Below are 144,179 nucleotides of genomic sequence, written 5' to 3' on the forward strand. Positions count from 1 at the left end.
TCCAGTGCCTCCAATTTATCTCTCATCTCTTTTTCTCCCATTTTTAACATTTGAACCTCATTACAATTGCATTTTACTTCCTCTTGCAGCGCCCCTATAGATACTTCCATTGTGGCTAACCCTTCCGTAATATTAGCCAAGTTTTCTTCTAGGTTTTCGCAAGACTCTTGAAACTTTGCCTTCTTCCTCTCCGAGGTCACAAACCTTTCTTTAATATCTTTCGATAAGGAGAGCGAGATATGACTAATGTCAGTGCCCACCACTTCTGGGTTTCTTGGGGTGCTTGTGTTCTCTATATCAGAGGATACTTGAGGCACATCGATTAGTAGGTCATCAACCTGTGAAATACTAGCGAGCACTGAAAATTGCTTAGAAATAGTGAGGGACCCCTGATGTTGCCGTATCAGATGGAGCTTCAGGGCTATTTGCCCCGCTTATTGGAGCAAAATTAGAGGTGTTGCTCTGAGTTTACGTTTCCTTAATTTAAAAAAAGCATCTCAGTGAGGGGGTAATTTTAACTTTCCCTCTTGAGTTACTAACTGGTGTCTTTACCGCCTTTATCCCTCTCCGAGGTGGTCTTTGAATTCTTGGTTGTGGTGAGGCCTGAAAGTAAGTGATTATCTGAGCGATTCCGAAGGTGGGAATCGTTGCCCCTTATAATACCTGGTTTTGATTGTTTCTCCCAGTTCCCTGCACTTGCTTCACTTGTTGCCCCCCAAATTCAACGTTCCTTAAGGCATACCTGTTTTTTCCTGGTCTTACTAGAGCAGGTACCGGCTTAGTTACAGTTTGATCCGTGGGATCCTACTCCCTTTGTTGTGCCGGGAGTCGTGTGAGGCTTAGAATTTTTTTGACCGCAAGTTTTAGCGGTTTTCTTGGGGGTCATGTGGATTCTGTTGGTCTCCCCTCTCACCAGCGGCTCTACAGGGGTTGAAATACTCTCAACCTCCGACCGATCTGCGCTGATTCTGCCCAGGAGCCCCCGGAAGCCAATCAGTGCAGCAGTTCGCCTGTCGCGGCAAATCTGCAAAGCCACAAGAGACTGCGGGTAGCCAATGACTGCGACTGCCACCGCGGCAAAACCACCCCACGAAATGCTGGGAGGCAGAGACCAAGGGGCATCTAATGAGATGCAAAGTGGCATCACTGAGCGTACAAACGGACTACCTTGTAAATTATCGCTAAATACACATCGCGAGATTTACAGTGTGGCCCTCAGGATTTTAGCAAACGTTAGGTTTTGGCAAAAAACTAACGTATGCTAAAATCCTGACTTAGCTATACTTACCATTGGTGGTGGACTATGCTGATACGACCACAGGGACGTATCAGCAAGGTTATCACCGTTTTCCATGGAACATCGCTGGAAAACCAGCGTTGTTCCATGGAAAATGGCTATAGCCCCTCTATCGCTGGAATTTTTATCGCCTCGGTGATACGCGTTGTTAATAACGCGCTAACCTGGCGAAAAATTCCAGCGATAGACGGCGACAAATATAAAAGCTCTAATCGCGCTTTGCGATATTTATCGCCGACTATTGCTAATATGCCCGCAAGAGTGGGAAGGAAGAAGGAGGAGAGAAAACCCTGGAGTTTTCCGAGGCAAGGTAAGGTTTAGTGCTCGAAGTACAGTCTCATTGTAAACGGAGATATGAAGCTCTCGGCAGGCGTGCTAGCTGGCCGCCATGTTCCCTCCTCAAAGCCCCTCTATTGGTAATGCTCACATCATTTCTGGCGGCAGTTGTGCTGCCTAGCCAGATCACAAAAAGCAAATCCAGAATATCAAGAACCACTACATAGTCAAGGAAAGTATATGTAGGTATCATTTTACTATTCTTAACTCCACTTTTACAGACATGGAAAATAACTCGTAAAGTTTCAAAGATGTGCAGTTAAGTATATCAAATCTACACTTATCTATATACAGTTTCCTTAACATCATCATCATCATAGTCTTTATTCGAATTAAAAGAATAATTCATACAAGACACGAACAATAACACTATTATAAAATGTCACAATTACATAAAATCTTTCCAATAAATAGATAAAAATTATGGATAAGAAAGTATTAAACATTAAAGCAGACGAAATGATGAACCATACACATCAATGATAAAAACCGTAATTAGAACGGGGATGACAAACAAATGGTAGGGAAATTTAAGGGCCTACCTAGATCCCTTCTCAGTGCAACGAAGGGCTTTTAGTCTAAGAGACCATGCCCACCCCAGGTATTTGGCTAGGCCTATTGAATGGACTGGTAGGGTGCCTGTATGTAGGATTCTGATGGCTACAACAGAACTCCTTGTGTCCAGTAGTTTGCATAGAGGAGAGAGCCAATAACGTCTGGGAGCAGCGTATGCAGGGCAGACGAACAAGAAATGGCCAATGGTTTCTTCTTTGGCACCACAAACAGGGCAGATACATGTGTTTTCACCAAACCACCCACAGGTTAGGGCCCTAAGTGGGAGGGAGCCTGCTCTAAGTTGGAAATAGAGTTTCCTATCATTTGGTGATGTAATCAAATCCCAAAAAGGTTCCAGAAGGGGTGTGACCTTTGCCTCTAAAAAGCTGCTGGTCATCGAGGGGGGAGTGGAAGCACCCCACACCCTGTAATTTACCTGTTCCCAATAAAGTGTTTTCAATAGCTTTTTGGCAGGAAACTCAACGACGACTGGGTCGTTCCATAAGCCTTCCAACCCCAAAGCTTTTAGGGATTCTCAGAGGTTCCTTAACCACTTAATTTTATGAAACTTATCGACCTGAATTACGTCCATGATACCCATTGCGTAAGATCGGAGCTCCGGTGTGGTCCATAGTCTCCTCCAGTATAATACTGGGCGGAGATTGGCCAAATCTTTGATGGCCTTTCTGCCTAGATCATAGCGCAATGGGACCATTGGCGTACTTTGTGGTAAGCCTGTAATAGAACGGAAAAATTTGTTTTCAACAACAGTGAGGGATGTCAATGTGTCAAAACCCCAAAGCTCTGCTCCATACAGGACTGAGTTTAGGGCCTTTGCCTCATAAACTTGTAACACTGGTTTGACAGGTTTGGTGAGGGATTTTTTATACTCTTTAACCAGCGTTCCCGTAATCTGGGTGAGTTTCAACGTGGACAGTTCCAAATGTCTGTTCCACCGGTTGTTATGGGACACTTGAATGCCCAGATATGTAAAGTCTGTTACCTCCTCCAGAATTTGGCCGTTCATCATAAGCTTGCCGGGTCTGTAGCTTGTGTGAGGGTTGAAAGTCATAAGCTTGGTTTTTGACACATTGACCTCCAAGCCGTGGTCTTTGCAAAAATTTTCAAAAATTGAGAGAGCCCTTTGCATGCCGCTCGGGGTTTTAGACACTATAAGAGTGTCGTCGGCAAACATTAGTATTGGTGTGGGGGCACCTGCCAATTTTGGAGCATCAGTGTTAGCCTGGAGCATATAATCAACTACTCCATTAATGTACAGAGAAAAGAGTGTTGGGGCCATGGCACATCCTTGGCGCACACCCCGCTCAACGGGAAACTCGGGGGTTGTTTCCCCCAAACCGCCCCATTGTATTTTTGCAAAATTAGGCTCATGCAGTCTTCTGATTAGGGTCAGGAGTTCCAGGGGTAAACCGAGCTTTTCTAGAACCCTCCACAACTGCTCTCGGGGAACAAGGTCGAAGGCAGCTCTTAGGTCCACAAAAGTGACGTAGAGACTGCCTTTGCCTAGTTCAACAACCTTCCAGAGCAATTGCTTAAAGCGAAACACCTGGTCCACGGTGCTGGTGGATTTGCGGAAGCCCGCTTGGAGACTAGAAAGGATCTTGTTAGCTTCGATCCAAATAAGTACCTCATTCAGTACCATCCTCCCAATGACTTTTTGAATTGTGTCAATTAGGCTGATAGGCCTGTAATTCCCTGGGAGGCTTTTATCACCCTTTTTGTATATTGGGATTATAATGGCACCCCCCCAGGATTTTGGTACTGGAGCGCCTTCAGCCACAGCGTTCGCAATGAGGGTAATGTACTTGCTCCAGGGGGCTTTATTCTCAAGGAAAAGATCGGAAGGTACACCATCCAAGCCAGGGGCCCGCCCTACGGCTACGCAAGACAGTGCGGCTAAAACGTCCTTAGGGCTAAAAGGCCCGGGCGAATAAAAAACATATGGAATTGGGCCCGAGATTGTATAATGAGGGTCACGAGCATATTGGGGTTTGAAATAGCCCAACCAATCTCCTTGTGTGACGTGATTTGAGGGGTTTTCAGGTACGCCTCCTCTGCCCCACTTTAGCACGTTCCAGAACAATCTAGTGTCCCGGGCATAGCAGGCCTCCTTCAGATCCTGCCAGAACAATTCATCCCATTTTCTTTTTGCTTGGACGAGGCTTTCCTTATAAGTAGATCTAGCTGATTGGATGAGTGGTGTACTCCCACTAGAGAGGGCTTGAGCCAAAATGCATCTAGCACTTTTACATTGTTTGTCATACCACCTTGGTTGCTTGTACGGTGGCTTGGTACCCTTTCTTGTTTGCTTAAAGAAAAAGGCACGTAAACCCTCAAAAAATGACTCATGTATTCTTGTCGCTTGCGCATTTTGGTCTTTACTTTTCAAGACATCCTCAAGGTTAGCATTAGTTGCAGAAAGATTGATATTAATGCGAGCTATTACTGAGTCATTAGACTTTACTGAGGTCCATTTAAGCCTCCGCATATCATTTGTTGGTGCACATACCGAGGGGACCAGAGTTAGTTCCTTGATCAGTGAGCAGGGTTTGCCCCACCAGCTGTAAGAAACACAAATGGGGTTATGATCACTCTCTAGTCTTTGCTCCACCACCATATCTATAGGATGGCACCACAGCCTCAGACAACAAAGGACGTAGTCAATCCTACTAGCTGAACGGCCGTTGTCAAAGGTGGATGCTCCCAGGTTGTCTCCTTTTGTTCTTCCGTTCAATGTCCGAAGGCCGCTTTCAAGGCAAAGTGCGTTGACCTGAACTGCTACCGTGGACCACCTTTTGATGGGAGGTAACGAAAGCACTGGGATACCCCAGTGTCGGTCCTCATCGGGGTCAAAGCCCCATTCGAAGTCAAAATCTAAGAGGGGTTCGAAAGTAACATTGAAGTCCCCAGCTACAATCAAATCCCTATTGCACGATTTGGATTCTATGAGTGTAGTTAGAATATCCAACTCGCTTGACTTTTTCCCTTTCGTTCCCCGAAGATAGATGTTATATATGTCCAGGGTACCCTTGGGATCGAAAGTTAGTCTCACTAATTGGATATCCAGGGACCCAGTATCGATCACATCAACGCGTGAGAATAAATTCTGGCGTAAACGGAGATATGAAGCTCTCGGCAGGCGTGCTAGCTGGCCGCCATGTTCCCTCCTCAAAGCCCCTTTATTGGTAATGCTCACATCATTTCTGGCGGCAGTTGTGCTGCCTAGCCAGATCATAAAAAGCAAATCCAGAATATCAAGAACCACTACATAGTCAAGGAAAGTATATGTAGGTATCATTTTACTATTCTTAACTCCACTTTTACAGACATGGAAAATAACTCGTAAAGTTTCAAAGATGTGCAGTTAAGTATATCAAATCTACACTTATCTATATACAATTTCCTTAACAATATAGTGATAATGTCTGGATATGACATTTTTGTAGCTTGATCTAAAAAACTCGATAATGCAGTAGATCGCCACCAACAGAATTACTTCTAATTAGAATGGGGGTGAAAGCTTTGGGGTGAGATAGAAGGGAGCAACCACTGACACTGATGTTTCTGATTTTAGGTGCTATGAGCAATATAGATTGGCGTAATGTAAGACATGGAAAAAACTATGGGCGCAATTAATGCAGATTGCAAAATCACAGGGTTTGCAACCGTAACATGGTGATTCCAAATGTAGTGAACATGTTTTGCAGTTTGAAAAGGACTTACCAAAGGGATTTTGCAGCTCATTAAAATTATGATTAGGAAAAGCCATGAAAAGGCGCATTCCATCCTATTTACACGTTGTAATGAGATATGTCGATGGTTTGTGACCACAATTGTGGTCACAAACCATTAAGAAGTTACTGCCTCCTCTAAGGAGCTGGCAAATCATTTGAAAAGAAGAAGCTGACCTTGTAGGATAGCTTCACTTTGCGAATTGTGTTGGTATGCCTCGAGAGGTGCGAGCAGTGATTTATGGGCCCACTGGCAGCTCTACCGAGGTATTTCCAAATCATAAACATTTTTCAAAGCAGCACCAGTTCATTTATAGAAGACGGCTATTCCTTGCAGGCCACAGTCCCTGTGTTTGCAGCCAATCACTGGTGTTTCAAATAGCCGCATGCCTCATGAAATATACAGTCAGCATGTTATTCTACGACACCCTGTGCCTGGAGATAGTAGGTAGGTCCCATCACAAAAATGTGTGTGCCATTTATAACAACCATTTTAGTCTTGTTTGTTAGAAATATAGGGCCCTATGTTTTCCAAACATGGAGCAAAGATACATGGTGCCTGAATCATGCACAGCTTGAAAGAAGATAAAACCTTAAGAGCAATCCATGTGCCCCTTCATTGTAACCTCAGCTTTACCTGCTGGCCCTCTACTAAACTGAAAAGGGCAACATTGGCGAAAAGAAAGGCGGCTATGATGAAGCGAAAATATGTTAAGTAAGGTAAGTCGTTGCTAATCAATTTTTTTAGTCCTTGTGCTTTATATTATTACTAACACATGGACAAGTACGTCCTAGTGGTGAATGCAGGGCATAGGAATGTTCGTAAATGAAGTCCCCCCTCAGGCCTGTCCTGATTCGATGGAACAGGTATCTTCTTTATTAATCATTTAGATGAGCTGGCAGTACAAGTAGTCCTGTCCATGAGCATCTATGTAGGGCTTGAAAACGTTACACTTGCTTATGGCAGCATAGGATTTTCGTTCTAATGCACCCCATGTGCATCTGATTGAGTTCTTTAATGTTTGTTGATGGTCAATACGTTTAAGTTTAAATCACTTCTAAAGCGCACGTACACCTGACGGTTTCATGGCGCTGTGGTTCACTAAACCTCAAAAAGCAGGAGGGGGCCAGGAGACAGGAAGGGACTCATTGGGGGAAGGCTTGTGAAAAAAGAAAAGTTTTTAATGCTTTTCGGAACAGAGGATATAACTGAGTTGAAACGGAAGTGAGTTCCAGAAAGGTGGGGGCGATGGTGGAGAATTTGGAGCCTCCCCATTTTTTTCGACGAAACCGGGGGACAGCCAACAGATGTTGGGAAGATGATCGTAATTCTCTGGCTGGGGTATAGAGCTTTATCTCAGCGGAGATAAAGGCAGAGGCGGAACCTGACTGAGCCTGAAAGGTAATGCAACCCATCTTGAACAGTGAGCGTTCGCGAATAGGGAGCCAATGCAGGGATTTCAGGAGCGGGGTAACATGTTGTGACTTGGCCAACTTATAGACTAGTCGGGCGGCCTGGTTCTGCACCAGTTGAAGCCGTCGGACATTGTAGGCAGGCATGCCACAGTATAAGGCGTTGCCGTAGTCTAATTTAGAGACGACCATAGCCAGTACAATGAGTTTTAGGGCAGGGAAAGAGAAGAAGCGGGATACCTTGCGAATGGTGCGGAGGGAAAGGAAAGAAGAGGACACCACCGAACTCACCTGGGAGTGCAAAGTGAGTTGATCATTGATCTTGAAACCGAGCGCTTTGACGGAAGGAGAGGGGGAAGGGGGGGAACCCAAGGAGGGGGGCCAAAAGAGAGAGGACCAGGGGCTGGCACAACCACCAGTCAAAACCAGTTCGGTTTTATCCGGGTTTAGTTTCAGGTGGTTGTGGCTCATCCAGTCCCGGATGAAAATCATAGTGGTTTGAAAGTTGGATATAGGATCAGGGGATGAAGAAAGATTGAATATGAGCTGGAGGTCGTCCGCATAATTAAATACGGAGACCTCCATTTGTTGAAGGGCGAAAATAAGAGGGGCAATATAGAGATTGAAAAGTAGTGGGGAAAGGGAGGAACCCTGGGGAACCCCACATGGAACCTTACAGGGCTCAGCCGAGAACTCGCCCAGCCGCACTGCTTGGGTGCGGTCCCTTAGGAAGGAGGATAGCCAGACCAGGGCTACTCCGCCGACCCCGGCCGCCCCGACACGGGAGAGTAGGATGGAGTGGTCCACCGTGTCGAAGGCGGCGGACAGGTCGAGGAGAACCAGGGCCTGGGGAAGCTTGATGTCCATACCTTCTCTAAGGTTGTCAAGCACGGATAGCGCCACAGACTCGGTGGAGTGAGCAGGCCGGAATCCAGCCTGACGGGGGGCTAAAACCTGGTTTTCTTCCACAAAGGAAGTGAGGGCTCTGGTCACATGCCGTTCCAGTACTTTCCCTAAAAAGGGAAGTAAGGAAATAGGTCGGAAGTTGGCAGGAGCAGAGGGGTCAGCGCCAGGTTTTTTTAAGATGGGGAGAATAATGGCTGTTTTTAGGATTGGAGGAACAACGCCCTGAGATAAGGAACAATTGAGAAAGGAGAGTGGGGGTAGCACACAAGTTGTGAAAATGAGCCTGAGGATGTGAGCAGGGCAGGGGTCTAGAGGGGAACCTGATTTGACCAAAGGTAGAAGGGAGAGAAGAGATTCTTCTGTTAAGAGGGGGAGTGAGTCAAAAAGAGCCTTTGCAGAGGGGCTGGGGGGATTGTGGAAAGAAGAAGAAGGGGGAGGAATACTGACTTTTATTTTTTCAATTTTATCCAAGAAATAAGTATTCAAGGAATCGCATAGGGACTGTGACGGCGGGGGTTTAAGAGTGGTTCTGTCAGCGTAGGCAAGATTGTGGACTGTGGAGAATATTTCTTTAGCCTGATTATCAGCGGCTAGGATTTTAGAAGAGAAATATTCCGTTTTGGTGGATAAAATATTTTTTTTATATTGGGACAAGAGAGAGGTGTACTGGGTTTTGAGGTTAGGACAGTATTGGCGTCTCCAGGCACGTTCGGCATGGCGAACTGAGAGTTTTTGCGCCTTAAGGTCCTCACTGAACCAGCGGTTAGAGTCGTTAGGCCATTTGGAAGAGACTCGTCGGAGGGGAGCAATCGAGTCGCAGCCTGACACGAGCCATAAGTTGATAGAATCAGCTTGGGTTGTAAGCGGTAATCCAAGTAAATCTGGGCAAAGGGGGAGGAGTGTGGAGACCACTAAAGATGTGTCAATCCGGCCCCAAGAACGTGCCCAGATATTTTTGGGAAGTGGGGGCTTAGAGGTTAAGTCAAGGGGTGAAGAGAAAGAAATCAAAAAGTGATCAGACCAGGGACAGGGGGAAATAGAGAGAGACATTATATGGCAGTTAAGAGACCAGATCTGGTCGAGGGTGTGTCCCTGAGTGTGAGTAGTGGAGTGAACATAAGAATTAAAGTTGAGGGAACGAAGGGTGTCAGAAAATTCTTTGGAAATAGCGCATTCAGCTGGGTCAGAGGGCCAAAAATTAAAGTCGCCTAGCACCATGATGGAAGAGTTGTTAACCGCTAGGGTGGTCACCAGCTCTTGAAACCCGGGGAGAAAGGCTGGGGAAGGTTGGGGGGGGGCGATACATGAGTAGACAAGTAAGGGGAACTTTGAGGGAAAGAGAGCGGACTACTAGGAAATCCGAAGTGCCAATAGGGGGGAAAGTGAGAGGCTGGAAGAGAAGTTCTTTCCGAGCGATCAAGGCGACGCCTCCGCCCACTTTATCCGTGGATCGATCGGCTCGGAGCGCGTAATAGGTGGCAGGGAGAGCCGCTAATAGGGAAGGGAGAGAACTATCACGAAACCAGGTCTCTGTGAGGAATAAGAGATCAGGTTTATGAAGATTTAGAAGAACAGAGAGCTCATGATAGTGCTTAACGGCAGAACGCGTGTTAAGGTAATAGATGGAAAGAGAAGCAAGTGTAGGTGCAGTAGGGTGCTCAGAACAGGAGACGGGAGGGGGCAAGGGGGGAAGGGAAGGGGAGGGGGGAAAGGGTGAGGATATGGAGGCTGTGAGTCCCAGGCTGTTAATATGAGAAGTCACAGAATCGTAGATCGGCCAGGGGCCTTGAAGACCGTGAAGTTGGGCCGACGTGTAGTGTCTTAATGGGGCAGCGGGGGGTGGCCCTTGGTCCGGTCGGTCGCGGACGGGTGCAGACAGGCTTGCCTTAGGCGCGCCTTCGGCGCGCAATCGTCGCGCCCGCTGCGCTCGTCCGCTGCGCTTCCGGTAGGGACACATACTTAATGCAAGTGGAAGAGAGGGTTGGGAGGGGGCGTGGCCAGCGCAGGTGGGCGTGTCCTGCTGGTCGCGGAAATGGCGGCAATAATAATAATAACAAAACACCTCACCCGCTGCAGCGATAAATCCGCTGTGCGGGGGTGTCTCTGCCAGAAGAGAATTCAAAGTGCCAAGATAGGTGAGTAAGTAGTTAAAAACACAGTGAAATACAATTTTTTAAAAAGGTTGCAAAAGATCTCTGCTCCCGGCTGTGCCTCAGGAGAAATACGGTGAACTGGACGGCGCTCGTAGTCAGCGCTAGATATAGGCCTGTTGGCGGGGGCGTGGCCAGCGCAGGTGGGCGTGTCCTGCTGGTCGCGGAAATGGCGGCAATAATAATAATAACTTTCTTTCTTTAATCTTTATTTCGACTACAATGAGTCATAAAAGAGAACACAAATAACATGAGGTTACAATTAATACAATCAAAGGAAATGTATCCATCATACACTTTATAGCCGGAAGATGAATACTAGTCAAGTTAGCAGACACAGTGGATAACACTAGAGCCAGTCACCCAGCATAACAGAAAGCTATGAAACTAGATGATCTCATAATTACAGAAACTTCCTTCTAGTTTTCCACATTGCGTCTAAAAATTTGCTAACAGCAAAAACGGTTAGTGGTGATAAATCCGTTTTAAGTATTCGAAAAGCCTCCAAATGTTTCCTAAAACCCCATTTTTTACATAGGGGAATAATCCACTTCCTTCTAGATTCTATATATAGAGGACAGAAGAAGATTACATGGAGATCATTTTCAGGCTGGTCAGTGCAAAGAGGACAATTAGCAGTAGTTGAAGGGTGCCATCTGTTCGTAAGAGCACAAATAGGAAGGGAGTTGTATCTCCATTGGAGATAAAGTTTTCTAAGGGTAGAAGGATAAATATCATTCAGCACCATCTCAAACTTATAATAATCTTTTATTGAGATAAATGAACTTGTCATGGAACCCAAATTATCAGAAGTCAGCCAAACCGACCGGTTGCTTTCATAATACATTATTGCCAAAGCTTTACGCGATATGGTCTTGGATGCGAGTTCTGGAGAACTCCACAGAGAAGGGCAACCCAACCTATCAAACTCAGCCTTGATATATCTTATCCAAGGAAGGTTTTGTATGGTTTGAAACTTCAATAAATCCAAGAATTCCAATCTATAGGTGTTAAGTTCGGGGGTTGCCCATAGACGTCGCCAAAAGGTTAGGGGCTTTAAGGCTAATTCCTCCTTGATGGATCTAATTCCTAGGTCTAACCTAAGAGGAAGAAGAGGAGTACTGGAGGGTAAAGATGATAATTGTCGGAAAAATGTATTTTCAATAGCCAAAAATGCTTGGAGGCAATTATTGCCCCACAATTCCGCTCCGTAAGTTACTGCCCCTCTGGCCTGTATCTTGTAAATTTCTAAGGGTGGACCAATAGGTTTTATATAGGAGTTTTTCCAAAGTTTAAGAATCCCCCCAATTTTCTGCGTTAATTTTAATTGGGATTTAGTTTGGTGTTGAGTCCATAGGAAGTTTTCATTTATAGTCACTCCCAGGTACTCAAACACCCGAACTCTCTCCAAACTAACACCGTCAATGGTTGGATTTGGGCGGGATTTTCTAGGTGGATTCAAAATCATAAACTTTGTTTTTGTTGTATTAATTTCCAGGCCCCTATCCTGACAAAAAGAGATGAACCCATCCAGAACTCGCTGGATACCCATGGGGGACTTGGCGAGTAGCAAGGTGTCATCAGCAAACATAATCGCCGAAATCCCCACCCCAGCGAGCTTTGGCGCGTCTCTATTAGGGACCAAACTTAGATAGGGGATAACTCCATTTACATATAAGCAAAAAAGGGTGGGGGCCAGGACACAGCCCTGCCGAACACCCCTATTGACAGGGAAGCTTGATGATAGATTTCCCTCTCTCCCACATCTAACCTTGGCGAAGTTATCGGTGTGGAGTCGGATTATAATATCAAGAAGGGGGGATGGAATTCCTAGTTCACGAAGAACAGCCCATAGCTTGGTACGTGGGACCAAGTCGAAGGCTGATCGAAGATCTACAAAAACAGTATATAGGGATCCGCCCTCAACCATGACAGTTTTCCAATAAAGCATATTAAACCTAAAGATCTGGTCAATGGTGGATACAGATTTCATAAAGCCAGCCTGGTAATGGCTCAAAATCTCAGACTCATCAATCCAGTCCAATAGGCGATTTATAATCAGCCTAGCAAAAAGTTTTTGAGCTACATCAATAAGGCTGATAGGCCGATAATTAACTGGGAGAAGGGGCGATCCCTTCTTGTAGATTGGGACCACCTCCGCACCCAGCCAAGTAGAAGGTATCCTCATACCCCTAGCAATTCCATTAAATACAATTAAAAGATAGGGAGCCCAGACTCTTGGTTCATGTTTATAAAGGTCACCGGGCACCTTATCGAGACCAGGGGCCTTTCCCGCAGGGAGTGCAGAAATGGCAGTCTGGACTTCAAGAAGAGTAAAACTAATTGGGTCAAGGACAGAATTGTCACTCAACAACAATTCAGATAAGGAGGGAACTGTGCTAAGGGATTGACTGTTATATAAAAGACTAAAATGCTCCTCCCAAACTTGGGGGGCAATATTCGGGCTAATTGCAGACTCAATATCAGTTGAACCAGTAGTCACGATCTTCCAGAATCTACAGGAGTCTCGATCCGCCAAAGCAGATGTTAGATCGGCCCAGTTCTGAGTGGCCCACTCAAGCTTAGCATGATGGATCAAATAACGATAAGTGCGTCGTTTAAAATTAATAAGATCTCGAGCATCATTTACCTTTAGTGCAGTCATTAATTCAGCTTTTGCCAGTCTACAAGCCCTGTTATACCATGAATGTTTCCTAGATTGGTATTTCTTCAAGGAAGCTAGGGGATTCAAAATATTTTCTAAGCTTGCATAAAGTGCATCATTAAGTGCAGCAATCTCCCTATTGGTATCTGGGACTAATTCAGACTCAACAAGGCCAGCCATTCGGTCCAAAGTTGAGCTAACATTTACGTAGACTCTAGAAATGTCCTCAGGGTTGCTAACCAGTTTGGACCATTTCACCCTCCGTCTGTTGTTTGAGAAGGCAAGGGTGTCTGTTCTATCTGAGTGCAGCGGGGGTTCAGTCCAACCCAGACCTAATAGAGCGAAGTCCAAGATTAAAGGATTGTGGTCACTTTCTCTCCTGGGAAGCACCACAAAATCCTGGACTCGGTTCCATTCTTTGCACTTGACAAAGATATAGTCGAGGTGGGCCTCTCTGCCTGATACGTTAAAGGTAGTTTTTGGGGGATTATCAGATTTGGATCGCCCATTACATGCTCTAATAGAGTGAGCCAACGATAGGGAGGTGATTTGAAGAGCCAATGGGGTCCAAGATTTTACAGTAGGGCCAGCCACCTGTGGAATTTCCCAAGAGTCATCCTCCTCTTGGTTTATGGCATCTAATAACCCCTCTAAGGGTTCAAAGTGGGAATTAAAATCCCCACCCACCACTAAAAGGATACCCTCTGGTAAATCCGACAATACCGTAAATAAGACATCCACAGCCCTCGATTCTGCCGATAAGCTAGTCGGTCTAGAATAGATATTAATCAAGGCCATTTGTGTCTTAGCCTGCCATTTCAATATTATGGCTTGAACATCATCAGATCCTGTATTCAGGACAGTAGCGGTGCAGCCCAGGTGGGTTGCCACCCAAATGGAGAGGCCACCAGACGGTCGGCCCTTACCTCCCCAGGTTGCTGGAAGAAAAAATGAAGCAAAGCCCACTCGATGATAGTCAATCCTGGCCCATGTTTCCTGAAAATAACAAATATCATGTTGATCTATGAAAGAGCCCCATTTTGGACAATTAAGCTTATTATGGAGGCCCGCAATGTTCCAGGAAAGGATCTTTAATAAAGAAGGGGCACAGGGTGAGTCAATAGATGTAACAACATTATCTAAAGTGGGTATATGATCATTATAGCTAGTGTCAGTTGATGGAATCGCCACAGTCTGTACTGAAACTGATTCACCCTTATCTCCATTAGAATTAATTCGAACTCGCAGTCAATCCACCTCTTCAAGAGGACTAAACCTATTTTGGCAAGGAAAGTCGTGGACAGTAGGCTTATTTAACCAGGAATTATCACAGTTCCGACTGCGAGAAGAAAGAGAACCCACCCTTGTCCAACCTTCTACATTCTTGGCATGAACATAGTTATTTGAAGGGGGATAAAAGAAGGAGAGTGGTAAAGGTTGAATACAAGTCTCTCGCTGTTTCCCCCTCCAGGTAAGGATATATGACACCATATCGGGATCTCTAAAATTCACCACGACACAGTCACCCTTATAATGTTTAGTTGAGTTGCCCATCCAATTAATCCTCCTAACCATTAGAATGGCCGCAGTTACAATTGGTGGGAGTGGCCTATGGGTATTTAACCAACTAGTGACTTTATTTTTGAGGGAGTCATAAGTTTCTAGATCGGGGTTAGTACACTTAGGGATTCCGGCCAGAATTATTACATAGGGGGCCGCCTCAGGGGGTAAGTTGACTACATCCTTCCAGCTTGACTTCCCCTGAGTGTTATTGTTAGTTCCCTCCTTAGTACTATGTATATTCAATTCACCAACATTATCCATAGACCTAAGTTGGACAGATGGGCGGTTCTGTGTTGGCTGGGGAGGATCAGCAATAATCTGTGGTAAATTCGAGGATTGTGGCAAGTCCTCTATCTCAATTGCCCCCCTTGCTTCTACAAGTTTAGGGGGAGCACCTAATTTAAAAGCAGACAAAGACGAAGAGTCTAGGGGTTGTATTTGGTGCACATTATCAGTTTTAGGAGTAAAGCTTGCTTTGTTTGTTAAACAGTTAGTGATAAACCCTGTAGCTTTTTTTATTTCTTTAAGCGTATCATTAATAGAGTCAAATCTAGCCAAAAAAGGGTCCAATAAGATCTTTAACGCATTTACTAAGGAGCTAGTTAAGAAATCTGTCTCTCGACCTAGTCCAGCAGCACTGGTAGAAGGGGAAGGGTGTTAAGATATTTGGTCACATCTTAGGGTGGGTAATGGAGTATGGGTTTCGATAATGCCAGGTAATACCTTAGATGGGACCTCGGTTAAGGATTGAGAGGTGACATCAAACCTGGCCTTTTTCCCACCCTTCATCTTCCTCATACTTTTCCTTTTGGGTATCGCCCCCTCCCGTGAACCGTGAGCTGGTCTTAAAGCTATTTCTTTCCCCAGCTCCGGAGCAACAACGGATGCCACATCAGTAGACATCTCTGGAATACATTGGAGGGAATCACGCCGAGAAGTTGAACTAGTTCTTAGGTCCTGGAGAACTGAATCGATCGTTTGGTCGATACTGTTCATTAAGGCAGTGTGGGAATTGTACAGTCTCTCCGGAGATCTTGCAGATGCGAGCAAACCAAGGGAAGATCTCCTAGTACTTTCAATGCCTTCCGAGAGTCGTTGTTCTAACATTAACAGCTCATTGTTAACCACCGAATTAGCCCTGATAAGAAAGTTGTCCAATGTACCTGGGAGCATCGGTGTTGATGCCTGTATTTTCGACCGTGTGGCCATTTTTTCCTCTATGGGGGCCGAGTAGCAAAGAGAAAGGGTCCGGTCCGGTCTTGCCCGTGCTAGAACGGGCTTAAACGGGCCCGCCCTTTGCCCGGGCTTCGCCCCGGACTACGCCCCGCACGCGTCCCGCTCACGCGTAAACAGGGGTCAATTAAATAGTGGGAGGCAGTGGGAGGTGTGGCCGGGAAGAGGATCAGGTGCGGTGGAGAATTGTAAGGCGAGGCACCCTGGGCCTCGCAGTCCCAGCGACAACAGCAACCTCCTGCGATGTCAGCGATATTCACAATTCCCCCACAGTTCCAATGCAGCTCCTCAAGGGAATGGCAGGTAAAAATGATTTTTAAAAACGAAGTCCGCGCCTACGATAATAATAATAACAAAACACCTCACCCGCTGCAGCGATAAATCCGCTGTGCGGGGGTGTCTCTGCCAGAAGAGAATTCAAAGTGCCAGGATAGGTGAGTAAGTAGTTAAAAACACAGTGAAATACAATTTTTTAAAAAGGTTGCAAAAGATCGCTGCTCCCGGCTGTGCCTCAGGAGAAATACGGTGAACTGGACGGCGCTCGTAGTCAGCGCTAGATATAGGCCTGGTGGCGGGGGCGTGGCCAGCGCAGGTGGGCGTGTCCTGCTGGTCGCGGAAATGGCGGCAATAATAATAATAACAAAACACCTCACCCGCTGCAGTGATAAATCCGCTGTGCGGGGGTGTCTCTGCAAGAAGAGAATTCAAAGTGCCAAGATAGGTGAGTAAGTAGTTAAAAACACAGTGAAATACAATTTTTTAAAAAGGTTGCAAAAGATCGCTGCTCCCGGCTGTGCCTCAGGAGAAATACGGTGAACTATACGTATAAAAAAAGTTAAAAAGACAAGTTTCCAAAGGAAATACCTCTTATCCAAATGAAATGAAATAGTCAGTTCTGAAATGGCAATTGTAATCAACAGTATCCTCCACAGATGCTGCCAATTAATCACCTTTTGCACCTGAACCAAAGAGAAGGTCTCATAATATACTTCTGGTTATTTTCTTTTACAGAAAAATACTGTGGGACATTTGAGAAAATGGTAGCAGAGAGATGTCAGAAGATGCAGAGAAATGTTTTAGACTGCTGAAGGTTTTTTGAGCAAAGTAATAACCACAGCGTTTGTTAGTTTTTACATAGATAGGAGCTAATGATGAGACAAGCAAGATATTACATAGGGAGTTCACACCATGAGCTGTGATCTCTAGCTCTCCAGTCGGGACATGTGCAGGAAAGGGTGGCATTGCCAGTTAGATTTAATAGAAAGGTCAAGAGGAGTAATAGATTACATAGAGAGGAGACGGACAAGCAGGCACATTGAGGATGTTACAAGCATCTCCAAACTAAGAATTCTTTTTTACATGGAAAATACAAGAGATAGGGAATTGTATTCTTCGGCAGAAGCATCAGTGGACTTAGCAGTTCCAACAAAATTTGTATCTCTCCTCCAGACTCTTACTTTTCTTGCATATTCTGTTTACTTACATCTACTTCACCCCTCCATGCTGTACCTTTTACCTGATCTCTTCCCAACCTATTACCCACTCTTGCTTGTTCAGCCCCCTCTTACATTCACTTCACTTCTACTTTATCTCCACTTCACCTCTCATCTCTCTCCAAGCATCTGACCTTCTCTCTCAGATTCTGCCATGCTGACGGTCATCTTCCCCCTAAATGCTCTATTCCAGTGTTTCCCAAACTGGGAGCCATGGACCCCCAGGGGTCCGTGACACATTCCCAGGGGGTCCTCAAGTAGCAGTTTTAACAGCACTACAACATTCCTTGTAGAATTAGCAGTATTCGAGCAACAATAAAAGTGTCAAGATAACACCAGTGATTAATGTACCTGCTGGAGAGAGATGAGAGTTTTGTCCAGAGGCAGGTTTGACTTATCTAATGTAGCACAGAGGGTTAATATGCCTGCTGCAAAGAACGTGTACCATGCATTTTAAAAAACAGTATTTTATGTGCATAGGTCAGTGGGTTACTGCTTTTGTCACAGATATTCTTGTGTTACTCTGCAGCTCATAAGAGACAATCATAATCTAGCACAGTGACCTATAAACTGTCATCAAAGAGCTGCTTACACACTGCTTGGTGTAAGTTAGTAACTTATGTTTTTTCCCCAGTCTTTCATTATCTTGATGCTGCTAAAGGGGTTTATTTGGGTGGAAATAGATTTTTATTGTTAAAGTCAATGCTAACAACTGTGTTATGTTCTGAATCCTGAGTTTGTGCTTTTACAGACCAAGCACTCTTTAAAAATGCCTACCAGTATGAATGACATGTGAATCCTACACATTGTAGACCCCTTTGCCTTATGTAAAATTTTCTGTACACTGATTTACACATATGATTCATTGTCTCGATATTTGTGTGATATAAAGTGCTCTGACATCCTACAATGGTATGAGAGATGCTATAAAACAGATGAAATACATGTGACAGATGTGCTATGGAGAAATGAGAGGCACTGTTGAAGGGTGATAATAAGGGACTCATTGAAGAACCCCAACAAAGATTGTTTTTTCCTGGTGCATAGTAAGGTCATCATTTACTATTCTTTAAAAGCTAATACAATTCAATATATAATGATAAATGTGTTGTAGAATGCACCATTGAATCCAAAATTCTTTTTAAGGGAGAGCCTCCCAAAGCCCCCTTTGTAGTGGTCAGGCTCACTCACTGCACTTGGTGTGCACTGTATGAGGACTGGTCTGAAAACATTTGCCAGGGCTGCTTTGGGTTTCCACTCTGGCCCTGGCAGGAGCCTTGTACTGCGTAATAAAAATAGCCATTTAAAAGTCAATAACGGAGATGCAGCACCAACCTTCCCATTACATTTTTCATTTTTGTTGCAAACTCTTTTAATATAAAATACTAAAATCCTTAGTAATTCGAGTCTTTGTTTTGTGTGCACATGTGTGTTTAATTTTTTCGAATTACTCTTTTAATGTTTGAAATTTAAATCATACAAATTGCTGGGGGTCCCCGGCTTCCAGTGGTGAGTCAATGGGGATCCTCAGGAGTCAAAAGTTTGGGAACCACTGCTCTATTCCTTTCCTCTCATCTTCCCTGGCAGTCTCTCATCTTCTCTTGCCTCATCTTTTTTTGATGGGTCTGTCCCTTTTACAACAACCTCTCCCTTTTCCCCAGTGTCTTCTTGCTGGCTCTCCCCCTCTTACATCCAGATCCTACTTCCACACACTGCTCTTTGCCACTCTTTTCACACAGCCTCTTACCATGTATCAGTTGTTCTTCATTCTTAACACCCATCCCTACCCTTCCACTTTACCGCTCCCTGAATATTTTTTTTATATTTTTGCATGGATTCTGCCCCTTATAACATTACTCTCTTTTGCATGCTATTATAGGTTGGGAAGCTCCTGAAAACCGGTGTCCGGACCGAGGCCTGTCTCTGCTAAGCTCAAGGTCTGCTTGGCACCTTTAGCCCAAAATGACCCGATCTTTCACAGGAGGCAATGTGGCAGTGAAATGCAATCAAAATAAGAGGACTCTGTAGAAGCTGTATACAAGTTCCAGGTTTATTCTTAGGAAATAGTTACAGGAGTTGAAGTAGGATAAACAGCATTTTAATCCAAGTAAGTATGTACAGGATAATAAGCCCCACCGGGAGCAGCAACCCTACCAAATAGTAAGTGACTCAGCAGAAATAAATGGTATTAAGCACCTAAATGGTCAATTTCGAATAAATAGGATTGAGGATACTAATCGCTCAACTCCAGCACACAGAATTGAGCACATAAAGGCTCAGCATGATAGTTTAGGATGCACGAAAACAGCAACCCAGCACTATATTGAAGCACAATAATGGCTAAGTAACTCACATCAATCAACGCAAGTAAAGTTTTAACACAACTAATAGTTTAGGACGCATGAAAACAACAATCCCAGCACTACATTAGAGCGCAATAATAGTTAAGAAGTATAGTTTAAGATGTAATAAATACAAACCTATCACTGAAGCATGTCCAAGTCAATAAAAGAAGTATAGTTTAGATGTAATAAATAAGCAATCCCAGCACTAGACATAACATTAGGAAAAACATAGTTAAATCAATATATGCAGCATCTTATAAAATGCTACAAACAAATAAAGAAACAAATTAATTCCCTAAGAGGAGAAATGCATGTTCAAAATAAAGTACTTTGTTGTTGCTGAACATGCCCAGTAGATGGTGCCCTAAGCACAGTATAAAGTACATAGGTAATCCTAACATATCCATTGAGAGAGAAACCACTTTGTAGAAACGTTTTAGATATTTCTCTTTCTTAACTGTGCTGCACTGGTGACAGCAGAAAGAGAAAAAGAATACTGGGAAGAACGTCTGATGTTATCCAGCAGTCTACACAGACAGTAATAATCCATGGTATGCATGTCACCGGGATGGTATAGCTAAACTTCACACCGAGAGGACAAGTGTGAGCAGGACTCCGTGGAAAGCTGCAACACAATCAATGTCACAGATGGCAGCCGAAAGTGAAAAAAAACAACTATCTGCCACTCACCATTGGAACGCAAGTCATGTGGACAGGCCTCTGTGTGATCGAGCAACTGACCTCAGTGAACGTAGAACGCGAGGCACTGTTCTAATGACGCATCCACGGCGTGCGCATGCCAAGAGAAGACAAGAAGGAACGTCACGCCTCTGTCAGCTTGCAGCTCCATGTAATGCAACGGAGAAGAATGCAGATCCAGCCTCCCTCGCGGGTTCTAAGGCTCGAGGTAAGCAGCTCGAGCGCAAATTTGAACTTAAACAAACAAGCGCGGTTTCTGGAGTGATAAAACAAAAAAAGAAATGCGCTCACAGCTGTTTTCTCAAAGTACCAGGCAGGCCTCCAACAATAAAATGCTCACCACTGTTGCCATGGCTACAAGTGCTCAGTGAGGGTTCCGGGGCTCGCACTTGTAGAAAGAGTTTCATGAAAGTTAATCCTTTGGCACAAAACTGATCCTTGATGCAGCGTACATTGTAGATGAGTACGGCCATGTACCCGTTGAATGTTGGAAACATTAGAAGCAGATGGCGTGCTTCTGTGAGTCCGATCAGTAACACATAAACATATACATTTGTTGAAAGTATCGTAAAGTATGTAGCCCAGCCAGTTCAGCAGCGTATGTTTCAATTGGCCATAGGTTATATGTTCAACAGCAGGCTCCATAATTATCAGTAGTGCCAGAGCTTTTTATGAATGGCTTCTTGGAACTGTTACATCAAATGCCCTGGGCAGAGGCTGTCTGATGACCTCAGATAGCGGCTCTAGCTACCAACAAAGGGGCATATCAACAACAACCGGCGATAATTAATGCTCAGCGCTCTTAGCGTGAGGATAATTATCGCCGGCTAGCGTGAATTTTTATCGCTGAGATAGCGTGCTATTAGCAACGCTTATCTCAATAGCGATAAAAATCTACACGCTAACAGGCTAACGTGAGATTATCGCTGGAAACCCAGCGATAATCACACGTTACCTTGTTGATACGGACAGGCAAATTTAGCCATGATATCCTCCTTCCATAGGATATCATGGCTAAGTCTGAAAAATACCAGACGTAAAAAAGCAGCGTTAACCGCGGTTTGCGCTGCTTTTTTTGTCTCTAACAGGGTTAGCGACATTCTTGATAATAGGAGAAATGTCGCTTAGCGACATTTCTCCTATTATTTTACTCTGGAACGCCCCCTTTGCATCTCATTAGAGATGCAAGGGGAAGCGTAGAGTAAAAGGGTGCTAACATGCAAATTTGCGTGTTAGCACCCTGTTGTTGATAGGGCGCTAGTTTTATCTCTGCTTTTTTGGCTTTTAAAGCCAAAAAAGCAGAGATAAAGCCCTTGTTGATATGCCCCAAAGTCTTTAAACACCAAGTTGCACATATAGCGCAGGCACAAAGAGGACAGTCAGCAGCAACACAATTGCACACGAAGTAAGCTGACTCACCAGCAGTAGGGGTAAAGATGAACCCTTTAATTTGTCCTTTAAGTTTGCGCTAGTGTCCTTTCCAGATGATATACAAGTTAAATTACTTCTGCAGTGGTTGAGACAATGCCCTGGGGCTGAGGCTGTCCGTTGGAACCAGACACCGGTGGGGCTCCCAGGGGCATTTTCATGAAGTAGTCTTAAAATAGGTTCAATTAAAAGTACACTTACAGTCTTTTGTTTTCTTTGTGGTAAAGACGATTCCTTCTTTAATTCCAATAAAATCCTCTTATTCCAAATGGGTCCTTTTGAGCTCGTTGCCAGTGTGAAATTCAATAAAAATAAGATGACTCTGTAGTAGCTGTATCCAAGTTCCAGGTTTATTCTTAGGAAATAGTTACAGGAGTTGAAGTAGGATAAACAGCATATTAATCCAAGTAAGTATGTACAGGATAATAAGCCCCATCGGGAGCAGCAACCCTGCTGCTCAGCCTCGTGCATAAACTGACAGGTACACTTAAACATACACAGAGGGAACATTCCATGACATCACAGAGACTGGCTGAGCAGCAAAGTACAGGACACAAAGAAAGGACAGAGTAGAGAAGGAGGCAAGATACCACAGTGGCCTAGTGGCTACAGTTGCCCACCATGCATCATTGGGAGCCATGCATGAATCCCAGCCTCGACTCAGCATCCTGTGAATCCAGGCAAATCTCTATGTTCGAAGAAAAAAAAAGTCAACGTAGTCTGCGTCTTTGTAAAGCACTCTCATTTCCATGGCCAAGGTTCGTGATATGTAAAACTGCCCAAAATAAAATATGGACCATGCCTGTCACCCAGGCTCTAGTCTCATCCTCTAAGAATTAAAGACGCAGCACTAATTCAATGTGTCCTCATGTAACGCAACTGGTGCTATGTAAAGCGCTCTGATAACCGATACCTTCGGGTCAAGTTTGCGCTATATAAAACTTCGTAAAATAAAAAATAAAAAAAATAAAAATTAAGCTATAATGTCATAAAGATATATCAATTTAATGGCTGAATACCACCGTGAAAAACTGGAAAATCTAGGATCAATTCCAGCTTCCCTGCTCAACCAAACTCTGTGATCCTAGCCAAATGCTTTATTTTACCAACCTCCATTTTGTTCACGATCACACACCAGAGCACATTCAAATGCATGCAGTCAGGGTCTGTGCTGTAGAACACCTCTTGTTTTCGATGCGATAGACTATAATTTTGCTCCATGTTTAATAAGACTCAAGCTCACATATACGATACACATGAACCCTGACATGCCTCCTAGTCAGGGACACGGAAATTATGCAATTTTGTGGTCTATGAATTTTCCGCATACTAATGGATTTGCCGCAAAAAAGTCATCTTCTGCAATATCTGCAGCTTCTAACAAAAAAAATAATTTCTACCTCAAACAGATACAAATCCGCACAAACTTACTAAAATCGCAGCAACGCTTGTTGCTGAACAGTGGAAAGATTTTCGCAAAGGTTGACTGGTCAGCTTTCTCTTGCTTATTACTGTATTTGGGTGTTCATGAAACCTTTGCCCAGATAGCAATAACATGGTAAAAATGACAAAATAATGAGGTAATACTATCACAAAATATGCCACATAATATGTGTTAAAGAAGTATGCTTTTCTAAATTTTGAGGACTACATCTCCCTTTCCGCCTACCTAGGTGAGTAGTGCCCATTGGTGAAAGGAAATGATTCTTTTGTTGAGAGCCCTACAGGACACCCTGCTTTATATTCATGCACAGGCAGGGCTAACCTCACACTTAAGGGTACTTCCAGTACCCATCTAATCGGTGTTGTCATGCAGTTGCAGTGATTAGTTTTCTGAAGTCCTATCAGTCCATGTCTGTGAGGTCCAGGGAAGGGTGACCCACTCTCCTCTGGCCTTGCAGTGCTACATCTCTGCGGTTCCCTGGTCCTAGTAACAATGCAGACTTCTGAAAGGCCGTGCTCTGGTGCAGGGCCAATGCCTATTGCCGGCCCTGCAGTAGACAACAGTAGACAGTCCTTGCTCTATTGACCCTGGAAGAAAGGGTGCTGCACCACCCCAAAATAAGCATGCTGGAGTTCAGAAGATGAACGAGTAATAAAGATGCCTGGAACTTTTGTTTTTATTTTGTAGCATTTGCTATGTGTTCAAAGACAGAAGTCAGGCTATAACTTGTGACAAATTGCACCTTATTCTTTAACATGAAGATTGGTGTTTACTTTTCTTTCTCTGACTGCAAATGTAAACTATCAGACAATCTTGCTGGGAGACAGTAAGTGTGAGTGGAAAGACTGTAGGATATAATCTTTTTTCTAACAACATTAAAATACGTGTAAAGGAACTGTACAAATAATTAAAAATATATCAGAAGTTAGGAAAGCATAAATTAAGCACTTTTTTGTAATTCTGAAGTGTGATGGAAACAAAGATTTTAACAGAATCAAAACAAATCAAGAGTCTTTACTAGGTGATGTGCAAATGATAAATATTTGCTGAGACCTGATTTCCACATATTATCGTTTGTACATGTCTTCGCGCAAACCCATATATTTTACTTTCTTTGGAGCACTGGCACTGGATATGGAGGGATGTAGTCCCTACCGGAATTTTGTGCTCCCCGCTGGATCCGTCACTTTTAGTTAGCTGACATAGCAAAGCACAGCACGCACTAGCAAAGCATACCTAGCATAGATTAACCTTCATAGAATAGGTAAAGGGTCTTACTACTTTTTAAAATAAATTCCACTCTTATAATATCTTAGACAAAAGAGTTCACAAATCTCTTGCAATAGTATACAATTCTCACGCTTATAACCAATAGGAATCAAGCAAGAAGCAACTGTTGCAACGAAATATATTTAAAGATATATGATCTAAATATATGGAGTTCAGGAGTTCTCAGCATCTGTTCTCAGCACATGAAATGTTGCATAGTAAATCGTACAGGGACAGTTTCTCTCGTCCTTTCATAGGTACATTCTGCTATCACGGCTACTACCGTTTATTTAGTCAGCTAATGAGATTTACGAGTCCTTATCATGACACAGAATAAACAGAAGCTCTGATCACGTGTTAGAGTGAAACACCATGGTAAAGATGGCTGCAAAGGTCTAAGTTGTCCCAGGCTAGCACTACACAGGTTACCAAGGGAGATTAAAAAACAGTTCATAACAATTCATAACAATCCGCGTTCACATACATGGTAAACAGGAAAACTACTAGAGTGTAACTTTTTTTGCCATTTCAATGGAAAGTGTGCTGTAATGACAGTGGTCAACTTTAGTTATATATTTGGGACAGTGTGCTTCAAATGTACCACCAGCTACATGCCCAACACCACTCTCCTTCTGAGTAGGCATGGCTCAGTTGCTATACTTGCTGCTTTTGTGACACTGGGAGCCAAATTGACCAATTTCTCATGCAGCGCCGTGCAGCAGCCGCATATGCTGCGCTGCATGAGAAGGAGAGAGCGGTTGAGCACCAAATGTACTGAAATATGCCACTCTAATCCCCGCCCCTCTCCCCAGAACCTGCACTGAAATCAGCTGCCGTGTGCCACAGAGACACCTTTGCGGCGTAGTGCAAGGGTGTCTCCGTGAGTCAAGCATAGGTTTTTTACTGGAAAGATACCCCTCCAGTCTAAAATACTATGCAAGACTAATTTTAAACATTTTCCCACTTTGCATGTGTATTGCACTGTACAGCACACATACAAAGTCGTAAAAGAAGAAAAAAAGCATTTCTCCTTCACAGCGCCTGGTTGAAGGGTGCGCTTTTTTCTGATGCTAAACATGGTCCACTTTATTTAGTAATTTGGGGTTAGCATCAGAAACCTTGGATGGTTGCATGGGAACGCCCATGCACCACCCATGGTACGCCCCCTTTGTGGTAAGTAATGCAAAGCAGCGCAATGCACTGTTTTGCATTACTTTCACGTTATTTCCAGTGCTAACCAAGTTTGGCACTGGAAAGAAAGTCTGACCAAAAGATTTTGAGCTAATTTGCATCACTTTTGTGACATTGTATACATATTGTAATCATGTGTTACATCATCTTCCATCAGTTACTTATATCTTCTTAGGATGGTCTGATCAGATATGGGGAATGTCAATATAGACAATAAATTCACTGTGGCCTAATCGCTTAAGGGCTGTTAAAAGGTGGACTCATTACTTTTTCTAATGATGCCATGCCTCATCTAGCAATGCAGATTTAAAGATTAGTTATGGTGCTTTTTAGACCTCACAACCTTGGTGTGGTTTCACCTTAACTTTTTGCCTTCTGACCTCCTGTTTTGCTGACTTTGTTTTTCTGGCCTTCGGACTCTGCGTGATGTACCACTGCTACCAGTGCTAAAGTGCTTGTGCTCTCTCCTTAAAACATGATAAGATTAGTTTATACTCAAATGGCATATTGAATGTACCTGTAAGTCCCTAGTAAAGTGCCGCTACCTGTGCCCAGGGCCTGTAAATTAAATGCTACTAGTGGGCCTGCAGTACTGATTGTGCTACTCATTTAAGTAGCACTATAAAAATGTCTCAGGCCTGTCATTGCAGCCTGTGTGGGCAGTTTTTTAACTGCCACAAAGTAAACCTTTTGCCAGGCCCAAACCTTCCTTTTTAATACATAAACGCCACCCCTAGGGTAGGCCCTGAACAGGTACTCAGTTAATATTTGGTATCTTTAGGAGTGTAACAATAATCCTAGCTTATGGTGAAGTTGGATTTTAAATTATAATTTTGAATAGGTCACTTTTAGAAAGTTGGCATTTTCCTGCCTTAGACATTTGGTGCCTGCAGCAGGTCTCTGGGTCACATGACCTGGGGGTGGGTAACAGTTGGGCTTTGTGTATTCCTCCTAGACATCCACACACAATAGGGAGCTTAGGTGTGCCTGGTTAGGCCATCACTGGCATGAGGGGATGGTGGAGGTGAACTCAGCCCTACTTACACTTAAAAAGGCTGTGTCCTGACTTCCTCTCCCCCACAAAGGCTGCATAACCCCCGTAGTTAGCTTGGAGGCAGAGCACATGCCTCTAGAAGCTCCTCCCCACTTCAAAGGCACAATTGGGTATAAATACTAGACCTCAGACACCAACTCTTCAGTACACTTGTGGACCTGTGGATACTCTGCCAGGAGGAAGGACTATTGCCCTGCTGAAAGAACTGCCACTCTTCTGGACTGCTGCCCTGTTGGCTGACCTGCTGCCCTCTCGTCTGGGGAGAAGGACTGGACCGGCATCAATTGAACCCAGAACCCCCTCAAAGGATGGTTAGCTGGCCTCCTGATCTGAAGTCTCAGGGACGCAAGGGGTTTCCAACAACTTGCACCTGCACTCTGCCATCTGTGAATCTACTCTGTCAAGTGGTGCCACCCAGTTCCTGACCTTTGGAAGTGGGCTTAAGGTGCTTTGCCTGAGCATCAGACTCACCTCAGCCTCACAGCTCACGGAACTGACACATCTCCTCTGCTACACGGCGCAACCCGAGCAGAACTGACGCATCTCCATTGCTACGTGGTTTGGAACCATCGTAAAGACCAGAATCCCCGCCGCAGTCAGCAACACCTTCAGAACCGTCGCTGTGCAACGCATCCTCGGGAAAGGCCCTCGGAACCGACACATCACCTCAATTGTGCGCCGCATCCTTGACACCGGACTTGCCGACGGAATGGCTCCTCCTTCACACAGCACTGTCGTAAGAATGACTGAATTTGATGAACTTTGGCGCCTGATTTTGAAATGGTTTATCGTGAGACATAGAAACAAAGAGAACTTATGGATAAGGATGAGTTTGGTAGAAATACTATACCCCCCCCACAAAGTCCGACACACCTCTATAATGTACGGGGTGCTAGACTCCACAAGCAGCTGAAATGCTGAAAAGTTTGGCTTGGTCTGACTTCGGAAACTGACTTGCATACTTCCGGCAAAGGCACGTAGAATAGTCCACCTTTTCTATTCCTTCAACATGGATTTCTGACATTTACAATGAACTGCTCTCCACTGCACTGCAGAATGGTTAATATTAGTATCAAATGGTTAATATTAGAGGCACCTATGAAGGAGCTGTGCAAAAGATGAGGATATCTTTCTCCCTTAGCCTCCATAGTCATATGTAGCCACGAGTTGCTGGAGCCATGTCTGACAAATGTCTACTGATTGCTCGGATTGTTGCCTGGCTTGCTGAAGGCATGGATTTCACACTGAGCATTTTGCTAAGGCGGAAAATGGTGGGTAAGCTTTGTAGCTGCTGTTGTGCAAACGTCGCCATCCCCCGTATCTGTCACAGTATCAAATATATAATAAACACGTTTCCAGGCACGGTGGAGCAGCAAGGCACGTTTTCTGGCATGGACCTGTATCTCTGATGTAATGAGAACATTCTCCGATCGCTGGAGACTTTCCTACCATCTGGTGCCTAGGAAGTTGGGCCAGTATCTTCATAGCGTTGAGTAATGCTGAGTGCATTGCAGCAGCCACAGCCTTTACAGAGAAATGTTCTGTAGAGGGAGCCCATGCTAAACACAGCACTAGTTAAAGAAAGTTCTGTGGAACCGTACATTACAATGTGGACAGTATGAGGAGCACTCTTGCGCGAATCAAGCAAGCTGGGAACCTTGTTAACCTTTAGGTCTGCTCTCCACGAGGACTTATTGGAATTGATGCACCGTTTAGATGTGTATTAAATTTCCAATAAACTTTTACCTGAAATGCTAAGCTTGACTCTCACTTCTCCCAATGCTTTAACTTTGACTTCACCTACTTAAACGCAGCTTCTGTGAGTTTCCAATAGCAAGTCACAATCAATTGAGATATGTAGTGTGGCCATGTGAGATGTTCCTTGTGCATTTTATTCACTATTATTATCATGTATATTATGTAAAGCTCATGGCTACCTACCAAATGTTTCCCAGCGCTAAGCTCCTACGGCAAAGGGTCACTCCAAAGTGTAATCACAAACAGAAGAACAATTTAAGAGAAGTTGAAGATGGAAACAGCCAGGTTTTTTTTAGTTTCCTGAACATCTGGAATGAGTACCAATCTTTCAGTGTTGAAGGCAGATTGTTCCAAAGTCTTGGTCTGAGGTAAGAAAAACCTCGACCTCCATGGCGAGATTTCCTGATTCTAGGAATTACGGGTTGGAGACATAACCATAACCACAGGCCACAGTTGGGAGCCCCAAGGGGAGAAGGGTTACTCGCCAGCAAGACTTCTGTCTTGTCTCCATTCAACTTTAAAAAGTTGACATTCATCCAAGAATGAACTTGGATGAGACAGGAGTGCAAGGTCAGCACATTCTGATTATCCTTTGATGATAGAGATGCCACAATTTGTGTTTCGTCCACATATGAGCAAGGTGTACGGTCACAGATTTCCACTATCTCTGCCAGTGGTCTGACATGTAGATTCAAAAGCAGAGGGCTCAAGGTAGATCCTTCAGGCACGCCAGAGGTTAAGCAATGTGATTTTGAACCATGTTGGTTTATATTTACCTGAAAGGTGTGATCCTGCGGAAAGGATTTTAGCCACAATAAAGCAGTGCTTTGTATTCGCATTTTCTCTAACCCCTGTGTCAGCACAGAGTGATTAACAGTATCAAACGCTGCACTGAGATCTAACAAAATCAGTGCAGCAGCTCCGCCTGCATCAAATTGAACTATCCTTCTCTATATACACGCTCAGGGATCTGCTCCATTTTGGTCTGGAAGTTCTTTGTGATTCTGATCAATTGTGATTGAAAGCAATCCCAGTAATCAATAATTACTCAACTGAAGTAACTCGAGTGCACGGTGCCTCTTCTAGAAACAGCACCTACCATTTTAACCTGTACTTGGTGTTGCCCCTAGCAGTGCATAAGGCTAATTTCGGTGGTACTATTGACTATCAACCACCATAATATCGTGGTGCAAGAATACTGTGGACAGAATTTGGAGGGACAAAATATAGAAATCTAAGTGCATATAGGAAAGTATAGATTTACTGTTCCTAACTCCACATCTATGTATCTTGAAGATATACCCTCTAGGTACATATATGTGGAGTTAGTTATGGAAAACCTACACTTACTTATCTGTTGATATTTTTTTCAATATTTTATGCTTATTGTGCAATATTCTGGAGTCGATATTCAGGGTGCACACCGCTGATTTCTAATGTTTGGAGTTGTGGGGGGAGGAATATAATGGTCAAAATTGGTGCAAAGACAGCACAACACAGTCTGTGTACTCGCCAGTCTCACTCACTCCTCAGTACTAGGACACAGTTGTGGGTCCCAACACAAGGTGGAGAAATCTTCCAGGTCATTGTTTGTAAACCTAGTCTACAGATGAAGAGTACTGAGAAGAAGCAAAGTGGATAACTTTACGCTCTTCTGGCATCGATCATGAAATACTATTTTGTTGAGCCAATGTGCCTGCAATGGCGGTCTGTTCAGCAAGTTCTTGTACTACCCAAGTTAATTCAACTGAACTCTCCAATGTCAGGTTACGAGTAAGGATTTATGGTCCCAACATGCTCTCATTTGCAAAACTCCCTACATGGAAGAGGAATTATGGATGCCCAATATTTCGAAATCAGTTCAGAGGTCAGTGAAGGACTTGAGGATACTTCCATTTGTTGCATGTACTCTTAATCTCTTAAGTCTCTTGGATGCTGCTGGCAGATGTTTCCTGCTCCACGCAGACAAATCAGCCATCACAACGTAGGACTAAGGCGCCTTGAAATGTTAATGTACGCGTCAAACGATGTCATTATGAACATCTGAGGAGATCTACTCTCTCATGAAACACCTCCTGAATTGATAACATAAATAATAAAAGGTCTGAAGCACGATGAGGGTGGGACCCTGCTTGCCGGATGGGACATGCGCCTGGAATTGAAATGGCGGCGAGCTTCCTGTGGTCGCACCCTTGATAATTGCCCGAAGCGCAAGGTCCACAGTTGCCTTGATCCACTCTGTGTGAAGAAAGGTAGTGAGGCTTAATCCACAAGCTAATATTGGTGCTACCCTGTAGATGCGGGGGAGTAGGAAGTTATGTGTCATGCTGCGGCGCTTGCCAATCTTGGAGCACTATTTACAGCAGCAATACCAAGAACTGGCTGCGAGCAGATTTGCCTTACAGCTGCTCAGAACTTGATGCTAAATATCTGCCTAATGTTAATTAACGCTAGGAAATAAAAAGTCAATGAAAACTTTGTCCTGGAGCTTCAGAGGTCCTCTTGCCGGCTGAGAAGGAGGCCATCGATAAAAAAAGAGGGTACCCTTGCCTTTTTATGCTGCCTTGTGTTTGCTTTACTTTAAAATAGGCACCATGAGAGCACGGTTTATGCTTTGGCACTATAATCTTATTTAGAATGGATACAAAAACGTTGTTTGGTTTGATGGGGAGTCCCTGGCATAGTACAGAGTCTGGTGATGGCTCACAATATTAACAATACGAAGCATCCATGTGCTTGCCCCTGCGCTGGTTCACAATTGGCTGCCATGCACCAACGCAGGCACCCTTGCGTCATGTTGAAAGGATGCCTGCATTGCGGTATGATTGTTTTTGTGATGGAAGGGGCACCTTCCTGCACAAAAAAAAAATTTGGTGGCATTTTCATCTTTCTACGCTTGCTGCCGAATACAGCACAGATACAAAGAGGAAAACACGAGGAGAAATATAAAGCATTCCCCCTCTTTGCCCCACTCCTACGCCTACCCCGGGGAGGAGTGGGATTCCTTACTCATTCCCAGGTTTACTAAACATTGTAAATCTGGGATTGTGTCCGGTTCCATGAATATTGCGTGGGAACACCATGGAACGCCCCTTTCACGCAGATTAATGCATGACGGGGTCCATATTTACAAGGCCTTGAAAAGTCACGCAGGGTGACTTGACGTGGCCTTGTAGATGTCGGCTAGCCACTTGTGCCACCGATGAGTCTAAAAAAGTAACGCACCAGCGGTGCATTGGGCTTTTAAACAAGGCCCTATGTTTGTTGCTCAATTAAGGACTGGTCAACAGATACAATTTCTCGAGAAATCAGTATTTCAGTGAACGTTTACAGTAGATTCAGCATCATATCACTATAAAGTTTTTAATTGGTGTCCCCAGTCTTGAGCAGGGAGGAATAGTTGTGTGCTTTAATGATATGATATAGACTTGCTCTTCAAAGCTCACACTTCTATTCCTAGTCTGACAACACATTACCATAATAAACCCTTGTGTTCTTGGCCCTATGACCCCTTCCTTCCAACAGGTGGGTTATTCTCAGCTTAATATACCACTATGTGCCATGCCAGTGCCAGGGCCGGACTGGGAACCACAACCGGCCCTGGCAAAGTGCTCCGCTGCCACCCCCGGGATGGGGGGGGGGGTGCCGCCGAGCTCTTTGCCAGGGCCGGTTTTCGGGCGATTTTGTTACAGGGCCGATTTTGCAGCTAAACGGCCCTGTAACAAAAACGGCCTTAGGGGCCCAAAAACGGCCCCCACCCGCGCGGTGCACCGGTGGATTGCCCGGTGCCCGCTACGGCCAGTCCGGCTCTGGCCAGTGCACACAGTGGGGCTCCATCTCGGGTGCGGGCTTCGCCCTCGTCTGTGCCTCAGCCTCACCTACCAGCTGAGATTCAATAGGTACGGACAGGGAGGAAGACTCATGGTGAGCAGCATGTCCTTACATCTACGGTCCACCCCCGCTTCTTCGAAAGCATGTAAAAGACCGAGAGGGGGTGGGAGAATGAATCCAATTCAGAAATATTCATGGTTGCCCCCATGAATAGTAGGTAGGTGCAAGGCTAAGAGTGCACCGATAGAGATCCAGGCTGGGGAACAGGTCCTTACTTGGCTCAGGTTCTAGTGCCGCTTTGAACCATCATCCACATAGGGCAGAGGTCTTCAAACTTTTGGATGCCGAGACCCCCCTGTCAACATTTTGAGGCGTAAGGACCCCCTCCTGACAAAAATGTCTAAACCTGTTGACTAAATTGCATGGGATGAAAATGTAAATGAGGTTATGTGATGCCGCGTATTTTGGGATAGCATTGCTTCATTATTTTGATGTTTGTTACACACAGTAACGCTGAGGAAAGATTTCACCCAATCAGTACCCATTTATAACCAAAATACAGCAATTATCATCAGAAAGATTTCAAGTCAACCTTTGTGAAGGGCCTTCCACTCTGCAGCAATACGTGCTGCCACATTAGAAGCTCACCTGGCCCTAACCGGAAGAAGCATGGGTCACTTAAAACCCTGGCAGTTTTGTGTAGAGTTAAGCCGTTTACCCACGCAGCTTTCCTCTCACCCCCTCCCTTCCATCCCTCTCTCCTCTCCTAACCCCGGATCCCTCTCTCACTTTGCAGGTCATTTTCTTTCACCCCTTTTTACAACTTCTGAACTCTCCCCATTCAACCTCTCACTTCACCTTTAATCACCTCTTGACATTCTGTCCTTTCACTGCCCTCATCTCTAACAGTCTCTCACATTTATCTCATGGCCTCTCTGGCCCTGTCACCTCCCGTGCCCCTCAGCACTTCTCATTCACCTCGTCTCTTCATTCAAATTTTTGTCTATTTGTATCTTACACCTCTCCAGTCCCCCCATTCCTCTTTCACATGTCCCCTTTGTTCTAACAGAAGCCCTCACCTTTGGATCACACTCACTTCTTGCGTGTCCACACTTCTCTTCGGCAATTCACATTTCTCCTCATCCCTGACCTCTTCAATCAAATTCTCTCACTCCCTTGCTGTCCTCTCTCATTTTGGGTGCGGATGCAAGTTCAGAATGGGATGAATGAATGTATGATTACTGATGGGCTTGTTTGAGTGAGTTGCATATTGAGTAGTGAGGGGGACAGGTGAGTGAAGTGTCACATGAGTGCAGGATGAGTAGTGTACTCGTGTACTCGTGTGACTGCAGGTTGAGGTATAGTGTGAGCAGGACAAGTGCATTTTGAGTGCAGAGTGATCACTGTGAGTGCAAGGTGAGCGGGTGAATGGTGCAAGTGCATGGTGATCAGTGTGAGTGCATTGTGATCGCTGTGAGTGCAGGGTGAGCGGGTGAATGGTGCAAGTGCATGGTGATCAGTGTGAGTGCATTGTGATCACTGTGAGTGCAAGGTGAGCGTGACAATAAAGGGCGAGAATGAGGAATGAGTTGTCTGAATGCAGGGTGCATTCCCAGACCCATGAAGTAACTCAGCATGTTATTGACGGGGGCGTAGACTTTAAGATCTAAGTTAAACTATTGCGGCATTAATCGGGGATCGAGGGTGAAGGAAATAAATAATGTGCTGATCCTGCAACAAACTTCCAGTCCTATGGTTAGGGTTACCAGCAGATTATTTTGATGGCCCAGTCGGTACAAAAAAAAGCAGTCACCTAAAGCGGTATTTTCAGCGCTTATCTGTGCATACTTCCCAGGGCCGGCTTTAGTGCTGGTGGTGCCCTGTGCAACAATGTTTGTTGGTGCCCCCCAATGACCACCCCCACCACGGATTCTCTCACTAGCACCCTTTAACAGTGACCAAGTCTCCATAACCCCACACTCTCAGATGCATTGAATTAGTTATATAGTGCCACACATACCAGTGTAGGGTGTCCGAGCACTTTGCATCACACACACATTACACAGAGACAATCAATCATAAGTGTGTAAATCAGTGTATAGGAAATGTTACATAAGCCAAAGGACTAAAAGTATAGGAGTCACATGTCATCCATACTGGTAGGCAGTATAGTTCAAGAGTGCTTGGTGTGGAGAAGCACAAACTCAGAGTCGAAAAAGAAACAGCATAGTTGGGAGTTTCCTTTAATAATAAGAATTGATTGCTAGCCAAATTAACCCTTTTTGCAACATTAATCAATGGTCTAATAATGTATTCTTTGTAGTGTGCATGCTGTTCTAGGATGAAAGTTAATAGCTCACTATTCTATATTAGGACTTTAAGTTATAAATTGCAAGTAACAAAAGGATGTCTCTTTTGAAAGCAGTAACCTGCTGATCTCTTCACATCATATGCACTCTGTAATCTACTTGGTACACGTTCTTTGCAGCAGGCATATTAACCCTCTGCACTAACTTCACCTAAGTCAAAACCTCAACTATACAAAATTCTGATCTCTCTCCAGGAAGATCATTAATCACAGGAGTTATCTTGACATTTATGTGAGGCCTGGTTTGCCGGGGAAAGAAACGCTGCAGCATGTGCTTCAAAAGCACAATAAACTTTCACTCACGGCGCCCCCAGGAAGCCAACTTTGTATTCCTTTCCATGAAATGCATTCTCACACTACGGCAGTGAATGTAAAATCCAAATGTAAGGAATAGGCACAGTGGGGACCCAGGGGGTACTGGAACCAGCAAAAAAACCTAAGCCTCTGTAACCAGTTTACAAAGGCATGTTAAATGGTCTTTAAAGACCTGTGAAAAAACACGGGGGTCCTGGAGATAGGAATCCAGACACTGCCCAGCTGAGCCCCCAGCAGCTCAAGTTTCACTGCAGCAGCCCGGGCTGAGACACGACACAGGACGGGGGAAGTGTGGGGCCTGGGCAGAAGTGTGACTGGGAAGGCGCGACCCCCTTTGCATCACTCCACGGCCCCCCTGGGGGTCGCGCCCCACAGTTTGAAGACCCCTGACATAGGGGCACACATAGCCTCATCATCGTTTCACGAAGGCTGCCACTGCTCTGAGGATCTTCGAAAAGGTCCTTGGGTAATAAAAGTCCCAACAGGAGTATCTTGAACTGCTGAGTATAGCCTGCCACAGACCGCCGGCATTTCATAAGAGGTCCTCTGGGGGATGTGGGAATAGACATCTGTGAGGTCCAAAGCACAAAGCCAGATCCCAATCAAAGAGTCATCTTAAAGGCCTGAAGGAGAAACTCAGTCCTAGCGTGGTCACAGAGTACACTGGTACCTTTGAGATCCGCCTCCAAGTGCAAGGACACTATTGAGCCTCTGCTGACGAATGATGGCGATGAAAGCAGGGTTGGCGCAGAGCAGGAGGTTTGGTTTTTTCCACAGAAGAGGAAGCATGGATGATGCCTTCAAATGGATTCTATACCATTGTTTTCCCTACACGCTCTTTGCCGGTCAACGTGATTAATAAGGTAGTCCTCATGCACTATTTATTTCTATTTCAAACCATTCCCTGGTACTTGATAAGAATATGTTTAAATATTTTGAATTCCACCATTAGTTGTTTCAACTGAACTGGTAACAAAATTACTTTTTCTGGCAGCATCTGGGTAAGACATAAGAAACAAAACTAGACTCTGTACAGCTGTCCTTTGTACTAGTCTATGGTGTAAACCTTTCAGCACCAAACTGAGCATGAGCAGGCTAAATGTCTGGCCTCGTGCAGGCCAGGTAAGAACCCCTATGTTTGGGTGAGCCTTTGAGCAAACATTCCATGGCCTTTCAACTCTCCTGTTCCTTTTGGGTTCCAGGCCGCACTGTCTGGAGGGACATTCAAGACCAGGGCCTAAGTCATATGGGAAGGAAGGGCCTGTTAGTTCTTCCTTTCACTTGAGCCTTCATCTTCTCATTCCAAGTCAGGTGGAGCAGAATTACCTCATGGTCTTCTGCTGCACCTGATTCCAAGTGGCTCGGATTTTTCTCTGCCAGTTCTGGCAGGTATGGGAGAACCAGACATGATGCTTTGGCTGCAGCAGGCAAGCCTCTGTCCCAATCTATTTCTCTGACAAGTGGACAGGAAGGAGCATACAATGCTCCCCCTGCCAGAAAACACGTTGCCATTCCCTCCCGGTGTCCCTTGCTCACCCCCACGCCACCCAGAGTTCCCTGCATACATTTACCACCTGCTGTATGCATTACACCCCACAGAATTGGGAATTCATTTGGGTGTCATGGTGGTAAAAAATGGTCCCACAATGTAATTCTGCATTTAATCAGATGCAGTTTGTAATTCCACAGTACTGTGCAAATTTAGCACACAGTAACGGTAACACCGCATACGATAATACCACACCCCGGTAACATGCAGCTCAGAAGCAGGGCCTTGGGATTCCAGAAGATGGATCTCTAAGAGGGGAAGCACTTCAAGTCACCCCTTTCTTTTGATCCAGAACTGCTCCAATGAAGCCCCATCCATGAAAGTAGTGCTGGCCTGTTGCCCTTCACTTGCCGACCTGAGCTGATGGAGCTTATAGTACTGTCGAAAGGTATACGGTTAATTCTTTAGGATGGAAAGCTTTTACCAGCCTGTTGCCGAGGGGTGGGTTTGTTGCCATTGGTCTCACTATCCCGCAAGCACCCATGTAGGATCAGGGACTATCTTAAACCTCAAGCATGCACGAGGCAATGTGTCCCCAGGCAGCACCCAACACAAGAGCAATAGAATAACATTTCAAGGAAATAATTCCTCCAGTCAGAAATAAAATGAAAACCATGATTTCTTAAAATAATTTGGGTGCAATACAGAAGGCAACTTGAAGATCCATAAAAATCACTACAGGGAATTAACTAACATAAGGCTCAACCAAATGCAGCAGGAAAAGACATGAAGTGAAGGCAAAATTATTCTAAGTCAAAAGCATAAGATGAACCAACAAGGGCTCTGCCTCTCAAGTCAGGGAGTCAGAAGACTGGCTCGCCTCCAGATGTCATGGCTCACATCAGCAAATTCACCACAGATGCAATGGAAATCGCAATGTCAGTATGTGGTGATAGGTTGACGAATCACAGTTCAGGATTATACAACGTCACATAATGCCACCATTCTAGCACTAACCCCTTACTGAATATGAATAGGAGCCATTTTAACATACTGTCATTGGAGGTAAAAGTACAAACTGGTCACAAAACAATGGAATTCCCACATAATTAATATACTACGATATAAGCAGGAGGAGCCTTGAAAATTGCAAAAGGCATCCTCCATGTTTCAATAGCTACAGCCTGTCATTACAGAGCATTTCAACTGTGTACATATTATGTGTGTTGACAGAATAAGAAGTGAAAATAAACATTATGGCTGCAACAGGAAACAATATGGAGTCGAGGCCAAGGTCGTGTCAAGTTTATGAAAATAGAGTTTTGTAATGTGCAGTGTTTTTATTTTAGTGTAGAATTGTATATAATGTTGTGAATACATTTTATTAAATGAAAATCAGCTCTCTTACTATTTTCACCCCGGCTGCTACAGAACACCAGTTTGACTTTAAGCGCTGAGTGCCAGATTCATGAAAATAAGCGTAACTTACGGAAGGTGTTCGTATATTACTTATTAAAGAATCTTTCACACTCTTAAATCCTATTCTCCAGTTGGACGAAATAGGAGTAAGGGAATAGCACTATAAAAAAGGACTTATAACTTTTCTTAACTCCAGGTATGGTATCCTTTAAAACTGCATGATTTCCTTTCCAGATTGAAATATGTTTTCTGAACATCTCTTCTCCTTCAACCCTTATGAAAACTATAGTATTTAGTGCATGCCCCTACACTTTCTGCAGAAATGGAACCTGGATTATTCCAGTGTAACGTAAATATTTTTAAAATGTAGGCTATACATATACATTTGTCTATTAACAAACACTAAGTTGGACCTTTGTGGGTGATCACATTTGTAAGCTCCTCTTCAAAATACATAGCATTTCCCACTAGGGTTACTGAAGTGTAAAACCATGACAAGACAGAAGTATTGATCTTCGGGAAGAACACTTTCGTATGGGACCACAGCTGATGGCCAGCAGAACTCAGACAAACACCCACCACTACAAAGCATGTACGCAACCTCGGCTTCATCCTTAACAGCGAACTGACCATGAAACAACAACTCAACTAAGTCGCCTCCTCCTGTTTCCACATCCTTCGTACGTTCTGCATAATATTCAGATGGATGCCACTAACACCAGAAAGACCATCACTCAGGCCTTCGACAACAGCCGCTTCGACTACGGCAACACTCTCTACACCTGCATCTCCACCCACCTCCTCAAAAGACTCCAGACCATACAGAATGCTGCAGCCAGACTCATCCTGGACCTCCCCAAATGGACCCTCATCACCTCTCACCTCAGAAACCTCAACTGGCTCCCCATCCAGAAGAGATGCCAGTTCAAGATCCTCACACATGCCTACAAAGCTCTGCGCAATCATGAACCGGCCTACATTACCATTGCCTGAACTTCCACCTGCCAACAAGTTTTAGAATCAAAGCTAGCGATACTTCTACGTTCTCAGGGCTCTTGGTGTACCGCCGCCCAGGCTCTCACCATACGTTCATTGAGACATGGAGCCTAGCATTGGAACCCTACATTGCCTGCCCCAACTTTACCCTTATGGGGGACTTTAATTTCCATCTGGAAGACATCGATTGCACTGACTCCATTAGGTTTCTGGAACTCATTAAGAATTTTGGTTTCAGGCAATTGGTGAACTCACCCACACATATGGCAGGGGATACCTTAGATGTTATTTTTGTTAATCACGGGGCATTGGGATTGGGAGACACTCTCGCTGCTGGACTTACCATCTCGTGGTACTTTTAAAAATTATGATTCAAAAGTCCAAAGGGTCAGTCGAAGAGTAAAATCACAGGGTTCCGGAGGTGGAATACAATCTTGGCTGAAAGCCTACTGTGACTGTGTGAATCCTTAGAAAGGAATGATAGTCAACTGGAATTCACTGCAGATGACTTTCATTAATGGGTGGTGACCGCCATTGATCTAATTGCGCCTCTTGCGCCTAAGCCAGGGACTAGAACCAGATCTTCGGCCCCGTGGTTTTCAAAGGCTCTGGAAGAGATTAGACATCCATGCAAGAGGCAAGAATCTAAGTGGAGGTTGACTCCTTCCACTGCAGAAAAAAAAAAGCACAAAGAATTGGCGCTTAGTTCTAAACATGCTATCTTGTCAGCCAAGTCCTCCTGTTTAACTTTGAAAATCAGGTCGGCCACTAACACTCCCAACAAACTCTTTAAGGTGATTAATAATCTTTCTACTTCACCATCTCAGCAAGCCGTTGAAAGTTCCCAGGATTTTTGCAATAGTGTAGCAGCGCACCTTAAAGATAAGAGCCTGAAGATTGTTACCCGTTTTAAACTCAAGGAGGATCTTACCCCGTCAGGAAAAGATGAAGAGGCGATTACCTTCACTCCCACTGCTACTCTTTTTGGCTTTCCTCCTATTTCGCCTATGAAAATTAAGCAAATTCTTCTATACTTACATTCTGACTCTCCGTAAGATCTGTGTCCTCCTAGAACTTTGCAGTTAGCACCCGAACAGATTGCAATTTTTCTTGAAAAAGTGTACAATCAAGTTCTCTCTACAGGGATTTTTCCTCAATCCTGGCAGGAGGCTATAGTTGTCCCCTTAAGAAAAAGCCTCACAGCAACCCTGAAGATTTAAGTAACCTACACCCTATTTCTCTTCTACCTGCACCAGATAAGATATTGGAAAAATATTTTAATCAGGAACTGGTAGTGTTTATGTCTTCTTAGGATCTCTGGGATTATTTGCAGATTGGGTTTCAGAGTGGCCAAAGCATAGAATCCGCTCTGCTGACAGCTAATGATGCCATACCCTGTCAGGTTGATCAGGGAGGATCTGCCATCTTGGTGCTGCTGGACCTTTCAGCTGCAATTGACACGGTGTCCCCCTCCCTCCTGGTTCACAGACTTCGCCAGACAGGATTGAGAGACACTCCCCTGGCCCTGATGAAGTCCTTTCTTAGCAACAGAACTCGCATTGTGAGTTGTGGTCATTTTAGGGCAAGTTTGTTTCAGTTATCCTGTGGGGTGCAACAGGGCTCTTCTCTCAGCCCAACGTTGTTTAATCTTTATCTGGCCCTCCTGGCCAAGCTGATCAGGTCCTTCAGCTTCCAAGTGCTCTCTTACGCAGAATTTACACAGATCATTGTATCAGTATCCAACATTACAGTGGTGGTTGACAGGTTTAGATGCTGTAAGATTAAAACAATTGGATGAAAGAGAATTGGCTTAAACTGAATGCTGATAAGATGGAGATTCTGATCTTTGGTGCGCAAACAACCTTATGGTCGGAACCGTAGTGGCATGAGTTCTACGCCCCTTACCTCTCCCCGTTAAGGAGGCCAAAAATGTAGGGGTATTTTTCGGCACCTCTCTTTCCATTGATATTCAGGTGAAGAGGACTCTTAGCTCCTTCTTCCATGTTATCAAAATTCTAAGAATGTTCCCCTTATTCCTGTCGAGCTCAGAGCTGCATTGGGCTTATCATATCTCACCTTGATTACTGCAATGCTCTGTACCTAAACATTAATAAAAACAAAACTCAAGACAACAGACAATTCACAATGCGGCTGCCCACCTCGTCCTGAATATTCCTAAAGGTCCGTCTTTCAGAGAGGGCATCTGCTCCCTGAACTGGCTGCCTGTCAGGAAGCGACTGACTTTCAAAGCCCTCTATCTAGTTCAGACTGCCCTCTACTGCCAGGGTCCGTTGCATTTGAGAGCAGCCTTCCATTGGTATATCCCAAATAGACAGCCGAGGTCTGCCTCTCTTAGGAAGGTGGAGATAAGCCAGGTGGAGGCGGTCCTTCAGGGTTGTTGCGGTCAGGTTGTGGAATACCCTACCAACTCAATTTGCTAGTCTCTCCTCTCATGCGGCCTTTCGCAAACACTTGAAAACCTGGCTTTTCTCACTTACGGATGCTTAGGGATGATCGTTCCTGGGATGCTGTTCTTGGTTAGCACTTTGACACCCCTGAATATAATGCACTCTACAAATATCAAATACAAAGACTCCTACGCTCCTCCTCACTAGCACACACAACCGAACCTGTTGCAGTGCCCGCTCCTTTGCCTACATCGCTGCCTAGACCTGGAACAACCTACCCCTCCATCTTTGAACAGCATCCCCCCCCCCCCGGCGGACTGCAGGAAGAAACTCAAGACCTGGCTCTTTGACAGAGACGTCGCAACCACAGTGCTAAGGTACCCCTGGGGGTGACAGTGGTTCGCTATACAAATGTGGATTGTTTGACTGTACATCTGTTTACATCTGTTTCAGGCATTGCAAATCAGTTGTAAATTACACAAAACTTAGTATATGTATATACAATTTTATTAATCACAGTTACAAAAGAATTATATCACTAATTTGGCATTTCTTCCAGTCTGAGTTAAACATATAACTATATTTAAGTTTGTCCAATAGAATACGTACATAATATTCATTGCAGTTTGAATTTCGAATTGGCAGACCATGATAAGATTTTGATATTTATTTATTATCTGTTTATTTATATGGCAGACCCTCCATTGTTTGATGTATAGTAACCCTGGGCGGAGTTGGCGTAATGCTACTAAGCGGAGTTCCACGGAGTTATGAAAAATATCCATGAAACAAGAGCCCACACCCTGCGGCCAGCCGAGGGTCCATGTGCCTGGGATGGGGGTCCCTCATGCCCGGGCAGGGTCCCAGATCCCCCCGGCCTGGCTGGGTTGAGAAGCAGAGACCGGGGCCTGGGTTTCGGGCAGGGTCTGGGGTGTAGGAGCCCCCGTCCTGCGGCATGCCAAGGGTCCGTCTGCCCGGGACAGGGGTCCCTGGTGCCCATGGAGGCTCTCTTCCTTCCCTGCCTGGCTGGGTTCAGAAGCGGGGACCAGTCCTGTGGCCTGGGCTCCGGCGGGCCCTGGGGTGCGGGAGCCCACGTCCTGTGGCCAGCTGAGGGTCTGGGTGCTTCGCCTGTGTGTTAAGGTGCCTGCAGGCCCAGGGTCTGAGTTCCGTCGGGGGCACCCCCTTGCAGCCCTATGCCTGAGACCCAGCTAAGGGCTCTGATGAGCCCCCGTGAAGCAGAGCCCCCGAGCCTTCCAAAGGGCATGCGGGAGCCATCCCGCGAAGCTAGAGCAGGCAGATTGGCGCCCTTCGGGCCCAGCCATCTGGTCACGCCTTTCCTCTCGGCCATCTGATCACACGCAATGCTTTCCAATGGGGCGACCAGATGGCTGGGCTGGCCTGGAAGTCCCAATGAGGGCTCGTCCGCCTCCTCGAACCCAGCTAGGGCCCCAGGAGGTCGGGCACCTCCATGCCCTGGGTCCCTTCCATCACTCGGTGCGCACAGGTTACCAGAAAGAAGGGTAGCTTTCCTCTGGATTACTAGGGACAGGGTATGCCTAAACGCCTCTCGGGCTGACGGTCCTCAGCCTGCGACTAGATGGGCTAGGCCCAGACAACACCTCCCCACCGTCCGGGGCTCCCTCCTCGGCCCGCCGAGGGGCAAAGTACCCCGGCCGGTCCTCCCATGAGCATCTGGGCCCAAGAGCTCCTGCAGGCTCCCCGTGCCTGTGAGGCCCATGAAGGCTCAGGCGGGCAGATTGGCGTCCGTCGAGCCCGGCCATCTGGTCGCACCTTTCCCCTCGGCCATCTGGTCGCGCGCAATGCTTTCAAATGGGGCGACCAGATCAGCAGGCTGCCCTAGAAGTCCCGATGAGGACTTGTTAGCCTCCCCGATCCCAGCCAGGCAGGGCTCCAGGAGGTCAGGCGCGACCGCGCCTTGGGTCCCCTCAGTCTCACGGTGCTCACAGGTTACCAGAAAGGGGTGTACCCTTCCTCCGGATTACTAGGGACAGTGTACTCCAAAACCCCTCTCGGCCTCGCTGTCCTCAGCCGGCAGCCGGACAGGCCAGGACAACCCCTAGCCTGGGGCTCCATCCCCTGGCCCAATGTGCGGCGTGGTGCCCAGGATGGGGGCCCACGGGCCCGGGGAGGGCTCACCTCTGCCCGGGAGGAGCCCCGACAGGGTCCAGGGGTCCCAGGCTAAGTCTCCTGGCCTGCTGCTCTGCCATGGGCCCAAGATAGGGTTCTGCCGGGCCCTGGGAGCCTGCCCCTGCTTGGCTGGGCATAAGAGCTCTGAAGGGCCCCCCCTGAGGGCCCTGGGGAGGGTGGCCTCCCCACCCCGGGTTCCATCCTCGGGCCTGCCACGTGGTAGGGATGTATGACTAAACCACTACCACTTTAACAACGAATACCTTAACCACAAAGTCTAAACCACTACCAAAGCCAAACCACTACGTTCTTTACAACGACTTTCTAAACCACGAAAAATATTCAATTTCCATATTAACCGACTCTACCACTATGTTCTATTAAATGCATGTTTCAAACACGGTACAAAAAATGTAATTTATTTAAACATGTCTTTTTACTAAAACATTTAAGTATTTAATCTTTAAATTATCAATCTTTAAAATCGTTTTTTACAAATACGGACAAACTTATAAAAAGACACTAATGTACGCTAAAAAACAATAAAATATAAATCCATTATCTTTTTTTCAATTTTGACTAGAATGCTAATTAAATTAAAATAACACAAAATGCACTAATTTAAACAATAGTAAAAAAGCAAGTTCTTACGGAAAATATCTTTTTTTAAACGGATTGTTTAACATTTTTTCATTTGTAAAATGATTTGACCTAATTAAAACATTTAAAAAAAGGTCTCCGGGGCCCCGCCGGGTCGAGTGCTCCAGCCCTGTCCCCTGGCCTGCCGCTCTGCCAAAAGCTCAAGAAGGGGCTCTGTCGTGCCCGGGGAGCCCCCCTCGCTAGGCTGGGTTCAGGAGCCCTGTCCGGGGCCCCTGAGGGCCACAAGGAGGGCGGCCCCCCCCACCCTGGGCTCTGTCCTCGGGCCTGCGGTGTGGCTGGGTGCCCGGGATGGGGTCCTGCGGGCCCAGGTAGGCTTCCCCTGGGCCTCTGGGCCTGGGAGCCCCGGCTGGGTCCAGGGGCCCCGCCCGGCCTTTGGTCGGGCACTCCAGTCCTGGCCCCGTCCTCTGGCATGCCACTCCACCAAGGGCCCGGGACAGGGGTCAGTCTGTCCCGTGCAGACCTCCCTCGTTTTGCCTGCTTGTCAAGGTGTCCGCGGGCCCCGGGTCGGAGGGCCCGTCGGCTCCCCTCTTCGTAGCTCCATGGGTGAGGCTCAGGTAGGGCCCCGGGCCTCTGGCCCCTCCATGCCCAGGTGCCCGCTCGCCCTTTCGTTAGGGCACAGAGCGACCAGATGGCCGCCTTTCGAGCCCGGCCATCTGGTCGCGCCTTTCCCCTTGGCCATCTGGTCGCACCTATCACCCCGGCCATCTGGTCGCACCTTTCCCCTTGGCAATCTGGTCGCACCCATCATCTTGGCCATCTGGTCGCGTGCAATGCTTTCCAATGGGGCGAAGGTATTTTGTGGAAATTAGACTTTTTAGGGGCTCACACTTATCTGTCCACTGGTCCTTAAACCAACAAAATAGAGATTGGCACGGAAGCTGGAATATAAAATAACAAGTTTATTAATCACTTATGAGTGGAACTACATCAATACAACACCCTCAGGCGCTGTAGGAGGTAGTACATGGAATACAGAAACTAAAGGGCTTATATACCCAGTTTGTTGCACAGTAAGCATGGAGACTCAAATAGACGGCAGAAGCATACACGAAAATAGCTATCGACTAACATGAACAGATAGAAATCACTTAGTCAGCAGAGTGGGAGGGGAGACAGAACTGCTTACATCAGATGAAACAGCCTGACAGTTACACTCTAAGACAGGTGCATTCTAGCAGCTACAGGCCTTTCTGAGCTTACACATTGCTCTGGCTCAGTAGTGAAGGAGTTAACTACAGTTGATGACTCAAGCAGAATAGAAGGACAAGCAACAGTGAAGACGGAAGAATCACGTGGCTAATGCCACAACAAAATGGATTCAGCTCATGCTAATGGCAATTTCTGTCGATTCCGAAAGACGGCCCTTTTAGCATTAGCTGAAGACATCGCTATGCAGTAGAAAAAATATGAAAGTTATCACCTATATCTATTAACATTAGTTTTCCTATTTCTTGGTCAGTTACTAGTCAGGCATTTGCATTTTTAGCATTTTGTTTGGCTGGTAAGATTGAGGTACTGGTAGAAGCACAAAGGGATCATAGCATTGGGCCACATTGCATATATAAGCAGCAGGAAAAAAGGATTGCAGCAAATATACATAGAGTTGATAATAACTTCCAGCCCCAAGCAATAAATATTGTCCACATCCACCCAGTCAAAGTCCATGTTCCTGATTTCTGGTGGATTTCAGTGGCTATTTTATGTAACTTAGAAATTGCCTCAAAAACTGAAGGGCGTGGTCAGGGGTACATGCAGGAACTGCTCCCGATGATGCGGCATGCTCCACCACGGTCTGCAAGAACCACGTCGAGGACCATCCTGTTTTGGAGCGCCACAATTCTCGCAATTTGTAGGTCTTCTGTGATATTCCCAAGGGCCATAGCTGCCTGGTTGGTTACAGCCTCTACAACATGTGTCAAGCGTCTAATTTTTCGGCTATTTATGGCAGCACCAACAAAGAAGATTAGTCCCAAATTAAAGTCAACATATTGCTGCAGTGCAGTATCAGTCTGATCCACCTCATCATGATTTATTGTTCTCTTTGATCGGCTCTTAGAAATGTAATTGTACAGTTTATAGTCTTTGTGGTAGAAAGCAGGAGCCAAAAACACAGGTTGTAGCAAAAAGGACACAAAACAGGTTCCTGACCACCCAATAGGTAGGTGGTAATACCCTTTACTTTCACAAATAAAATAGGTGTTGTGTGATGACATAAAACTGCTATTGTTCACTCCAGTAATATTTAACACAAAGGTACAGTCGCTTTTCCCCACAGGAATACTACCAATACTGTTCACACACAGGTCTGCTCGAGCTCTAGTAACAGCTATGACAGGAGGTCCGTTACCCTTGAAAGTTCGAGTGTTTGGGAAAACAGCTTGTGGAGGAATTTCCTTGGCGATACTCCTCCGTTTCCCATACAGTTCCTTTAGCTTGTGGATCTCCTTCTTCAACAGGGTAACAAGCTCTGTTCAAATGAGCATTCAGTCCACCTACATCAGCTTTAGTAATTTTAGCAATTTCAGAAGCCCACAACAATGCAAACCAGGCTTGGCAAGAACCATTGTGCGAAAACGGCAGAGGAATGAAAGGTGTTCCTCCATTTTTCTGATGAGCTGGCATCATTCCACACACCCAACAGTTGGTGATGGTTGTAGCATTATGGGTGTGATGCAACATTTGAATGAAAGTATTGTTGAGGTAGGACATCCTGTGCTGGTGCTCATGATAAGGGAGAGTGTAGTAGACGTGCTCAATGGGGACAGGAATTGTGACAGTAAATAGATTTCGAGCAGGAGTTACTCCCTCTACAACCCATGTTATCGTAGCAATGATGATAACAATGGAAGTAAGTCCAATAATAAACATACTCTTTCGATCACAAAGTCTTGCTACAATCGATTTCTTCTCCGCAGGCATGTTCATTTTGATGTTGAAAAACAAAACAGATGGAGCCCTAAAGCCCTGGACAGCCGTTGGTTTCTTCACTGAGGTTGAGATGAGTATCGCTAAGAGAGTCCCCCCCTTTGCAACTCAGTCTTTCACTAACCCAGGACAGTGGCTCAAACAGTCTCTTCCTGCAATGAAGTGTCTCTCTTCCGGAGTCGCAGCTGATATAGAGATGTACCAGGGATCGTATGGTCCGGGAAGACTTCCTCAGGTTCTTCAGGTGACCCAGCTTGGCCTCTCTCGGTGTTCGGGATGCCGCAGTGATCTTTCAGCGCAGCAGGTTCCACCAAGGCGAATGGCACCCCTTTTGCAATGGGTGGAATGAATCCAGTTCTTCCGATTGGTCACTCGGACTGCAGTTCTGGTGGCCAGAAGGACTTGCTCGGGTACTCGCCACCTCAGTTTCAGGCTGCTCGACCTCTGGGACACCTGCACCATCACCTGGTCACTGGGCCGCAGAACATGACCGTCACCTTGCGACCTGTCAGGAAGAGCTTCTCAAGCCTGTTGATGAATAGAAAGCAAGCTGTCAGTCAACTATGACAAGTAGTCATTCATCAATACATAAGGTACATCATGGATAGGGCGTGGCTTAGGAATCCCCCAAATACTCATTGGCCTCCCAAAAACCACCTCTTACGGTGTGAGGCCAGATCGTGTATGCGGTATGGATCTAATGGATAGCAATGCCAAGGACAGTGCATCAGGCCATTTCAGAGATGTGGAAGCTTGAATTTTGGCAAGTTTCAATTTTAACGTGGAGTTGTAGCGTTCTACTAGCCCTGCTGACCGTGGGTGGGAAGCAGCATGGAACTTCTGCTTAGTTCCCAATCCTTTCAAGACATACTCAACAACTTGCCTAATGAAATGGGGTCCGTTGTCACTCCACAAAATTCGACAAATGCCTAATCTGGGGAAAAACTCCTTTAGGAGCACCTTTGCTGTAGTAAGAGCTGTATTATCTTTTGTAGCGTATGCCTCTATCCACTTAATAAAGGCACATACCACCACTAAGACATATTTCAGGTTATTACAGCATTCTAGCTGGATGTAATCCATTTGCAGAACCTCAAAAGGTGCAGTAGGTATGGCAAACCCTCCTGTTGGAGTTCGTGTTCCCTTTCCAGGGTTATACTGGAGACATATCAAACAAGACTGGACTATCTTTTTAGCTGTACCGGCAATATCTGGATGATCCCAAACTTGCATAAGAAGTTTTGCTATTGAGGATGTACCAACATGTGCCGGCCCATGTGCTATGTGAATCATGGGATGTAAATAGGCTGTGGGCTATTTTCACTTCGCCATATTTTTATTCCTCCAACAGGCCTCATCATCCAATGTTCCCTCCTTAGACCATTGGTCTAATTCATCAGCAGAGGCAGATTGTTGCATATCCAGCATCTCTTGCCTGGCATCATGCCAACATTCACCCTGTGACTTGACCAAATACATAGATGTAGTACTTTGCTGCATTGCAGTCTCACAGACTGTATAATCCGCAAAGGCATTGCCTTGTCCTATTTTATCACTCACTTTCTTGTGTGCGCTACACTTAACAATCGCTACTTTCTTAGGATATGTCAAGGCAGTAAGGAGATTGTGTACTAATTCCCCATGCACTATTTGTGTCCCATGCGAAGTAAGGAAGCCTCGTTCCTTCCAGAGTAGCCCTAAATCGTGAGCCACTCCAAAAGCATATCGGCTGTTGGTGTAGATGTTAACGAGCAGATCAGTGCTAAGTTCACATGCTCTTGTCAGTGCTATCAACTCAGCTGCTTGAGCCGACTTCTGCGCAATGCGAGGTGTCTCAACTACAGTCTGAAGTGTTGTAATTGCATACGCAGCTGATGTTGTGCCATCAGGCAATTTCAAGCAGGACCCATCAACCCACAATTCCCCATCAAAACTAGAAAGGGGAGTATCTTGTAGGTCAACACGACACTTTGTTTGTTCTTCAGTAAGAAATATACAATCATGTGATTCTTGTGACTGGGACTGAGTAGCTGGAAAAGTCGAACATCATTTCAGTGTGATATGAGGGGCCAAAAGTGTCAATTCATATCCTGTCAGGCGAGCACTAGTCAAATGTTGTGTTTTCGTTTGGTTCAAAAGGGCGTCAACTGAATGGGGCACTAACACAAGCAATCTATGTGACAAGACTATTCCCTCACTCTGACGTATAGGCACAGCTGTCGCAGCTACCGCTCGAAAACACCCAGGCAACGCACGGGCGACTGGATCAAGGACAGCTGAGAAATGTGCACAAGGACACTGCTTATCACTGTGTGTCTGGGTTAAAACCGAAAGAGCACAACCGTCCCGCTCGTGTGCATAGAGTTGTAAGGCCTTAGTATAGTCTGGAGTTCCTAATACTGGTGCAGAGCAAAGAGCTTGACGTAACTGTTGAAAAGCATTCTGGCATTCAGTAGTCCATGGGAGACGCATCGGAGTGTCTTAACAATGTAGGAAAAGCTAGGGATCCACTGCCTACAAAAAGAAGTAAGACCAATCAGTACTAGAACATCCTTCTGGGTACGGGGCACAGGCGTTTCTAAAATAGCATGTATTCAGTCTGGTGTGAGTGCACGTCCCTCCTTAGACAGGAGGTGAACTAAATAGGTAACCTGCTGTCTACAATACTGCAATTTCTTCCGAAAGACCTTATGATGATGAGATGCAAGAAATTATAATAATAGTGTTCCTTCTTCACACTGTTCAGGGTTATCAGCAGCCAACAAGATGTCATCGACATATTGAATAAGAGCCACCCCTTTTGGCACAGGGAAAGAATCAAGCTGTCTTTTCAATGGCTGGCTGTAAATGCTAGGACTCTCTTTATACCCTTGTGGAGCTCTACAGAATCTGAATGAACGATTATTCAAAGTGAAGCCGAACAAATAACGGCTGTCAGGATGAATAGGTATCGAGAAAAAAGCATTTTTCAAATGGATCACACTAAATGTAGTTGCAGTAGGAGGAACCATAGTAAGAAGTTTTGTGATGTCAGAAGCTACTGGGTATTGGGGCACTAAATCTATAAACCTTAGAATCAGTGTATTTTTTCAAAATAGGAGGAATAGGGCTATTACAGGTATTGTAAGGAACTTCTTCCACAACCTCCACTCTGATCAAATCCTGCACAATGTGTATCAATGCTTCTTCACCTTCCCGGGAGATTTTATATTGGGGCAATCGAGGCAACGAAGCACCTTCCTTCACCTGAATATGCACTGGTGGGATAACCATTTGTCCCATATCAGTGTCTGATGTAGCCCACAAGGTACTAGGTAGTGATGCCAAAGCAATATCTTCTTTAATAAGGCAAAACCTCTCAACCATTGGATAGTTGTCATTTAAAATAACGCACACCTTCTGGGAAACAACGTATTGTAGCACGAAAATGTTTCAGCATATCAATACCCACAATATTATCCGCCGTGTTAGGGGAAAGTAGAAATGGACATGTTGCAGTGAAGTTAAGACTGAATGCAAGTGGTTGTGACAGTGGGCTTAGGGAAGGTGTCCCATTGAATCCTATTGATGTTATCAATGTGCCAGACAGGGGAGCCCTAGGAACCAATTGTTTAGACAGAGCACTATGAGTAGCTCCTGTATAAACCAGAAAGCGATCAGTAGAACCCAAGATGTTTGCATCGACATAGGGACCCCCCTGATCTACTGGGACCTCAACCGGTTCCTTACCCCCCCCCCCAGGCATTCCTACGCATAATCAGAATCCTTAGGACCATCAGCCAAATAAATAGACATTTGGTATTGGTTGCGCCTATCAAAGGTATTAAAAGAATTAGGATTGTGCTCAACTGACTAAATTCTAGTACGATTATCCATACCTCCCCTATTTCCTGTGTTCCCTGGGTGGCCCCTCATACTTCCTCTACCCTGCTGATACTGCTGACCTCATAAATGGGGGCACTCAGAACACCAATGTCCTATATTTTTACAATACGCACACTGATCAGTCAAAGGTGCTCGAGGGAAAGGGGGTGCACCAGGGCGATACATCGCACGTCCACCTCTACCACCACCTCTAAATGATGGACCATAGACCTGTGCCAACATAACTTTCGTTTTTAAATCCTTAACCTTTTTATCCTCCTTCCCTTTAGCTTCTAATTCCTGATGCTCGTAATACTGGGCCATAGTCAAAAGGGAGGCAGGGGAAGACATAGTCCATGAACTCTCACTGGCCTTTAGGCGACTAGCTATTTCTGGGAGCATGTTAGCGACAAATTGGTCTACAAACAGATGCTTACCCGTGTCATCTGTCAACGACTGCCCACTAAAGTCATGGTATGTCTCTTCTAATAGTGTAAGGAAATCAGAAACTGACTCATCCGCTTTCTGCTTACAAGACGCTAATGTAGTCCAATCTATTTTCTTAGGGGGTATAAGAGTTTTCAACTTAGTTACAACAGCTTTGGGAAGATCTAATATCACCTGTTGTGGTTTCTGCGCAGGCTCTCTATCAGTATCTATTTCCCCTAAAATGCAACCAAGTATCACCATAAGCTACATTATCGTCTATCTTCCGAATTGATCTCCACTTATCAGAGGTCAAATAAGGCCAAAGAACATGTCAATATCAGGCAATGTCAAAGTGCAGGAGCTAATAGCTCCTTCTACTTCCACGCAAAAATCCAGCTGCTTTTTATGAAGATCAGGCAAAGCAACTTTAAGAGCCATAACGTCTGCTCTACTCCAAGGGGTATAGACCCAATAATAAATAAAATATCCTTTCGCATTGTCTGAAGCTTTATTGTCACTTGCTCCCGTGCCCTTTGGAGGAACATACAAAGGCGCAGCTTCACGCATCGGTTTTATAGTAACTATAGGATTACTAGTGTCTGTATCTGTTCCTGTAGCTCCTTCTTGTCGTGCTGGAATCTGAACTGTTTGCTCAGCTGTAGCTTTACCAGCTGCCTTTTTCTCTTCTTATAGACGGAATGCGTCAACGCGCAATTTAACCACTCGCTTAATTAGATCGGACACCTGTGAAGAAAGAAAGGTGCCATCACTTAACTGTTTATAATCAGTATTGATATCAGCAGGTTCTAGAGCACCGGAATGTTTTCTAAAGCTGGTTATTACTTCACAAGTGAACGTCTCTAAAAAAATATAACTGCTCTAAATCTGACCATTCCTGAACCATTGCTAGAATGTCTGGAGTGGAGGCATCCCCATAAGCTGCTTTACTGGCAGCAGATCTAAGAGTGGCCTTCTGCTCAGTAGTTAAAGTAGAGCGAGCCGATCGCCCGTCTGGTTTATCTATATCTTTCTCTTCTGAAGAAAAATACTATTTATCAGAACCTTCATTCTCAGGGGCGCTAGGCAATTTAAACAGGGGCGGAGGTCTATCTAACAAAATAGAATCATCTTGAGGTCTATTAAGTATGGGATACATGGGGCGCTTAATAGGGTACTGGCCAGTAACATCTAAATGACACTCCCTATCTTTTTTTTCTTTTATTTCCCTCATCTCTTTATTTTTCAATTCCAATGCTTTTTGGTAAATATATTTACACTGTTCTTTTTGTGCTATAGCTTCTTCTCTCCTCACTCTCTCATTCACCTCTTTCTCCCATATTCGTACACAATCAAACATATCTTGTCGACTCTTTCTCTGAAACAAACACTGCTCAACATAATGAATCTTCTTAAAATCAAATGACCCATTTACTGGCCATAGTAGATCAGGACCTTTTTTCGTATATTTGTTCCATAGTGTACTATACATTATGGAAGAAATACCATATTTAATATACATAAACCTATTAGGTGTCCCCTCTAGGGGAGCCGGCTGACAACTTTCTAGATCCATATTGGTACCTTCAAGACAGCAACACATTCTACGAAGTGCGCTAGGAGCAGGCATGCCAAAACTATTATAATCAAGTATAATATTATAATCAAATAGCATTTATCCCAAGTATATTAAAATTATAGACAAAACATCTCCTCATTACCTGCCTTTGTTTATAGCAATAAACAAACAAACAAAACCAGAATCTTGGCCAAGCAAATCCAAAACATGAGTGTAGCTTCAGCGACCTTACCAAACCAAAGTCTCCAACCTCCACCTGCCAAGCTCTGGGTCGACCTAATGGTCATTAAAAAAAACTTACGCCAAAGGAGATCTCGGTCGTTAACGGCCACCACCTGGAGGGTCTGATCAGGAAAACCGGAATAACACATCGGTCTGCAAAGACAAAGGGTATCCTCGTGCAGGGTACCTCCTCAGTAGATTCCTGTTCTCCGTCAAGACCACTCCTTCGGACGGCCACGTCTCCGATTAGCCCAGTTGGGCGCCAATTTTGTGGAAGTGAGCCTTTTTATGAGCTCACCGGTGCAGGGGTTCACCCTTATATGTCCACTGGTCCTTAAACCAACAAAATAGAGATTGGCACGGAAGCTGGAATATCAAATAACAAGTTTATTAATCGCTTATGAGTGGGACTACATCAATACAACACCCTGAGGCGCTGTAGGAGGTAGTACATGGAATACAGAAACCATGGGGCTTATATACCCAGTGTGTTGCACAGTAAGCATGGAGACTCAAATAGACGGCAGAAACATACACGAAAATAGCTATCGACTAACATGGACAGATAGAAATCACTTAGTCAGCAGAGTGGGAGGGGAGACAGAACTGCTTACATCAGTTGGAACAGCCTGACAGATACACTCTAAGACAGGTGCATTCTAGCAGCTACAGGCCTTTGAGCTTACACATTGCTCTGGCTCAGTAGTGAAGGAGTTAACTACAGTTGATGACTCAAGCAGAATAGAAAGACAAGCAACAGTGAAGACAGAAGAATCACATGGCTAATGCCACAACAAAATGGATTCTGGACACATTGATCATCGACACTTCGAACGCACCTTGTGGCCCCGGGTTCCTCCCGGGGCTATGCCTGTCTGAGGGTCGCTCTATCATCAATCGCCCAGTCGGCTCATGCGTCGAAGAAGAACGCAGCTAGCTGCGAGAATTAGTGTGATTTGCCGAACACACTGATCATTGACACTTCGAACGCACCTTGTGGCCCCGGGTTCCTCCTGGGGCAATGCCTGTCTGAGGGTCGCTCTATCATCAATCGCCATGGGGCTTCTACGGGACGCGGCTGGGGCCTTCGCAGGGTTAGCTCCGCTTCTCTTAGTCCTCCAACAAGGTCAGACCCCCCGATCACCTGTGGCAGGGTTCCTCACCGGGACGGGGAGCGGCAACCAGTCCACGCCTGGCTGAGTACCGCTCGTGGCTGTCTGTGGTGTCCCCCCGGCTGCCCGTGCGCACGTGCCTCGGGCGCCCACCTCCGCGGCCAGCTTCCCAGGGAGGACAAACTCCCTCCTGATCCGATCTGGGGAGGGGCCTGGCCATTCCAGGCAGCTCCCCCTGACGCTTTGGCGTTTTTTCCGACTACAACCTAAGATCAGATGTGGCAACCCGCAGAATTTAAGCAAATTACTAAACAGAGGAAAAGAAACTAACCAGGATTCAACCAGTAACAGCGAGTGAAAAGGGAAGAGCCAGCGCCGAATCCCAGCTCGGCGGCTGGAGCGGGAAATGTGGCGTACAGAAGACCGACTCCCCGGCATCGCTCAGGGGGCCCAAGTCCTTCTGATCAAGGCTCACCCCGTGGACGGTGTTTGGCCGGTAACGGCCCCCGGCACTCCGGGATCGGGTCTTCTTGGAGTTGAGTTGCTTGGGAATGCAGCCCAAAGTGGGTGGTAAACTCTATCTAAGGCTAAATACGGGCGTGAGACCAATAGCCAACAAGTACCATAAGGGAAAGTTGAAAAGAACCTTGAAGAGAGAGTTCAAGAGGGTGTGAAACCGTCGAGAGGTAAATGGGTGGGGTCCGTGCAGTACGCCCAGAGGATTCAACACGGCGGGAAGGTCGGTGGCCGGGGAGGTCTGGATCCCCTTCGCGGGACCTGCGCTTGGGCTCTACCCGGCCCCTGCAGGGCGCATTTGCTCCGCGACGGTGCGCTGTGACTGGCTCCGGGTTGGCTGGGAAGGCTCTGGGGAGGCAGGAGTACCTCGGCTCTGGTGGAGGGTGTTACACCCCCCCAGCAGCAGCTTCGCTGTGTGCGCAGGGCTGAGGGAGATTTGACTGCCTCCGCACACTCCTCTGGGAACCCTTGGGGCGCGCCAGGCGGGCAAGGGGGGACGGGGCCCCATGCTCCCGGTGAGACTGCCGACTGGGGTAGACTGTGCTCAGTGCACCCCAACCGTGCCGCCGGGCAGGGAGGCACACGCCAGGGCTCTACGGCGATGTCGGTTACCCACCCAACCCATCTTGAAACACGGGCCAAGGAGTCTAAAACGTGCGCGAGTCGGAGGGCCGAGCGAAACCCTGTGGCGCAATGAAGGTGAGGGCCGGCGCACGCCGTCTGAGGTGGGATCCTGCCGCGCTTCCAGCGGGGGGCATACCCCCAGCCTGTCTCGCCCACGTCATCGGGGAGGTGTACCATGAGTGTGCGTGATAGGACCCGAAAGATGGTGAAGTATGCCTGGGCAGGGCGAAGCCAGAGGAGATCTCTGGTGGAGGTCCGTAGCGGTCCTGATGTGCAAATCGGTTGTCCGACCTGGGTATAGGGCCGAAAGACTAATCGCACCATCTAGTAGCTGGTTCCCTCCGAAGTTTCCCTCAGGATAGCTGGCGCTCGGAGCTGCCAGTTTTATCTGGTGAAGCGAATGATTAAAGGTGCTGGGGCCGAAATGGTCTCAACCTATTCTCAAACTTTAAATGGGTAAGAAGCCCGGCTCGCTGGCCTGGAGCCGGGCATGGAATGCGAGTGCCTAGTGGACTACTTTTGGTAAGCAGAACTGGTGCTGTGGGATGAACCGAACTCTGGGTTAAGGAGCCCGATGCCGATGCTCATCAGACCCCAGAAAAGGTGTTGGTTGATAGAGACAACAGGGCGGTGGCCATGGAAGTCGGAATCCGCTAAGGAGTGTGTAACAGCTCACCTGCCGGATCAACTAGCCCTGAAAATGGATGGCGCTGGAGCATCTGGCCCATACCCAGCCGTCATTGAGAGACGCGGGGGCTAAGCTGTGGTGAGTAGGAGGGCTGCTGCTGTACGCACAGAAGCCAGGGGCAAGGGCCCGGGTGGAGCCGCTGCAGGTGCAGATCTTGGTGATAGAAGCAAATATTCAAACGAGAACTTTGAAGGCCGAAGTGGAGAACGGTTCCATGTGAACAGCGGTTGAACATGGGTCAGTCGGTCCTAAGAGATGGGCAAGCGCCGTTCAAAAGGGACAGACGATGGCCTCTATGGCCCTCGGCCTATCAAAAGGGAGTTGAGTTCAGATCCCCGAACCGGGAGTGGGGGAGACGGGCGCACTCTCGGCGTCCAGTGCGGTAATGCAAACGATCCCGGAGAAACCGGCGTGAGCCCCGGGGAGAGTTCTCTTTTCTTTGTGAAGGGCAGGGCGCCCTGGAATGAGTTCGCCCCGAGAGAGCGGCCTGAGCCTTGGAAAGCGTCACATTTCCGGCAGCGTCCGGTGAGCTCTCGCTGGTCCTTGAAAATCAGGGGGAGATGGTGTAAATCTCCCCCCGGGTCGTACCCATATCTGCAGCAGGTCTCCAAGGTAAACAGCCTCTGGCATGTTGGAACAAGGTAGGTAAGGGAAGTCAGCAAGTCAGATCCATAACTTAGGGATAAGGATTGGCTCCAAGGGTTGGGTCAGTCGGGCTGGGGCACAAAGCGGGGCTGGAGGTGCACCGTAGTTGGACGAGGCGCAGCCCTCCGGGGCGTCAGCAACTCTGGATGTGAGCCGGGCCCTTCCTGTGGATCGACCCAGCTGCGATGGTTGTCTCTCTCCGTGCCCCCTCCCAGGGGGCGCGGGGCCGGCGTTCTGCCTTGGGCGGCACCTAGCAGCTGACTGCGAACTAGTGCAGACCAGGGGAATCCAACTGTTTAATTAAAACAAAGCATCCCAGAGGCCCGAGGCAGGTGTTGACGCGATGTGATTTCTGCCCAGTACTCTGAATGTCAAAGTGAAGAAATTCAATGAAGCGCGGGTAAACGACGGGAGTAACTATGACTCCCTTACGGAGTCACTACTTATTGCATTGATTATTGATGTCCTGCTAATCAGGACTGTTCGTAGACAATTTTATATTGTTGGAATAGTACTGCAGGGTGTACTATCTCTGGCCTATACGTGACCCCAGTTCCAGTGAGGACAGCTTAAAGTGTGGCTGTACTCCGGAGCGAACAAATGTTGTATTGTTGGAAGCAAACCCGATTTGACGCTGATGGGCAGCATAATAACCCAGAATGAGCCACCGCGAGGTGGTACAGATAACCAAATGCCTCGTCATCTAATTTGTCATGCGCATGAATGCATTAACGAGATTCCCACTGTCCCTACCTACTATCTAGCGAAACCACAGCCAAAGGAATGGGCTTGGCAGAATCAGCGAGGAAAGAGAATCCTGTTGAGTTTGACTCTAGTCTGGCACTGTGAAGAGACATGAAGTGTAGGATAAGTGGGAGGCCCTCGGGCCGCCGGTGAAATAACACTATTCTTATTGTTCTTTCACTTACCCGATGAGGCGGGGGGTGAGGCCCGTACGGCTGTCACTTCTGCGCAACCCGTTCCAGGGACAGTGGCAGGTGGGGAGTTTGACTGGGTCGGTACACCTGTCAAACGATAAAGCAGGTGTATTAAGGCGAGCTCACGGAGGACAAAAACCTCCCATGGAGCAGAAGGGCAAAAGCTCGCTTGATCTCGATTTACAGTATGAATACAGACAGTGAAAGTGGGGCCTCCCGATCCTTCTGACTTTTTGGGTTTCAAGCAGGAGGTATCAAAAAGGTTACCCATGGAATAACTGGCTTGTGGCGGCCAAGCGTTCATAACGACGTTGCTTTCTGATCTTTCGATGTCTGCTCTTCCTATCATTGTGAAGCAGAATTCACCAAGCGTTGGATTGTTCACCCACTAATAGGGAACATGAGCTGGTTACTTTTACCCTACTGATGTTGTGTTGCTGCAATAGTAATCCTGCTTAGTACGAGAGGAACCGCAGGTACAGACATTTGGTGTATGTGCTTGGCTGGGGAACCAATGGGGCAAAGCTACCATCTGTGGGATTATGACTGAATGCCTCTAAGTCAGACCCCTCCCCCTAAACCGTAACAATACCGCAGTGCTGTGGAGCCTCGGTTGGCCTGGGATAGCCGGCCTCTTTCGGGAGGCCTGTGCATAGTGCCTCGCTTGGGGACCGGAGCACTGGCGGAAGGGGGCTGCATTCATCGCCCTTAGTGTCCCGCATGTTCCTGGGGCACCCGGTGCTAAATCATTCGTAGATGACCGGATTCTTGGTCAGGGTTTTATAAGTAGCAGAACAGCTATCTTGCTGCGATCTGTTGAAAGTCATCCTCTGAGCAAAGATTTTGTCTTTCCGTGCGTGGGCGCCCGCGGACGCCCTCCTCCACCACACCAAGGGGTGGGTCGCTCTGCCACCGGGACAGCGGGAGGGACACGGAGGGGGTGACGCAGGCCTGCAAGAGGCTGCCTCCACCATGTTCCCTCTGGCACGGGGGTCTCCCCCTCCTATCCCTGCCCCACCTGGGTGCGGGGATGGGGGCCACCATCCCTTGCAGGTCAGCAGGGTTGACCAGATGGCCTGTTCCAGCCGGGCCCCCCCTTCTCACTGGTCCCGCGCAAGTCGAGCAGGGAGGTGAGCAGCCCCGGCAAAGGAGCCTCCCGAGCAGCAACCTCGGAGCGCCTGGCCACCCTCGCCGTCGTCGGACTGCCAGGGCGACTGGGTCTATCTGTCTCCAGCCATCTGCGTGCTGGGTCGTCTCGGGCCATCTGGTCACCTGGCTGCGCGACCAGATGGCCCTGCGGGCTGGGCGACCAAATGGACCTGCGGGCCAGGTGACCAGAAGGGCCAGCCTGCTGGGCTGTCTCCAACTTTTGTCCTTCCCCAGGGTTCTGTAAGCCTCCACTATGTGGGGGCTTAATAGTCAGGGAAAATGGGCTCGCCGAGCAGGCCGGCGGGGAGAGGACGTGGCCTGGGCCAAACCCTCTGGGAAGGTGGAAGGCATAACCGCCTGAGTCAGCACCCTACACCCAAGGGTGTGGGGGAGTGATAGTCAGTAGCCAGGGCAGGGTGGCTGCAGAGCGGGGAGGACTGCCTAGCTCCCCGCTGTCTCCGGGGTGAGGAGCGGCAGGAGGCCAGCCCTGCATGAAAGGAGGGCCGAGCCAGAGCTGGAGCCCCTGGAGAGCTTGGAGAAACCCTGAGCAGGGGACGCCTGGGCCCAGTCTGGGATGGCAGCGAATTGTGGATGTCCCACGCCACCCAGGGGGTCCACCAGGGCCCAGGGAGGCGCTACCCGACCTGGCTAGGGTTCAGAAGCTGAGACCGGGCCCAGGGCTTGAGCTCCATCCGGCAGGCCCTGGGTACAGGAGCCCCCCCGTCCTGCAAGCCAGCTGAGGGTCCTGGCGATGGGGACGGTGTACATCGGGGCCAAGGGAGGCTCTCCCCGGCCGGGCTAGGGTTCGGAAGCTGGGACCGGGGCTTGAGCTCTGTCCGGCAGGCCCTGGGGTGGGGGAGCCTCCCATCCTGCAAGCCAGCCGAGGGTCTGGGCCCTGGGCACAGGGGTCCCATTGGGGCCCGGGGAGGCTCACCCGACCTGGCTGGGTTCGGAAGCAGGGACCGGGCCCAGGGCTTGAGCTCCATCGGCAGGCCCCGGGGTGCGGGAGCCCCCCATTCTGCATGCCAGCCGAGGGTCCGGGCACTGGGCATGGGGGTTAATTGGGGCCCGGGGCTCTCCCTGGCCTGGCCAGTGTTCGGAAGCAGGGACCGGGCCCAGGGCTTGAGCTCCATCGGCAGGCCCCGGGGTGTGGGAGCTCCCCGATCCTGCAAGCCATCCGAGGGTCTGGGCACTGGGGACAGGGGTCCATCGGGGCCAGGGCAGGCTCACCCGACCTGGCTGGGTTCAGAAGCAGGGACCAGGCCAGGGGGCGGTGGTGGCTGACTAACTCCTCTCCGCTGGGTGAGCGGAGTTCTCTGCCCACCCCTAATGTATAGTCAGTCAGGCAATTAGTGTTATTGCCAATTAATTAAATCCACTCAATAAACAAATCACTGTGCATCCTATATGTTAACAACTAAGTAAAAATACATAACCTGAATATCTGATGCCTTAGTAACAACTTCATATCAGTATGATGGAAGATGATATGTATCACATTATTATATATATATATATATATATATATATATATATATATATATATATATATATATATATATATATATATATATATATATACATATATATATTCACTGAAAAAACCATAGGTTTCAGGGGTGTTATAGTTAGCTGGACTTTTCACTTGTACAAAACCATTGAAATTCCCCCGTTATAGTTAGTTCAGCTAACTATAACTCGCGCGCCCGCAATGCACTGCTGATGACGGCACATATTACATCACTCATGACATGGTCAGTGACATCACTCATGACATCACTGATGACATCTCAAATGACATCACTGATGACATCACTGATGACATCATCCAGTGAATGTCTGTTTTTCTGAAAATTAAATATGTTTTATATATGTATATCTCAAGGTCGATGGAAGAATAAATGGGTATATAAGTGTCTAAATGGATGATTTGTTTCTGAAAAATTGATTGTGTAACTGACTGATTAAGTGTATCAGTGAATACATGGCTTATTTAGTAATGTTTAAATATGTAAATATCTGTATCAGTCTCTCACTTTGTGTATAAGTGGCTGCATGGGTTGGTGAGTAGCTACATGGGTGTCTATATAGGTTATTAGTTGGTTTTTTGAGTATCAGTCTGAGTGTCTGCATGGTTCGGTGGGGGGTATTACGTAGTGCATAGGTGCATGAATGAGTGACTCACTGTTTCTATGTGTTGAAGACAGCATGTGTGCAGGACTGTATGGGTGGATGAGTGTGTGTATGGGTGTGTTAGTGAGTGAATGACTGTCTCAATAGTGTCTTTATGAGTAACTACATATGTTTTAAACTAGTATATGTGACTATTGGTGTATATAAGTGAGTACATGTGAGAGTGAGGGATTGAAAGAGTTCCTGTATGAATAAGTATGTGTTTCTATAAGTGATTGTTTAAAAGACTAAGTATGTGTACGTTTCCGTAGAAGTAAGTGTGGTGGTATGTGTATAACTGTATATGCAAGTAAATGTATGTTTGATTCTTTATTAGCATGAGTGACTATGTGTGTGAGTACCTCTATGGATGAGTGGCATTGTGTAACAGGATGTATAGGTGTATGAGTACATATGATGAGTGAGTACATGTATGAGTGACTGTATAGGACTGTTGGTGAATGAGTGGATGTGTATGTGGATCTTAGAATTACTGAAGAGGTTGTTGTAACTGGTATTGGTATGTCCATTGTTTTGAAAATTTTAGTCTCTATTTTTGAATGTGTGTATCAAAGGTTATATTAGGGTGAGAGGAGGTCTGCCACTCTATCACAAGGATGATGTCATCAGTGATGTCATCAGTGATGTCATTTGAGATGTCATCAGTGATGTCATGAGTGATGTCACTGACCATGTCATGAGTGATGTAATGTGTGACGTCATCAGCAGTGCATTGCGGGCACGCGAGTTATAGTTAGCTGAACTAACTATAACGGGGGAATTTCAATGGTTTTGTACAAGTGAAAAGTCCAGCTAACTATAACACCCCTGAAACCTATGGTTTTTTCAGTGAATTTCTGAGGTTTTTTAAATGCTAATTCCTAACTATAACGTGCCTGAAACCTATGGTTTTTTCTGTGAATTTCAAAGGTTTTTTAAATGCTAATTTCTAACTATGCCTACAGAGATAGGACATGTGAAGAAAGAAGAAAAAATGCACAGAAAGAAAAAAAAGAAGTGCAGAAAGAAGCAACAGAAGTCCTCAAAGACGAAGAAAAGTGCAGGAAGAAGGATAACGTGCAGAAAGAACAAAAAGAAGAGCAGAAAGAATCCTTGTTGCAAAATCATCCTGTACCCTCAACTTTTTCAGACGGATACTGGTGGTAACTGAGTCTGACTAACGAGTCCTAGAGCCAGTGCTATGTTAAAAGACATTTAGAATACAGTGAAAACACCTACATACACTAGGGAACATTATGCATTGGGGTCCCCCTGTGATTAGCATGACCTCCTCTGTAAGCCCCTAGTATATAATAGGGCAGGGGGATTAAAACTACCTCTTAAAACAGGCCACAGGGCGTTTTTGCACACGTTAACTCAGGCCCCGTCCCCTCCCTTCACCACTGTGTAAACACGCCCTGTGTCCGTTTTTAGTTGGGAGATTAAGTTCATTTGAATCCTGAGGGTCCCTAGGGTCCAACTAGCCCACTAGGTACCTCCAGTAAGTGCCACAGAGCTGCGTTGCAGAGAGGTGTAAAAAGTGGCACAGCCTGGACCACCTCTCTGCAATGCAGCTCAGTGGCGCTTACTGGAAGCACTTGGTGGGCTAGTTAGCCCCCAGGGGCCCTCAGTATTGAAGGGAAATTATATCCCCCATTTAAAATGTGCCATAGTGCGTGTTTGCACACGTCACCTCTGTTGCAGGGATTCTGCTTTTGCACAGAACTATGCGCAGGAGACCAGGACCTCAGAGAATTGTGGTGTACCAGAAAACTCCCCTCAGAACCCAGAACCCCTTATCCGACTAGCTTAGTATCCCATTCGTTAACCTAGATCTAGCTAGGTGGTCCCAATGTATAGACAAACCAGAACAAGCGACTTAGATATTTCTCAGGAGTGGTGGGAATCTGAAATACCTGTTCGTACTTATTTATTAGTCCACAACATAATAATACAGACACAGTAAAGTTTAAAGAGTTTATTTTATAAACCTCGCGTCCTTAGATGCAGTACTTTGGCTAACACTAGCAGACTAACGATAAAGATCAGAATCATGAACATTGTTACAATACCATATAGAATGAAAGGAGCAATCATACTATTAATGACAGTGGTATACGGCCACACTCCTTTCACTATAATCTAATACATTATTATTATTATTATTAGACTATTAGAAGGTCTCTTAGGCTAACAGGGGGGACCCCATACCATATAGATCAGCTTAGTTGAATCACATCAAAGGATCAGCTCTCACAGCATGCATCAGCTCCTCTTGTTCGAATGAATGTAAAACCAAACTGTTCTGCAATATTAAAGACGCTTGTCCTTCAAACATTGGCAGCTGTATGCATATGTCTAACAAGTGTCTACGATCAATCTAAACACAACACTCTGTACCTTCTAGTGACCCAGACGCGTTCTTTGCATGATGTACAGACCAAGGGCACATTTCACGGTTTAAGAATGTATAACAACCGTTTGTTATCCTGTAAGGCAAAGTCGAGTCAGCATTTTACAAAATGAATAACACATAACAACAGTGTCGTGTGCAGCGCAGCAGAAGCGACAAGCTTGCTTGTTAACTATGATCTCGGTTGTGCTAACTTAGTGTTGTAAATAGGGCGTGGCTTAGTCCATCTCACACCCCCCCATGATCGGAGCACTAATCAATAGGGATACACGTATCAAGAATGCAGAGTTCAAGTGATTTAGAACATACTCAAGGGCATATAAGGTAAGTGTAAAGTCCGAGAATAAAAAAAATGTTCGTTTTAAAAAATGAAAAAATGATGTGATAAAAGGTAAGCAAAATTTTCGTAGAAATTTAACAAATCTGGATGCAAGCTGCATTGACAATGTCAATCAGTCAATCCATGAAGGTATATGCACCGTAAGTTGCGACTGCTTCCAAGAGGAAATCATTGGAGCGTCCCGCAAAAGTATCAGCCATCCAGTTGAGCAAGTGAAAGGAACATACATGTTCGCCAAGTATCGGAGCATCCAGCACCATGATAGGACAACTGTCAGTCTCCTCAATATAACTCCTTTCAAGGAAATCAATAGCTGCCTCTCCGATATCCCAGTTTCCACGGACTCCGTGTGCCGCACCCAAAGCCATAAACGCGACACCAGAACAGTCGAATTCATGAGCCACTAAGGGACACATTAGTTCATCAAAATCCGGGTCAGGCGACGCCAAGTTTGACAGGCACAAGTCCAAAGCCCATTGGAAGGGACAATCTGGGCAATGAAAAACAGGTTGCACACACGTAAAAAAGGGAAACCGGAAAGACAATCCATACTTGACGCTTAATACCGCCAGTGGTAAGGTTCCGTAGAAATCAAGCATCCGGCTACGAAGATGGAGCAAGCACAGCATTCTGTCTTGCAGCTCCCGGTGTGCAGCCATAGCGAAGAGCGCAAATCAACAAGAGGATCCCAGCCACCAAAGCGAGGAGCAAGGGGAACCCTCCGAAGACACTCGAAAAAATAGAATGTAAAAATGCAGGTATCACACCAAAAACAGTCTGGAAAGATGTCACGAGGCCGGAGCCCACAATTTTAAAAAAATGAACAAGGCCAGTCGTAGACGAAGCATTAAAGATAGTTTGGATCAAAGTTCCAAAATGGAGGGGGAGGTCAGTATTTAAAAGAGCTTGTACCTCAGTCCGTGTGTTTGCAACATTAAGAAGAAATGTTTCACGGGACGAAGTTAATGCAACCTCTTTTTTAGACAAAAGAGCCCTCATTCTGCTCATCCTATTGAACTCTGCGTTCAAGGTTGGAATCGCTGGCCAGATGGATATATCGAGTCGGCCTTGCGGGGGTGGGAAAAGGACGTTATTACAGAAAACTACTTTTTGTGAAACAGTCACTATGTAAGGAATACCCACTAGCATCCCACAGCAAGCTTCACTATTTAAAAGCAAATAACTACCGTTGGCAAGCAGCTTAAAAGAAGACGTTATAACTGGCATTGGAATCCCCTTTAGGACACAAGCTAAATTAGGAGCGTGTATATTGCAAGCGCCATGTAATTGTATATGTCTGCAAACAACAGAGTGATCAGGAGCGGAATTGCATTCTTCACCTTTTAAGTAAACTTCCTTGCCATCCCTCACGCATCTGTAAGTGAACGGAAGTGACCAAACTTCATGCAGAAACGCATCACCAAGTTGTTCGTATCTGCCGATAGCATAGTGTTTCATGCACGAACTAAACTTGAACAAACTGAACGGTAAAGTTACTAATCCGTGAACTAACCACACGGCTGAATTTAACTCAGCTACAGAAAAAGGTAAAGGTTCTAATTTTTCAATGTGCAGCAATGCATAAGTAGCATCTTTCATGGACATGAACTGCTGTTTGTCAGTCAAATTAAAAGGAAGGAACAACAATGAAATATTCATGTAATCCCAAGGGACTTTCCCTGCCTTTAGTGTTTGCAAGGTCCATGCAAACTGCATAATTGAACGCAATTGATTTTGACCATGATACAACACAGATACATCATCTTGCACAATGTCTACGACAGAAGAAACAATATTATCTAATGTATAAATTCTAGAAGACAACGTATTAATACTATTATCTATCACAGCCAATACTTTTTCCATATTGGCCTGGTCAATAGCACGTAGTCTAGAAGCAGCCTCAATTTGAGACAAATTCCAAACTTCATTGTAAATAGCATAAGCCCATCGTTTAGATCTACCATTAACAGGACCCTTAATGAAATCATTCAAATCTATTTTATCATTTAAACGTGACAAATGAAGTTTAACTGAAGTTAAGGTGGAATGTTGCAGCCATGACTGACATAACTTACCTACAGAGTAGGTAGTTACCGTGTGTGAAGATGCGAAACGAGGGTCAACCCTAAGTTGTGTATACCCCGGGGTCAAATCTAGAAATCGACGTTGACAGGAATCTGAGCTTGTTTGCCATACCAACCAACCCTCAGGATTCAATGTTGAAATATTGAAGGAGCCATTGGAAACAAGCAACTGCAACCTAGTAAGGGACAGATCCGAGTGATTTTCCCAACCAGGATAAGCACCCAAATCAGGGATCGAGGGGGAAATTAATTTTTTAGATATAGCCAATCCAAAACAGGTTGTCTGAAAAATAGATGAATTTAAAAATAAAATATGGTTAGGGATGAGACAGGCACGATGCAAAGCTTCTGTTCCTTGTACCTGCCACGGTTTAGTTCCCCAAACCGATTTAAGATCGATAGTAGCTTTCCATACGTCATAACCTCCAATAGCCAATTCCTCCATAAAGGCTTTGGAATATAATAATTTTGTGTGTGTCAGTCTGACTTTAGAAGAGGGTTCTTCCGCTACCTTAAAGTAAAAAGATTCAGGGGTTGACACACTAAAATCCGAAAAGTATGTGAATTATTTCAATAAAGTGGCAGAGCTGCCAGGCATAGGGACAGGACAATGTTCCCATTGTGTGAAATTAACAAAAGTTCTGAAAGTATTTGCTCTGTGTAGGAAATGTGTGCCATAATGTTGAAAACAAAACTGCTCCTCATAGTTTGCAGTATTTAAATACAGATCTTCAGCATCAAATGCAGCATAATATTTTAAATCAGAAAACAGTGCTTCTATTACTTGTACATCCCAATCATCTGAGCGGATGTTTTGTTTAACTACATCACCCATAGAAACACGAAAAACAGTTGACACATTAATAACTTCGGTGGGACCATGAATTTGAAAGTTCACCGCATCCCAAGCAATCCCATCACGTACAGGCCAGGCGGTGATGTTCACAAACGTCTGGTCTCTTTCCATGATGTGTGATGAGGAATGGGGGGCCAAAGTTCCATCAATTAATTGAATTGTAGATCGTTCATTCAGGTAGTGTCCATTGATAAGTCTAAAAAACACTACCACAAAGCCAATTGTCATGAATAAAAAAATACAAATCAGCACCAACCAGATGTAAGTCCAAGGTGCAACCAAAAAATGTCTCTTGAACCAGGCAAAAAATATAGAGATTTTGGAAGGGACAGTGGAAGTCAATGATTCAGTTTCAAAGGAAGAACGTGACTGGGTAACTGTTGTTGTATTTAAAAGGGGCAAAGCGACTTCTGTAGGATAAGCATACTCAGGATCAGCGGGCAAACCACCAGCAGTAGGTGGCGGATCATTAACTGTGATCATCTCAACGGAAACCTCAGGCACGATGATAGAGGGTGGCACCACAACAGAGTTTCTCAGCATTGAAGGGCAGGAAACCGAAGGTGTCATACTATGGAGAATCGGCCACCCTGTATAGCTTGACATTTTCAATTGAAATGTACCTTTTTTCTTTGCGACCAGGAAGTGGTGGTAAAACAACTGTACGTGTACCCAATACACCAAGCACCGGGACTAGTGCACGATAAGAGGGGCCAAACTCCTTCTTGTTCTCCACCTTCTCACGGACCAGATCACCAACTCTAGGCAAGCCAGCCGACCACCGGAATCAGGAGCGCTTCTTCTGATGCAGAGGGCACGTGTTCCTTTGCCAGAGTGTCTCTTGCTTCTTGTAGATTCTGCAATACAGCACAGTGGTCATCGAGGTCAAAAGGGGCGGCAGCCGCCGCCATGTCTAGACCATCAAGGTCCGGAACAAACATTCTCACTCCAAAGAGCATCATGTAAGGGGTCCTCCCACCCAGAGACCTTCTAGGGAGATTATTAAGTGCACGTTGGACGTCATACAAGTGGGCAAGCCAGTTCCGGCCTGTACCTAACACCTTGGCTGTCAACGATTGCTTTAGGTCACGGTTCATCCGTTCCACAACACTATTGCCCTCAGGCCAGTATGGAGACGAAAATTTGACTTGGACCCCCAAACTTCTCATAGCCTCTTTGTAAGCCTTAGAGGCGAACGCCGGGCCCTGATCAGAGTGAAGGGTACCACACGCAAAACTCCCTATAAAGACACGCAATGCTTTGATGACAGTCCTGGCATCAGCACTCCTTTGTGGCCACACCCACAGAAAATGTGTGCACGAATCCACTGCAACCAAGATGTACTTGTACGCAGTATCAGAGGTAAAAGGACCGCAGTGATCTAAATAAACACACGCTAGTGGTTGATTAGATATATGCAGCTGCGTTGGAGGTGGACGCGCAACAGAAGAAGGTTTGATCTGCTGGCAAATGTCACAATTAAGAACATAAGCCCGCGCTTGTTTATACAAACCGTACCACCAGTAACGTTGCTGCAAAAGAGAGACAGTTGCTGACACTCCAGCATGCGCAGACGCAACACCTTCGTGGGCAGCTGTTATCAGATTTGGTCTGCAGTCCGCGTTGGGAATCAATCTATCACCAACGTCGTTAATCCTCACTAACGGGACGTTATCAGGACTTAAGTGATAATGGTATCGAGAAGGGAAACCTCTAGGGAAGTTTGTCCCTGTCTCAGAAGCAGCTATAGCTGCTAAAATGTCTGCATCAATCTTAGATTTTGATCTTGTAACTGCTGCTACTAAATATGTCGCCACTGCTGTTTTAGCTGCCTCGTCAGCCAAACTGTTACCGACAGCATGGACACCAACTCGTTGGTGACCAAGAGTGTGAATTACATCCACGAGTGGCAAACTCCCTTTGAGTTCTGACACTCGAGCCCAAATTGTTTTATGCTTTACTGAGCAACCTTTGGAGTCACGAAAACCATTCATAATCCAAAAAAGTATATTGTCGTTGTAAGATTGAACACAGTAGTAAGAGTCACTCACAATAAGAGTAGTGACTCTGTGATCAGCAAACTCAAGTGCAAGCACCAGATCACGTAGCTCCGCCAGTTGCGCGGTACAATCACCCAATGACTGCGTATGCACTGCATCAGATTTGAACTCTCCATTCACGAAAGTACCGACTACAATTGCGCAAGCCGCTGAATAAGCGTGCCTTGATCCAGTTGCGGGTTTCGCAGACCCGTCAGTGTATATGACACAATGGTATTCCTCGATAGGGCGCAATGACTGTGGAGCTGGATGAACGAATTCATACTCCAAACTCTCTTGAGTCTGCAACGCTGCGTCAAAGATGTATTCGACGTCAGGCGATGCTAAGGAGGTCGCCCATTGTATCCACCTTGGATGCAAAGCCTTAGAATTTGGTACACTAGCTTTAGTGACTGCTTCAAGAGCAGGAAACGGTGTTACCACCAGCATGCGCTTTCCTTGTGATAGCGCTCGTTCTTTTAGGATCGCCATCTGAACTGCTGTCAAAACTTTTTCAACAGTGGAAAATCGCAGCTCAGCCGAAGTGTACAGATGAGATTTGTAAGCAATGGGGACTGTGTCACCCTCATTGAACGTTAAGTACGTGAAACCTTCCGCGCCTGGAACAATTCTAATGACCAGGTTGGTATGGTTGTCACGAGTTTTTAGATATTTAGCTGTAAGAAGATCAGTTTGCAAAGTATATAATGCCAACGAGTGCTCTGGCAGCCAGCAAGATCTGGTATAAGTTGGTTGTATCAAGGCATAAAGTGTCTTGATACGCTGGGCATAATCAGGAATGTAGGATCGACCGAAATTCAGAAAACCCAGCAAGGATTGAAGTTTTTTCAGTGTCGTAGGGATACGAAGGTTTGCGCATTTCTCAAGGAACTGCGGTGCCAAGCCTCGACCTTCATTATTGAGTTCGTACCCCAAGAACAACACTGTAAATTCAGCAATGTGCGACTTCTTAAAGTTAAACTTGTAACCGAAGTCTGCAAACATAGTCACTATGTTATCCACACAAGCAAGGTGTGGAAGCAACTCGTCGTCTGTCAGATAGATGTCGTCGACATACGAGTACGCTTCCGGGTCTACCATCTCTAAGAGAGAGACCACGCGAGCGGCAAAAACTCCAGGGCTGTTCTTATAGCCCATCGGGAGCCTCTTGAACAATTTTTGTTTACCACCCGAGGTAAATGCTGTCCACTCATAACTAAGAGGGGCCAGATTATGGCAATAAAAGCCACTGGATAAGTCGAGCGTAGTTTTGAAACGTTTTCTCACAAGACTATCTACGAGAGCCGAACTATGAGTATTCTGTACCGCACACGTCCGGCAATGTGAGTTTAAATGCCCGTAATCCAAAACTAGGCGGTACGATCCATCAGGCTTCGTTACAGTGAATAAAGGATTATTCATGGGTGACACACATGTCTCAATTACTCCTTGATATTCCAATTGCTCAAGGATTGACGCAACGTGAGGTCTAGCCTCGCGACGCATGGGATATTGGGGTTGAGGCTGGGGATCGGATCGCAATGGAATCTCGTGATTGGGAGAACATTTATCCCAGCCAACCTGATTACGATATAACGCAGGCGCAAGCACCTGCGCCCACTCCCCGGCCAACCTAGTAGACTCCTCCGTGGGCACTGTGTGCCCAAAGGAAGGAAGTATTACTTCCTCTCCCCTAGGGGCGTCTAAAATGAAAGCCGGAGGCCAATCTTTCTCCGCCAAAAGAATATCATATGTGGTGGTAAGATTATCCCAAAAAAACGCTTTAATTTTGCGTTGTATGTCACCCTCAATATTAAGGACTATTTCAAATAATCTTTCCGGGGGGGCTACGCGAGTATCAGCAGTTTCGACTGTCACATAAATGTCAGTTGCTGTCGCCTCCAGAAATGGACGCAATGCTTCCCGCACTACTGTAACTTCCGCCGCGCTGTCTAGCAGCGTTAGTGCCCATGTCACGTTCCGAAGCTGTGTCCTGACCATCTAAGGCATATCTCGCTGAGATAGCAGCAACTTTCTTTTTCTGAAACGGTGGACGTGGTCTGGCAGCGTCTTCCTGCTTGCCTTTACCTTCTGTCTGGCGGGGCTGGTCACGACTTTGAGTGCCCCTTCCTCTTCCACGCTCTCCACCACCAGAGTGCGAAGTCGATGTTTCCTGTGAAGAACGAGGAGAGCGTTGTTCAGAAACCTGAAACCTATCAGGTGACTTAATACTAGTACGATCGCGCAAATCATAAGTGCGTTCACTATACGACTGAACTGGTGAGGCAGGACGAGAAACCTGTTTCTGTTGCTGCTTCTCTTGTTTCTTGGCTCGCCAACTTTGTTTAGGAAAGTTGGGCTTTTCATCTTTTGTAGACGAACTCACCTTAGTTTGTTGCACTACATCTGGAATTTTGATGGTGGGTTTCACACCTAAGGCACTACGTCCAACCATCCTGTAGGCTTTCGCAATAATTTTTGCGAACTGCCGAGGCTTGTCTTCATCAGCCTGAAGCTCCAGCATATTGCCAACTTGGAACTGCATGGCATCTCCTTTGAGGTTGCCCATTACCATGGAACAAACCACATCGAAACTGTCGACAAGCCTCATTCCCAACTCAATAGCTGCCTCCGCACCGTGACTTTCTTTTTTTTTTTTTTTTTTTAAAAACCTTTATTTACGGCAACATGGTACACAGCTATTCAGCCGACATCCCGGAGGTCCGGCAGCACGATGAGAACAATACGTAGGAAGGTCCATATCCGTACATCAGGAGTAACAAAGGTTTAGTTTTAATGTAAACCAAAAAATAAAAACACAAGCAAGGCAAAGCATATAATAAGCATGCACTAGTTCTCAGCCGGGGCAAGGTCCCACTCCCATCAGCGGAGCAGTACGCCACGCCAAAGAAGTGAGGGGAAAGCAGGGGTACAGACTCCAGGTGATGAACAGTTTTACGTATATAGTTGGGAGTAGGGCTAGGGGGAAAGTTGCACATCGAGCATCTCAGTAACCGGGGGCACACAAATATCTCCCCTATAATGGTTCCATTGCCCCCATATCTTATGCCACTTCTTAGGGCGGCCTCGGGCACTGTACACCGTTTTCTCCCGGAACATGCCCCAGTCCATATTTTCCATCCATGTTACCAAGGTGGGAGGTCTCTGGGATCCCCACAGCTGCGCAATATCTCGCTTCGCCACCATATTCCCCAGTGTCACCCATTGGGTCTGAGCGGCATCATAGTCGGTGGGACCCCAGACATTCAATAGGCATCGTCTTGCCTCTGGGAAGAGTGCGATACCCGTGACCTCTTCCATCACATCATGAATTTGTTTCCAGAACTCTACGATCTCCCCACACTCCCAAATAATGTGTAGAAAGGTGCCCAACATCCCACAGCCTCTCTTGCATAAGCCATCGTCAGAGAAACCCATATGAATCAGGCGGGGCCCCGTGACATATACCCTGTGAAGTATCTTAAGCTGCACCAGCCGCAGTCTAGCCGGGATCGCAACCTCCTTCGGAGAGGAGATGGCATATTGCCAGTCCTCATCGTCCAGTTCGAGACCATCCCTAGTCCATTGTTCTCGCACATCAAGGAGGAGGTCGGTCCGAAGATTTACAAGCTTCTTGTAAATCAAGGAGATTGTACTCTCCGGCATATGACCATCCAGAATCCGATCCTCCAACGGAGAAGACCTCCCCCTCGGCGCAGACAGATAGCAGAGCGTGACGCACCTGGGCATATCGAAAGTATTCAGTGCCCCCTAATTCGTACTCCGTCTGCAGCATCGCAAACGATTTCACCTTACCCTTAGTCAGCAAATCCCCAACTCTAGAAATCCCAATTAGGTCCCACTTCTCAAACCCTTTCGTGTGCCATAATTTCCCTAGTATATCGGATTCAAAAAGCGGAGTAGCCTGGGTAAGTCTGTCCTTCCAGCCCAACGAGTTTGTAACCGCCTTCCACACATGCACTGCCGTCTTGGTTGGTCCTGTGAGGGACCCATCCAATGATTTGGAATACAGCGCCCTAAGATAATTACCCCCGCGCAACAGCCACCGATCCATAGCAAACCCAGGGTTCAACGCCGGACCGTAAACACCGTGGTTAATCGCTCCCAATTGGGTAGCCCAATAATATCTTCTGATGTCAGGGAGTGCTATCCCCCCGTCGTACCATGGAAGGGTCAACTTTGCTATAGCTATACGCGGTCGACCGTCCCATAACAGCGAGCGCTGGAGGCTCTCCACCTCACGAAAATAACAGGCAGGAACTAACTCTAGGGTGTTCTGTAAGGCGTAGAGAAATCGGGGAAGAGACATCATTTTAAACAATGCGGCGCGGCCTAAGAGGGAGAGCGGTAGCCGCCTCCAACCCGCAACGTCCCGTCTCAAGCGGGACAATGGAGGGAGTAGGTTCTTCTCGTAGCGGACAGAGGGATCGGTGGAAATATATATACCCAAGTACAGAAAGCCCCGCTGGGCGATCTGGATGGAGCAATTCCGCCTGACGGTAGGGGTGTCTCCACTGAGAACATATAGATGCGACTTTCCCCAATTAATGGCGAGACCCGAGTTTCTACCAAAAGAATTCAAAACGTCACAGACCACTATGAGGGATTTCCTAGGTGAGGTCAAGTATAACAAAATGTCGTCTGCATACAAAGAAATACGGTCCTCGTGGTCTGGCGACCATCGGATCCCTTTTATGTCTGGCTGCCATCTAATCCATGCCGCCAGCGGCTCAAGGGCGAGGGCGAACAATAGTGGCGACAGAGGACAACCCTGCCGGGTGCCCCTCCCAAGCTCGAACGGAGATGACGCCCTACCGTTCACCGCGATTTTAGCCAAAGGTTCCTCATAAAGTAGTCTAATCCAGCCTATAAAACCCGGTCCAAAGCCGAATTTTGTGAGCGCTGCCCACAGATACGGCCATTCCACAGTGTCGAAAGCCATCGTGGCATCGAGTGACACCAAGATGGCCGACTCCCGCATCGTCCCAACCCTCGCGAGCACGCCATGGAGTCGCCTGAGGTTCAACGCAGTGTTGCGGTGTGGGATAAACCTGGATTGGTCCGGGTGGATCAAGTCCCCAATGACCCTGATCAAACGGTTAGCCAAAAGTTTGGCGAGGATTTTTGGCTCAGCGTTGAGTAGGGAGATCGGCCTATACGATCCGCATCTGTTCCGGGGCTTGCCATCTTTATGTATAACCACTATTGTCGCCAGGCGTTGGTCAAATGGGAGACACCCATGCTCCCGCGCCTCTACAAACATAACTCGCAAATACGGAGCAATCTTATCCGGCCTGAGTTTATACAACTCGATCGGCAAGCCATTCGGGCCCGAGGCCTTGCCCGGGTGTAGCGAGCGGATAGCAACTGCAACCTCATCCGCGGTGATGTCACCATCAAGGTCCTCCCTGTCGACGTCGGATAGACAAGGCAGGGCAATGTCTCGCAGCAGTTCATGCGAGTCTTCCTCCGGCTTGTCCGACACGGACGTATAGACCATGCGGAAGTGGTCCGCGAAACACTGGACTATCCCATCGGGTTCTGTAACAATATCCCCGCCATCCGTCAGTATTTCTGGCACAACTCTATTCACTCGTTCTTTCCTGTCTAACCACGCTATTAATTTCCCAGCTTTGTCGCCCACATCATACAATCGCCCTTGTTGTTCCCTGCTGAGAACCTTAGCCGCGTTTGTCACCAGTGCTTTATATTCAGACTGTTTTAATCTCAACTTATGCAGTGTTTCCTCCGTAACCTCGTCTTCCAGGACAGACTCTAATGCCACTATCTCAGCCTCGATCTGCGCCACCTCCGCATCTCTCCGACGTTTGACATCCGCTATCAAGGAGAGGGCCTCCCCTCTTAGTACTGCTTTAAACGCTTCCCACAAAGACACCGCGGAGGTAACCGAGCCAAGGTTCTCCGAAAAGTAGAGATCAACCGCTTTCAGCAACGCGCTACGAGTCCTGGGGTCACGAAAATACCAGGGGTTAATCGGGGCAACCCTACCTGCCGCTCCACGGCCAAAATCCATACAAATCCACACCGGCGAATGATCGGAGATGCCCCTGGCCATGTGCCTAGCCTCGGACACCAGGGAAGCATGGGCAGCCAAGGTGAGAACATAATCTATTCTAGAGAGACTGCCGTGTGCCCCAGAGTGAAAAGTGTACTGCCGCTGAGCGGGGTGCAGCAGCCTCCAGCAGTCAACCAAACCTAGTGTATCAGTAAAATCTGGGAGCCATCTCTGCGCCCCCCCCGGGGTCCCTTGGCGGATGTCTGTCTAGTAATCCGCAACCAACTGCATTAAAGTCACCACCCATTACCAACACGCCCTCGGGGAGATCCAACATAGCCCTCCCCAAGTCGGCAAATGTGGCGGTCTGCAGGCCAGGGGGGACATAAACAGAAACCAAAACCAGTGTCCTGCCCTCCCACCTCCCCGCCACCGCCACAAAACGCCCCCTCTCATCGACAGTAGTAGAATCAATCTCAAACGGCAGTGAGGTCCTAACAAGTATTCCAGCCCCCCGAGATCCCGAGGAAAACCCAGAGTGCGCGATAAATTTATAACCCTTTCTATTGAGAGCATGACACGTGTTGCCTATCAGGTGCGTCTCCTGCAGCAAAACTATGTCAGGAGGCTGTATATTCGTGGAACAAATTATCGTCTGTATCCACCTCCGCAAAGGTCACCCATGAGTAAAACAACTCATACGGGTAGGTGGTATCAGCACTAACCACAAAGACTACGGACATCCCGTCATCAGGTACCCCATACGCCCTCAGATGAGCGCGCAGAGGAACCCTACTATGAGCGGGAATATTAACCGCCATAAGGACTCCCTAAAGAAAAACAACGATTTACATAGTAGCACTTGGGCTCAAAAATTATAACCTTTTTAATTTTCAAGCTTGATAGAACCTTTAGTCTAAACCTAGGTAGGTTAAACCGTCACCCAAGTTTTCCGGAAACGAGAGTGAGGGTTGTTGTGGACTAAAACCAGCACTACTAAAGCGTCTCAGACGTTAAGACCAAACGTTAGGTGCGCCATGTTGCAGGGATTCTGCTTTTGCACAGAACTATGCGCAGGAGACCAGGACCTCAGAGAATTGTGGTGTACCAGAAAACTCCCCTCAGAACCCAGAACCCCTTATCCGACTAGCTTAGTATCCCATTCGTTAACCTAGATCTAGCTAGGTGGTCCCAATGTATAGACAAACCAGAACAAGCGACTTAGATATTTCTCAGGAGTGGTGGGAATCTGAAATACCTGTTCGTACTTATTTATTAGTCCACAACATAATAATACAGACACGGTAAAGTTTAAAGAGTTTATTTTATAAACCTCGCGTCCTTAGATGCAGTACTTTGGCTAACACTAGAAGACTAACAATAAAGATCAGAATCATGAACATTGTTACAATACCATATAGAATGAAAGGAGCAATCATACTATTAATGACAGTGGTATACGGCCACACTCCTTTCACTATAATCTAATACATTATTATTATTATTATTATTATTATTATTAGACTATTAGAAGGTCTCTTAGGCTAACAGGGGGGACCCCATACCGTATAGATCACGTTAGTTGAATCACATCAAAGGATCAGCTCTCACAGCATGCATCAGCTCCTCTTGTTCGAATGAATGTAAAACCAAACTGTTCTGCAATATTAAAGACGCTTGTCCTTCAAACATTGGCAGCTGTATGCATGATATGTCTAACAAGTGTCTACGATCAATCTAAACACAACACTCTGTACCTTCTAGTGACCCAGACGCGTTCTTTGCATGATGTACAGACCAAGGGCACATTTCATGGATTAAGAATGTATAACAACCGTTTGTTATCCTGTAAGGCAAAGTCGAGTCAGCATTTTACAAAATGAATAACACATAACAACAGTGTCGTGTGCAGCGCAGCAGAAGCGACAAGCTTGCTTGTTAACTATGATCTTGGTTGTGCTAACTTAGTGTTGTAAATAGGGCGTGGCTTAGTCCATCTCACACCTCAGGCCCCGTCCCCTCCCTTCACCACTGTGTAAACGCACCCTGTGGCTGTTCTAAGTTGAGAGATTAAGTCCCCTTGAATCCTAAGGGTCCCTAGGGTCAAACTAGACCACTAGGTACCTCCAGTAAGCGCCACAGAGCTGCGTTGCAGAGAGGTGTAAAAAGGGACTTGGCCTCAGAACACCTGTCTGCAGCGCAGCTCCCTGGCGCATACTGGAGATGCCTGTTGGGCTAGTTGGCCCTCAGGGACCCTCAGTATTGAAGAGGAATTAATTCCCCAATTTACAACTCGCCAGGGGGCGCATTTGCAGAGTGCTGCAAGGAGGGGGCGTGGCCTCCGGCAAGATGCCAGTCTTTTATTTATTTTAATTTTTTAAGAAGGGGGGCTGTGTGGTTCCCCTTCTTATTCTAATTTATTGGCCCTGATGACCCCATCCCCCAGGGCCTGTCTCCTAATTATATTTTTTTGACCCCAATTCCCAGGGCCGGCCTTTGTTTTTTATTATTTTAAAAAAATATATATTTATAGACACACCTAGAACATGCTGGACAAACCGTATGTACCTATCACCATGACGATTTGAGTGATATTCATTAAAAGGCGACTATGCATACAATGAATCCACGTGGAATGTATTTACACCACTAGTGAAGCTCTGACTTGTCTGATGCCCTACCGTGCCTAATCCCGGTAGACACCCTTGTCGTTTATACAAACATGGGTAGCTATTGACGGGCACATTTAATACACATGCACACCAAGCCATTCAAAGGGGATTCGACAAAAATTCGACCAAAACGATGTAAGAAACCCCCTCACGGTTAATAAAACACACATCCACTGCCGGATGTGTAATACTTTTTATTTTACTCTCTGGAAAGGGGACGAACATCACTTGAGAGTCACAGCGCGCTCCTGGCAGAGCCCAATGCTGTGTTACACCCACCATTGCCTGCCGAGTGCCACACACCTCTGTGTTGTATTCCACCAGCTAGTGCATATGCTATGACACTCTCTAGCCCATGTGCACTGTAACACCACCCCGTGAATATGTCATGCCACACTTGTCTTCGCACGGGTTATATTGCCCCATCTAACGTGCCTTCCTCAATGCCTATGTTATAACGCACAGTGCTATGCCATACATATTACAATCTGGGATCCATATCTTTGTCACAGTGCATATGCAACGTTACACTCCCCAGCACATATTTTATATTACAACTTTAGAGACTAGTTAGGTTACACAACACTGCCCTGTGCATATTACACTCCAAGGCGCACATCGCATAGCACGCGCTAGTGCCTGTGCTATCTCGCGCTCTCCAATGAATCTGTCATTGCGCACAATGTATTGCATATTATATTTCACGCCCGGTTCATCTTATATCACACTTTTTGGTGCATAGTTTATACCATACACTATATCTAGTTTTCATTTTCAATCGTGCTCTCAGGACTATGTTCTATATAACACTGTGTTCACCTACCCTTTTCACGGGCATTACATTTTGCGATAGGGGGTGGAGGGTCAGGGGGTGTTTCTGCCAAGTGAGCCCGGAGTCACAGTCACAAATGTCCTTTTCTTCCTGAATAAAAGTGAGATTATGCTGCATACTTGATCATATTTTAAGTAGTTCGCACAGACACACGTTTTAAAAACAATAAAGTTCCTAATACCCGCCTTCTCTGAACAGTTAGCTTGCTGTCCCATCCCCCTCCTCCCTATCCTCTGTTGTGTGAATCCATGGACTAGCCTCCTCCCTCCTGCCATGCATGGTCTGATGTGCTGCCACTGCCCTCAATTTAGTATGATGTACCAGTCCCCTCCTCCTGCCCTCCATTTCCCAATTCTATGCCCCATCATTGACCTCCTGCTTAAACTCTGTGCTTAGCTTGCTGCCCCTATTCTCCTTCCCCCTGCCCTCCGATGTCTTTGTGCATGCCCCTGCTCCATCCTTTTTGCCCACCATGTTCCATGGACATGCCACTCCTATCTACTCTGAGTGTTCTGTTGAGCTGCCACTCCCCTCCCACCTGCCTAGCATTGTCAGATGACTGTAACCTGTCCCTGCCACCTCCACCCTGCCTGTCCACATGCCATGCCCCTATCCTCTTCCTCCTGTCCTACATGGTCCATTGTACTGCCACACCCTTCTGCCCTCCCTGGTCTGTTGTGCTGCAACTGCTCCTCCTGCCTGCCCCGTGCGGTCTGTTGTGAGGCCCCTTCCCCTGAACGTTCTTGTCTGTGCACAGGTCCTGACCCTCCCTTCTATCCTCCATCGTCCTTTGTGCATGCCCCTGCACCCTCCTTCTTGCCCATCATAGCCATTGTGCTGCCACTAACCCTCCCACTTGCCATGCATGGTCTTCTGTGCTGTCATGGCCCCTCCCACCTTCCCTGTGTGGTCAGTTAGCTGCCCCTGACCCCCTCCCACCTTCCCTCCATGGTCTGTGTGTATGCCATCACAGTCTCACTGTTGCTCTTCATGGTGTGTCTTGCTTCTAGTGCCCATCCTGCCTGACCTCCATGGCTATCTTGCTGCTCCTGCCCTGCCCCCTTGCCCCCAGCCCTCTGTTTACATGTGCAGACCCCTACTCCCTCCCTCCTGGCTTGTCTGTTCCATTGTAATGCCCCTGATCCGTCCTGCCTGCCCTTTATGGTCTGTTATGCTGCAGCTTTCTCTCCTGTCTGTCCATTATGGTCAGCTAGCTACCATTGCCTCTTGCCCCTCTGTTCTCTGTTGTCCATGTGCATGGTCCTGTCCCCTCCCTCTTGCTTTCTATGGATTGTTGTGCTGCACTCCCGTCCCGCATGCCCTGTGTGGTGTATTGTGCTGCTGCAAACCCTGATGCCTGCCCTGCAGGGTCAGTTTGGTGCACCTCTCCATGTCCCTCCTGTCCTCTGTTATCCAAGTCCATGTCCCTACCCCATTTCCTTCCATGATCCAATGTACCATACTTGCGAACATTTTGAACTTGGTAAGAGGGAGATTTTGAAAAACAACTGGGGCATTGATTTTCCCCTTTGAGTTACATTGAAAAAGAGGAGATTGTAGACAGGAGACAGATCAAATAAAGCCCATTTGAGCTTAAAAACATTGGACGTTTCCTGGCTGAATCGGGTCTGTTGGCATGCATGGTTGTACTACCATTGCCTCTTCCTTCTGCCCACAATGGTCTATTACATTGCCACAGCCTCTCTTGCAAGTCCTGTATTGTTGGTTTGTTGCCCCTGCCCCCCTTTCCACTGCCCTCCTTAGTCTGTTGTGCTGCCACGGCCCTTCCTGCCTGCTCAGTGTGGTTAAATTGTTGCCTTTGCACCCTCCTACCTGCCTTCAATATTCAGAGTCCGTGCCCCTGGCCTCTGCCTCTCAACAGTATCCTAATGAACAACTAACTAGATTGCTAACATTCTATATTTATTACAAAAGTGTGGAACGCCTGACGTCATCTTGATGTAATCAAAACTGTAATACCTAGAGCATTTCCTTTAGAAATTACATATATGAGAGGGTCTTATTGGTATCAAAATTATGGTTAGTGCTCTAAAAGACTAAAATAAGGACATATTTTCTGAGTTTTCAAATAGCGACAAAGCATTTTAAAATTATTTGTTATCTTTATGTTTTTTTATCCAGTTGACCACTTGATTAAATGTTGCACTTAGGGGAGAGGATGTGGTGTTACTTCCAGAACTGCAGACTTTGCAACTGGGGAACCAGGTTGGAGTTTCTGCTTCAGCTCGACATTCTGTGATTCTGGTCAAATCACTTAGTCTCCCCATGTCTACAACCAAAATGAATTTGTTCTTGTGTGATGTAACCAATGCTCATGTAAAGCACTCCAATACCTGACAAGTCTGCACTATATAACACTGCAAAAACACAAAATAATAAGTGTTTTGCACACTTCTGTCATTGGGCTATATTTGGGCTACATCTGGGTGATTTTGGGCTACATTTGGGCTCTTTTGTCTCCGGTGGCCATCTTGGGAGATTTATTTGTTATGAAGTTTCCTAATTTCCACATGTACTGCAGTCTCCTCAGTTAGAAATGCTTTCAGTTTTTTACTTTGATTCCATCATGAAGGTATTCAGATATGTCACACATTGACCATAAATTCGGAAAGTTAGCACTCTAGTTGCTCATTAGATCACTGTAGTAAAACTACTGTTCACCATGGAAGTCTGCTCCTGGTATTAAAAGTGCATGTTTCAGTCTGCATGTCAGAATTGTTTAATGAAATAGAAGAGGATTTGAGAAGTCACTCAAAATGTGCCCTCATTTTCTTTCTTCAGCATTAATCATAATTTCTATGGCAAACGCAACCCCCTCATTGTGTTCCTTTTTAAATTAAATGTTTTAAGTGTTACCAGTTTATTCCAATCAAGATGGCTTCAGGTGTGCCATACTTTTGTCATAATGAAGACAGTAAGCGCTCTAGTTATTTTTAAGAACACTCTGGGGCATTCTGTCATTGGGCTATACTTGGGCTACATCTGGGTGATCTTTGGGCTACATTTGGGCTCTTTTGTCTCTGGTGGCCATCTTGGGAGACTTATTTGTTATGAAGTTTCCTAATTTCCTCATTTACTGCAGTCTCCTCAGTAGAAAATACTTTCAGTTTTTTACTTTGATTCCATCAAGAAGGCATTCAGATGTGTCACACATTTGCCATAAATTCAGAATGTTAGCACTCTTTTTGCTCATTAGATCACTGTAGTAAAGCTACTGCTCACCAGGGAAAACTGCTGCTGGTATTGAAAGTGCATGTTTCAGTCTGCATGTCAGAAGTTTTTTAATGAAATAAAAGAGGATTTCAGAAGTCAAAATGTGCCCTAGTTTTTCTTTCTGCAGCACTAATCATACTTGTTATGGAAAAATGAACCCCCTCATTTTGTTCCTTTTTAAATTAAATGTTTTAAGAGTTACCACTTTAATCCAAGCAAGATGGCTTCAGTTGTGCCATACGTTTATCATAAGTGGACTGTTAGCGCTCTAGTCGTTCTTTGGAACACTCTGGGAAGCTGCAGTAGAACACAAAGGAATCAACTGACAGTCTCTGCCCTTGTTGGATGTACATGTTTTACTGAGAATGTCAGACTTCATTCTCACATGACTGAGAAAGATAATGTGAATTTACAGAAAATAAGCTCTCAGTTTAGCTTATAGATCACCTTCCAAACCTCTGTGGGAAAAGCATGAGAAAATATTTTTCTCTCAATCATGATATCCCAGCAGAAGGATTTTTCACATGGTGAAATCACCTTAGAACATACCACAATTCCTAAAATGAGTATGGTACCATCAACAAATGATTTATAATGTAACTAAAGTCTTAAAACCTTCTATTAACTGCAATGCTTTTTAATGAGTTGCTATCATGTATATTGGTCCCAAGATGGCTGCCAACACTTCTTGGATGAAGTGCTGACAGCCAATCAGATCTCAGGATGAGATGTGTGGTTAGGCTCCGCCCACATATATATGTGATTTTACTTTTGATTTTCTCAGGAACTACTGAACAGATTGACACCAGACCTGCAAAAGGCACTTCCCTGAGCTGAGGACTACCTCTCTGCCAAATTTCAAGTAATTCTGTTCAGCCGTTCGGGCTGTACCTTGGACTAAAGGTCCCTATGGAAAATTGCATGGGGAAAACGCGTTTTGGGACCCCCTTTTTTCTCAGCCCCCGCTTGACGAATCCCCCCGAGACTTTCAGGGTAGGAGCGGAGCGGAGCGCCCCACCTATTTTTTTCGCGAGGATTCGTCAACCGGCGCCAAAGTTATTCCAAATAGAATGTTGCGGATTTCCTATGGAAACACGGTCCTAACTATAACTATCTACTGGCGACCGCCAGTAGATAATATATATATATACACACAATATTATAAAGTGCATAGAAAAAATAGGATTGATAAGCGTGTTATTAGACTAGCTTAATTGACTGAGGTGTTGCAAGGCCTCTTCCACAAAGGTTACCATCCTTCTAGTCATTGTAATATCATCTCCACTAAAAGCATACCTCAGTGAATCTAAAGCATTGCAACACCCTTTTTCAATAAAAAAGAGGCCTAGGCCATTCATGCATTCTGCAAGTAGCTTTAGATTGGCACGCAGAATTTGAGTTAATGACTCCAGTGGCTAACCACATAGACAGCAGTTGCGTGAAAGCCTCTTTTATGATGACTATGAATGTCTAAATTCCTTTAATTAAATGGCTAAAAATGCATGGGAGAAATCAATGTTCGGTGTCCTAGGCCAGATAAAGTTATAAGTAGATTTGCTGTTTGCTAAATAATTTGACCTTGGTTTCATGAAAAAGGTGAGGTAGTAGAGAACTCCAGAGGAGGAGCCTGGTTGGTGCAGAGGTCTGCCCCATGCTGGTTCAATCTTGACTGTAATAAAAAATGACTGCGTGGGTAGCCCTTGTCATATGTGGCATGACTTGGCTTCCATGTGATAATAATGTATGTTACATGCAAGTTTGTCCTCATTGCATGGCTGCACTTAGGGAATGTTTAACCTACAGGGGTGTGGCTCTATCATCATCTGCAGATAAGAGGTGCTCTGCTAGAATTGTTTGACTCCTGACATTCTCCATCTAATAGAACATAATTCACTAGAGAAGCAGTGACAGAAGCAGTGAGCGACACCTGCTGGTTTTCCTTTTATCCAGAAATGGTACAATTTCTTCTGGGGTTAAGGAAGTCTACTGGGTGTGACCCCAATAATATTGGGGTGAATACAATATGATGCTCAACATGGGGCCTGGCTCCTCTGGGTCCTTGAAAGCCCTGCCCTCCCTCCCCCACCCCCAAATATAAGTCGCACTCAAAAACCTTACCGGAGCCAACCATGGGTATCCGACGAGCCTCATCAGTAATAGGAAAGGCGCGCCCTTTGTCCGACTATGGCTTGTTGAGCGATTGACAGATGCAAAGTAGCAGCCTCAATTGTTAGCACCCAGAGCCTCTGTGAGCAATGGCGGAAGGAACTGAGGAGGAGAAGCTGGAGACAAGGGTAATAGCAAAAAGTGTACCTTACACTTACCTTCCATTTGACTACAAGACGATTTCTGTTAGGGGCCAAAGTTACAGTGGTAGTCAGAGCATACACTGGTGGTGCCCAGTGCAACAATATTTTTTGTGACCTCCCCCATGACCTCTTCTCCAGTAGTGGCTGCTACCGGACAGGGGGATTGGGGCGGAGGGGTTAATTAACAACAACAAAAAACACTTACCTTTAACCCCTTGCATGCTTCTGACGGAACCACTCCGTCATGAGCCACGGGCGCCGTGTGCTCATGACGGAGTGGTTCCGTCATGCTGCGGCGGTTGGCGGCCGCTCCACCCACGCGGCGCTGTTTCCCCGCCTGTGTGGGCGATCAGCGCAAGTGGGTGGAGTCATGACGGAACCACGCCGTCATGAGCACAGCTCGCCCGTGACTCATGACGGCGTGGTTCCGTCATGAGCATGGCGGCGCTGCAAACCCCCAAACCCCCCCAGCGCTGCGGCGGAATTCGCGCCGCAGCGAAGGGGTTAACAACTGGCCAGCCGCCGCCTCCCCTGCCTCCTCTACCTTCTTTTCAGCAGTCCGGTGGCAACAGGAAGCGCCGAGCACACAGGCTCCCCTGAGCCAATCACAACACTGCAATGTAGTGGATTGACGCTCCGACTGGAACATGCTCCTCACCGAGCTGTGTAATGCAACCTGGTGGGGAACATGCAAAATGCCCATGAACTGTTTGGTGAGCCCATGAGGGCCGGCTAAACAGTTAATTCGCACTTTGGGAGTGCAAACCACTCATCCCCTGCTCTGGCGAGCCCCTCCACACACTGCACACAGGCCGCTGACTCCATACAACAGGAAAAATAAAATAACAATAAAGATACGTTATTGGCATTTTATTTTTCCTTTTTGCGCAGTGAGGCAACGCTCCTCCGCCTTACCGGAGGAGCCGCCACTGCTCTTCTCCACGGACTCCCTCACTACCACTCTCAAACGGGGCCCCTCATCTCTCCATAGCCTCTCTTTGATAAACAATTTTTTTTGTATATCACTTCTCATAGTTCATTCACACCACGTTCTATAATCTGCATGGTGCCCGTTCTTTGTAGCAGGCACATTAACCCCCTGCTCTACTTTATGGTGAGCCAAAACTGCCACTAGACAAAACTTCGATCTCTCACCAATAGCGTTCCATTGGAATTTTACAGACCATTTCTTCAGGTATTACAACAGGACATGCTGCAGACTTTTTGGCAGGCCCAAAGTGGAAATGTGCCTCCTTCGTGACTGAAGAACGCCATAGTTGTGTTAAAAAACAAAGGAAAGCCAGATTTTAACCCAGGCTCATATAGACCAATATCTCTCATTAATTGAGATAGTAAAATCTATTCTAAAATTCTCACCTGACAGACCTCCTGAGGCGGAAGCCGGGAGTTAGAACTAACGCTCAATTGCTTATTTAAAACTGTGTATTGCTGTTTGTTTTAAAAACCCCACTTTCCCCTCCTCCCTTCCCTCACGTTTTTCAGGGCACCTACCTGCCTGTGGTGACGCCGCGCAGCCGATCTGAACGCTGCCGCGGTCCAAACATCTAAGGGAATCTTGCCGCCATTGCCTGCTCGATCGCGGAGGCCACGCCCCCCTTGAGGCCACGCCCACCTCGAACCAGCATTTAAAGCGCTGATTACTAGCGCTTCATTTACACCTGACAGACCTCCTGAGGCGGAAGCCGGGAGTTAGAACTAACGCTCAATTGCTTATTTAAAACTGTGTATTGCTGTTTGTTTTAAAAACCCCACTTTCCCCTCCTCCCTTCCCTCACGTTTTTCAGGGCACCTACCTGCCTGTGGTGACGCCGCGCAGCCGATCTGAACGCTGCCGCGGTCCAAACATCTAAGGGAATCTTGCCGCCATTGCCTGCTCGACCGCGGAGGCCACGCCCCCCTTGAGGCCACGCCTCTCCCCCTTTGACGCTAGTCACAGCCTTATAAAAATGTGCCTTCCTTGGAAGCGCAGCGGACGAGCGCAGCGGGCGCGACGATGGCGCGCCGAAGGCGCGCCTAAGGCAAGCCCGTCTGCGCCCGTCCGCGCCAAGGTAGGGCCATGGGCCCCATATGCTGTCGGTTTCGATCCTTTACATCAGGGTCAGCTTCCGGCAGGGCCTCCTTACTCTAGAGAGGTGCTGATCCAAATAGGTAAACAATTTGCCGACAAAGGAATACTTTCTTTATCACCCTCCTCTTGCCCCCGAGCTGTTCTCTGTGATGATGTTTTGTACTGTGGGCTATTAAACGTCAGGTCTCTGCCCAAACACTGCACTGAGATCCAGCTTCTGATTGACTCACATGTACTTTACATCCTCTTCATGACAGAAACCTGGACGCGTCCGGACTGTCTGGTCGATCCGGGATTCGCCTGCCCCCCCGGGTTTAAATTTATTCACATTCCTAGGCCCATTGGTAGAGGCGGAGGCGTGGGAGTCATTTTCAGAGCCTCTTGTAGCATCAAAATCCTTTCTCTTGACCCGATTTTGGGCACCGAGCTATTAGGACTCTCAATTCAGACCCACGCCGGTGGCATCGTCACAGGGATTTTGTGCTATCGTCCACCAGGGGCTTTCAGCCTTCAGCAGCAACAAGCACTTATCACTACCCTAACCAATATCGCCTTATCTCATCAGAAGCTGCTGATACTAGGCGATTTTAATCTATGGCAAAACGGCTGCCTTGATTTAGCTCTCAAGAACCTATTTTCTACCTGTGACAGCTTCGGCCTCTCTCAGCTGATCCCCAATGCCACCCATAGAGCAGGGCATAGGCTTGACCTATTATTTGCGGCACCTGACTTGGTGGTTATGGGTGAAACCCTGCCAATGGATTGGACTGATCATTCACTGGTTAAATTCTTACTCCACAAATCGACTGACCCTTTCAAGGCCCCTGCTCCGGCCAAGGAAATTAAATGCAGAAACTGGAGGGCTCTCTCATGTGCTCATCCGTCCGGGGAACTGTTCCATCTGCAACATCTTTTTGATGTGAACAAAAGCACAGTCAACAACTACCAATCTCTCGTCTCTAGGATCTCTAGGGTGGTCGACACCCACGCCCCCCTTAAAAACCGGACCTGTAGGGGCAAAGACTCTGCCCCCTGGTTCAATGCCGACCTAAAACTGCTTAAACTGGAATGCAAACAAGCAGAGAGAAGGTGGAGACGTGATTACAATAAAACTTGCAAAGACACGTGGAAAACCAAGGTCCACGCATACAAAACCCTCATCAAAAAATCTAAAGCTGACCATTACGCCTCCCAGATCTGTAACACCACCAACAATGCCAGGAGCATTTTCAGCATCCTAAACAGCGTCACTAAGCCGGAGTCCTGTAAAAATGCGATCATCCCGTCTCAAGATCTTTGTGACAATCTGGCCATCTTCTTCAAGGAGAAAATCGAACTTATCCTTCATGATCTGGATACTCCTCTTAATGCTGGAAACCCCCCTCCCTCGAACACTGTCACCCTGGAGAATCCAGCACCTCACTTAAATGTGTCTCCAGAAGATTTCCTTTGCAAGTTTCCACCGCTAACACTCGAACTTTTCACTAAGATAGCTAGAGGGATCGTGTCTGGGTCTCCACTGGACCCAGTACCCCCGAAAATTTGGAAAGAATTTGAAACTGAACTTTTCCCCCCGCTCCATCTAATTTGTCAGCAATCCTTGATGACCGGCTCTGTCCCTATCCACTGGAAACAAGCGCTAGTCTCCCCTCTACTGAAGAAACCTTCCCTGGACCCTGACTGCTCAAAAAGTTACAGGCCCATCTCATTGCTGCCGTTCCCTGCTAAGATAGTGGAACGGGTGGTTAGCAACACCCTTTCCAACTACCTGGAACAGCATACACTATTGGATGGGGCCCAATTCGGTTTCCGGCCTGCTTATGGCACCGAAACTGCCCTTATTATCGCCTTGAACGAACTTCAAAGGCGAGCAGACAGAAGTCAGGCATCATTTTTGATACTGCTCGATATGTCTGCCGCCTTTGACACGGTGAACCACAAGATCTTATTGAGTCGCCTCTGGGAGGTGGGAGTGAGGGATACGGCACTGCAGTGGTTCCACTCTTTTCTGCAGGACAGGCAACAAGCAGTTTCTCTACCTCCTTTCCAATCTACTTTTTCCCCGGTAACGCACGGAGTCCCTCAGGGCTCGGCCATTAGTCCTATACTTTTTAATATTTACCTTAGGCCACTTATTCTCTTGCTCAATAGCTTCGGCATCCAAACCATTAACTACGCTGATGACACGCAGATGATCCTCTCCTTGGAAGGAGAGGACTCTATCTCCATAGAGACCTTACACAATTGCCTGCGGGAGACATCAAGGTGGCTGAAGATGAATTCACTTCAGTTTAACGCAGGGAAAACCGAGGTGCTTTTTAACAGTGGCTCGAGGACTCCCTGTCCGTTCCCCAGCAACTTCTGGCCCCCGGAAACAGCTGCTAAGGTACAGCCTGCAGTCTCTGTCCGCAATCTAGGGGTCATGCTTGACCACCAGCTCAGCATGGAGACCCATGTTCAGAAAACCTCTGCCTGTTGTTATGCCATACTGCGCTCTTTAAGGAAAGTTCTACCCCTCCTACCCACCCAGGCTCGCGCACAAGTAGTCAGATGCACTATCCTGAGCAGGTTGGACTACTGCAATGCCCTCCTGCTCGGGGCCCCGGAGTATCTATTAGACAGGCTACAAAGAGTCCAGTCTGCGGCTGCAAAACTTGCCTTGGGGCTCCCGTCTAGATCCCATGGACCATCCGCCTTGGCACATCTACACTGGCTTCCCCTTAGACAGAGAGTGCAATTTAAGGCCCTCTGTATTGTCTTTAGGGCTCTCCACGGTTCCGGTCCTGCCCCTCTTCAATCCATGTTTGTGTGGTACGCTCCTACCAGAAAACTCCGCTCCTCGGATGCCAAACTGGTGGTCACCCCCAGATTCAAGAAGGTCAGATCTGGAGGTAGATCTTTCGAGGTGACTGCCGCTAGACTCTGGAACTCCCTCCCCGCCGACATTAGACATACCGATGACCTGCTTCCTTTTAGAAAAAAGGTTAAAACATGGCTCTTCCCGGGCTAGCCCTAGCCTCCCTGTTTCTTCCCGCCCCCCCTCCTCCTCAGACTCTGTCAGCGCCAGGATGCCTGCCACGGCGACAGTTCGCGCTCTACAAATTCTTAAAATAAATAGGAACATTAAGCAGCAGAGTTACCTTGGCATTTTTATTGTTGCCTGAAAACTGCTGGATGCACAAGGAAGTTCACATGCTTTGAAACCAAAAGTTATGTTCAGACACAGCGCCCCCCACCAAAGTCAGCGCCAGGTCCGGCTGCACCGGTCGCACCACCCTAAAGCAGGCCTGTGTATGCTGATGAATGTCCTCTATTTATAGATGCAAATGCAGGCTGCAGATACAGCAGAGCTATTCAGAAGAAAGGCAATAGTAGCTACTCCATACCACTATGAATCCTATGTTTTTACTGAAGTGCCTGTAACCTACCTAGAGCACATGACCCCATTCCAAGTCAGATTACCATCTGATGCAGAAGGTATGCTTGGCTGCTTTTACATTGACCGGGCAAATGTGATGCCCATAAGCCACACATACACATCCAGAGAGGGGCCACCTTCCCATAATGGAGATTACAGAATTGTTGGGAAAGAATCAATGAATACAAAAAGTGAAGACAATATGTACTGCAGCAGCGAGGCACCTGCTCACTGGTACTACCCAGACATCTACACATGCACAAGCTACTTCCATTGATTCGTATACAATAAATGTAATAGTAGGGCAGATCCCAGTTAAACAAAATGAAATCCCATTTTGGATATCATGGAAAACTTATCAGCTAGAGGCGGTGTATCCTCGTTCAAACCTGCTGGATAACACAAAATAATGAGGATGGGAATGACACCGGATCCACAGTAGTGCACATCGCGAGAGTGTGTGTTTGCCACACTCTTCACCACCACCCTTGGCACACTCTCAATAGCTGCACTCTCTGAGGCCCTTAAACAAATATAAGAGGAGCATGGTGCTGCGCCTGTGGTGGACCGCTGTATGAAATTAATAGGTTATAGCAATACAGTAGTTGAAATTATTCCTGGAAATATAGAGCAGCCCACCTCTATTGGCTGTTAGCATGGGGCTTGTGCCATAATTCCACAAGGTCAGAAAGCGGCAGGGTTACCAAAGTTTAACTCTCAAGTTTACTTCGCCATCGGAAGTGACACCCAAGTACTACGCCACATATACCACAGCTAAATATAAAATGATGAGAATCAACCAGAACAGACACAAGAGATGCAATAATCCCAAGCAGAGCGTGCTACAATCCAGAGTGGATTTAGGAAAAAGAAAAACAAGTATTACGTTAGAGATGAAGAACAAGGAGGTTATAACTTGAGAGGAAGATTAGGGCTTAAGAGAGACGTCAATCATCTGAGAAGCATGAATCTCATCTTCACAGGATCATAGAGGGTAGAGACCAAATCTGAGTAGAGGGGCTCACTCAGCCCAAGAACCTGATAAGGGACAGATCTACCAGCAGAGGAGAGGGGCCAGCCAGGGATCGGCAACGTCTAAGGAGGGTCCGTGCTAAGCATGGGCAGTGTGGGCAGCTTCCCGGGGCCCCAGGCCTTCTCACCACTATGGGGACCTCCCTCAATATGCCATCTTTTTGACAGAGTTGTTATGATGCCCCGGGGAGGAAGGCCCATCTCATGGGCCGGACAGTCGTCCTGCAGTGCCTCGAGGCCCAGAAGATGGGCGTCCCTTTTCCTAGGCTTCAGAGCCGTGGTCCAATGCTGTGAAGGCCAAAGGAGGGGGGCCCCAACTCTGGGCTTCACTGCCTCTTTCAGGTGGTCAACGCTGCAGTCCTGGCTGGTAAACGCCTGTCCTGTACCACTTGCTCCTTCTCTTCAAAACTGGGCTGATTACAGTGGGGTCGCAGGGGCTCCACTTAAAGCACACCCTCCTCTAGACTGAGAATGGGCTTAGGGAAGAGAGGTGCTCCTACCCTGCTTTTCCTTACTCCGTCTTTACAGACACTGCTCCCATTGTCTGGCAAATAAGTATTTTAAGCATGTTTCTTTGTTTTCAAAAGATTGTTAATGATATCCCACGAGCAGTGAGATGGCACATTTGCACACTCTCTGCCCTCTGACCACTGTGCTATTCAGGCGGGTAACTAGAGCCAAATTTCGGGGGAGGCTGAAAAAGATTTGGGGGGGGGGAAGGGGCTAAGTCTTCCAGCCAATGCCAGAGTGGCTGTAAGAAGGTGTGAAAACACAAAAAAGTGAAGTACTCGGGTGCGGCTGCAATTAGACGGACGCCAGCCCGCGGGGCTGTCTCAGCCGGGCTGACACACATGATGGGGGGGGGCTGAAGCCCGGTGAGCTCAATGGGTGTTGCGCGCCTGGTGCTATTTAACCCGCGATTGCCTGCAGGAAAAAAGACAAAATCAGGGACTATTTTTGTTTTGTACGTCTCCCAAGGGGCACTATGACACATTGTGGTGCTTCTAGTTATGCTTTCAACACTTTCATTAAGTACTCATTTTCATAAAACTTTATTCGGTTTTACAGTGTGAAAACCATAAAAGTCACAGTAAATACACACATCTCATAAGAGAAGTACAATAAAAGGTTTACAATTCATGGCCATAAAACAAGAAAAGTTGCGGATAAAATATGGCGGGTACAATAAATATATTTCTGAGCTAAAAATAGAAAATACCCACAAGAGACAAACCTTGAGACTATGGGTACCTCCTCCCCCTAAAATAGCTACTATTCCAGACAGGCCCTGGTTCCCACCACGGATTTCAGATAGCCTATGATAAAGATTATGCAGTCTGGTTACAACAGCTGCAAGTACAAAAGTGCTGGCCGAACCTGGTTAAAATTGAGCCTCTTTAAAAGGGGGGGAGTAAAAAATGTCTCTGCAGTACTAAAAAAAGTGCATAAAGTGTAGCAGGTCCTGAGGAGACATGTTGTCGCAGCCACAGGGTGCTAACACCTGTCCCTCTGCTACACCCTTTTGGAACGGCAATTAAAAGATGGAAAAAGTCGAGGCGAAAGCTGGACAGTAAAAACCGCTCGTAGGTGGTCAATGATCCCAAGAGGTATGGCTCAGTCAGTGGATGGGTTTTTAGGGTCAGAAATTTACCGATGCTTGGTTTACATAATTCCTGTTCATCTCTTTCTAACTTCCTGGTGCAAGTGAATGCTTTTTTGACCAGTTCAATATCCTTTTTAGGTCTCGCGCCTAGCGTTGCAGTGCGAAGCGCTGCTCACGCAGCGCGAGACCTCTTGTAAGGGGGTTCTGAAAGCTGCTCACACGCTTGTGCATGTGAGTAGGCTGTCGCTGCCCCCCATTGGCTTTAGCGTGTTTTTTTTTTTAAAAGCACGCGATTGGGTAAAGGCGGGCGCATGTCCCACCTTTGCAATGCCCATTCCCGTTGGTGGCCAGCATGCGCAGCGGCGCGCGTTTGCCTTGCTGCCGCACTCCCTCCACCCGCTCCTCTGTGGTGCGCATGCACCACTACTTTCGATTCCGGCCCTGCTCCTCTGTGGTGCTTGCGCACCACTGGTTTGCTTTGCTTTGCTACTCCCATTTATCACACTATAAAATCAGGATGCAACAAATAAAATGTCACTGTGTGTGCTGCCGAAGCATGGCCCTGGGCATCTTCTGAAAGCAGCACATAGCAACCAGGAGATGTTGATCCCTCGCCATGACCATGTGAGATGCTCCAATGTAAATCACGCACCTGTAAACAGCCACCTGTCTTAAAAAATAAAACAGGCCTGCAGCCATCTATACACCTTATCCGCATGACTTGTTAGTTGAGAGCAATGTAGGGTGACAGAACCAGGACATGCCACTAACACAGATAAAGGATGACAATGTTGTACTGACAGTGGGGTGCAAAGTGACTGAAGAGACAGTGCTCACCAACGGTGAACGTCGATGACAATGATAAAATATTGTATTTGGCAATCATAAAATAGGATACTTGTAATGCAAATTTGGCACGCGGTTTCTCTGTCGTTTAGACTGCTTCCTGATTGGTGCTGCTACACACTCCTGCGCACGCGCACATGAAGACTCGCCATCGTGTGTGATTGGTCGACACTCTTCCCAAACCAGAACATGTGGTATACTTACATAAATCTGCAGGGAAAGACGCTTAAAATACCCGGGGGTAGGGGTACCAGGAAATCCGGGGTATCCGGACACTTTACATCCATAACAATCCCCTCGCGCCAGACAAGAAGTTTGATCTTTGCTGCCAGGTACAGAGCTCTGCACATTGCTTTTTGCTCTGCCCACTCCATTCTTAGTCCTAAAATGTTAGGCCCTGGTTCTTTCCCTTTCCAATCTTTCTTCCTCAATGTTGCATCTGCGCCTTCTCCCTTGAACACCTCCAACCCTTTCTTTTTTAAATTAAATGCCTCCCACACATGGAGTCTGCATAAAACGCAAGGCTGGGCCATTGCGCCTTTAGACCGCATCCCCACACAGAAGATCAGCAGCTTCCAAATCTCATTAGGCCGTCTGGACACCCCCTCGCCCCCTCCCTCACCTGTCGGACATGAGCCGCAGATGTGGCGGCCTTAGGCAAAGCGAGTCTGTTCCAGGAGAAATAGCGGCCCCCCTCGGGCGAAACTCCTGCTCGAAGGGGCTTGAATGTGTATTTGGAATGAAGCTGAATTCATGGCCCAATCAGTTATTTCAATTGACAAAGGACTAGCCAAGAACAAAGCGGAATGATGCTGCAGGCTTCTAGTACACGACAGCATTTCCATGTTAATGCAAATTAAAATGTATTTTAGATGCCATTGTAACAAGTCCACTGTTTCTAACCTCGCTGGCACGTAACTACTGCAGAGAGGGAAGAAGATGTTGACTGCATGTAAGGCTGCACAAAGTACCCCTCGGCCTGCCCCCTCTCTGCCCGCTACCACAAGGTCGACTCCCTCTTTGCTCTTTAGCTGTGCTCTGGTGACCACTGTCCGCACAAAGCAAAAAAAGTGTTCCTTCTGAAATAAAAATCGAAAGTTATTTTTAAGAAATTAATTGTAGCACCAACGATCTTTTATTTCCATCTCATCTTTATGTTCAAAGAAATAAGGAACGCATACAAGAGTGACATTATTATGATGCATTATTTGTATAAAAGAAAGCCTACCATTACTAGAATTAACAAGCATTGGCATAGCCAATAGGTCTCGCCTTTGGGACCTTTTAAGTATTTAGTTATGCAGCACAATATCATTGGTACAACAGCATCAACTGTTGCATGGCTAAACACTTATAAGGTCCCAAAGGCGAGACCTATTGGCTGTGCCAATGCTTGTTTGTTATAGTTAAGGGTTTTAGAAAGAGTTCCGTGCGACCCAATTCTGTGAAGCGATCTCTGACATACTTCAGCCATGGAATTCTGGACATATGTTCCAGAGTCATACAATCCGCTAGAATCTGCTGGGTAAGCTTTAGTTCCTTGTTTGGCCAGCACTTGAGCCAAAACACTAAGGGAAGCAAGGCAAGAGTATCACATAAAAAAGGGGGCCCCAGTTCTTCATGGGCTATCGGGTTCGATAAGCCGATTGGCATTCCTAGCAGGCGCTTTAGAAAGCTGTTCTCTGCCACCTGCAGTGCATCTGCTGTGGTATACCCCCAGACCTCGCTACCATAGCTTGCGGTTGACGCACCCTTTGCCTGATACATTTTCAGCATGGCTGCAATTGGGCGCTTGCCCATCTTTGCAGCAAAGCTGAAAATAGTGGCAGTTATTCGATTGAGCTCCCCTTTTTTCTTTTGAATGAGTGGCCCCCACTTCAGGCGGTCATCCAACAGGACCCCCAGGTATGAGAAAACTGACGTTATGGGGACCTTTGCAGGACCTATAGAGAAAGAATACATTTTCATGGGACGAGCCCCTACCTGCAGGACATAAGATTTTGCATTAATGATCGTTAGATCACGGGACCCCATAAAGTTCAGGAATGCATCTAATAAAGATTGGAGTCCTCTAGCGGTTCTCGCTATCAGGACGGCGTCATCCGCATATAGGAGGACGGGAAGACCCCGGCGACCCACATGCGGAAAATCTAGGGCTCCTTCTAGATCATTAATATATAGGTTAAACAGGAAGGGTGCCAAAATGTAACCCTGCCTCACCCCTCTTTCAATATTGAATTCCTTGGAAACCTGAAGATCCTGTGCATATCTAATGTTTGCCTTAGTATCCCTATGCAGATCCATTAGAAAGCCCTCATGGACTGCCACAATTTGGCCCGGTTTACATGGTCAAACGCCGAGGATAGGTCCATGAAGGCCATGTAAATCGTACCTTGGCGGGCCATCGTGTACTTGCCAAGGATCAGGTAAAGGTTTAAACATTGGGCCACCGTAGACCTCCCCGCGCGAAAACCCGTACTGAGTGTCGGCGATGATATTATGCTCCTCTGCTCATAATGATAATCTTTGCAAAAGTACCCCTCCGACCACCTTAGCTACAGAGTTAATGAGAGAAATAGGTCGGTAGCAGTGCGTACTGTTTCGGTCCCCCTTTTTGAACACTGGCACGATGGTAGAGGTGGCCCAGGATTCGGGGCTACCGACCCTGGCCGCTGCATTCAATACAGCCACCAGGATCGGTGCCCAGAAGGATGGATCCGATTTGTAAAGATCCAGCGGAATTCTGTCCGGTCCGGGAGCCTTGTTACTAGTTAGGCGCGCAATGCCCGTCTCTACCTCTGTTAACTCAAAGACCAGATAGTCGGTATTTATTGCCCGGGGTCACTGGTCGTGGGGACCCGGGGAACCCTTAAACAGGGATTGAAAGTGGGCCACCCTTTCCTCTTCCGTGATGTGGAAGCCTGGGATGTTGCCTGGATCATCAGAGAACAGGGGTCTGTTGACAATGCCCCAAAACCGTGTGCCAGACCTTAATGTGCTGGGCTCTAGCAGCTCCCTCCATGTCTCCTCCTTCAGAGCTCTCTTACGGGTAGCTAGGGCCTGCTTGTATCCCTTGCGATATGCCCGTATGTATGGGGGGTTTCTCGGAACAACTTTCAGGGCCTCCTTTAACTTGCGTGCAGCCTGGGAGCAAGAGAAATCAAACCATCTTGGATTTGAGTTAGATACCTTGTACGCTGGAGCCCTCAAAAGTTCCCCTGCTTTGCGTGAGATGAAGCTGAAGGCACTCAGAACATCCCTTGGTGAACTCTCCGGTTGGGCACAAAAGGCAAGTTCGGCTGCACATGAGTCATTCACCTCCCTGTAGAAGGCATCTGGGTCAATCTGGGACCATTTAAGGCGGCGCCCACCGTCTGTAGGTCTCGTAATTCCCACTACCCTGCCCCTAGATTTGCTGGGTAGAAAAACACTACAGAGACATACACAAAGGAGATTATGATCGCTATAACCACTGTCCTTGATGGTAAACCTCTGAAAAAGGGATTAAGAGGAGGAAGAGATTAAGATATGGTCTATAAAAGATCCAGTACCTTTTCCTTTGAAGGTGGGAGTCAGGGTTTTACAGTTTGGAGCAGAGAGGGACATTAGTGTCAGTAAGCTAAATTCATTAACTAGATTGTTTAAATCCTCCCCCTGCGTTGAGTGCTCAAAGTGAAACCCCCTCATTCTGTGGCATCCCATTTCGGACATATTCGTGATCTTTGGGTCGCCACAGGGGTGAGTATTAAAGTCTCCCAGCACCATCAAGGGGTGTGAGCTGAGATCACTTAGCTTCCTTAGGTAATGGCTCAGCTGTATGATGTTACCTTCCCCCTTTTTACTATTTGGTGTGTTATAAAAATTGATCAGGGCCATTGTGTTATTCCCCTTCTTCAGTGTAATAGCCTGTAGGCCCTGGCCAGAAAGAGGGTGATGTTGTACCTGGTATTCAACAGTCAAGGAGATGTAAATAACCAAACCTCCTTTGGCTCTGCCACTTGGTGACGGGGAGGCAGGGACAAAATAAGCTTTAAAACCCTCCAGAAACATGTTGCAGTCCACTAACCAGGTCTTTTGAAGGCAAATTACTAAGAATTGTCTAACAAACTGTTGCCATAAGGGGTCATGGAACTTATCTGCCAAGCCTGCTATATTCCATGATAGAACATTACTGTCCACATCGGAGGGTCTCACCTCTGTTTGTGGTGAAGGAAGAGGAACCATTTGCGATGTCTCTATCTCGGTTGTCGAGTTGAGAGGGCCCTCTGTTGATGCATTGGCGCAACTACAGTCTCATCAAGAGTATCCAGTCAATCGTATTCCTCCAACCCTGATAGCGTGGAGAATCTGTTGGCTAATGCTAGGGTAGGAGGCGCGACAGGAGCAAAGCGAGGCCCCCGTTGGTAACTTGTACTGTACGATGTTGTGGGAACTCATGATTGTTGCCTACAGAGTTTTTATAAGGCCATCTGGGTTGTGAGAGTTCCCTGTCCTTATTCCCTGTTATGTACCATTGAGATCCAGCTCTATAGAAGAAACCCAATGGAAGTGCCTGTATAATGGACCCATGAAATGACTGACCAGCACGAATATCACCTGACAGGATTCTTTCAGCTACATAGGCCCTATTGAAGTTGACTATAAAACAGTCACCCCCTCCCAACTTTTTAGAGCTGCCTATCCATTTCATTCGTCGTACCATGATGATACTATGTTCCACACCAGGACCCGCGGGGGTATTAGTTGTTAACCAGTGGAGTGCCTTGTTCTTCAGATAATTATAATCCTCGTTTTTACCTGGACGAAGAGGCGGGACATTCCCCAAGACCACTGCATAAGGTGTGGATTCTTGGGGGAGATGAATAGTAGTAGGGCACTGGCAGACCCCCCCCCTGATAGCGCCACGGAGCCATCCGGCTGACTTACAGTCGTTTGAGGGCTCCGCCTGTGTGGAGGAACTACCAGTGGTATGCTAAGAGTCTGACCACTCCTTTGGCCGTCTAACTCCCCTTGAGCTGGCTGTACTGCATGTCGCTGTACATGCTGATGGTCTTCATGTGTTTTGATAGGGTCTTTAGGCATGCCTGGGCCAAGTTTGGCTGCTGATTCTGGGTCAAGGATCTCACTTGTAACCCCACGATGTATGCAAGTGTCAGTTCGGGCCCCCCTACAAGACTTTTCTCAATTGCTGTCAACCTCTCCAAAATAGGACTCAATTTGGTGTCCAACAGGGTAGTCGTTATATCTTGGAAGACCTTGGTAGTCAGCGTGTCTAGGTTTGTGGCTACCAATTTGGGCACCAAAGGTTTGTTGGAGGGCTTGGTGGCCGGTGTCAGTTTTGGTCTTTTTGCTTTATCCCCAGTGGTTTGAAGTTTCCGTTTTATGCTCCCCTGGATGTTTAACCCCCTCTGAACAGAAGATTGGCTGTGCTGGAAGAGCGAGTGGGTGGTCATAGGATGCAAAGTGTTAGTACTGAACTTTCCATGAGGTGGAACAATGCTTCCTCTTCTTTCGATTATGACAACTGGGGAGAGAGACCTGAGCGGAGTCAGGGAGGGTACTGGAGAGGGAGCTTCATTTACAATTGGTAACCCTTCAGGGATAAAGGAGATTGTGGGCGACCCCTGGCACCTGTCAGAGCAGGCGGGAGGAGATTCAACCGGGGGCACACTAGGTCTAGATGTAGGTAGGTGCAGGCAATTAGAGGGTGACCTGGAAAGACGCCTATTCACAAGTTCGATCTCTTTATCAATGACAGCAGCTGCTCTCTGCAGGAAGGAGTCCATTGTGGTAACAGTGGTAGATGAGCTATCCGCCGATTTAACCCCAACAGTCCCTGTCTGAACCTTTCGCCTCGCCATATCTTTGAGTGGCTTCAGTGATACCACGACTAAGTGAAAACAAATACAAGCAAAAGTGAATGAGAAATAAGATTAAACGGCGTGTATACAACTACAGTAAAAACAGTGAAATGCCTCTTACTCGTATAGTGTTGTGGTATGAGTCCAGCGCTTGGTCCAGGACAGCTTCCTCCCTATCAAGAGATTTAGATACCAGTGCCTTTATTAAACGTCCAAGCAGTGTCAATAAGGTGGGTAATGGTACAAGGTACAGGGATTTAATGGCCAGTTGTCCAGGTATTGGGTGCGAATCAGCCGATGGGTTAAGAGACAGCAGCCAAGAGAGATGGCCCGGCACGGCCTCTGCCAGTCTCGGACAGGCTCAGACGGTCCCACCCTTGGTCCGGGCTTCGTCCGGGCTGTGTCCCGCGCACGTCCCGCGCCGCGGTGGGAGAGGCTGCGCTATAAGCGTGTTGGCCACGCCTCCCCCTCACTCGCGGCAGCTGGTGAAAGCAGCGGTGCACTCTGGGGTTTGTAGTCCCCCCGGAGTGTGCAGGGTGGTGCGTGATGCACGGCACTGCCCCTGGGACCCTCATTCCACCAGGGGTTCCTTTGGCAGTGTTGAACTGGCTTGGTTGGCGGCAGGTGAGCACAGAACAAACAGAAGAAGCTCCCGCGCCGTGGGGGAGAGGCTGCGCTATAAGCGCATTGGCCACGCCTCCCCCTCACTCACGGCAGCTGGTGAAAGCAGCGGTGCACTCTGGGATTTGTAGTCCCCCCCCGGAGTGTGCAAGGCAGTGCGTGATACGTGGCCCTGCTCCTAGGACCCTCGTCCCACCAGGGGTTCCTTTGGCGGTGTTGAACTGGGTTGGTTGGCGGCAGGTGAGCACGGAACAAACAGAAAAAACTAAGTACTCAAAATCCCAGCATGCAAAGTTCTGTTGACTAAATTGCCATAATTGGCCAAATGTGTTCTACGGGATGTGTAGCCACTTATCAGCAATGTTTGAAAATGTTATAAAGTCATCTTGTTCATTTTGAATGGATATATATCAGACGGTACATCCTTGTCTCTGCACTGCAGTTCAAAATCCTGAGGGTCAACCGTCCAGTATTCTACAATGTATCCCACTTTTTGGTATTCTGTGTACCTGTGTGCACTGAGCTGGTGTGGGGCACCAAATGTCCTGCCCTTAGCTGTTCTCAGGGCCGCCATAGGAACGGCTCATTAGGCCCGGCTGAGAGGCCTGGCTGGGTGGCCTTTCTCAGTATTTCAGCACGCCATATGCTATAAAAGAGGTGCTGATGCCGACTAGCATATGGTTATTGCAAGGCTGAGAGGAAGGAGCTGCAGCTCTGCACACTCCAAAGGCTAGGACTTTACCAACCTATTACGTTTTTTTTGGTCTCACCTACGCAGCGCGCATGCGCTGCATGCGCTGCGTAGGAGGACCTTTAGCCGTCGTTCTGCTCATTTTGGAAGCACACACTCGTGCTTGTGGAGGCATCTAGCTTGCGGTAGCGAGCAGCAGCGCACATGCTAATTGGCTGTTGCTCGCTCCCGCAAGGCGGATGGTGCCACAAGCACGAGTGTGCTTGAAAACAGCTGCTGTCACATGAGCGCGCGCACCACGCAGTTCGCATGTTGGTGACTTGTTTATTCTTCCTTTTTCTCTCTCGTTCTTCAGACCTCATAGATGTCGATCTTGTCAGAGGTTTGTTTAAAGGTGTTATAGTAAAAACATGTTTCTGTACTTTTTGTTTTTTAACGTTTAGATTTTGTATTTTTTACCACCATTATTTCCATCTACTGGAAACTTCCTCTTATTTGGACACTGCTTTTTTTTTAGGTCACTCAAACACTCATCACTGTTCATACACAACTACATTTGATTGTCTTTTTTAGTATCGTGATTTTGCTCTCACTAGTGATCCTAATTCGCCATCCTAATTCGCCATCAAAATGATGAATGATGTCGTGCGTCTGAACCTTCACTGCTGTCCACATTGATTTTCTAAATTCTCTACAGGGAAAGACGGGCGACCACGGTAACTGGTCAGTAAAATGTTGTTTAGTTGTTCCTTGTTGCAGAGTTCCACAGCTGGGCGGCACAAAGTAGAGGCAGGTAAATAAATACAAGTACCCTGTTTTCTTTAAGCCCCGGGTGGAGCCACCGAAACTCTGCATGAGGAGAGCTGTTCGCAAAGTGTTCGTTTCTTTAACAGCAAATTTCCAGAATAAGATTTTTGCTAAGCATTCCCGTTTAAACTGCGAGCTTGACCTGGAGATAACGCTCAGTGCAATATTTTATCCTCATTGACTCTGCCATCTAGCGGCCACTGAGCTAATTACAGGCTAATAGTAGCACCAGTTGAAATAGTTCTACTTATTTATTTTTCATTATTTGGTCTTTGTCGTTTTTGTTGTACTTCTTCCTTGTGAATACAGTTCCTACATATTAGCCCAGTACAAGCATTTAACAGTCACTTTATACATATTCGCCTGTCTCTCTTCATCCTCTGAAAACAGAAGCATTATAAATGACAAATAAGAATCTACTTTGTTTAAAAAAAAAGTACAGCAAAGCTTGGTGATTAGAATCATGTCCACGTCGGACTTACCTGCAGCAGGATGTACCCAGACGCCTTAGCATGCTGGCAGGGCACACTGGAGATAAATCGAGAATGTGACTGTAATTAAGGCTTCAACATCACTCTCTGCCGGGGATCTTTCGCTCTCTCTGTTAGACTCTTCTTCCTCCGCAATACTTTGTCATCCTCCATTTTACTCTCTTACTTGATCTCAAGCTCTCAGTTCTGAGCCGCTCCTCGCTTCCCACCTTTCTATTCACTCTGTTTTCTCTTCTTCTGTCTTTCTTTGATACTTTCCAGCTTCCACTTTTCTTCTCCTATGTCCTATCTTGTATCAGCCCTTCTTCTCTGTCTCTCCCCTCCTGATTCTCTCTGCCGCTCACTTTTTGCTGCCCTCTCTTCTCTCGTTCCCTTTATTCCTTTGCCATTACTTTACTAAGTTCCATGTGTCTCGTTCCCCTACCTTACTTTTCTTTTTTCTTTGTTTTTAATTTTCTTTTCTCACTTTTATGCTCACTGACCTCTCCTCCTTCCTTAGCAGCTCGTGCCTGGAGAGAATGACTCACACCTGTTTTTCCAAGTCTAAAAGTATAGAACCTCAAGTTACTTAGTGCGATATCGCGACATGTAGTTATCTTGGAACAAGTTGAAAGACGTAGAGGACACCAACTTTAGTGTCATCGTGGGGCCACCAACATTCAACAAGCATTGGCATAGCCAATAGGTCTCGCCTTTGGGACATTATAAGTGTTTAGCCATGCAACAGTTGATGTTGCACCAAGGGTCTTGTGCTACATAATTAAATACTTATAAGGTCCCAAGGGCAAGACCTATTGGCTATGCCAATGCTTGTGTAACTAGACTACGAGGCAGAGCCCTGCTGACACCTCCCCAACCTCCTAGGTAATATCCAGTCAAGATTTTTGTTGACCACACACTGACTAGAATTGTATAGATTGCTATTAAAGGTGCACATTGTTGACACAATAGGGAGCTGAAGAATTTAAAAAAGCTCGAACAATTTTGCCGAGTAAAAAGGCAGAGATTACAAACTATGTCTCCTGGACTATAACTGGCATGGCAATGATTGTGATGGCAAGGCCATTTTCCTTTCTTATGGGTGTAAGCTGCAGATTCTACTATAAGTCCCTCTTGTTATGCTGCTTTAATTTTCACTGTTCAGTGACTGGTTTGGTATAGATGTTGATGGGTTTGTCCCTGGCCACAAATTGTTGTGTCTTTTTAGCCACCTCGTCTTTTTATCTTTTAGATAGTTCAGCTTTTTGCAGTACTTAACGATGGAGTTTGAGATGACTTGCTGTGTTTGGGAGCTCAGTGTGTGGGTGTAGTCCAACCTTTAGTGTTCCTTCCTGTCTATAGATCAGCCACCCCACCTGAGCAAGACATCTGTTTCATCTCCACCCCTTATCTTATGCTTTCTGTTCTGTGCTGCAGCACTTGCAGAGAAGTCGCCCGATCCAGCATGTATCCCTTTGTACTCAGCCCCCTTCACCCCCCCTCCCCCATGCCTGCTGAAAACCAAATGCCTCATCTTTGTACTTCACTGTCATAAAGAGAGGGTTTCGGAGTCACTTAAAGACCAGCTGCATAGTTCTTTAATACACACTGGAGTAATGGTTTAAGTTGTGGAGATACATCAGAACAAGCTTTCCCACCCAGTTTGACTAATGTAATGTGTTTTTACTTAATACTTATTTTATTAGGGTTTTATTTACATTTGTAACCATCGTATAGATATCCACACTAGATAAGTAGCTTCTTGCAATGTTGCTTCAATGATCAATTGGTGTCACTTCCTGTGATGCCACTTTTGGTGATGTTACATCATATGCAAATTAACACATGTTCCTTTTCTGCCCTGGGACCAAAAAATCCTAGAACTGGCCCTGCGTCTAAGCAGCCCTTTCAAAAGAAGAGAGGAGCCATTGCCAGAAGACAGGATACTTCACATACAGAGGACTCCATTGAAGAATGGAGAGTGAGCGGCAAGTAGAAAGGGATACTGAACGGATAATCTAAATCTGTTTCTGCTTTTTGTTATATAATACGTACAGAAGAAGACTTGGCTCCACAAATTTAAATTAATGCTCCTCCGGGGGAGGACATTATAATGGGAGCTTTTCTTCTCTGGTGTCCCAGCGACCTAAGAAGCCACATGCTGCAATATCAGGGAATCACCAGCCCTTGCCATTTAACCACACACACCCAGGTTTTCCTGGTACTGAAGCTGGATAAGCCTGCGAGATTAGTTCTTAACACTGTAGAACCTATGCTGTACACAATGAACACAGTACTGGCTTAATGCTGCAACTCACTCAAGAAAAAACAAAATAGATGCCATTTTTTCCCAGCCTGAGGCTAGTCCCTCAATCATATTACTTAATCTCATTTACATTTGGGATAACACAGTACAGCTTTCTGAGATTACATCCAGTGTATATGAATAGCTCTGTGGTTTTCTTATCCCAAATAAATGATTTATTGCATGATGACGAGTGTAATGTCTAACGTCGATGACATATATAACAGAGATGAGGGGACAGACAAACTCCTTCCACGTACAGACAGGACAGTCACAATGCGGAAGCAGGTTACAAGCTGAATTTCAGAAAATCCAAAATATGCTTTTTCAGTGTAATCTTTTTGGGATATGAGTTATCTATTGAAAAAACAGGAGTTTCACCAGCTGTTCCTGGAGAAATCAGGGACGTTAGGGCACCCAAACACTACACTTACATAGCTGCAAACATTAATGAGATTTCTGAACTTTGGACAAAATTATCTATCCCACAATGCAGTGGCAGCGAAACCTCTATACAGTTGATTACCCCAATGTTTATAGGGAAACTAGAAAACATTCAAAATCTTGCAAAAAGATCTGATTGCAACTGCACATTCGAAAACATGCTAGGACAAGCACAGTCTCGTGACTTAAATAATACCAGGCAGTGAGTGTTACACACACATCATGAACAATGCAGGACTGTTAGAAATGGAGGTCTCTAGTTGGCAGAGGTAGGTACCTTTGTCCAAATAGGGGCCCTTGCTTCTAGTCAGGGTAAGGGGGATAAACTCCTAAAATAACCCCTGCTCACTCCCTTGGTAGCTTGGCACGAGCAGACAGGCTTATCTCAAAGGCACAACAGGATTGTCAGGGCAAGATTAGTTTCATGAGTCCTTACTGGAAAAAATTCCAATCACGCACTGTTTTTTTTGTAAGGTGTTTATGATAGTACTGTCACTCTATCCATAAGAGTGAGTGAAGAAACAGCCAACACGTGTTTCTCCCCTTCACACAGCCATCCGGCCTGGGGCTTCTTCAGGGCGGTTTATGAGCTTAAAGTATAGATCAAGTCGTCTTGGTCAAATAGTCCTAAGGATTTTCTAAATAATGGGCATAATGCCGGTCTGGGTCGTTGCAATACGTGGCAGTCGATGTAAAGGGGTGAAACACGTGTTGGCTGTTTCTTCACTCACTCTTACGGATAGAGTGACAGTACTATCATAAACACCTTACAAAAGAAACAGTGCGTGATTGGAATTTTTTCCAGTAAGGACTCATGAAACTAATCTTGCCCTGACAATCCTGTTGAACCTTGCACATATTAGGGGGTCAGGGGTTTTCCCCCTGTCAAGGGCAAGAATCAAAGAAGAGAATATTCGCTCATCTTACGGCCAATAAGCGATCGGGACCGCCTACCCCATATCTCTAAAATTTATCTCAGAGGCAGTGTGTAAAGCATTTGTGAACACATACAGAAACACAGTGAAAACACTACAAATGGACACCACACCAGTTTAGAAAAATAAGTAATCTTTATCTAAACAAGACCAAACGACAAAAACCACAATTCAGAATTAAAAATAAGACTTTCAAATGGTAGAAATAGTTCAGTTCAATGCAAGTTGTAAATGCGACACTTTTCCAACAATGTACTTTAGATGCGTCACGCAAAACAAACAAAAGGGTCCCAGGGAAGGTGATGCGTCAGTTCCTTGCTTCGGGGGAGGTGATGTGTCGGTTCCTTACTGCAGCGCAGGGGAGGTGATGCGTCGGTTCCTTACCGGAGAGGAGGGGATGCATTGGTTTCTTACTGCGTTCCGGTTACGATGCAACAAGATGGCGCCTCGATGCGATGCGACGATCCGGTGCGATGCGACAAAATGGTGGCTTGATGCAAGGCAACGATCCGGTACAATGCGTGCACGTTTGCAGCCGCACGGCAGGTGCTGTGACGGTCTTCTCGGCGATGCGTCTGGACCCAATGTGAATGCGGCGCGCTCCTTCCTGGTTGCTCGGTGAGGCGTCGGAACCAAATGCGGATGCGGCATGCTTCTTCCCCGTGACTCTGTGATGCGCCTGGAATCGGTGCTGATGCGACACGCTTCTTCTCGTTGCGTCGATCTTCTAGCTCCCAGCGACAAACAGTCTCTCGAGGTCCTAAACACAAGTAGGCACCTCTTTGCAGGTTAGAATTCCCAGCAAGGAAATTCAGGGGAGCTGGTTGTGAAGTCTTTGTGTCCCTGAGACCTCAGAACAGAAAGCTCGGTTTCAAGCCTGTGGAGATCTTTTCTTCAAACAGGTGACAAAGCAAACAGGAAAGTCCTTCTTCTCCTTTCCTTGGCAGCAAGCAGCCACTGCAGGCCAACCCCAGACAGCAAACAGCACAGGGGCAGTATCCCTCCTCAGCTTCTCCGGCTCTTCTCCTTGGCAAAGGTTCCTCTTGATTCCCAGAAGTGATCTAAAAGTCTGGGGTCTGGGTCTCCCTTTTTATACACACAATTTCTTTGTTTTCTGAAGGCAGAGCGTGTCTGTACCTAGCCAAAACCAGTTCTGTCCTCACTGGTGCAGCTTCCTGGCAGGAGGTGGAAACAGCATTGTTGAAGGCTGACTAGGTCCATTCAGGTGAAAGGAAATCTCCTCCCCCTACTCCAAATTCAACCCAGGTCCCATTCAGCCCGGCCCTGACTCATCAGACTTCTGGAGCCACAGCCCTCTCCCAGTTCCGGTCACTCACAAGCCAGACATACAATACAAAAACCTAGCAGAGGCATAGTGGATGGCTAGGCAAGAAAATACCCACTTTCTAAAAGTGGTATTTTCAAACACAGAATGTAAAAATCACCCTCACTTAAAGATGCACTTTAACATTCAGAGTTCAGGCATACTAAACTTTATTTTTCTATCTTGTTCCTAGGGCCAGTTATGTTTACAAGATGTTATAAACCAACTGCCCATTCTGGCCTATGGGAACAGATAGCCTTGCAATAGTGAAAAACAAAATTGGCAGTATTTCACTATCAGGACATGCCACACACATCAGGGCATGTCCTACCTTTCACGTACAATGAACCCTGCCCACAGGGGTACCTTGGGCCTACCTTAGGGGTGACTAACATGTAGAAAAGGGAAGGTTTAGGGACCGGCAAGTCGACATGGCCATCCCAGACTGCACACAGGCTCTGCAATGGCAGGCCTGAGCCACATTTTACAGGCTGCTTCTGTGGGTGGCACAATCAGTGCTGCAAGCCCACCAGCAGCATTTGATTTACAGGCCCTGGGCACACATGGTGCACTGTACTAGGGTCTGACAAGTAAATCAAATAACCAATCATGGAGTCACTAATCCATAACAACAATTTACACAGGGAGCACATGCACTTTAGCACTGATCAGCAGTGGCAAAGTGCCCAAAGCATCTAGACCAATCAAAAACATAGCAAAAACACAGGAGGCAACAGTAAAAAATGGAAGGGACACCCACGCGAATGGTGCCAGGTCTAACAATGACATATTACATCAATTGTGTGCACAACACACTGCAGCAGAAGATCGATTTGCTCCAATAAAGAAAGTTCTCAAAGCAGTTCAGACATCGATCATCAAAGAAAGGCCACCGTGCACTGTAAGACAATAACTGTGGCAACAATACCATCTAAGGTTGCTACCACTAAATCTATATAGTGAATGCATGTGTGCTGAGTGCAATGGAATGCCTGTCAAATTAGCATAGATGTACAATTCAAATATGATCTGACATTAAAAAACAGGAACATCTTTAACATCAGCAAAGAATTCCTGACATTCTTGGAAAAGGCATTGCACGAAAATGGTGATGTGATTACAGGGAGAGGCAGTAAGCACTAAACAGCAGTACTCACTGGCTTGTGCAGCGGTGCAAAGAGAGTTCAAGTATTCAGAATTTAAAACAAAGAGTATACAAATGAAGACTTTCAGTGACTCAACTGCAGAAATGGCAGAACTAAATACTCCCCTCCTAACCTTGCAGAAAGCAAACGTTTCCGTTCCTACATTCATAGTACATGACTCTTTGTTTTGAATTCATGGATACAATGTAGTTTTAAAACACTGGGAAGCCATTGGTTACAAAAACCCACAATGGAAGATGACAATAGTTAAACAGCTTTGGGAATGAATATCTGGCTTCAAAGGCAGCTTCCACTGGTGGACGTTCAGCACACGTCAGCTCACCAGAGGGAAGGAACCCACTCTTGTTGTATTCCGCTTTAGGTGTCCGTATATAGGTTTTCCTGAAACATGTCCTTATATAGGCACAATTTGCATTGCCCTTATATAGGCATAAGATCCTAGTCCTTATTTAGGCATTAGTCATGCTATCCAAATACAGGCATGGTCACCTACATCCGTCCACCCCAACGTCACAACGAGTTCTTAGAAACCAGACTCTTAAGCTCTTGGGAGTTCCCCTAGCACAGGATTATTGATTTCTCCAAAAACTCATTTATTATGCATGAACCGCTATTCCTTAGGGGTTCATTCCTGACGTCTTCCTCTGCCCGACTTTACATCAATGCTAACATTCCAAGTCACCTACCAGGTATAAATATACCTTCCCTTGCCCAAGCAAGTAGGAGGAGACCTCCACTTTAGAGGAACCTGTGTCCCGGCCTGACGCACTGACAAGAGACGCTGTCATCCCTGCTCACAGAGAATCCAGCTTCCAGTGTTCTGACTCCCTTCGCGGGGTGTTAGAGTTTGAGACCCGGATAGAGATTCCCACCTCTCTCATTCTCAAGGTATGGAGTAGACTAGAACCTAGAGGGACTCTTGGCATACCAGACTTGGCATACCAGACTATAGCATACCATACTATAGCCTACCATACAATAGAATACATCACCTACTTCTTACCTTGTACTACACTTAGGTTAGGTACACTGGGGTAGAACTAGTTAGAGAAGCATCTTATGAGTACTCGTATTTTTAGCTTATGATATTTATGTATATGAATATATGTGTCATAGCTAAAAGTTAATGCTAGCGCAGTATTATTTCTTTCTACTGCTTACGCTGTACATAATATATCTCGCATACTGTCTTACGATTGTAACAGCTCATATCTCTTACACGAGAAACAAGACTGTTCAATAAATCCTTTTATGAAAACGCCCGTCTATTCTCTCTGTGTAACTCTGAAGAAATTAAGGAGTCCATTAGGATGTCGGGCGGTGGGACCACCGCGGCGCTGGCGGTGCGGAAAAATGCCTTTTTCCGCCCACAATGCCTTTTTCCGCCCACCAGCAGCGGACATCACGTCCGCCAAATTAGTATGGACAAACATAGGCCAATTCCCGACCGCCGCGGTGTGACGCGCACCACCATCAAAGTGCGCCCGCCACCGCTGCGGTGGGAGCCAATGGAGACTCACCGCCGTGCGGAATGACGTCCGCCCCGCTCCACAAATTAGGATGACACAAGCAAGCAGACGCACCACACCAGAGACACCGCCCAACCAGAGACGGCGGAAGCTCGACAGCGGAGCGCAAAACCAGAGTCCCGGTCATGACCGCCATGGACCCAGCTCTACACGTCTTTCCGGTGCTGTACCTGCTACATCACCAGGAACTCATGGACCGCCGCGGACGCCGCCGCAGGTACGCAACAACACAACACACAACACACGGCCTGACACCGGTTCCAAATACACATCAGACACCCTAGGGGGGACAGGGACACATCGACAAGGGCACCCAAACATCACCCACCTGCCACAAAGTCACCCCGCTGCATCCTGGACACACAGCTACCGCCACCATGCAGCAATGTCCCGGTCACGTCACCGCAGCGGCGAACACAAGCAAATACATGCGCATAATGCAGAAGGCAGGGCCAGTGCCAGGCATGGGCAGGGCACAAAGACCACAGGGATACACCCACTTCCACCACACACTATCACACCCCATGAAGGCACGTGCCATGTGCCCCTCCTGTGCACACCATGCACAACAACAAGCCAGGGCAATACACACCCTGCACCACACAACAAACAATCATGGAGACACACACTGCAGGAGTGGCTGCACAGGAACACACAGTACAGTAGCACAGGGCCAGGGAAACACACACAACACAACACTCAGGGAAATATCAATGAGAACAAGCAACAAATGAACACATACAAGGAATCAACATCCAAATGGACACACAGCCTGCACAGTCACACATACATACAACTACCCCACAGGAGCACACCAGCAGCACTACACACAGGGTCCATCTACACACCTCAGGACTGACAAACACCAGTAAGAATCTACGCACATACACCCCTCACACCAGCAGCACACAACACCAGTGCCAAACACACTGAAGGCTGGCAATACTTGACAGACAATACACACACAAACAACCACACACCCTGGGCTCAGCCACAGACATAACACACACACACACAGGGATGCCACCACAAAAGTGGAAACAAGTACAACAGACAAACACATAACCCAACAGAAACACACACAGAGCCACAACAACAGACATGCCCTGTGCAGCTAAACTGGGGAATGGCAATGGGAGCACAGACACAACATGAGTGCACAGCCCCATCACCCAGGAACAATGCACAGACACCATACCACAACACACACAAGAAGTGCACCATCACAGACCAACACAGCCACAGCAAACAAATAACAGATGCACAGGCAGAACAATCACATAGCAAACACAGCACGACATCAGGGGATGCACACCAGGCAATCACAAGGCAACATACAAACACAGCACTGCATGGACAACAAGCGGTGTGTGCACACCAAGCATACCAGACACACACAGACATCAGTGACAGAACAGCAACACACACAACACCACACAGCACAGCACAAAGACAACAGCACACCCAGGAAGTGAAGCAAAAACACAAACAACACACATACATACAACACAACACCCAATAGATGCACAAGTCTGGGACACAAAGGTGGAAACAACTTGACCACAGGACTGGGCAGCACAAACAGTTGAACTGCATAGGAGCAACCATGACTGACAAACAGCACCAGAACATCACACATTACCCATTGGGGAAATGCCCTGAGTGACACATTGACCCTGGACAAAGAACTGCACCACAAAGCACAGTGGCACAAATGAAGTCATGGGGAGGCGCACACACACATACAAAGCAAGGGGACAGCTCACATCAAAGTGAAGTGTACTGCATGTCAGTAGGGGACATTGCAGGAGTGTACCATACACAAAGAGAGGGAGTGCAGACCCATAATGGGTAGGCAGCTGAAGCACAGATAGGGGATGGCATGACAACACACACAACATGCCACACTGGAGGCAAGAAGGCACCATGTGACAGCAAGGCATGAGAAAGCAACCACAATGGCAGTGTGGAGCAGCAGGTCTGCACAGTCCCCACAAACAGCCACCAGACACATGTATGTGCAACAAAACACAACACTGACTTGCCAGTAAGACTCTCTGCATACTCACAAGTGACAAGACAACAAGTAGGAGTCACCCAGAAGTGTAAGGACACACCAACACACTGCACAGTGCACAACACACAACTCACACATGGGCATACAACCACACCCACAGGGATGAACAATCAAAACAACTGGCACACAACTCCTGGGTGACACATGTGTGTAGTTGACATTGCAGAGGCATGTACACATCAACACTCCCCACAAACTCACCCACGTCACACTGCACACTACCTGGCCATCCAAGAGCACAAATGGAAAGTAAGCTATGGGACCAGGATGACTGGCCATCACAAGATGACCACACATATACACCACTGGACACACATAAAGGAAGAACACACATACATGATGACCCTGGACAGCCTGCCTGCAATACTGTGTGCAGAAACCCATTCTGTGCTGGCAGTCACCCCCCCCCCCCCGACATGTGTACAATAGAGCCAACATGAACTAATCAAGTAAATGACTACTGCAAACCATTCAAAATTTACACCATTGCCACCACAAGTATTTGGGTCAAGAAGAAATGAAGACCCTGTCAGCCCTGAAAAAAAGAGAGTAAGTGAGCCCAAATATTGACCATGTTGAAGTGCCACACAGACCATGTGGCACAGTAAACCATTTACACACAGCAAATTAACTTTATTCAGTAAGGACACTGACAAAATAGACAACAGGAGAAACTGCCTTTATTCACATAGTGCACAGATAGGTACCATGAGAAAGAGAAGAGCAAGGCACAAGATGGAGAGCATGTCCATGAGAAGCTGCACAGGCAGGGGGCACACTGCAGTGAACGACAAGGCCAGTGGGCAGGACAAAGTGCAGATTGAGTCCATGAGAAGCTGCACAGGCAGGGGGCAAAACACAAGGCCAGTGGCCAGTCCAAGGTGCTGACTGAGCCCATGAGAAGCTGCACAGGCAGGGGGCAAAACACAAGGCCAGTGGCCAGTCCAAGATGCTGACCGAGTCCATGAGAAGCTGCACAGGCAGGGGGTAAAACACAAGGCCAGTGGCCAGTCCAAGGTGCAGACTGAGTTCATGAGAAGCTTCACAGGCAGGGGGCAAAACACAAGGGCAGTGGCCAGTCCAAGGTGCAGACTGAGTCCATGAGAAGCTGCACAGGCAGGGGGCAAAACACAAGGCTAGTGGCCAGTCCAAGGTGAAGACTGAGTCCATGAGAAGCTGCACAGGCAGGGGGCACACATCAGTGAACGACAAGCCCAGTGGGCAGGACAAAGTGCAGACTGAGTCCATGAGAAGCTGCACACGGAAGGGTCCAACACAGCGAAGAGCAACAGGGCCAGTGGCCAGTCCAAGGTGCAGACTGAGTCCATGAGAAGCTGCACAGGCAGGGGGCACACAGCAGTGAACGACAAGGCCAGTGGGCAGGACAAAGTGCAGACTGAGTCCATGAGAAGCTGCACAGGGAAGGGTCCTGCACAGCGAAGAGCAACAGGGCCAGTGGCCAGTCCAGGGTGCAGACTGAGTCCATGAGAAGCTGCACAGGGAAGGGTCTAACACAGCAGTGAACAACAAGGCCAGTGGGCAGGACAAAGTGCAGACTGAGTCCATGAGAAGCTGCACAGTCAGGGGCAACAATGTGCTGTACAGGCTCACCTGTGTGAGAGACAGGTGTGTGAGGGTGACTAACAAACTTGACTGTCAGGCAGACTGGGAGCTGGCTGTGTCTCGGGGACTGTCGGGCACTTGACGGGGGAGAGAGCCGAATAGCTGAGGTAGAGCTATCAGTGGCTTGGCAAGCTGGAGGGCTGCTTGGTCCAGGTGGTGTAGTAGCACGTGGAGGCGGAGTCTTGCAGACGGGAGTCACAGTGTGGCTGGGAGATTGTGGAGGGGTGCCCTTCCACTTCTTGGGGATCCTAAATGGCTTGCCTGACTTTGGATCAATGGGAAGTGGTGTGGGCACAACAGGCATACTCTTTACGGTCTTTGTATGCCCTGAAGAAGGTGGTACCCGAATTAGGGTGTTGTCACCGAAACGCGCGTCGGCGCAGCTCATGAGGCTCCCCCCCTACTATTTCTCCTGTTCGATCTATAAAGATTGAAATTGCATTTGAAATTATATATACTATATATATATATATATATATAAAATCTATGTACGATTACATACTGTACTGAATATCTATGTATTGATCTTTGAACCTCTGTATGTGGGACCTCTATGTTCATTTGAGCTACTGTTGGTATAAGTGAGATGTATGAATTGATGGTGCTGTATGACTTAGGTGTGAGTTTGAGAGTGTGTTGTGAGTGATTCTTATGGGACCTGTTTTTGTATTTTGAATCATGTTGTTGCATATATAACGTTTTGTCACTTTTATGCATTATTATAATTTGTGTCTATATTATTATTGTTTTGTGAACTGATTAAGTCTGACCGCAATATAATATGAAAAATAAAATTTTACTTGTGGGTCTAACCAGAGTGTCAATGCCTCAATAGATGATACTTTGTACATAAAGAAACATATAGGTAGAGAAATATTCTTTTTCTTAGTGACTTCCAATTTTCCCCTGATTTCCTACCTACATTAATTAGCCAGGGGTTCCCCTAGTTATATTGGATATTTGATCCCGGCCCTTGAGCCGTGGGGTCTCTTGTTTCTTGTTTTTTCTTTTGTTATTTGAAATTTATTATTTTACGCTTACACTAGAAATTCCTTTCTTTCTTCTTGCACCATTCCCTTTTTTCTTTTTCTTTCTCCTTTTCTATCTATTCCAGATAAAGAAATAATTTTTTCTGCTATATACCAACATCTAGAAGTCTTTTTGGCGACACTATAACTAGACATTCTTCTTTCTAGGTTCATTGTTCCGTTCATCTAAACAGTATATCTTTGTCTTTTATTGATCTACCCATATGGATAGCATCAAGTCCTTTTGTTTTTACGGATGAGGATTTTGCCCGTCTCCTAGGCCAGACCATTGAGGGCGATCGGCCATTTACTCTATCCAAGGGCCCAAATGAAGAATGGACCAGACTTTTTAACCTTAAGAAAAAAACTAAACGCAGAGTCGCATGCCAATTTCATGCTCGAATACTTGAAGGCTGGTACCATTCCTATCCGCCTACGTGTTAGAAATATCCCTGGTTTGTTTATTGAAATTAGACATTTTCTGGAAAAATGGGCCCTCATCTCCAATAGATGTTCCAGAGACTGGATGATTTTAATTATCGAAACAGCCAGCGAGGTCATTGAACTCCTGAATAAAGAGATACTTGAACTTGAGGAGAAACTTAAACAGACACAGTGTCGAAGACAGTAAAAAGAAATTGGAAGAAATCTTGATCAAAATCGATTCATTTAGTGAATGTCTTCTCAAAAGAAAAACCGAAAAGTTAAGAAAGGACATTAGGAATTTCTCCCAGGAACGGGTTTATCCATTCCTAGTTGAGAATTTTTATGCTAACAACGGGGATAACGCCACGAGTAATACCTTTTCTGACTGGAGCAATAAACGAGTTGTCACCTTTTCTGACACAACAGACTCAGACAGCGAGGGCCCTTCATATAGCAATCCGCAATACAGGCAGACATCAGATCGATTAACACCAGAAACTCGTTTTTTAGGCAATCGTCGGGGCAATTATCGCCCCAGATACCAGAATCACTTTCAAAATCAAGCTCAGAATTCCCAATTCAGGGGACATTACCAGGATCAAGTTCAGAATCCACAATACAGGGGCCAATACCAGGATCAAACCCAACCTCAGAGATACATTCAGACTCGTCAACGCCAATATTGGAGGACGTAAATAGGATTCCCATTTTCAATTTGTCATCTAAACAAATGGATTGTTCCACTGTGGCACTGCTTACTAAAGGTTTATCATTTGTACCGTCTACCCGAATGAATAAATTCGAACTTTTCAAAGATTTGCATGCCTTCTTCCGTAAAGTGAGACTGAAGAAATATTTCCAGAATAGGACCCCAAACATAGACACCAATAATCAATCAGGACTGAAACCCCCTTCTTGCTTTACTCCAGGCTTAGACTCCTTGGGTTCTGAGGTTAGTTTATTTGAAAAAGCTGTCCTTAACAAGGTACAGAGGGCGACTAAGTTTGTTCCAATTCCGATCTATAATATCTCCAAAGAGGACAATGCTGCCTTTAAGCTCCTTAGAAACAACAACGACCTCACGGTCAAGCCCTGCGATAAGGGAGGCGGCATTGTCATCTTTAACAGTGACCGTTGCAAAGCAAAAATGTTGGATCTTCTTGGGTCACCCAGACATTATCTTAAAATCCCATCTAACCCGGAACCCAGGGTCAAACGCAGAATCTTATACGAAGTCGAACAAGCAATTGATAGAGGAGAAATTTACCCTCAAGAAGCTCATTTTCTCACCCCAACTCATACTCGTATCCCGATCATATACGGGATACCTAAACTCACAAAGACCAGACTGATCAACGCCTGAGACCTATTGTTTCCACCATTGGTTCTGCCACTGAACCTTTATCTAAATACCTCGATAAGTTCCTTCAACCAATGGTGGTAACTTTACGCTCTTATGTTAAGGACACAGGGCACTTCATCTCTAAGATAGAAGGACTTGAATACAATCCACACCAAGACATCCTTGTGACTCTCGATGTTGAATCTTTATATTCAAACATCCCTCAAACAGAAGCATGTAAGGCCCTGAGTAACATTATCGAAATGGATCAAACTTTAAACAATGGCAGATTCTTGATTCGATGCTTGGAGATAGTGCTACAAGAGAATTTCTTTGAATTTGATGGAAATTTCTATCAACAGGTACAGGGAGTCAGCATGGGAGCAGCCTGTGCCCCCAGTGTTGCCTGTCTGTATATGGGCGAGTTTGAACATTGTAATATCTACAATGAGGTTGCTCCCTTCTTTGAAAATGTCCGACACTGGTCCCGGTACATCGATGATATTTTTTTCATCTGGACCGGCGACCAGGTCTATTTGAATAAATTCATCGAATGGATAAACAACGCAGATGTCAACCTTAGGTTCACAGCCCATATGAGTACCATCAAACTTGAGTTCCTTGACGTTTGGGTAGAACACCAGGAATGCAAATTGTCTGTATCCCTATATACCAAACCTACGGCCAGGAATACACTTCTCTATTTTGAAAGTTTCCATCCGAGAAGTCAGAAGGATGGAATTCTGTTTAGTCAGTTTCTACGCTTGCGTAGAAACTGTACCACCATCAACGGCTATCTCCATAATGCTGAAATCATGAAGGAGAAATTTATTCAAAGAGGGTATCCCCCCAGAATGGTTAGGAATGCTCTCAAGAGACCCCGTTTCTACAATCGCGACTCCATGTTCCAAACTAAGAAACAAGATCAGACAGACAAGCTAGTCTGTGTAACTAAGCATTCGCCTATGGATAATAAGATCAGACAGATTGTCAACTCACAATGGCACCTTCTAAATTTAGACACCGACACAGCCTATCTGCCGAAACCATTGTTTGCATTCCGCAGAAACAAGAATCTGAGGAACTGGCTAGTCAGGGCCAAACTACCGGAACAAAGGAATTGGATACAAAAGTCCATTGAGGGAGCCTCTCCCATTAATGGCAACCACAAATGTGGCACCTGTCACGCATGTGCCAACGCCATTGTTGGCAATCAAATTTGCGTTAACGATTTCAATGTAAGTATGAAAGAGATGATGAATTGTAAGACCTCAAACTGTGTTTATGCCATCCAATGCCCCTGCTTGCTCACCTATGTAGGCGAAACTGCCAGAGAGGTTAGAATACGCATCGGGGAACATAAGTCCAACATTAGAAAATCTAAGCTTGCTGCCCCACTTGTAGATCATTGGACAACAAAGAGACATTCTGAGGAGGATCTCCGCTGGACGATTTTGGAAAAAATTTGTATCCAAAAAGGACTGGATAGCAATAATACACGCAGGAAGCGCGAAGTATATTGGATCTTTGTCCTTAATACTAAGGACAAAGGGTTGAACGAATCCCTGCCATGGGAAAATGCTATTTTGTAAGACTTCCATTCGGCTCTTCGCTACTTGACACTTAAAATGTAGTTACCTACATTTTTTTATTTTGTAATTAGTGTTATTTATTTTTCCTTATTCCTTGATCCTGTCACTTGTATTTGCCAAGCCTGATGCTTTCTCGACTAGCAGCATTGTGTTCCAACGCTTCATAAGGCTCCATAGGCCTGCCCCCCTGATTTCATTATTCGCGTCATTGGATACACACATGTGATATTGTCTCTTCAAATTTATCTCATTTTTGCTTTTGCATTTCATTGGCCTGGTGATACAACCTCCGGTTGCGACTGTCATGATTTTATCACAGGCCTCTTCTCTATTAACTTTATACCGAGGTCTTTCTACATTTATTTTTTCGTGTGAGCTTGCCCCTTTAAAAAATGCTCTACTTGCATTGATGCCTGAGTATTGGCACGCCTGTTTTGATCACGGGTCCTTCCATTGGCCTATTTAAACGCCTGCATACGTTTTACGCATGCTTATCGGACCTTTTTCCGGTTTACCATTTGGAAGGATGTCATAACCAGAGATCTCCCGTACTTGCCGCCATTCATTATCTGTGCAAATCTGGTACTATTAACTAGGTGCTCTCTACTTTCTTTTTCCTGATTTATGTTTTTCTGACCATTGTTGCCGTGTTGCTCGCATTTTGTTCTTTTTACACTTTTGAATTGTATATTTGAACTCGCCGGTCTGTATATCAACAGCTCGTTGTAACGTGGCAATCATATACGTAGTCTTAATCTTAGCCTGTGTCTCGTTTTATTGTTTCCTCCTTGACATTTTGAGCTAGATATATTTGGATACTTTTTACATCTACCGGCTACTCCATATATAAGGGTATAGCAATTGAACTTATACCGTTCCTTATTTTGTCTTTCTTGATGTACAGCTCCCGTGACATCGCCGCTGCACCTTGTGTACTTCTGACTTCACCTTGGTAACATTGACTACAGCAGCTATCTCCACTGAACCTTGTTGTTTACAGATTTTGCCTTGTTAACTTTTCGAAGGGTGAGTCCTTTCTTGTTCCAGTGAGGGTTTTCTAGACTATAAGCTCTGGCGCATTTGCACTTGTTTTTGTCTTTCAAAATGTCCCCCTAGTAGAAAGCCAATCTCCTTTCTTGTTCACAGAATTTCTTCGAATTATCTCAAGTGTTTCCACTTATTTATCCTGACGGAACCCGAGCATTCTTCAATCTTTCAACATATATTCTATTCACATGTCTCTATAGATGAGGTAAAATAGTTTTTGTGTTAGATTTTTGTTTTGTTTTGTGCTCTTTAACTGTGATGCCGTAATATCTTTCTAATATTTACCTAATGTAGAACGTATTTGTTCATTCTAGCTGTTTTGAACCATTTGGAACTCCCGACGGCTTGGCGATGATCGGATCCACCTCTCTTTAGCTAATTGCAGCCTGATCAGTTCTTCCCATTCGATACAGGTTAGCGTGACTATGAGCTTCTAGTTCACTTTAATGAATTTACTACTAGTCTTTACCTATGTTGTCATTATGTTTGAGTTGTTCTTTGACTTTGATTTTAGACCTTATTCGCAAGATTTTCTTGATTCTCCTCCTTTCCCTCCCTCTTTTTTTCATCCTTTTTGATTATTCTTTCTTCTCCTTATCTTTCTAAATCTTTCTGGTACATATATTTCATTGTACGCTCTCTTCAGACCATTTTCTATTTATTATTTTTTAACACTTCACTTTCGGATTTCAATTTCTACGTTTTTCCCTGGTGCTGTCTTTATCATGCGCTTTTCTAGTGTGGCTCTAATTTGGAGAAAGAAAATCTGTTTTGGTTTTGACACCCGTTACTGAAGACCAACGTATGATATGAGCAATCTTAGAGTGATGAAACTAATGGGGTATTTCATGTGAGTTTTATATCTTATGTTTTATATCCGTTAGGTCCCATTACATCGTTAGCCCGCTCTTTACGGTCTTTGTACGCCCTGAAGAAGGTGGTACCCGAATTAGGGTGTTGTCACCGAAACGCGCGTCAGCGCAGCTCATGAGGCTCCCCCCCTACTATTTCTCCTGTATGATCTATAAAGATTGAAATTGCATTTGAAATTATATATACTATATATATATATATATAAAATCTATGTACGATTACATACTGTACTGAATATCTATGTATTGATCTTTGAACCTCTGTATGTGGGACCTCTATGTTCATTTGAGCTACTGTCGGTATAAGCGAGATGTATGAATTGATGGTGCTGTATGACTTAGGTGTGAGTTTGAGAGTGTGTTGTGAGTGATTCTTATGGGACCTGTTTTTGTATTTTGAATCATGTTGTTGCATATATAACGTTTTGTCACTTTTATGCATTATTACAATTTGTGTCTATATTATTATGGTTTTGTGAACTGATTAAGTCTGACCGCAATATAATATGAAAAATAAAATTTTACTTGTTGGTCTAACCAGAGTGTCAGTGCCTCAATAGATGATACTTTGTACATAAAGAAACATATAGGTAGAGAAATATTCTTTTTCTTAGTGACAACAGGCACACTCACCACCACTGCTGCAGCAGGTGCAGGCGCTGGCAGCCTCTCTGGTGATGTGCTGGACCCAGCGGAACGCTTTGCCTTGCTTCGCTTCTGCCCCCCCCTTCCCCTGTTTACTAGGTGTTACCCCTACAGTACCCTCCGGCCCCTGCTTCACTGGGCTTGGAATGGGAGTCGAGGTGGTTGGTGATACGGCCTTGGAGCCCTTCCTAGGTGTACCCTTGGCATGCACCACCTCCTTGGTGGGCACAGACACTGTACGATTATCTTTCCACGATGCTTTAGGGGCAGGAGAGTCCTTGGATGGGGATGCCACTGAGGCATGTGTGCCTGAGGTCTGCTGCTTTGCTATTTGTCCACTGGTGTCGCCTGATGGGCTTTTATCCCTGTGCTCTGGTGTGCCTCTTGTCTTCTGTGGGGATGGTGTCTGTGCCCAGGACCGCTTGGGTTGCTGCTGCTGTGCGCTCCGTGTGCTGTATCGTGACTTTGATGTATGTGTACCGTGGTCACTATCATCAAACGTGGCCACTGCCAGGGGGTGGACAAAGGGACTGGAGCTGGACTGTGAGTATGTGTCTTTGCAGGGCAGACGTCACTGTTGATGACAAAGCCTGGACTGTCCGGTGCAGCCCACCCACGTCGGAATGTATGCCCTCCATGAAAGCAACCAACTGGGTCAATTTCTTGTCGTGGTCAATGAAGGCATTGAGGAGAGCTGTCTAACCTACACACACCTGGCCCAAAAGGTCCACAGACTCAGCACTGATGGCAGCAGGGGGGACAGGGGCAGGGGCAGCGGTGCCAGAGGTGAAGGACACTCTCCCCCTCTTACTGAGGCAGACACAGGCAGCACCAGAGGAAGTGGCTGGGAGGGTGGGCAATGGCCGCTGTGTGGTGGAAGTTGATGCAGAGTCCCCGTTCCCTGTGCCCTCCAACATGGATTCATCCCCGCTGGCATCGGATGATGTGGTGCTTTGCGTATCAGGCAGGGACTCCTCCAGCAGACTCCTGTCCCCCTCTGAGGCGCTGGTGACATCTGTGTCACTGGGCTCCTGGGCAGCTGTGGTGCCAGTTTCACCCCCACTGGTGTCCGTCTCCTGTCCCTCAGTAACCACAGGTGATGCTGCATGGGAGAGAGAGAGAGATGTAGGGTCAGGTCAGTGGCAGCAACAGAGCAAACATATGCAAGCAATGCATGACAAATTTTGACCAAATCTACATGTTGCACACCACCCTGTGCAATCACATTGTGCAAACTCACTACATTGACTCAAGCAGTGCGTGGAAACAGGATACTCAGGCATGAGTGAGCCACGTGATGACCACACAGCACAACACCCTGCTTGCGGCTCTGTTCAAACAGACGCACAACTAGTTCTGGGCACACCAAGTAACATGATGGTTGCACTCTACTTGTTGCCAATGAGAGCACTGGATGGAACAGGAGGGGATAACACAGACCCAGACTACAACATGACAGTCCACAATGGACATTAGCCCATGCCACCCACCATGTCGTACCTTGGGGACAATATAATGCTGCACATTGCTGTAAGATGTGTAGGCCTCCCCAATATGAGTGCATGCAATGGACGCATTGATGTACGCACAGTCAGATTGGACACACTGCCGTTTCCTCCCATTGGATTCCCAAGACTACACCAATGCAGAAGAAACCTGAAGAGCACAACTCAGAATGTAATGTGAAGGCACAGCATCCAAATCACCTTTGTAAGTACAGGTAGAGCAAATGCATTCCACAGGCACCCAGGTCAGCAGCCACTTACATGCCACAGCATCACACTACCAACATCACACAGGCCAGCGCTGACACAGGCTAGCGCTGGCACAGGCTCTGTACACATTTAGCCACTCCCAGCCAAGACTCCCCAAATGCTCACCCCTGGCTTGCTGCTGATGCTCCTTCAAACGTGCATCCAGCTCAGGCTTTGTGTCACCGCCAAGATGCGCCCCATTAGTGGTGTCATACTGCGCCGTGCCAGACGCCCAGCGCGAGGAAGCAGCCCCAAGGTCATCTCCGCCACATTCTTTGCCAGCCGGCTGATGTCGTCCCATCTCTTGTGGCAGTGGGTGCGCCGTCGGTTTGAGACCCCCAGGGCTCGCACCTACGCTGGTGTACCTTGAGCTGCAGGCATGGGAGAGAAGAGTGGGAAATGATCAGTGACACAGTGCCATGTAACGACATCTATCAGTATAGCAGCAAGATACAAAATCATCAGATATCAAACAAAATTGGCAATCAGAGACTATAGTACAGCTCACATGGGACACCTGCATGGGAAAAGCTGATGTTAAAGCATGCAGGTGTGAGGGACAGCCATCCAGCCAAGCAATCACTGCCCTGACTACAGTATGAACAACCTTCTGTGTCACTGTATGGCTGACAATACAACACAGGTCACTCATACATACATGTGCAGGGAGGGAAAGCTGGGGCATTGGGTACAAACACCCTCCCACTGGAGGCAGCATGTCAGGCAGTGCATGACACTACCCCACACTCCCAGGCACATACTGCATCAGTCCAACTACAGGTGTGGCCCCCCTGCCCTAGACCACCACTGTTGGTAGACTTACCATGACATTTGGGGCACCATGTAGCCTTGGGTACTGTGTGAGCACCTCGTCCACTAGGACCTCCAGCTCCGCGCTCGTGAAGGGACTGGCACGGATCTTCTCTGTCCTTGCCATCACTGTGGACGTGAGACAACAGCAGCGGAATTGGGCGGTGAAGGTTCTCAGGCAGCAGTCCATGGAGGCAGCAGCAGGTGAGGAGTCTCAGGCAGCAGTCCATGGAGGCAGCAGCAGGTGAGGGGTCTCAGGCAGCAGTCCCTGGAGGTGAGGGGTCTCAGGCAGCAGGCTCTGGGAGCAGTGGAAATGTGAGGCTCACTCCCACACATATATAGCCCCCTGGGGTCGTTTCAAAGGTGCAAAGCTGCAGCAATTGGTGGTCCAGGTCTGCCTCTTTCAAATGCATCCAATGACCGCCTCCGCGGTGGCGGAGCATGCCTACCGCGATCTTCAAAGTTGCATTTTGCCCCCGCAATCATGGCTTCCATTTGCTGTATGGACATGCTCCATGGCGGTGACACAACGCAGGGGCCCAGGGTGCGCTACCGTGATGGTGCATCTTTCAAATGCATCCAATGATCGCCTCGGCTGTGGCGGAGCACGCCTTCCGCGATCTTCAAAATTGCATCATGCCACCGCAATCATGGCTCCCATTGGCTGTATGGGCATGCTCCATGGTGGTGACAACGCAGGGCCCGGGGTGCGCTACTGCAATTTTGGCGACGGAGCATGCCAACCGCCATTTCCCCATGTCTCCATGCCTATCACTACCGCACTTGTGTGAATGGGGGTGCTGGTGACACACCGCCGGGGCCTGGCGGTAGCTACCGCGATTTGGGTACCATACATTGACACGAGGCTCCACCATTCAGGCGGCGGAGCATACCAACCACCATTTCCCCATGTCTCCATGCCTATCACTACCGCACTTGTGTGAATGGGGGTGCTGGTGACACACTGCCAGGGCCAGGCGGTAGCTACCGCGATTTGGGTGCCATACATTGACACGAGGCTCTGCCATTCAGGCGGCGGAGCATGCCAACCGCCATTTCCCCTTGTCTCCATGCCTATCACTACCGCACTTGTGTGAATGGGGGTGCTGGTGACACACCGCCGGCGCCAGGTGGTAGCTACAGCAATTTGGGAGCCATACAATGGCGATGGCCATCTGTCCAACATCAACAGTGCACAGTGCCAACATGTTCAATGGCACATCATTGTGCACATGATGCCAATGCTCAATTCACTCCACTGATGGCTACACATGCCATGTTTGTGTGTGTGTAACATAGATTTGCCTGTACCCACTCACATGTCACTTATGTATTTGATGTTGGTGTAGGCAGGACAGTGTTGTTCTGGACTGTACAATATGTACACATGTCAATGTGTTGAGGTCCAGTGGCAATCACAGCGATGCTCGTCTCAATAAATGATGATCTATTTAGCATTGCCTCTCATGTCTGCTCATGAACACATTCGTCATTCCAGCGCCAAATGTGGTCATTATGTGGTGGATGTGTGCCAGGTTGCAATGACGCATTAAGGTGTGACAGGTACAGCAGCTAGGTATGAGACAGTGGTTTTGATTAGTTACACAAATGCAGTAATGTCCTGAAACAAATTAAAAACGAATACGGGGCAGAGCCTGCTCTGAATTTAGGTATGAAATTACTGAAAAACTTCGACCAGGTCTCAACAATAATATTATCTAATATTAAAGGGGAGGCAGCATCAGTGGCGATCCGCCAACGCTTAAGGGAATTTGATGTAACAGAACATCAATATGAACGACCCAGAATAATAGAAAAAGCTTATGCAGATTTAGGCAGAGACAGTTTAGGTGGAAAACCTTTGAAGCCAAAACTGTCTGAAGGTCCTGAGCAGGACTCTATTAAACAAAATTCTACATTTTCTAAAAAGAAGTGGGAAACTAATAAACAAAATTCAAAAGAGAAACGTTCTCAATCCCGAGGTAGGTCTCCTCAAAAGGAGCCCTCTGAAAGGAGGTATGACCTCAGGAATAGGGATAATTTAAGAAAACCTGACAGGTATCAGGACACTGATACACGTTCCTATCGTACCTTTCAGATATCGTCACAGACATCAGAAAGAAGAGGATGGTCAGATCACAAAGAGGAACGCGTGAAGTTCAAAGACGATCAACACATTCAGGAAAATAAATCAAAACCTCAATTCACCAAAAAGAAGGTAGCAGGTCTGAAGATCAGACAGTCAGAGAATACTGAGAACACAGCTCAAGAACGGAGAATGGGCTCAGGCAATGCTGGACAGTGCAGCAGAAGTAACAATAGCTTGCCAGAACCTGAAGGAACTTCTGGAGATAGTGGACTTGAATGAGTACATCACAGTAGAGACTGTAGACACCAGGGTTAGTACTCCATAAAAGTTATATGAAATAACACTCCGGATGGAGGGAGACATACCAAGAAAAGTGAAAGCACTCTTTTGGGAGAAACTTTCAAAGGGGTTATGATATACTTCTAGCAGAACAGGACTGGCCACCAAAATTGTCAGGGAGTGCTCATCACATGGCGAGGACATCATTATGCCAGCTTTCTCCAACCATATTCCAATTCACCTAAAATATACTTCTGCCAGGAAATGGGCAGTGCCCCGGGCCCCAGCATAATACAAAAATCATGTAGTATGGGATGAGGACTCACCTCGCCACAAAAAATATACAGCTAAAAAAAAAATCAAGCTACTGCACAAAGGCAGTACCCAATAAAGCAAGAAGCTAAAAAACAGGTCAGGGAGATCTTATATCAACTTGAATACAAAGGGGTGATTGAAATATGCACCTCCTCAATGAACAATCCTTTGTTTCCTGTATCCAAACCAGGCAATACATATCGTCTAGTTTCGGATTACAGACATTTGAACACTTGTTCCAAAACATTTGCTGTAGAAAAATGCACATAGTACAGCATTAATGAATAACATTGTGCGTAAAAAATATAAAACCACATTGGACATTTCAAATGGTTTCTTTTGTCAAAATATAGCACCTGAAAGGAGGTACTTAACCGCTTTCTCAATAATGGGGACCCAGACTCAATTTTGTTGACTCCCACAAGGGTTCAAAAACAGCCCGGGGTTATTCTCAGCAAGGGTAACAGAACTACTACAAATTTATGATGACGAGGCATTGTCATATGTCGATGACATCTATCTGACAGACGATGGCCTAGATAGGCACTTGAACAGGATGAGTACCATTATACTGGGCTTCGCCTCTGAGGGCTATAAATTCAACTTTAAAAAATCCAGAATTGCTCAGCTCAATGTCTTTATCCTAGGATATGAGCTTTCAAGTGAAGGCAAAAGCCTGGCAGCTAACTTTTTTAGAAAAGTGTGCACTGTTCCAACCTCCAAAAACGCTGAAAAATTTACAATCCATCTTGGGTTTCCTAAATTTGGAAGAACTTACATTCTAAATTATGCAGAAAGGGTTACACCTCTCTACGAATTAATCAAACCTGATTTTTCAACAAAACATTGGACACAGGAACACACAGACATCCTGCGTTCACTCCAAGCTAATATGTTAGCAACAAATCACTTACAAACATGTGGAAATAAATGCAATTTAGTGTTCCGAATAATTTCGGGTCAATGCGGATTCACTTATTTAACATTTAATGAGGGTGAAAAAGTACAAATAGCATACAAATCACATTTGTATTCACAAGCAGAAATGCGCTTCACTTCAACAGAAAAAATACTGACAGCAGTTCAAACCGCTGTAACAAAAGAAAGAGCACTAGCTCAGGGGAAACGCATTATTGTCGTGACTCCAGTACCAGCCATAGAGGCGGTTACAAAAGCGAGCATTCCAAATGCAAAAGCTTTACATCCTGGGTGGATACAATGGGTTAATTCTCTTGCTGCAACAGATTTTGAATATGTTTTTGATCCTGATTTAAAAACACCAGCTTTCCTGCAATATGAACATGAATGTCCTCTGCCCACTGAAATTCTTGCTCTCGATCAGTACGAATTTATAATTTATACTGACGGATCAGCCCAACCCGCTACAGAGAGTAAGCAAGCTTACAGTGCAGCGTGCGCAATCGTTAAAGGTCACATGCACAATGGTAACTTCCAACCAATGGTCACTTAAACTCAATTTCTAGGAGATTGTACAGCTCAGCGAGCTGAACTACAAGCATTCAAACTGGCACTTGAAAGTACAGATCTCGAATTCCCCACACTTATAGTGTGCGATTCCTTTTACTGTGTTCAGTCATATAATGAATATTTACAGAATTGGCTTCAAAACGGATTTAAAGATGCAAAAGGTGGCATAATAAAGCATAAACCGCTTTGGGAACAAGTAGTTCAGTGGAGAAACGAACTACCAAAAGCTCATGTGATACACACGCTGAGTCATCAACGTGATGGCGTTCATGTTGCAGGGAATTCATTGCCTGATGAAGCCGCAAAGGGGGCTGTTCAGACGGCTTCCGTAGTTGCGATCACTCGTTCAAAAACTAGAATAGACAGTGCGATATTGTTGGCTGTCAATGCTTCAAGCAAAGGCAGTGGTGCAGCGTTAAAAAAGGAATTTCCACTCAAGTACTCTTATGTAATTGATGCGAACAACGTTCCTTCTGCTCGAATCCCTGTAGTGGGGAATAGGGTAATTCCAAACATGGAACGTAGATTAGGACTGATCCTAGCAGCACATGAAGGGATAGCCTCTGCCCATGCAGGTGTTTCTGCAACAGTATCTTTACTAAAACAAAGATATTGGTGGCCTGGCATTAGGAAACAGACCAAAAACTATGTTTTGGAATGTGAAATATGCCAACAGATGGAAGTCTCCACAGTGAAACGTCCTGCGCAGACACCCCTGTTGATTTCAGACAAACCATTAGCTTGTGTTTACCTGGACCACTGAGGTCCCTTGCAAAGGGACGGTAACTATAAATATAGAATGCTCGTATTGGATTCGTGCTCAAGGTTCCTATGGATGTGGCCTCAGCGCTCAGCTGATGCTCGATCTGTTATAAAAGATTTGTGAGTCTTTATCGGCACATAAGCTATTGGCACATTACATTCTGACCAGGGCCCTGCGTTTAGCTCTCGGACTTACAAAGAAGCCATGGCCAGTTTGGGCGTAGCATTGCGGTACTCCTCTACGTTTCATCCTGAGGGATATTCTATTGTGGAAAGGAAAAACCGTGACATAAAGCAGTCTATACCTTCTAGAGTATTAGGTTTGGGTGATGGGTGAGTCAAACATCTTTATGGGGCCCAACGCTTATTAAATAATTTGCCAAGAAGTTCTCTAGGGGGGGTCACTCCATATGAGGTCCTATTTGGGACAAGAATGTAGGTTCCTGATCTCGAATGTAAAGGAACAGTGGTGGAAAATAAACCCTTTGATGTCAAAGATCGTTTGGCTGTTTTACAGGATCTAAATGAACTAAGATCGAAACAAAGCAACGTGTTCCTGAAGCCAACAACCACTGGGGAAAAAACGGCAGTCCCAGCAAGGCCTGTCTGGATCCCAAAAGTTGGGGATCTAGTCAGAGAGAAGATTGCGGACAAGAAGGAATTTGGACCTTCTTACAGACAACCAGTACCTGTCCAAGCCGTACACAGAACAAGAACAGTACTTCTGCCGCCCCTTGCTAGAATAAACGAGAAAAGATTTGTGTCAATCGACCTCATCAAACCACACTATGTGGCTGATACTAAATAGTAGGCCCCGTGGACTCCGACCTAGTAGCAGACGCCCTCCTCTCGCTACTATCCAAAAGGTTCAGACTGAAAGACTCATAACCATCGAGAATTCGTCAGTAAGAGATGAAGGACAAAGCAACAATGCTATGGAACTCATCCCTCTTGAAACTCAAGTAACAGTTCGTCCAGACACACCTGTCTACACCAATGTAACACGTGATCAACTGGTTCCAGCGATTTCGACGAATCCTGATGCAATTCCAACAATTGACCAAACTGCTTCTGGCTACTTCATTAACTTTGATAAGTTTTCTGAGGATTCAAGTGAGCCTGAAACAACGCCAGCCCTAAAAACTTTCAAACAACAAGTACAAGACTTTTTTCATTTTCTGAAAGACACTTATCTGGTTTCACCATGGTTTGAACTATGGATTATTTCTGGAATATTTTTCTTTCTGCTTTGGCTAGCTTTGGTAATGACTCTTAGCGTGCTTATGAATGGCAGATACATTTGTTTGGACACTGAAAGTAAAAATGTGAACTTACTTTTAAAGCCACACAAATATTCCCATTGTGAAGCAAGAGACTTGTTAGCAGTGAACATCACAGCCGTTCCTACACAGGATGGTATAGTTTGGGACAAAACTGATTTCGACATATTCGGCCCGACAGAACTTTTGAAGATTCCACATTTATTTAAAATTTCATTAAGTGACTTTATTACCTCCAGTACCTATTCTGATGATTGGGACTTTGATACTGTTAATAACATGATGACTGATCTAGAAAGGTCTGCTGCGTTCTCTAACAATGAAAACTTAGAGGGTTCATCAGACTACGAACAGCTTTATTGTTACAACCACTATGGTCATCATTTCTTGCATAAATCTGTAGCGCCTAGAAATGTGTTTATGTTTAACCAATGGGATCATTGTCCTACACCACCAAAGGGTAGTTCAAAAACGTTTGCAAATAAGTTTCCATATTTTTCAGGGTACAATACATCTGATCCAGAAACATTTTTCTATAGAAATGTAGACATAACAGGACAGAAAAATATGTTAACGAATACAAAACAGATTTATTCTGCAGCCTTTATTGCCCAACTGTCGAGACAAGGGTTTGACTTTTGGAAAGACACAATCGACACAAAATCTGACTAGGGTTCTAAAGATTGGCAAGTGCAGGGGATAGAAGCTTTGTTTAGAGCCTGTATCATCCCACAGCAAATAATGTTTTTGAATGACACTGTGCAACAAACTTCTTGCCTTGGATTAGCCAAGGTCAAAGACATGAACACGCCTTCTGTAAGAACACCTGCAAGTAATAGCACTACAGAGGGAGCGGTCACAGTAGACACAATACTACAAAACAACAGAAAAAATGGTTGCTCTGGCCCACAGACACAAACATCTGTCAAGAAAGATTCCTGAATAGAATACAGGGCTTTACTATCCATAGGCCAGATCCACATTATGTTCAACGACAGCACCCGGGGGTAGTAACAACATACAGTGTAGGAAAATTGTGCCTCGACTGGTTACAAAAATCTACACTCAAGGATGTGAAACACTTATCTTTACTTAAAGAAGACGCAGACCTTAGGTATTTCTTGCTAGGACCAAAAAAAACACGTCAAAAACGTTTCATATATGCCGGAATTTATGCTGCTAATAATGAAATATGGAAGGTTTCACAGGTAGAGGCCACAGAAAGAATACGTGAGCTTGATCGTATTAACGTAGAGAAATCTATCACTGTGGTCGGCAATGTGTTAACAACTTTGTCATCCAGGATATATTCACTGGACAACATTGTATCCTCTGCTATTGACATACTGGAACACGATTTAGCCATGTTACAACAAGGCCGATCTCAGTTACGTTCTATTATGTGATTAGGTTGGATGCTGCAATCCTTGCGTGCAGGCTATGTGCCTTGGCGTTTTATCAACACGTCGTCTTTGTTTTCAGAATACAATCTCACGGATAAACAGATCGAACTGGCACGAAGGGGAGCAAAGTATACAGTGCTGAGCATTGAAAAACTGGAAAAATTACCATTTACGGTAGCAGAAAAACCAGCTACAGAATGGCTTATCCATGGCCTGTCACTACTTTTCATTTTCAGTATTGCCTCAAACAAATGCAAGCAGGCAAATATGAAAGGTTGGGTAAGGAGTACATTAAGACATCCTGGAATTTACCTTCCGAATACAGATGTTGGAGTGAGGGTCGTGAAGTGTTTCTAAGCGGTACACACTGTGAAAATGCACTGAGCGGATCACTCATACATCAGGACATTTCTTTACACTGGGCTTGTAATGGTTCTGTGGCAAACTTGTCCTGCCACCTACAGGGTACACCAGCTGCTGTGATTAATCCAACGTTTGGCCAACTTTCTAACAGGAATAACCTCATGTTGAATGATCAAAGTTGCTGTGACATGTTGCCAGAAATCCCATATCTGGTAACGGTTAGCTCCAGGGTTACTTGCTGTATGCAAGTATTGTTCTCCCAAATAGACACAGTTAGGGAGTCACCGATATGGCCTTCATTGAATGTTTCTTTTATACATTTTGATACTTTAAACAGAATGAAATCCATGCTTTTGCAACAGACCGTGCCTTTGATCTCGGCCAAAGAAACCTATGTTCTACAAATTGCAAGGACTTCGGCTGAGATACAGGCTTTAATTCATACAAACAGACCTATACATTTCGTAGAAATTATGGGACGTATCTTAAACATGTCTGATATGAGCGGGATTGTACATGTATTTAAGACCATATGTTCAAGACTGTTAACACCTTTTCAGGCAGTCCTCGGAATCATTCCAAACTTCGTGCATTTGTGGTCTGCCAATTATTCTAGCACTCATTGCAGGAATCCTGTTTCTATTCCTACTACTGTGCTATGGCAAGCCTATCCACCAGCGTCACTCCCAGCAACTTGGAGAAAGCTCTCCTAGAACGGAATTGCATTGAGCGTATAGTGCAACTTTTGGGCATACCTCGTCTACGGGAACGTAATACAACATGGTTTCTGTCAATTAGACCAATCTGGCAAGATTGCATCTTACCTGTTCTACGCCGCCTGCTTTGCGGTGAAGAATGCACGCTAGACATCTGTCTAACACTCCCATCAGTCAAGCCAACGGATATCGATACTCTGCTGGACCCGATAACGGCCCATGCTCTGTGTTATCCCCTGAGGCTACCAATCTTGATGACGACATTCGTTGAGATCTCACAGACGCTTCCTGCTGCTGCTGAGGTACAAGATGGATCAACAGGCACACAGGTAACAACGGACGCGAACATTCCTGCGGCTTCCCATGCTGAAGGCGATGCTTCACATGTCTGTGCAGTTAACCTTCTAAACGAGGTGTTCCAACTGTCACCGACATCGGTAGACGATCTTTTCTCTACAGGAGTAGATGATTTCATGTTTACACCAGAACCATACACTGACTTTTGATTCGGCTCACAGTGTACTGGGGAAGCTATGAATTTGGCCTCCATATTTTCAAAACAGAACAAAACTTGGAACCCTTCCTAAAATTGCCTTTTTTTTCTAAATTTGAAAATAGAACTATTCATATAGAACAGACTTCTTTGAATACTTTTAGGGACACCTTGTCGCCTTACTTACAACTATTTCATTTAGTACCATGTTATGAAATAGCTTTGTTTTTTGAATAATTGTCAACCATTTCGCCATATGTATATATTTCTATTCATTCATATTGCATTTATTTCTGATATATGCTTAGAATGAAACCTGTTTTAAAATGTACAGTACCTGTGCATTACATGTTTAGCATTACATGTTTAGCAAAAGTTTTTTATTTTAACTTCTTTTAGTATGCTTTTACAAATGTTTTTTTACAACATGTGGTACTCAGTTTAATGTTTAGCATTTAATATTTAGCATTTAGTATTATCGTTCATTCGAAAATGGAGTGGGTGTTATATTCCGCTTTCGGTGTCCGTATATAGGTTTTTCTGAAACATGTCCTTATATAGGCACAATTCGCATTGCCCTTATATAGGCATAAGATCCCAGTCCTTATTTAGGCATTAGCCATGCTATCCAAATACAGGCATGGTCACCTACATCCGTCCACCCCAACGTTACAACGAGTTCTTAGAAACCAGACCCTAAAGCTCTTGGGAGTTCCCCTAGCACAGGATTATTGATTTCTCCAAGAACTCATTTATTATGCATGAACCTCTATTCCTTAAGGGTTCATTCCTGACGTCTTCCTCTGCCCGACTTTACGTCAATGCTAACATTCTAAGGCACCTACCAGGTATAAATATACCTTCCCTTGCCCAAGCAAGTAGGAGGAGACCTCAACTTTAGAGGAGCCCGTGTCCCGGCCTGACGCACTGACAAGAGACGCTGTCATCCCTGCTCGCAGAGAATCCAGCTTCCAGTGTTCTGACTCCCTTTGCGCGGTGTTAAAGTTCGAGACCCGGAAAGAGATTCCCACCTCTCTCATTCTCACGGTATGGAGCTGACTAGAACCTAGAGGGACTCTTGGCATACCAGACTATACCATACCATACTATAGCCTACCATACTATAGAATACATCACCTACTTCTTACCTTGTACTGCACTTGGGTTAGGTACACTGGGGTAGAACTAGTTAGAGAAGCATCTTATGAGTACTCGCATTTTTAGCTTATGTTATTTATGTATATGAATATATGTGTTATAGCTAAAGATAATGCTAGCGCAGTATTATTTCTTTCTACTGCTTACTCGCATACTGTCTTACGATTGTAACAGCTCATATCTCTTACACGAGAAACAAGACTGTTCAATAAATCCTTTTATTGAAACACCCGTCTATTCTTTCTGTGTGACTCTGAAGAAACTAAGCATGCATGATTAGCTGAGTGAAACTGTTATCTGTTGTTTCCACGATTCTGAGAGTGTTCCGATTCTACAGGGAAACAAAGTTGTCATGTTTATGCAGTTGCCAGAAACTACTCCCTTCTTGTTTACAAGGAGTTTCTAGTGGCCTCTGAGTTAGCTAGCACAAAGTAATTAAGTTTAATATACTCGATAGGGGCATACTGACCTCAGTCCTATGCCAAATCTATGGGGTATATTATTCCAATACACAGTTAGGGAAATAGGAACTACACTACACTCTAAAGGCAACTCCTGCTCATCAAGGTATGAAATCAGGTGTACAAATGTAGACGCATAAAATAGGAGCTGCTACTCACTCACAAAGATCGACCCAGACATACTTTCAGCAGTCAAATCACAATACAAAAAAGTCTTGCTTCCTGGGTTTCCAGAGAAGTATAACTACTTCTTCGACAAGATGGGAATTCACTATTCCAAAAGTCAGTGATTAAGAAATACCTACTCAATCAGACCAACACAGCATAATTAAAGTAGCCTATGAGGGAATAGGCTCAGTGCACACAAGAATTCCAACCACACTGTGAAGTTTGCAGGAACTTTACTGGTGGGTGATAATCCCTAAACTGAGTAATCCATGTTACATTGTAGGATTTACCAGCAAATAAACCATTCTACCCTAGTAAGGCCTCTACAAACCCCGCAGTACAATCCTTCCAGGTAATTTACCTGGATCATGTCAGCCTGTTCATAGCAATAAACAAATATAAATATATATTGGTGGATCAGATCAAGAGGCAGCTTTTATCTCTAGTGTAGCAGTGGGAGCACTCACTGAGGTGGGACGAGTATCAAGTTGCCACACCCATTTTGGCCTAGTTCAAATGGGTTTGTGAAGAGAGCCAACAGTAAGCTTAAACAGCCCTTAACAATGAGGGTATTAAGTAATAATGTGTCCTTGCTAAGCAACCTGTAGAGTGCTTTAATTATTATGCCATGGTCTGTTGGATTGTATACCTTATGAAATTGTTTGGAGTCAGGATATGTATGTTGGATCTTCCAGAAGGGGAGACTGCAGATGCTCAGTCATGTCATGCTCCGTTAGACAACTCACTCGGAAACCCCTGACTGAGGCTGCAGCAGCATCCTATCATCTGCTGTTATTCGCCGATTACCGAAGGTTGGCGAACTCATGGCAGAGGGATTAGGAAATCAGTAAGAGTTCAACCCTGCCTATCGAGATCCTGTGCCAGTGCTAAAGATGAATGCAACACAAATCATGATCATATCACCATTACTTGGTCCATTGATTCAGTGAAACCAGATTATATGGCCCATCACATACAGCCATCAAGTGCTGCTTTCAAAGCTTCCGGGAACTGTACCATCGATGGTGCACAATGTGTCCCAGTCAGACTCCTTCCAAATGAAGAGCAACCAGGTCGAAATATCCGCCAAAATGTACGATACCTCACTTGGACTTCGAGATATGTCACTTTTCACCATTCCACTGAACAGCTGCCCGTTACGACAGAATACTAGGCATGGATGTAACTTGCATAATGTGTAGAACTTTGCATCATGTCCAATAAAGTTTAACACAACATGTGCTTTCTGTGCCTCGTGCACAAAACAAATTACATAAAGACTCATTGCATGCAAGAAAAAACACAAAATAACCAGCACAAAAGCCTGTGATGCATGACATGCCAGAGGCCATTTTGATTAAGGTGTGGTACTTCTGCCTCCAGCATGTCTGTTGCCCAAACTTTACCTACTCATCCCAGTCCAGTAGGACTCTTTTCTTGCCTACCTCTCCCATTTTTGCAACTTTTAAATTTTTTTGTGTACTTTGTTTGACTTTCCATGTTCCTGTGCTTTTATGTTTAATTTTTTCTTCTCTTAGTTTAGCTTTGCCGTGGCCTTTGCTGGACCCCCTGCAAGGTTTGTGGCCCGGATGTTGGTCCGTAGGTTTTTTTTTTTTTAACATAATTTTATTGATTTTCACAATTTGCATGTGTAAGACAGTGGCGTAGGTAATCACATAGGAGGCACTGTTCCGTGGTGGATGTGGTCGGAAAGTGGCCAACATACACGTCAGAGTAAGAAAGATGAAGGAGTTAGGTCTGGGATTCGGTACTTAAGATGGGGAGAGACATAAATTGTCTCTTGTTGCCCTCACACACCCCGAAGGATGTCATGCTTCATCATCGGGCGTTTGCTCCTCGTCGGGCCGGCGGTGCAATGCCCTACGGGTCCCCCGAAGGGTCTCTTTAGCAGAGATCTTTTAGAGAACTGCCGATGGGTGCATGCGGGTATGTGGAAAATAAGTACCAAAATAGGAGTGAAGGTAGTGTGTGCAAGGTGAGTTAAAAAAACCTAAGGGTTACCAAAACAGAAAGGTTATTTAATAAAGAGGTACCCTTGGTATAATAAAAAACCCGTATGTTAATGGTTACCAGTCGAGACGTTATGTGTCTGGGTAACTTAAAAAATGGTCGACATGTTTCACGCCTTGGGTGGTCAGAAAGATCCTTGGCGTTTCATCAGGACCAGGGGTGGTGGTGAAGAGAGGTGAGTGCACAGACAGAATGAAGTGAGTCGGGTAACAGTGGCCCTCTCACTGATCAAACAAAGGTGATGGGGGGTTGTGCCTCCTACACAAGTTGTGTGTGGATCTGGAGTTAGTTATGCCCCCTTTGATCATGACCTAAAAAAAGTGGAAGAGAGAGAACAAAGACAAAAAAAGACAAGAGAGGAGAGGAGTTAAAAACGGAAAATCCGCTTCTTCTGGCTCATGTGGAGCGTAAAAGTATCAGCATCCAGTACATGTAGCCAGCAAACAGTCACTAAAACAGAGGAGGGACATGAACAGGCCCGGTACTGTTATGGTAAGTCGGCGTGAATAGCGTGCCATGTCAGCTAACGGCAGGGGCATGGGAGGGAGATGGGGGCCCTGGAACCCAAGACGGTGAGACTGGGTAACCGAGGTATCCCAAACAAACCCCAAACCCCTAGCCGTAGTCACGACAGTGGGGCATTGCCACGCATGACTCGTCGCCATCCAACAAACAAATAGTGACCGAGGAGGTAATGTACCAAGATCCTGAAGTCTCAGTGTGAGACACACGAGCACCTTATGGTGCGCGCTTACCTATATGAGGAGCAAAAGTTACTCCTTGAGTCTAGCGGCGTTGGACGCCCACACCTTCTAGGGCTGTAGGCGAGTAATCCCGGGTCACATAATGAAGGGGCCCGAGGGAGGGAGAGGAAAAGAGGCATATGCGTGGCACAGTATTAGAGGCATTGAACACATATACACAATGTCAAGACATACTTCAGGAGAGAAATCGGGCAGCGGTCACGGTGTATACTCACGGGTTACTCAGGTGTCGGCTCTGGAAACCTGCCCTATCCAGACGCCAGCTCGTAGGTAAACTCAGAGGTAGAGTCAGCAGTACTTATGGTAGAGGAACCGGGAGGGTTGGGAGAGGTACCTCTTTCCGGTGTAGCGTACAGTGGCGTGACATTGCAGCATAATTCTATCACATGACTTGTAGCCTTAACTAACAGCATGTCAGCGTTCCGCAGCTGTTCTCTACTCCTGCAATTGCTTACCATATTGTTCATCTCTACAAGTAACATAGAACCCACAATTCTAGCGTTTCCTCCCCCCTCCCCTTCGTCCTGGGCCCATACACATCTCCCGTTGACGTTGTCGGCCTGTACATAATTGCGTCATACACCATACACTTTGCAAATTCCTTACTTTTCATACTTGTCTGCCCGTAACCTGGCCTTATATACTATCCTGTGTGTTGTTATTAGTGGTAGTAAAGTCTACGTCCAAGGCTCGACCCGCCTCTAACATGACGGGATGTCTCCATCGCAATAGGAGTCCTCCGTAACCCTCTCGCCTCCTCCCGTCTCAATGCTGCATTCTCTGCTCCCTCCCATCTCACCACTTCAGCGTGCCATGCATGTATTATGGGCGGCATTTTTGATTTCCATCTCATAGTGATCGCCCGCATCGCCAATAGAAGTGCTAAGTTCACAAACCTGTTCTGTACTTTATGTTTGGAAGTGTTCTTCCTTTATCCCAATATGCAGCTCTCGATTGTAGCGGGTATCTCCCTGTGTGTAATCTCCGCCGTATGGCGTCTGATCGAGTCCCAATACCCTCCAATTCTGTGGCAGGACCATATCATATGTATAAGGTCTGCTCCCTCTAGTCGACATCTGGGGCAATGATGTTGTGTAGTTGGGTACAGCTTGTCTAATCTGCGCGGTGTAAGATACGCCCTGTGTAAGATCATGGTTTGGATGTATTTGAACCGCACATTCCTTGATACCTTCTTCGGGTGCTCCACTATCCTCTCCCATTCCTTGTCTTCTAAGGCTCTGCCTATATCACCCTCCCATGCTGTGCGCAGCGGCGTCAAATCTATTTGTGTATGGGAACGCAGCCCTACGTAGAGCCATTTAATAAGATGCCGACCCCTCCCCATATAGTACAGTGTTTTAACCAGGTCATTCATGGAGGGCTCTTGTCTTTGTGGGGCCCAATGTGTTCGGACGTATTGCATTAGTGCTGCGTGTGGTCCGTAGGGGTTAACAAACCCAAACTGGGGTACATGAAGCCACCAAAAAAGGAGGCTAGCGTTCACTTGGCTACTTCAAGGCCATAGGCACCAGTGATTAGGTAGCAGGGTAGGGTACAGGGTCTGGCCACAGACTAGGCCTTACAGCCATCCTCACTCGGCATGGGCAAAATCCCTGTGGAGAGTGGGTTAGCTGTCCGCAGAGATTTAGGCACAGGGTCAAATCTGTAGCAGGTGGCAGCCCACAGAAGGTTGGTTGCAGGACACAGCCTCAAGCAAAGCCCTACGGACAACCCCAACTGTGTATGGCCAAATGCCCCATGCAGTAGGGGTTGGCTGCCGGTGGCAGGCTAGGAATATAGCCTGTCTGCTGGCTAGGCAATGTGACCTACTGCACACTGTTTAAGGTTATTTAAATCAGGTGTTTGCTGCCTGCAGCCAACTTCCACTGTGCACGGCTGAAGATGTTGCTGGGGAAGTGGCCACCAGCAAACAGCTAAATGCAGGGCCTGGCCCTGCAACCAATTCCCAACTGCACACAGCTGAAGTCACTGAACAGTGGGGAGTTTGACGGCCACATAGGCTCTGCCGCAAAGACCACTGTGCATGGTGGAAGGCGGTGTGGAGCACAAGCGGTCTACCCACAGAGATTTGGGTACAAGGCAAAAATCCATAGGGTTTGCTGACCGCAACGGGTTGAGTGCAGGGCCTGGCCACAGGCCAAGCCCTGCGACCAACCCCAGTTGGGCACAGCCAGAAGGATTGCCTGCCCAGTTTAGACACAACGCCTATGTGCTACTAGGCAATGCGGCCAACCCCCCCTGCAGAGAGTGGAAGGTTATGTGCAACAGGGGCTAGTCACCTGCAGCCAACTGCCACTATGCACAGTTAACGGCTGTGTGCTATGTGTATTCGACCAACTCCCCACTGTCATGGCTGAAGTCTTTTAATGGCAGGGGTTGACTGTCTACCGCCCACTCTGCATAGCCAAAGGTCATGCATAGTGGGGTAGGGAACTCATTCATAGACTTTGGATGTAGTATACGATTGCCAAAAAACAGAAATTCACTGAATCTGAAATGTCCCATTACGTGATCACCATCTTAATATTCTTTTCTTGTGATATGTGGTGACTCTGTATTTTCTGCTATATTATGTTATTTACTGCTCTTATGTGCACTATTCTCATCTCAACCAGGAGGGGTTCAGTTGTATATGGGGACAGAATTGCCTCAAGCTGCACAGCTATTGTCACTGGTTTATTTTGCAGTGACCCTGCCTTAGTTTCTTATGCTGTGCGGGACTTGTACTGAAGAAATTAAAAAATAGAGATCTGTGGAATTCTTGAATTAATCTCAGTCACTAGCAATTACTTGGAATGCATTCCAGTCCAACATATGCTTATCCACCTTGCCATCTCAGAGAGAAACCAGCCAAATGGAAATCAGCCTCAGACCTGCTCCAATAGGGAGAGTGATCCGCTAGGCCAGGCCACCTCTGAATAGGAGCACAGGCAAACCCAGACCAGTTTCCTGACCAGTGAGGAATAGCTTGGGTGCTGTGGCAGTGAGCAAGGGACCCACATCTGGGCATACTTTTCCCACTGAGAGTGTCATACTTGTCTAAACAAAAAGTGATGTGTAGAATTCTTGATTTATACTCAGCTAATGATAATTGCTTGCGTCACATTCCAGTCAATTGTTTATTTTCTCACCATTGCATCACAGACAGGTACCTACCACATGTAAATCAGCATTGATCCTGCTCCAATAGGACCTGTCCTGGCCTGAACTGCTAGGTCAGGTACCTTCTGAACAGAACACAAGAAACCCAAGACCAGTTTTGGCCTAGGTATATCTTGAGTCTTGTGGCACAGTGAGCACAGGACCCTCATCTGGGCATAGCATTCGAACTTAGGAAGATGCGCAGAATAAACCAAAGAAGTGATGGGTGGAATGCTTGAATTAATCTCAGCCACTGGTAATTGGGCTACTTTCCAGTCCCTTTTTTTTGCTCACCATACCACCTTAAATCGGAACCAGCTTTATGCAAACCAGTGTCCGTCCTGTTTTAACTGGAACAGTCCAGCCTCTCTGAATAGGAATACAAGCAACCCTAGGCCGCTTTTGGCCATATTAGGCCTTACTAGAGAGGAGTAACTTGAGTCCTGTGGCAAAGGGAGCAAAAGTCCCATGTCTGGGCATACTCGCTGAACTTAAGGCGTCCCACTGAAGGAAACATAAAAGATAAGTGGAATGCTTGACTTAATCTTAGCCATTACAAAAATGGGGTAACCCATGGTATGGGGACCTGGGTGTAGACTTGATACCAAAAACAATGGTCCTTGACCAATTAGTTAATACAAGTGAGCCAATTGCTTCACTTAGTCAATTAGTTTTATAATCTTGAGCTCAGAACCCAAAACACTTTTTTAAAGGAAGGAACTCACAATACTCAATATACGATTCAATCCAACAAAGAACAACATCCAACCTTGTTTAGATTATTATACATATTCATTTATTATTGAATAAGGCAGTATAAGGTTGCTCCAAGAGGAACGTGCGTCAAAGGAAGGTGATTAAAGGGTGAGTAGGTGAAGCAAGGAATGGAAACATAGTGGTAAAAGACATTCATTTAGTTTGCAACAATAGGGATCGGTTATAATTCACCGTCCAGAAAACCTGGTCACATTTCTCAATCACAGATACATATTTTTGTATTTCAGAAGACCCAACAAGTGGTCTAGCACAAAGGACTGTATGTGTGTCCCAGGAGAATAGGAAGTAAGCGTCGACGTTTCGACCCGTCTTGAAGGCCTTTAGGAGATTTGGACCTTGGCCGTGCGGATCTTCATCAGGACCAAAGGGAGGGGGGTGGGGCAACCTGACTGGGTGAGGAGATTAATCATCCACCTAGAATGTTAAAACACGGGGATGTGAGGATGTTGTCCTAATTAAAACCAACCACTAAAACCACGTACATCATAGTTAATCGTGTACCTGATTAGTTACGGAATTCCAGTTCAATGGGGGTCACCAGACATCCAATGGATGGAGGACTGCGTATCAAAGGTAGTATTCAAAATGTGGGGACTAAATCTTAGCAGCTGGCAATCACAAAAGGCCACATTGCAGTCCATCATTTATTTTTGCCGTCCACTCCACCACAGGCGATGGACTGGGATGCAACCTGACAAATTAGCCACAACTAGGATGTACCATATGTTCATGTACCTATTCAAAGGAACCAGGCCTAGCAGTTCAGGCAGGACAGTTCACATTAACGAAGGACCAAGGATGATTTGCATATCGCGGATTCCTTTCTGAAGTGACGTGGTGGACATAAAATAGACTGGCATTTTATTCAAGTACAACCAGTGGCTTAGGTTAATTCAAGAATCCCACCCATCACTTTTGTAATCTAGTGAGCACAGACATGCACCCTGTGACCCAGGACTCATGATATACCTCACTAATGAGGCCTAACTAGAAAGATACCAGACTGGTGTTGCTTGTGTTCCTGTTCAAATGGAACCTGGCCTAGCAGTTCCTATTATAGCAGGCGAAAGGCTGATATGCATATAGCCGGTTCCTTTCAGAGTTGGCATGGTCAGCAAAATAGAATGGACTGGCATGTAGCCCAGAATGATCACCAGTGGCTGAGAGTAATTCAAGCACTCCAACCTTCACTTTGTTTTCTTCCTTAGTGCAACACCCTAAGTGTGATGAGCTTGTCCAGATGTGGGTCCAGTGCTCACCGGGCTCGAGCTATACCTTACTGATGGGACCTAACAGTCTGTTACCATCCATCGGAGGGAACCTGGCCTGGCAGTTCAAGCTCGACAGTTCCAATTAGGGTACGAGCAAGGCCGATTTGCATATGACTGGTTCCTATCTGAGGGCATGGCGGACAAAACAAATGTGCTCGGGAATGTGGCCCACGTAATTAGCAGTGGGTGTGATTCATTCGTGCATTCCACCCATCATATGTTTGTATTCCTTGGTGTGACACCCTCGGGGCAATGTGTGCCTAAACGTGTGTCCCGTGCTCACCGCGCCACTCGACTGAAACTTTTCCTTACTGATGTGGCATCACTGTGCTGAAAATGTTCTGTGTTTGCTGTAGTTCCCGTTGACAGGGAATCTGGTCTGGTAGCTCAGCCAGGCAGGAAAGACATTACAAAGACTGTAATTAAATATGCCATGAATGACAGACATATTAATCAGATCCCGAGGACAGCAACCAAACATGCCAATCACTGAAGCGTACGCACCAACAGCTGACGCAGAGGGAGAAGAACGAGGTCAGTTTCACTACCAAGTGCAAGTCGGAAATGACAGAACATGCAAACAGGATGCACTTCTAGTGCTTGGAATGGAACTGAAGCCAACAGAGTTGGAGTACGTGGCACTGGAAGCAATATAAATACAGAAGCAACTTACCATTTTCTGTCTGTCCAGAACACCTTATCATTGTTAACGCAGTTCTGAAGCAACTGAAGAGACAGATGTACACACGGACATCTGTGGCAAGACTTTTATAAGCAAACCCCACCCTGTTGACAGAGTCTGCCCTGGAGTTCTGTAAGGCTCAGGAGTGCAGGCCCCAGAGGAAAGGAGGGAAGAAAACAAAGGAAGAGACACTTCTTTAGTTACTGGCATAAAGGGATCTCAAATCTGTGCTCGAGTGATGCCTTCAGTGTGTTCCTTCCAGCAGGTCTCGAGATCCTGAGGGCGATGCTCTGCACGAACAGCAACGCAGCCCCTTAGATACAGAGTGGCTACGAGTTCCCTCTCCAGCATGGGGGGGAGGGGGGGCTGTAAGAACCCACGGAGCAGCAGAATCCCTCCTGGCATCCGAGCACCGCTGCAGAGCTCCTACAAGGTGGGAACAACACAGCCAGATAACATGGCAGCCATTGAAACACAGAACCAGGGGGAACTGGAAACAGCAGAATCCAAGGAGAGACAAAACGATAAAAGGCACAGGATCACACGGCTGGGGGGCCGACTTCAGCGAGCATGCTGAGCCGCAATAGCTAAACGCAACGTTGCCAGGCAGCTTGGGACAAGTTTCCAGCATTTTAAATACTGACTACTTACCGTGACCCGTTTCTACTCTGGGACCTGTGTCCGAAAAGATTTGGTGACCCAGCAATGCTTCGGACTAGACGTGCTAGTCCCCAGGGTCGGCCTTAGTGCTGGTGGCGCCCTGTGCAACAATGTTTGTTGGCGCCCCCCAAATGACCACCTCCACCACAGATTCTCTCACTAGCACCCTTTAACAGTGACCAAGTCTCCATAACCACACTCTCTCAGATGCATTGAATTAGTTATATAGCGCCACTCATACCAGTGTAGGGTGTCCGAGCACTTTGCATCACTCACACATTACACAGAGACAATCAGTCATACCTGTGTAAATCAGTGTATAGGAAATGTTACATAAGCCAAAGGACTAAGAGTGTAGGAGTCACATGTCACCCATACTGGTAGGCAGTATAGTTTAAGCGTGCTTGGTGTGGAGAAGCACAAACTCAGAGTCGAAAAAGAAACAGCATAGTTGGGCGTTTTCTTTAATAATAAGAATAGATTTTTAGCCAAATTAACCCTTTTTGCAACATTAATCAATGTTCTAACAATGTATACTTTGCAGTGTGTATGCAGTTCTAGGATGAAAGTTAATAGCTCACTCTTCTATATTAGGACTTTAAGTTATAAATTGCAAGTAACAAAAGGATGTCTCTTTTGAAAGCAGTAACCTGCTGATCTGTTTACATCATACGCACTCTGTAACTTACTTGGTACACGTTCTTTGAAGCAGGCATATTAACCCTCTGCACTAACTTCACCTAAGTCAAAACCTCAACTTTACAAAACACTGATCTCTCTCCAGGAAGAAAATTAACCACACGAGTTATCTTGACATTTATGTGAGGCCTGGTAATTGCCGGGGGAAAGAAACGCTGCAGCAGGTGCTTCAAAAGCATAATTAACTTTCAAACACGGCGCCCCCAGGAAGCCAGCACCCGGTGCGGTGGCACCGGTCGCACCGCCCTAAAGCCGGCCCTGCTAGTCCCCAAAGGCTACCGGTTTGTTTTACAAGCCACAGCCTCTTCCAATCCTGTTGCCCTTGTGCTGTTGGATTCATGAAGCATTCATGGCGGCCGTTCTATCACAATTCCTCTGTATGTGGTTGGTGCACACTTCCAGATTCTATTAAAGGACCGGAGGCTTCGTATTATGCTTCTCTTTCTCATTTATTGCTACTCACAGCAGCCAATGAAAACTTATCTTATGTAAAACAAACTACATTTCCCATGATGCATGCACCACATCACTTCCTGCAGAGCCCCATAAAAGCCAGTAATACCGGAACCTGTCCTCTTTCTTTGCTGCTCACGCAGACAGATAAGTTCCTTAAGATCGTTTTATTAATGATGCATATTTGGCGATTTTAATGTTTCATGATTTATTACTGCAAGCGGCGCCTCGTTAGATTGTATTAATTCTTTATTGTACGCCGCTTTGCACAAGAACTGGGAACAGTGTTTGGACCGTCAACGCCGTGCAGGCGGGTTGGATTTCGCGCCCTTGGCGCTACGGGGCTCCCGCTGTGAGCGGTACTGTATTAGCGGACTTGTCAGAGGTTACGGCGATCGATGCCGGTGTGCAGCGCGCCGTCTTTGGGGGTAAGACGCGGCGCTCTGTCGCATTGCCTCGGGAATTCCCAGCGCGTGTAGCGCTT

The 144,179-nt window shown here is 46.2% G+C and overlaps 1 long non-coding RNA gene and 2 other non-coding genes across 3 annotated transcripts; all 3 read left to right on the plus strand.

Annotated features, from left to right (window-relative positions):
* The first annotated feature begins 20,315 nt into the window (after positions 1-20,315).
* Positions 20,316-118,345, plus strand: LOC146809699 (uncharacterized). The gene is made up of 3 exons (XR_014965581.1): positions 20,316-20,615; positions 117,998-118,119; positions 118,240-118,345. It is a non-coding gene; the product is annotated as an uncharacterized LOC146809699 (long non-coding RNA).
* On the plus strand, positions 54,087-54,240 carry LOC146809700 (5.8S ribosomal RNA). Its single transcript, XR_014967087.1, has one exon. It is a non-coding gene; the product is annotated as a 5.8S ribosomal RNA (ribosomal RNA).
* LOC146809701 (28S ribosomal RNA) lies at positions 54,576-58,570 on the plus strand. Its single transcript, XR_014967078.1, has one exon. It is a non-coding gene; the product is annotated as a 28S ribosomal RNA (ribosomal RNA).
* Positions 118,346-144,179: the final 25,834 nt, after the last annotated feature.

The sequence above is a fragment of the Triturus cristatus genome, chromosome 7 (genome assembly GCF_964204655.1).
Source record: "Triturus cristatus chromosome 7, aTriCri1.1, whole genome shotgun sequence".
NCBI classification, from domain to species: Eukaryota; Metazoa; Chordata; class Amphibia; order Caudata; family Salamandridae; genus Triturus; species Triturus cristatus.